Source organism: Mustela erminea, chromosome 13 (assembly GCF_009829155.1).
Source record: "Mustela erminea isolate mMusErm1 chromosome 13, mMusErm1.Pri, whole genome shotgun sequence".
Lineage (NCBI taxonomy): Eukaryota > Metazoa > Chordata > Mammalia > Carnivora > Mustelidae > Mustela > Mustela erminea.
Genome location: NC_045626.1, coordinates 8,712,065 through 8,846,076, shown reverse-complemented (window position 1 = coordinate 8,846,076; position 134,012 = coordinate 8,712,065). Strand labels below are relative to the sequence as shown.

The following is a 134,012-nucleotide window of genomic DNA, read 5'->3' as shown; positions in this document are numbered from 1 at the left end:
CAGAAAATTCCTATGTTGAAAACAGCTACTCCTCCACCCCCCGGGGCCCAGTGCGTCACAGTGCCACAGTGTTTGGAGAGAAGTTATTTGCAGAGGTAATTAAGTTAAAATGAGATCACTAGGATGACTTCTGATCCAATATGATGGGCGTCCTCATAAGAAGTGTATTTAGACAAAGATATAGACAGAAGGAAGATGATGTGAGGACACAGAGAAAAGATGGCCATCTATAAGTCTGTCTACAAGAGAGGCCTAGAAGGGACCTTTTTTCGTGGCTCTGAGAAGGAACCAACCTTCCCAACATGTTGATCTCAGACTTCCAGCCTCCAGAACTGTGAAAAAATAGATTTATGTAATTTAAGCCGCCCAGTCTGTGGTACTTACTTAGAGGAGCCCTAGCAAACTCATACAAGAACTGAACCATAGATTAGTCCAAACGGCAATTTCTTAACCACCATGACTGATGCCTGGAACCTAGATTGGGGCAGCATCCACACGAGAGACAAAAGTATATATTCACGTAGGGGTAATGAGGTGTGGAAAATAATGTAATTATAAAGGGTAGAAGTAAATGTAGAAACACAAAAAGAAAACATTTGGTGACAAAACCATATGTTGTGAGTGTTTTCTACTCACGTGGGTGTATTTTCCCTGTAAACTTCAGGAGATTTTGCTACCTTCATATTAAAAAACAGAGTTCAGCTACTTCGGGTATCAAAAGAAAGATTTCATTTGGTGCCATTTCTAAACCGAAAGCTCAACGTACTGTAACTGAAATTAAAGGGTACAAATATATGTTTACTTCCATAATTGCCCTTAAATGTATTATTTATTTTAGAAGCTTTAAGATTGGAGTGAGTCATCTAAAATACATAATAGAATGGGCTATAGTTGTGTGCCTTTTCCCAGTAAAGGGAAATGTATTAAGGAAAAGCAATTGTTTGATGATGTGTGGGACACACCAGATCTATTTGTATTCTGCCCTTTGAAATAGTCCTTGTCTATACATATTTTTTATGCCACACAGCTCAAGGGCTGGTGATTATCTCTTTAAAGGAACTGCTAACCATTTCAGGAAATTGTTGAATATAATATCTGAAAATGATTTCAGAGTGTGAAAACATTTTATACTCTTTGCAAATCATATGCATTCGGCTGGAAGGGACTAGCTTATGTTGCTGGCTCTATTTTGCATGTTTTTAATACTTAAGAGTTAGATGGTTTAATCTTTGGTTTCTTTGATAAGGTGCAGGTGCAATTACATTGATACACCTCAGTAAGCGTCCTCCCTTAACTTAATGTGAGTTTTCACGTTTGCCTCATGACATGACATTTTCTGCTGATGGCAGAATAGTAAGCAAATTAATGGGTCTTTTTTCTATAGATTTTTTTCCTGCTTCCAGTCACACCTAGAGTTAATGAATATAAAAAGTTCACTCAGAGTTGGTCCAAAAAGAAAAAAGAAACAGGAAAATTGCAAGCAAAAATCTCTAACAAACTTGGGCTTGAAGCCAGTTTTAGAGTAACACCCTAATTAGTTTCTTTTGCTGACAGGGGAAAATGGGAATAAGAAAAAAAGCAGACATGCATAGCCATGAGCATCGGGTCACTACTTCTGTGGACTATGGCCCTAGTGACTCAGTTGACCTCATCACATCCCTATGAGATCTGACCCTGGGTCTAGACCCTATTTGCCTATAAATTATATTATTTAAAAATACACAGTTCCGAGGGGGTATATGGGAAATTTCTACACATTCCTAAAATGTCGTTGTGACCCTAAGACTGCTCTAAAAAGTTGACTTTACAAAATTTCGTTTTAAATACATAGTCCTATTTTAAAAGAAAAAAAAAGAAAAGAAAAAAAAACACTTAAGAGTATGAAAAGGCAAACCATAGACTGGAAGAAAATGTTTGCAAAACACATATATAATAGCGGACCAGTATCCAAATTATAGTAAGAATTCTTAAAAATCAACAGTGGGAGAATGAACAGCCCAATTTAAAAAGCAAACAAGAGATTTGAACAGAAACCTCAGCAAAGAAAATACACAGATGGCAAATAAGTATATTAAAAGTTCCTCAGTATCGTATGTCTTTAGGAAATTGCATATTAAACCCGCAATGAAATACTACTATCTATGCATTAGGATGGCTAACATCTGAAGCCTTGACAATACCAAATGGTCACCAGGCTGTGGAACAACAGGAACTTGCACTCATGGTTGCTGGGGAAACAAAATGGGACAGCCACTTGGGAAGACAGTGAGAGTTTCCCACGGAACTGAGTGTCTTACCACATAATCCAGCAGTTGCGCTGCTGCTTATTTACCCAGATTTGTTAAAAACTTATATCTATGCAAAAGCCACACTGATATTTTACAGCAACTTTATTCATAATTGCCAAGATTTGAAAGCAACCAAGATGTCCTTCAAAAAGTCAATGGACAAACTATGGTACATCCAGACAACAGGATATGATTTAGCAAAAAAACAGAAATGAGCTATGAAAAACCATCGAGGAGCCTTAAATGCACACTGCTAAGTGAAAGAGGCCAGTCTGAAAGGCTACATATTATATGATTTCACCGATGTGAAATTCTGGAAAAGGCACAACTGTGGAGACAGTAAAAACAAGCAGTGGTTGCCACGGATTCAAGGACAGAGGGAGAGTATTAATATGTTGAAAATGAGGACTTTTTAGGACAGTAAAACTGCTTCGTAGGATACAGTAATGGTGGATACACATCATTGTACATTTGGAAGAACTTACAGAATCTACAACACAAAAGGTGAGTGAGTCCTAATGTAAACTGTAGAGATAATAAAGTATTGATATTGGCCCGTCATTTGTCACAGAGGTGCTATACCAATGCAAGATGTTAATAAGGGGAGAACTGTACTGGGGTGTGGTGGAGAAGGGGTCAGTGGACACTCCTTTTACTTTCTGTTCAGCTTTTCTCTAAGTGTAGAATTTACTAAAATTAAAGTCTATTAATTTTTTAAAACTACACAGTATTATAGCTTATTGTAAGAAATATTTCCTAAGCTTGGGATTAAAAGCAAAGATCTTGTTTTTTTGTGAGACTCAAGTAATACCAAGTGGCTTTTTTTTGTTTTAAAGATTTTATGTATTTGAGAGACAGAGAATGAACACAAGTGGGAGAGAGGCAGGTAGGGAAGGGGGAGAAGCAGGCTCCGCACTGAACAGGGAGCCCAACGTGGGACTCGATCCCAGGATTCTGGGATCAAGACCTGAGCTGACGTCAGAAGTTTAACTGACTGAGCCACCCAGGAGCCTGCCCAAGTGTCTTTTATGCCTAGATTCTACCCATTTTTATTTAGTAGGTCTCAGCCATAATGGCGTTTGGAAATGAAGGAAATACATTTTGTTTTTCAGCCATTTTCACATATTCCAGACTCTTCATTTCAATACTTTTAGACAACAATAGAAAAAAAAAATCTTCTAATAAAATATATATACAAAGATACAATGTTATTAGTTGTGCTTAATGCTCTATGAGCAATGATCAAAGGAAAAAATAATTTTACATTAACCTACACAATGTTTACTTATTCACTTGGACATTTTTGAGAAGAGTGTCTCATTTTTTTTTAAATAATCATATATTTAATAGAGTATCTTTCCCTTTCTAAACATTACATTTCTTTCATTTCTTCCCCCCACCTCAATTATTTTGGCAAGTTTTTTTTTCTTTTATTTATAGAACTGACTTTTGCTTTAATTAAGTTTGTGGGGGACCTGGGTGGCTCAATTGGTTAAGCATCTGCCTTTGGCTCAGGTCATGATCTCAGGGTCCTGGGATCGAGGCCCACATTGGGCTCTCTGCTCATTTGGGAGTCTGCTTCTTCCTCTCCCTCTGCCCTTGCCCCCTACTCATGTTCTCTCTCTCTCTCTCTCTCTCTCAAATAAAATTAGGTAAGTTTGCTATTTGCATTTTGGTAATTATTTATTTTCTATTTCATTTATTTCTGTTTTTCTGTACTAATTTAGACATTTTACTTCCTTAGGACTTAATTTTGTGTCTTTATTTGTTGAATGAGATTCTTATCTACTTTCACCCTTTTTTCCTTTCAAAAATTTTACTTAAAACTCTATAGTTTCTTCTCTACCAGTTTGATCACATTCACAGTTTTAACTAGTGGTCCTATTCCTGTTTATAATTCAATAGCTCTGAGTCGTGAATTTGAAGAACTCTATAAACCTACATTTAAAAAATGCATTTAAAATATAATGTGTAAGCTTTTTATTTGTTGTTGATTATAAATTAATTTATAAATAGTGATCGTACAATTTTTTTCCTTGAAACCTTAGTGAGGTTGTCTTTATGGCTAACACAGGGCCAATTTCTGTGATTGTTTATCTTTTTTAAAAAATAATATGTGATCTCTCTTGATTGGTTATTTTCTTGAATGCTCAAGCTTCTTAACTGAAGTATTAAGATTCACAGTATCCTTACTTACGTCTTCTGGGCTTGATCTGTTCAATGACCAGAAACTACTTGAAAGTTTCCCACTGTGATCATTTTGTTTTCATATTCTCGTATTTTCATCAATTTCTATTTCAGATTTTTCAAACTTACAGTGCGTGTAAACATTCATGGCTTTTATACTCCCTAGTTGGAATGTAAATTCCATCGATACACAATATCTCTCTGGATTCCTTTTAAATGCCAAAGGCTATGTTGTGAAATAATATTAGTAAATCTGATTTTTAAGTATTTATCAGATAATCAGGTTTTTTTCCTCTTTTTCTCGTTCTTGCTCTCTCACTCTCTTCTTTTTCCTTTTCATAAAATAATAAAACCTGTGGTGGTAGCCAAATTATGCTAAAACGAAAGTGAGATCTGAACAATTTCCTTTTTAAAAAATTAACCAAAATGTCTTTTTTATCTTCAGTGTATTTAAAATACTCCTCTGGAAATCTAGATCATGAACCTATATCTTATTCAATCCAAGCATTTTGATTTGGAGTAGCTGAAGCTATGATTCCAAAGCCTCCTTCTGAAAAGATCATTTAACAGAAAATTCTCTTTTTTTCCTATCCTGATCAAATTTCAAAATCCAAATCTGTCAATTCTCACCTCTCCTCTCTAGAAACAGGCATTTAATTTGTAATATTACAAATTTAAAGTAAGTACGTATCAAAAGGGAGAGAGTTGATAATTTTAAAGATTCAAGGTTTATTTTTAAAAATAAGGGGAGAAGGAAAAGGACAGTAGGGCAAGTCCATCAACTTGCGGGCAGACTCCGCACACCGCGGCACGTTCGCGCTCAAGAGCGTTTGCTGCCCCCCTTTGGTCTTTGCAGAAATAGGATGCAAAAGAAAAAAAAAAAAAGGCATTATAAAGGCAAAATTAATTTTTTCAAAAAAGTCAACAAATGGCAAGGGCCTGTTAATAAAATTCTTAAATAATTGTCCAAAAAAAGAGGCAAAACTGTAAGGGCTTGAGTTTCAAATATTTCAAAGGACAGCTTCTGTGGTGTGTAAAATAGCCTTTGTAGAGGGATCCATGAGATTCTAAAGCTGCCTCGTTCCCGGTCCCTACGGAGAAAGGGAGCATTAGGGATCCCACCATGTGAGCCGTCAGTTTTATGTTATCTGATCGCTCCCACGGATAGGTCTCCCTAATGATGACAACCATCGATACAGTCTGCACAGTCTAGACCATATGATGCAAACTCCACACCAAACTGCACAAGAAACATACTTTGTGTTGCAAGATGATTAAACAACTTTATAGGACACACAAAGAACCCTATAGGAAATAAGAGAAACAGCAGGTAAAAGATGATGTTGATAGCAAAAGCAGGAATTGGCACAAAAAAGAGATAAGAACACCATAGAGAAAACAAAATTTTTAAAAAGAGCTCGCCACAAGAGTTCGCACATCGAATGAGCCGCAGATACCCAGCTAAGGCTGTTGTTACATAGGACAACATGAAGCCTGTTTGAGATAATTCCCTATACATATATACTTCCCAATTTATCCTTACAACAAACCTGTCTTACCTAAGGCTTAAATGTATTGCTTTCCTTCCATGTGAAGTGAAAGATATTATTTTATATAAGCTAATTTAGATCTACAAAGATCGTAGTGATTAGTATATGTGCTAAGTCCCTAAGTAAGGTAATGAAAGAAGATCTGGTGCTGTTTTTAATTGTTAGAACATAGAATTATACAATTTAGACAAAACTTTTTTTTTCAAATTTTATTTTTTAAGTTTTTCCCTCTTTATTGAGGTATAATTGCTAAGAATTACAATAAATTTAAGGTGTAGAATGTGGTGATTTAATGTGTATATACATTGTGAAATGATTGCTGTAATCAATTTAGGGAACACATTACTCAGTTCACATAGCTAATCTATTTTGTGTGCATGATGAGAACACTTCAGATCTATTCAGCAAATTTCAAGTGTATGGTACAATATTGTTACTGTGGTCATGTTGCTGTACATTATATCCCCAGAACTTATGCATCTTATAACTGAAAGTGTGTACCTTCTGACCAACATCTCTCTGCATTTTCCCCTACTGTTAGCCACCGGCAGCCACCATCCTACCCTCTGTTTCTATGAATTTGACTTTCTAAATTCTGTGTGTCATATTTGATTTTGCTGTGTCTGGCTTATCTCAGTAAGCATAATGTTCTCCAAGTTCATCCATGTTGTCACAAATGGCAGAATTTCCTTCTTTTTTTTTTCTGGCAGAATAATATTCTGTTATACATGTACCACATATATCCATATATGTGTGTATACAAACAAACCCACACACAGAGATAAGATCACATTTTCTTTATCCATTCATCTGTCAATGGACATTTTGATTGTTTTCATATATTGGCTATAGTCAACAATACTTCAGTGAACATGAGAGTATAGATACCTCTTCAAGATACTGATTTCATTTCCTTCAGATAGATACCCAGAAGTGGCATTACTAGATCATGTCATGGTTCTATTTTTAATTTTTTGTAGAACCTCCATACTCCTTTCCATAGTAGCTATACAAATTTACATTCCCACCGAGAATGCGCCAGGGTTCTTATCATTCACACCTTTGCTAACCCTTATCTCATCTTTTTAATAATAACAGTGAGGATATCTCATTGTGGTTTTGATGTGTATTATCCACATGATTAATGATGTTGGGCATCTTTTCATGTGTTTATTGGCCATTTTTGTGTCTTTGGAAAAATGTCCAAGTCAATTAAAAAATAATAAAAGTAGGTCAAGTAATGATCAAGATAAGGACCTTTTAAGGATTATGCTTATTTCATTTCTGTGCTCCTGAGATTGAAAAAGAAAAGGAAAAAAAGGAGGGGGGGGGGAAGAATTAGAAAAATTATATTTACCGAACAAAATGGTCCATACATACACACATAATTGGTGTTCTAGAGAATAAATTTTTTAATGGAAGAGAAAAGTATCTTTGGATATATAATAAGAAAAATAAACTTTCTGAAGTACAGTGTTGATTTCATATTAAAAGAGGAAAAAGTGGTAAAGAATTACTAATTCCAGAACACATTCTTACTGAAGTGGAGTCAGAAAAATAGAAGTTTTACAAGAAGAAAAAAATCAGATATCCTAGAGTGTTCCAGTGAACTTCCAATGTCAGCAAAGTCTTAAGTAAAACAAAGTGCAAAAAGAGAACTTTATTCCTATTCATTCTTTTCTAAAAGTATTAAGGAAATAGATACTCATTTTCAAGCACATGTAACTCAGGAACATAGGACCCATGAACTCTTCTTGAAAAAAAAAAAAAGTGTCTTTGAAGGTGAAATCCTGTCAACTCAAAGCAAATTTAGAACAAAGAACTCAGGAAGGGAATCTGTAGTAAATGGATTGGAAATGAGCATTAAATTGATTTACATGTAAAACTGTAACTAAACAACCTGGGAACTATGGTTACAAAGCATATGTGGAAATTACAAACCTTATTAAAAATAAAAATATAACAAAATCAATAGTTTGGGAAAATGGGTGTAGGAGGAAGTGTAGGTAGATTGATTTCCTCATTTTTCATAGAAAGGAGTTAGTAGACAGGTCTAATTTTAAGAGTCCTTAATGGACTCTAATCTCCTACAGTGTTATTCATAGTCTTTGTTCTTGAGAGGAACATCAGGAAATAATAACTCTTTACCATGAAAGCATTTTCCTGAATTTCACCTATTCTTACAGAATCATGTAAAGATCTCAAGAAAAATGTTACAGTTTAAAATTGTATATATGGAAGTTCATACCACACTAAAATCTAGAAAAGGGAAAAATTAATATCCATTCTAAAAAGAAAATATTACTATTATTCATTCCAAAGAAAAGCACAAAACAGAAAAGGAAGACTCTAAGGACATTTGGAAATTATTCGATTTTTTATATCATTTCCATCAAAAGGCAATCATTGCTGACTCATCACCTTTTAGGAAAGAAGTGCAACCTGTGGCATTAACTCCTATGTGTAACAATGCGCTCAATGTTAATAACTTGTGAGCTTGGATGAGAAACATAATCATTGTCGCTCTGATATTTTGCTGCACAATCCTAAGTGACACTAATATCAGCAGTTTACTAGTCAACAATAAAATTTTGTAGTAGAACATCAAACTAATTGACACGCTCTTTTTTCCTCATCTGCTACTGCTGGAGACTGAGATTTTAATAAATAATTCTATGATGATATGAATATAATTTTGATGAACACAAGTATCTAGAAATATTCTTAACTGGGGGAAGGTTTCTATGCATGACTCTGCAATGACATTAGCTTTAGAAGACCACATTCCTGCCTGTCGACCTGGGAGAAAAAACATGAAATGCTAATTGCTTTCCTCAGCAGTTTTGCATGGGCTACTTAAGAAATGTAAACTAGCCCTGGACACAGTAACCCCTAAATTTCTCATCCATCTTTTCGGACTTCTTTTTTTTATCTTGAGCTTTCTCTAACACATTCTATATTCTACTTATTTACCCTACCTATTGTCTGTCCCTTCCACCAGTGTATATATTCAATGGTGGAAGGACTTTATGTTTGATCACTGCTATGCTCCCAGATCCTAGAAATTTGAGACATATTTATACTTCATTAGATATTTGTTGAAAAAACAAATTGAATGCACAAAGCTCTAACCATAAGTTATATGCCATAAATTTATATTTTAGAGGCGCCTGGGTGGCTCAGATGGATAAGCGTCTGCCTTCAGCTCAGGTCGTGATCCTAGAGTCCCAGGCTTGAACCCTGAATCCAGCTCTCTGCAGGGTGGAGTCTACTTCTTCCTCCACACCTCGCCCTGCTCCTGCTCTCTCTCTCTCTCTCAAATAGATAAATAAATAAATAAATAAATAAATAGATTCTGATATTGCTATAATTGTCCCTAATCCTATTAAGTAGTCCCATTTTAAGTGGAAACAGATTCCTGTTCCTCCCATCCCAGTAGCTCCGTTTACTAAAATTGTAAATGTACCAGCTATGTAAATTACACACTGGGTATGTAGACTTTGGAAAACTACCTAGTCTTGCTAAAACTCATTTCTAAATTGTAAAATAGAGTGTATAGAGACATCTAGTGTTTATCCATGCCAATTATTTTTTTCACTTTGCTTTTAGGTGATTTTTTTCCACCCAGAAAATAGAGCAGGACCACATAGCTGGTCTCACCATTGCTTATGAACATAAATTGCTTTGGCAACGAAGGTGCCCCCCTGTTTAAGATCACGTAGCACAAGATAGCAATGTCTCCCACAGTCAGGGCCCTTGAGTCATGTCTAGCAGGGCTTTTTACCCCACAGACTCATGCTGAATATATACTGTAAGCAAGAGAATAATCTGTGTAGTCAGCCAGTGGGAGTTGAATTTAATCTGTTACTGAGACATAATAAAAATCATGAATAATCTACAAGAATGATGTTTACCTCATAAGATTACTGAATAAGTATCTCACACCTGTAAAGCAATAGGCTTGGTGCTTGCACAACTCTTATAAAAGTTTGTGATTTACATGATTACTATTATTAGTTACCATTGTTATTATTATTCTTTATTCACGTAATCATTTTAAAATAATCTCAAGAAGATATATGAAGAGGGAAAAATGAGATTAAATGAATAAAAGAAACTATAAAAAAGCTGAATGTGGAAGTTAAACTGGTTATAACGTTCATAATGGCAAAGATGATACACAGAAGTTAACTGCTGCATCCACAATATTAGCTTAAATTTCATTACATTAGACAAGATTTCCAAAAAGGATGAATTTTAAGAAAGAAGAAGTAGGAATAAACAATATATGAAAGTATCCTAATCCAAAGAAAGACTCAATTTATTGGCTTTAGTTAAAGCAGCTACATGGAAATGAAGAAACCTACATCCTCCTCCTACCAACACACAGAATACAGGTTGGAAATAAAAATATGTTATATGATTTTATGGAAATAGAGAAGCTTATTCTAAAATTTGTATAGAAAGCTACAAGCTCTAGAATATATTTCAACAATTTTGAAAGAGAAGAATGAAGTGACAGGATTCCACTGTACTCAGTACTATGGTTTACAATACAAGTACATTAGCCAAAATGGTATGGTATCTGCGAAGGGGTAGATACGAAGATCAGTGAAACAAAACAGAATAAAAAACTGAGAAAAGATGTACACAAATGTGCCCAAATGATTTTTGACAAAAATGCAAAAGCAACTCAACAGAGAGAGTCTTTTCAATAAAAGATCCTGATGACATTGAACATTCATAGGCTAAATTCAATAGTTAATGAATCTAAATCTCATATTGTATCTAAAAATTAATTCAAAATGAATCATGGACTTATATGTAAAATGTTAACACTATAAGATTTTTAGAAGAAAAAGAATACAGAAAAACTTCATGATCTAGGGCTAGGCAAAAAGATCTTAGACCTGACATCAAAAACATGGTACGAAAAAAAACAAAAAAACATAAAGTTGTACCTAGTCAGATTTTAAAACTTGCTTTGTGAAAGGCCCTGTCTTTTTTCTTTATAAGTTTTTATTTAAATTCCAGTTAGTATGCAAAAATAATGAATACTGTTATGCTGGAAATAAAAAAAAAAAAAATTTAACTCCCCCCCAAAAAAAAAAAAAAAAATTCCAGTTAGTAAACATACTGAGATTATATCACTAATGGAACATTAACTTCAGGTCTACAAGGTAGCGACTCAGAACTTCCGTGCTTTGGTGCTCATCACAAGTGCCTCCTTATCCCCATCACTGATTTCACCCGTCCCCCCACCCCCACTTTCCCTCTTGTAACCATGGGTTTGTTGTTCTCCATAGTCAAGAATCTGCTTCTTGGTTTGCTTCTCTCTTTCTTTTTTTCCTTTTCTCTTTTGTTTTGATTCTTAAATTCCATACATGAGTGAAATCACGTCATTGTCTCTCTGACTTATTTCGCTCAGCGTAATAGTCTCTAGCTCCATCCATGTCTTTGCAAATGGCAAGATTTCATTCTTTTTGTGATTACGTAATATTTCATTGTGTGTGTGTGTGCATAGTTAAAGTTTTCTTTATCCATTCATCAACCAGCGGATACTTGCGTTATTTCCATAATTTGGCTATTGTAGATGCTGCTGCTATAAACATTGGGATGCCTGTATCCCCTTGAATTAGTATTTTTACATTCCTTGGGTAAATACTTAGTAGTACAGTTGCTGGATCATAGGGTAGTTCTATTTTTTTAACTTTCTGAGGAATTTCCACACTGCTTTCCAGAGTAGCTGACCAGTTTACAGTCTCACCAGCAGTACAAGAGGGTTCCTCTTTCCCCATATACTCGCCAACCCCTGTTGTTTCCTGTGTTGTTGATATTAGCCATCCTGACAGATGTGAGGTGATAACCTCAGTGCAGTTTTGATTTGCATTTCCCCGATGATAAGTGATGATGAACATCTTTTCGTATGTCTGTTGGCCATCTATATTTCTTCTTTGAAAAAAATGTCTATTTGTGTCTTCAACCAATTTTTAATTGTATTATTTGGGCTTTGGGTGTTGAATTTTAGAAATTCTTTTCATCTTGGATACTAACCCTTTATCAGATGTGTCATTTTCAAATATCCCATTCTGTAGGTTGCCTTTTTGTTTTATTGATTGTTGCCTTCACTGTGCAGAAGCTTTTTATTTTGAGAAAGTCCTAATAGTTTACTTTTTGTTTTTGTTTCCCTTGCCTTAGGAGTACTATCTAGAAAAGTGTTGCTACAGCTAATGTCAGAGAAATTACTGCCTGTGCTTTCTTCAAGGACTTTTATGGTTCTGGGTCTCACATTTAGGTCTATGTTTTGTATTTGTGTGTCCGGTGAGACATAACAGTCTAGTTTCATTCTTGCTTGTTGCTGTCCAGTTTTTCCAACACCATATGTTGAGGAGATATCTTTTTCCTGTTGGATATTCTTTCCTGCCTTGTTGAAGATTAATTGACCGTATAATTGTGGATTTGTTTCTGAGGTTTTTTATTCTGTTCTATTGATCTGTGTGTCTGTTTTTACGCCAGAACCATACTGTTTTGATCACTACAGCTTTGTAATATGACTTAAGTCTAGAATTGTGATGCTTCCAGCTTTGCTTTGCTTTTTCAAGATGGTTTTAGCCATTCAGAGTCTTTTGTGGTTCCATACAAATTTGGGATTGATTGGTCTACTTCTGTGAAAAATGCTGTTGGTATACTGATAGCGATTGTATTAACCATGTAGATTACTTTAAGTAGTACAGATATTTTAACAATATTTCTTCTTTCAACCCATGAGCATGGAATGTCTTTTCATTTCTTTGTTTGGTCTTCAGTTCCTTTCTTCAATGTTTTGTAGTTTTCAGAGCACAGATCTTTCACCCCTTTGGTTAGGTTCATTCCCAGGTATCTTATTGTTTTGGGTATAATTGTAAATGGAATTGATTCCTTAATTTATCTTTCTGCTGCTTCATTTCTGGTGTATAAAAACACAACCGATTTCTGTGTGTTGATTTGGTATCTGCAGCCTTACTGAATTTACCAGTTCTAGGAGTTTTTGGTGGAGTCTTTCAGGTTTTCTACATAAAGTATCATGTCATTTTCAAATAGTGAAAATTTTAATTCTTCTTTGCCAATTTGTATTCCTTTTATTTCTTTTTGTTGTCTGATTGCTGTAGCTAGAACTTCCAGTGATATGTTGAATAAAAGTGGTAGGAGGAGCCTGGGTGGCTCAGTCAGTTAAGTGTTCAACTCTTAAATTTTGGCTGAGATCATAATCTCAGGGTAATGGGATTGAGCCCTGTGTCAGACTCTGCACTCACTGGGGAGTCTGCAGGAGATTTCCTCCCTCTACCCCTCCGGCTTGCGCTCTCTCTCTCTCTCTCTCTCTATCTCAAATAAATAAATAAATAAACAAATCTTTTAAAAAGTCTTAAGAGTAGGCATCCTTGTCTTGTTCCTCACTGTAGAGGGAAAACTGACTGGTTTTCCCCATTTAGGATGATAGTAGCTGTTTTTTAAATATAGATATGGCCTTAATTATGCTGAGGTCTGTTCTATCTAAACCTATTTGTTGAGCGTTTTTATCAGGAATGGATGTTGTACACTGTCAAACTCTTTTCTGCATCTATTCAAATGATCACATAACTATCATTTCTTTTATAAATGTGATGTATCTCCTTGATCAAAATTCTAATATTGAACCACACTTGCAATCTAAGAATAAATCCCACTTGAACAATGCAGAAAAATGCCATACTATTTTGACCATTTTGATTTATTGAATCATTGAATCAATGATTTTTTTTAATGTACTGCTGAATTCAGTTTGCTAACATTTTTTGGAAGATTTTTACATTTAAGTTGATCAGAGATATTTGCTTGAAGTTCTTTTTTTTTTTTGTGGTGTCTTTATCTGCTTTTGTATCAGGGTAATGCTGGTGTCATAGAATAAAATTGGAAGTTTTCTTTCCTTTTTGTTTTTTGGGGTCATTTGAGAAGAATAGGTACTAACTCATCTTTAGTATATGTGCTGCCAAAGCAAGCACACTAACTCATCTTTAAATACTTGGTAGAATTTGCCTGTGAAGCAATATAGTCCTGGACATTTTTTGGGGGGGAATTTTTGGTTACTGATTGAATTTCTTTGCTGGTTGTCAGTCTGTTCAAATTTTCTATTCCTGTTTCAGTTTTGGTAGTTTGTATGTTTCTAGAAATTTATCCATTTCTTCTAGGTTGTCCAGTTCATTGCCAAATAGTTTTTCAAACTGTAGCCTTGGTGGTTATTTCTCGTCTCTCATTTGTGATTTTATTTATTTGGGTCCTTTCTCTTTTCTCTTTAGCAAGTCTGGCTAAGGGCTCATCAATTTTATTCATTTTTTTCAAAGAACCAGCTCCTGGTCTCATTGTCTGTTCTATTGTTTGTTTGTTTGTTTGTTTGTTTGTTTTTCCCAGCTTCTATATAATTATTTTTGCTCTGATTTTTTTTTTTTTAAGATTTATTTGAGAATAAGGGAGAGAAAGAGAGTATGTGTGAGGGGAGGGGCAGAGAGAGAGTGAGAGAAGCAGACTGCCTGCTGAGTGTGGATCCTGATGTGGGGCTGGATCCCAAGAGCCTAAGATCATGACCTGAGCCCAGATCAGGAGTCAGCTTCCTAATCTACTGAGCCACCAAGGTGACCCGCTATTTTATTCTTTATTACTTATTTCCTTTAGCTGGCTTGAGACTTCATTTGTTGTTCTTTTTCTAGCTCATTTGGGTGTAAGTTGAGGTTGTTTGAGATTTTTCTTGTTTCTTGAGATAGGCCTGTACATGTTTCCCTCTTAGGACCACCTTTGCTTCATCCCAAATGTTTTGGATGACTGTGTTTTCATTTCCACTTATTTCCATGTTTGTTTGTTTGTTTGTTTGTTTTTTAATTTCTTCTTTGGTTTCCTAGTTAACTCATTCATTGATTAGTACCCTGTTGTTTAACCTGCATGTATTTGTGGTCTTTCCAGATTTTTTCTTGTGGTTGTGTTCTAGTTTTATAGCATTATGGTCAGAAAAGTTTCATGGTATGATTTCGATCTTCTTGAGTTTGTCGAGGCCTGTTTTGTGGCCCGATATGTGATCTGTTCTAGATAATGTCCCATGTGCACTTGAAAAGAATGTGTATTCTGCTGGTTTAGAATGGAATGTTCTGAATATATCTGTTCAGTCCATCTTGTCCCGTGTGTCATTCAGAGCCATTGTTTTCTTGTTGATTTTCTGTTTAGATGACCTATTAGATGATTTATCCATTGATATAAGTGGGTGCTAAAGTCCTGTTATATTATTAGCATTAGTTCCTTTATGTTTGTTATTCACTGTATTTTATATTTGTGAGCATAAATATTTACAATTACATATTTTTGTTGGATTGTCCCCTTTATTATTATATAGTACCCTTCCTTATCTCTTGTTACAGTCTCTTTTAGTTTGTCCAGTGTAAGTACTGTTGCTCTGGCTTTATTTCGACATTCATTTGCATGGTAAAGGTTTCTCGTTCCCCTCACTTTCAACTTGCAGGTGTCTTTCGGTCTAAAATAAGTCTCTTGCAGGTGACATGTGAATGGGTCTTGTTTTTTTATTCATTCTGACATCTATGTCTTTTGATTGGAATATATAGTCCATTTATGTTCAAGTAATTATTTTTTAAAGATTTTACTTATTTATTTGTGAGATAGAGATGGGGAGAGAGAAAGAGAGCGCACAGTGGGGGTGGAAGGGAGAGGGAGAAGCAGACTCCCTGCTGAGCAGGGAGCCTGACATGGGGCTTAATCCCAGGACCCTGGGATCATGACTGGAGCTCAAAGCAGACACTTACCCAACTGAGCCACACAAGTGCCCTACATTCAGGTAATTATTGATAAATATGTATTTATTGCCATTTTATTACTTGTTTTGTGGTTGTTTCTAGAGATTTTCTCTGATTCTTTCTTGCTTTTCTTTCTTCCATGTTTGCTTATTTTTCTTAATGATATATGTGGGTGTGATTCTCTTTATTCTTTGGATATTTATTAGTGGTTTTTATATATAGTTACCATTAGGTTTGTATATTACCTTTTCTGCATATAGCAGTCTATATTAAGTTGATGGCTATTTAAGTTTGAGCCCATTCTTTCCTCCTCTATTCCCTACATTTTAGGTATATGTAATTATACTTAATATACTTAATATACTTTTAAGTATATACTTAATATACTTAATGTGACTTTATTGACTGATGTTTTTCATAAATATTCATTTTTCACTACTTTTGTGTTTCTTCCCATTGTACTGTCACTTTTGGTCTCTCCTTTCTCCTCATAGAGTCCTCTTTAATATTTCTTGCAGGGCTGGCTTCGTGGTCTTGAAGTCCTTTAGTTTTTATTTGTTTGAGAAGCTCTTTATCTCTTCTTCTATTCTGAATAATAGCCTTGCTGGCTGGTGTATTTTTTTTTTTAATTTTATTTATTTATTTGACAGACAGAGATCACAAGCAGGCAGAGAAGCAGGCAGAGAGAGAGGAGGAAGTGGGCTCCCTGCTGAGCAGAGAGCCCGAGGCGGGGCTCGATCCCAGGACCCTGGAATCACGACCTGAGCCGAAGGCAGAGGCTTCAACCCACTGAGCCACCCAGGCACCCCTGGATGGTGTATTCTTGACTGCAGATTTTTCCCATTCAGTGCCTCAAATATATCATGCAATTGCTTTCTGGCTTGAAGAATTTCTGTTGAAAAATCTCCTGCTAGCTTTATGAGTTTCTCCTTGAAAGTTATTCACTTCTTTTGTCTTGGTGCTTTTAAGAATTTTTTTCTTTATTACTATATTTTGAAAAATATATGTCTGCCATTGTTGATTTTGATGGAAGTTCTCCATGCTTCCTGGATCTGGATGTCTTTTTCCAGATGAGGGAAGTTTTCAGCTATTATTTCTTCAAGTAAATTTTCTGCCCCCTTTTCTCTCTCTTCTTCTTCTGGGACTCCTGTATTATGAATCTTATATTTGATGGGGTCAGTGAGTTCCCTAAGTCTTTTCTCATTTTGCACAATTTTTTCTCCTCTTTTGTTCAGCTTCATCATTTTCCATTACTTTGTCTTTTAGGTCATTAATTAGTTCTGCTTCTTCCAGCTTGCTGTTCATTGCATCAAGAGTGTTTCGTTTCTAATCTCATTTATTGTTCTATCTTTGATTGATTCTTTCTTAGCTCTTTTATCTTTGTGGTAAGAGTCTCACTGCTGTCTTCCAGCCTTTTCTCAAGTCCAGTGAGTATCCTTTTGATCATTGCTTTAAATTCTCCATCAGGCATGGTACTTATATCTGTTTCACTTAGATCTCTGGCTGTGGCCTTATTTTGTTCTTTCCTTTGGAATAAACTCCTGTTTTCTCATTTTGTCTAAGTCTCTGCCTGCTTCTCTGTGTTAGAAAACCCAGTTATGTCTCCAGTTCCTTTGTTCCCAGGGAGGTTGAAGGCTGCTTCTCAGGGATACACTCTGTGCAGAGCAAATAATCTCCCTGTGCATGCCTCTGGGGCTTTTCAGATTGCTGTTTCACACTCTGCACCCCTAGGTTGTTTGCCTTCTGTGCAGGAGCAGCAATGCCCTCCAGACTCTACCACAGCCAAACCTTCTGACCTTTAAATCTCCAGGCTTTAAATTCTGCTAGTTTCAAGAACTTTCACAAAATTCATCCCCTCTTGAAGCCAGTGACTGTGAGGAAATATTTCCTTGTGCATTCTCCTTTGTGTTCCTCCCTCTCTTACCCTTCTCCGTAACCATGGCTCCCTCCCCTGCACAGCAGCCAGGATCCCTTTTTCCCCTAAACCATGTCTCTACACTTCCTACCTTCTTTGCTTTTGCTGTGTCATCTTCTCTCCCTTTAGTTGTGGTATTTGTTTTGTGAGTTTCCAGGCCAATTTCTGGGGTATCTAGGATGATTTGACATTTATCTAGTTGCATTTGTGGGATGAGATAAGTCTAGAGTTTTCCTAAACTGTGTTATATCTATACCATCGAATATTATTAATAACAAGGAATGAACTACTTATAGGTGGCAACCTAGATAAATTTCTTAGAATTATGCTGAGTGGGGCACCTGGGTGGCTCAGTGGGTTAAAGCCTCTGCCTTCGGCTCAGGTCATGATCCCAGGATCCTGGGATCGAGCCCTGCATTGGGCTCTCTGCTAGCGGGGAGCCTGCTTCCCCCTCTATCCCTGCTTGCCTCTCTGCCTACTTGTGATCTCTGTCTGTCAAATAAATAAATAAAATTTAAAAAAAAAGAATTACGCTGAGTGAAAAATGCCAATTTCAAAAGGTTACACCCCATATTATTCTTTATATAAAATTATTTTTGAATGAAAAAATTAAGAGAGGGCAAACAGATCAGTGGTTTTCAGTGATTAAGAATGGTTGGGGGGAAATGGGAGGGATGTGAGTCATGGTATAAAAGAGCAACATGAAGGATCCTTTTGGTGTTGAAACTGGTTCATATTTGACAGTGGTGGCTTATACACATAACTACAAATGTGATAAAGTGGCATAGAACTACACACACACACACACACACACGAACCAAAATAGGGTATCTGAGACTAGTGGATTGTATCAATGTCAATATTTTGGTTGTAATATTTTACTACAGTTTTTCAAGATGTTATCTTTAGGGGAAACCGAGTAAAAGTACATAAACTCTTATTTCTGACAACTATATGGAACTCTAATAATCTCAAAAATAAAAGTTTAATTCAAAGGTGTTACTCAATGGGCGCCTGGGTGGGTTAAGCCGCTGCCTTCAGCTCAGGTCATGATCTCAGGGTCCTGGGATCGAGTCCCGCATCGGGCTCTCTGCTCAGCAGGGAGCCTGCTTCCTCCTCTCTCTCTCTCTCTCTCTCTGCCTGCCTCTCTGCCTACTTGTGATCTCTCTCTGTCAAATAAATAATAAAATCTTAAAAAAAAAGGTGTTACTCAAAAGCAGAAGAATAATGTTTTGTATCTCTAGTATAGAAAATGAGGGGGAAAGCAACAATTTTAAGATTCTGAAGGAAAATAATCTTGAAACTAAAATTTATTATTTGAGTTCTCACTGAAATGTGAGGACAAAATAATAACATTCTTACAAAAGACTAATAAAGATGAACATTCATTAGACTATTCTGGAGAAAAAAAAAAGAGACAACAATAACTTAAAGATCTCTTTAAGAAAGATCTCTTTCTCAAAATGAGAAAGGATTCCAAGAAAGGAAAACATTATATATGACAACTGATACACAAATTATAACACAATAGCAATTGTGTTGAAAATTATTATTGCACATTTTAGAAGAATATTCCTTAAAGATAAAGGTACTAGATTAAAATGGTGAGGTTAGATTAAGATGGTTCTTTATTTGATAAGTATGTTTAAATCAACTTTTTAAAGCTTTTAGATCATCTTCTAAAATAATCAAAATGGGATGGAAAGTATATCAAGACCATTAAAGGAATAAAAAAGAACAGAAAATTCTAAAAATTGAACAGAAATCTTAAATGAAAGCAAAAATATTAAACAAAGTGTAACAAATAGAGAATATCAAGTAAATATCAATGGTTATCACTAATTAATAAATGTGAAACTATCAAATTACCATATAAAATAACAGATTACTAAATAGGATTAAATATTCAGTTGCATTCCCTTTACCAGTGATCCATTAAATCAGAAGCCTGTAATAATGTTGAGAAAATATGGAACTGAAACAGGAAAAATTGAAAGAAGTGAATAGAAAATAGTTTTTACTAAAGAAGAAACAAGAATGGCTAGTAAGCATAAGTGATATTTAACCCCACCTGCTAAATTAAGTAACATTTACTTTTTTCACATTAGGTTAAAATTTTTTTAAAAATAATATTCGATATTGACAAAAGTGTTGGAAACTAGCTCTCCAGTAAATCGCCATGAAATAAAATCTTGAGTGTGTGAACATTAACATATAAAAGTCTCTGTGAAAATTGCAGTTTAAAAAAGAAAAACTTTATGACATATTTAACCTCTTAACCAAACTTGTTTGACCACAGACCCTTTATTGCTAAGTAAGATATGTTAACATCCTATAAAACAATGATTTATAACATGTTGCCTTAGTCAGTGGATTACTTAATGCAGTTTCACAGGTCTACCTACCCCAGAGCAAGTGTCCACTTAAAGGGAATAATAAAAACAAGTCACTTGAAAGACAGTGAAAGGTTTTTATATTAAAATTCATAGCTCCTAGTACAGACTATGCATGTGTTTTAGATTCCCCTTTTGTATCAAAACTTAGCACTTATTTTCAATAATTAACAAATTAAGAAATGTTTGACATAGGGTAAATAGAATTAATACATATTCAGTCTACAGTTTCTTTTAAAGCCATTGTTATTTTTTCCAAATATAGTAATTATTTGCCTGATAATATTTTAGATAAGCCTTAATATTTGCTACTTTTATAGGCAACTAGTGGAAATATTTTCTTTAATATTTTAGTTAGGATTCTACCAATTGTCAGCCAATTGTCATGAAAATAATCTTCTGTTCATGTACTGTCAACATCAGCCATATTATATTAGCATACAAAAATATGCTGATTTTTAATAAGAATTTATATATGATAGCAGAGATTGATTTTTAGGTGAAACAAATTTAGAATTATTTACTAATTTGATCACAGAATAAATATGCTATGACAAGATATGTCAACAGAAGGTGAGTTGGAAAAGCCATTCCTTGTTAAAAACAATGTCATTTTATCTCATCTTCACAAATACAATAATATGTAGATTTTACTGTCACAGAGAGCTCATCTCATCTAAATGCAGAACCACCCCCCCCATACCTAGTCTGTTTCTAGAAACCTTATTGATGTGTTTCCATTCCTCAGACAGCTGGCATTGACTCAGTAGGGCAGGGTTGCACTTTTCCTCCTTTTGAATGCTTGGTCTATGGTCCAAATGTTTATGCCCTCCTCCCATACTGATAGTTGAAATCCTAATGCTTGATGAGGTGGTATTAGGTGGTGGGTCATTCGGAGGAAGTCATGAGGGTGGAGCCTTCGTTAATGGGTTTAGCGCCTAATAAAGAAGACTCCCTTGCCCCTGTCACTAGGTAGAAGGTGCCAGTGGTGAACCAGGAAGAGGGCTTTCTCTTGACCATGCCGGCATCTCCACCATCCAACCTCCAGAACTGTGGGAAAGAAATTTCTGTTGTTTATAAGCTACTCAGTCTGTGGTATTTTGTTACACACAGGTCTCTGCACCACCAGGGTCCCAACACAGAATAAAGAGACTACCCGTTGGTCCTTCCATGGCCCTCCTCCAGCAGGCTTTTTGGCGATCTTTCTCCTGACAGTAGACCTGTGATTTTCATTTTACTTACCTAACCTGAGGTAGGGAGAAGGTAGCCCTGAGTGGGGCTTGTGGAGGAACCTGCAGCTCTGGAGATAGCCCCGTTGAACCTGCACTCTCAATTTCAATCAGTTGGGTGACAGCTTGGCCTGATAAGATAAAGTAAGATCCGCTTTGCTCACTATTCTCTACTCCCAGTGCTACAAAGAATCTTGTCAGTTTCAAGCATACTATTCAATGTGGAGTAGCAATGGCCCCAGAATTTCTGTTGTGGAGGGAACTCAGGTCATAATGTGGTTGGGAGGGATGGGCCGGGCAAGATAGAACAGCTAAGGAATTTATCTAGATTTTTTTCTCGCCTATAACAACACACTTATCTGAGGATGAAGATGGACATCCTGAAGGAGTAAAGATTATCATCAGTCTTTTTTGGCGCCAGTTAGCATTAAAACGGAGACTGCTTTTCTTCCGCCATTTTCCTGCAGTAGTGCGCTGCATGGCTTCCTTTGTCGACTGGAGGTTTCGTTTGTTCTTGAGCAACTTTAATTCTGTCTCAGCATGCGGTAATTGTGTAGTTAGTTCTGCAGACAACGTTGAGGCTGGATCTAGCTAAGTCCACTGTTTCTTGTGTTCTCAATACCCTCTCCCTTTGTGTTATCTTTTGGGTCTTTTTAAAGATGCAGAGACAAATACAAAAATCTTTGTCTGTCAAACCCTGAAGATGCTATTGTCCTTGTCTTGATTTTTCATCCCTGGATAAGGTAGGTGACAGTGTGGTCTTATCAAGAGACAAGAGAAAGGAGTGGCCCTTTTTCTTTTATGGTTGAGTTCTAACTGACATCTAACATCCTGTAAGTGTAAGGCATGTAACCTATTGATTTGATACATTTATGTATTGCAATATGCTTACCTCAGTAGCCAACTAACACCTGTATCAGGTCACATAATTATTGTTTCTTTTTTGCAGTAGAGCTGGCGTCTTGGCAACTTTGGAGTTCACAATACAGTATTACTGTCTATAATCACTATGCTCTGCATTAGATCTCCAGAACTTATCTATCTACTAGTTCTGAGTTTGTACCCTTAAATGACATCTCCCAGTTCTCCCACACCCCCAGCTCCTGGTAACCACCCTTCTACTTTCTGTTCTTATCAGATTCCACATACAAATGGTATCAGGAGTTGTCTTTCTTAATTGCTTTTTATGGGCTTGTTTGGTTCTCAAGTAGAATGCACTGAGCTGGTTGGAGAGCTGGGGAGGAATGGTTGAAGAGCGACCCTCTCAGGTATGCTCATGCATAATGAATTCATAATGTTAAGTCGAGCTTTCCACCTATAGGCTGACACACTCTGGTTTAATGTCATTCCACCGATACTGTCGACTCTTTCAAGAGGATCTGGGCAGAGCTATCATTTTATTTAAGAAATAGTGCTCAATGTGGCTTAGAGATAATAAACTTTACTGAGGAGCCAAGAGGGTTGGTTTGTCCCTGGACATCTGCTCTTTCAAAGTTTAGCTCTGTTTTATTGGAGGGTCCCAGAGTTGGAACTTGTTCCTCCAGATAAAATCTTGCTCTGAATAACAGCCAATAATGTGAGGTTAGAGATGAATGACAGGCTGTAATGAGAACATTTGTTTGCTCAACCACTGGATTTTTTTTTTTCCTGAGAAAGAAACTAAAACTAAATTATTCATGTAACATTACTGATTCCCACACAATTGATTATAATCACCATCATCAATTTGCTCCCCCTCCAGCCATCCCAACAGGTTATTACTTACAGATTGTGGTATTATTTGCTGCCAGGATTGCATTTTTAAAAATAAGTATAAACAGTGGGAAGACATTTTTAGCATGCCAGAGAGTTCCTTTCCTCTTGAAAATAACATAAGCTGCATCTCTGGTTTTTAATTAATCAGATTCCAAGACTTGATCCTAAAATTTCAGACAGGATCAAAATGAGTGGCAAATGATAAGCCTGAAGTAATTGCGTAGAGTAAGTGGAGAAAGTTATTAGAATGAGCCTCTGTGATTTAAAACCAATGCCAGCGTACTCAGATATTGATCATTTTATTTGGTAAAAGACTGAAATTAAATGATATATCCATTAATTGGACTATAAGATAACAGTCTCTTTTATTATAAATTCAGGCTCTGGGTATAGAGAGAAAAATATGATCTTCCCATAATTTCATCTTCCCATAATTTTTTTAAATTTCATTTTATCTTTTCAGTGTTCCAAGATTCATTGTTTATGCACCACACCCAGTGCTCCATGCCATACGTGCCCTCCTTAATACTACCACCAGGCTTACCGATCCCTCCACCCCAAAATAAACCCAAATTGTGGGAGAACATTCAGCACATGCTTTATAGGCTAATGGGAAATTTGAACACAATCTGTCCCTATGTAATAAAGATTACTTTATATTACTAGTATATATATATTATATATAATAGATATATTTTATATATTTATATATAAAAATATATTTATATTTGGGTATATATACCCAAATATATACGCAATTTGGGTATATATATATATATATATATATATATATATATATGCATATATATGCGCATATATATATATATATATACACACACACACACATACACACACACAATTTGAATTGCTTAACTGATTACTGTCACCAGCCTGGCAAGCCTTCTCCCATCATTTAGCATGCCTGTAGCATTTTCGATTTGTTAAGTGCTTTATAATAATTTTTATTCTCTTAACTATTATACTTTTGATGAGTAACACTATTTCAAATGTACTTTATTTTCTTCTGGTTGCTTCTGTACAACTCCAGGAAGAAGAAATGAGATCTAGTGGGCTGTCCTTGCACAATATTAGTATGAGACTTTAATTCAGAATATTACTATTTTAACCAAATAGAAAACTTTGGAATAAATAGTATAATGTGAATCAAATCGCCGTTGCTTTCCTATAATTTAGATTTATGACTATGCAGGTAAAACTGCTGAGCCTTCTCCAGGGTACTCAACTTTGTAAAGTCAACTTTCTGCTGAATCAGACTTGTCAGTAAATCATTGATTCACTGATAATTTTTCAGGTTCAATGACAGTTTTTTTCTTCTTTTATATCACTTTATGGACTCTGGGTCCCTGAAGATAATCGTATTTCATCTTCAGCTAAAGACAGAATAACCTGGGTATACAGAGTATACATTTAGATTTTTCTGGGGTTTCATTAAGTATACTGTTTTAGAAATATATCAGTTACAAGTCATGATGCCTTTAGCATTTTCCAGTATCCTTTGCTTATATATACCCAGATTACATATCAGCATACCTCAGGAATTCAGAAGTAGCAAGTGACACATTATTATAAACTGAAGCTGCAAATCAACAACCAATATTGATTGCTGTTTGTACAATACAGTCTTATTCACATGACTCTCAGTCATAAACCCTTCAAACTGTGCACATGGAATCACTTAGTATTAGCAACACATTGATTCATCACCTGCCTTAATTCTGTTCTATGATCTTGGATTTCATTGCTCACTTCAATTTCAAAATCATTTCATATCAATATTCACCTCAAGAACATGCCCCAGCTGTTGTAACCCATGGATATCTCCTGGAACAGGTAATGAAACAATAGTGGGAAGACTAGGTTTGAGTCCTGGCGTAAGTGTTTTCCTGCCCTGTGATACCAGGCACATACATGATCTGCTTCACTTAGGCCCAGGTTCCTGATGTGTAGAAGTGAATGCTCATTATATCTGTTTCTCAAGTGTACAATTACTCTAAAATGCAATAATTTTAAAAAATCATTAAAACCTTATGGCACGTAAATTGTTTTTAAATTTTCACAATTTTTTTTCATTATTATACTTGTGAATCTGTGCCTATCACCTAGCAGTTGAGAAACATGTTGTATCCTGTTTGCCCTACCTCCTAAAATAGATTACGAACTCTGTGAAGCTCAATAACACAAAGACTGATCTTAACGATCTTTTGCACAGCTAGTCATATACCTGAGAGAAAATTTGATGGTAGATAGATTCTCTTATTCGTTAGATAAATAAATGGTTGTCTAGTTTAGATGACTAGATTAACAAGTGATTTTAACTTGGTAGAACTTATTTGACATTGCTTTACCTCTTTTCTTCAAAAGTGATTAAGGCATTTGTGCTATTTTCGAGAGTTTCTTTCTGAAACAAAACATTGGAAGAGTAAATAAATAAAACAGCCATACTCTTTTATGATGGGAATGAAACACTCTTTTAGGATAGAGCAGCAATAAATATCATTAAAGAAAAGATTATATGCATGGAGGAAAACTGAAACAGAGTTAAGCATTAGACAAGAAAGGAAATAGAGGAATTTGAAAATGGTCTGAGCAAGACAAACCCACTCTGAAAACAACTGAAGAGCTGTGGAAAACTCTGAGTTTTAGTGACCATTCTAGTTCTGAGGTCTTGCACAAGTAAGTTAAACTCTAATTACATATTTTATCATCTATAAAATGAGGGCAGGATAAAACCTGGTTCATAAAAGTAGTGAAAAATTTTTATCAGTTGTTAATTTTACCAAAAAACAAGCTCTCTGGTTCTCTAACTTTGGAAAATTTTCTCTATACATCAGTTGTAGGAGGAATGTACTAGAATGATCAAATCTGAAGAGGTCATTAACCTAATTCAACAGATATGCAGGGTTTTGATTTTTCTTTGTAATTAACTGAAAACCAAACCTTCATCTATTATTTATGAAGCATGTTTTCTAAAAAAAAAAAACCCAGTTTCTTCATATCAAATAAACTGTGTAACAATCTTAGCAATTCCATGTAATAAAGTACAAAAATCTCTATTAAAGCATTATTAGATTGCATCATTCCCCCAAATTAATTCAAAACCATGGACTTCCAAGTAAATACAAAACTATAAAACTTCTAGGAGATTACATAGGAGAAAACCTAGATGATCTTGAGAATGGTGATGACCTTTTAAGTACTACTGAAAGGCATAGTCTATGAAAGAAAGAATTGGTAAGTTACACTTCACTGAAGTTAAAAACTTCCACTTCATTAAAGATACTGCCAATAGAATGAGGAGACAAGCTACAGACTTGGAGAAAATATTTGCAAAGACATGTCTAATAAAAGACTTGTTATCCCAAATATAGAAAGAACTCTTAAAACTGAACAGTAAGAAAAAAAAAGAAAAATCAGTTTAAATATGAACAAAGAATTTGAACAGACCCCTCACCAAAGAAAATATAAAGATAGCAAATAAACACATGAAAAGAAACTTAACATCGTATGTCATCAGAGAAATGCATATTCAAACTATTAAAAATTAAAACAATGTGCCTATTAAAATGTGAAATCCAAAAAACTGACCATTAAATGCTGTTGAGGACGTGGGTCAACAGGAACTCTCATTCATTGCTGATGGGAATGTAAAATTGTGCAGACGCTTTGGAAGACAATTTAGTGATTTCTTACAAAACTTAACATACTCTTATCATATAACCCAACGATTGGCCTCCAGTGTATCCCTAAGTGAAAAAACCCATTTGAAAGGGCTACATAGTGTATGATTCCAGCTCTGTAACATTCTGGAAAACATTCTGGAAAAGACAAGACTGTGGAGGCAGTAAAAAGATCAGCGGGTATCGGGAGTCATGGGAGAAGGAGGGGAGAACAGGCTGAACGCAGAGGAGTTTTAGGGCGACGAAGCTCCTCTGTGTGATACTATAATGATGGATACATGTTTTTGTACATTTGTCCAAACCCATAAACTATACAACACCGAGCGTGAACCCCAAGGTAAACTATGGATCTGGGGTGATTAAGTTGTGTCAGCGTAGGTCTCCTTGTTCACTGCCGTCTGCTCTGGTGGGGAAAGTGGACAATGGGGGAGGCTGCACATGGACAGAGGAAAGGGGTAAGTCGGAATGCCCCATGTTTACCACCCAGTTTTGCTATGAAGCTAAAACTTCTCTAAGAAATAAAGTTTATCGAAAAAAAGTTTAAGACACCGAGAGAGGCACAAATAAGCATAAGTTATTAATGGCTTCTAAGACAATTGCTAGACTGGTTTTGCTTAAAGTTTAAACGTTCGAGCTTAAGGGCACCTGGGTGGCTCAGTTGGTTGAGCGACTGCCTTCGGCTCATGTCATGATCCCAGACTTCCAGGATCGAGTCCCGCATCGGGCTCCCAGCTCCTTGGGGATTCTGCTTCTTCCCCTGACCTTCTCCTCTCTCATGCTCTCTCTCACTCATTCTCTCTCAAATAAATAAATAAAGTCTTTAAAAAAAAAAAATTCGAGATTAAGTCATGTGAAAGAGACAAAACCAGGGAGGTCATGGTTCTACATGGCCCTTCCAGTTTCTGTCCATGAACATGACACTTTTACTTCTTTAATCCTTCTTTGTCCAATCTTTATACCCATATATTCCTGTTTGCAGGCTTTCTAAATATTGATTTTTCAAATTCCTTATTTCCACACCTATCCTAATCTAATTCCAATTTATGTAACTCCATTTCTTATTTTTTTTGGTTTCTGGCTGTATCTTGTCTGTGTTTAACTTGGAACTAAAAATCCTGGCCCCTTCCCTTTGCATAACCCAGAGGATGGCAAATGTGTTATTTAGATAATGTTCATCTATTTTCTCAAAAAGGTGAAATTTAAGCGACTTCTATAAATTTGCAGGTCAAGTTTCATTTTCAAAAGTAACACTTTTATAGTGTAATTAAGATATAAAATAGCACTTCATAATGCTAAAATAGATTGTAAAGCTGTTTGGAAATTAGATATTGTATAATTTACATTATATCCATGCATGTCTAAAATAATTATAACCAACTAATAGAAACTGTACCAGCAACAAACACAGACATTTCACAGACACACAGGGTTTTAGTTCCTGCCTTCTGTTGAGACCAGAGCAAGACCTGATTTCTTTAAAAACTACCTTTGAAAAGATTACTGGAGAAAAATAATGTAAGTATGATAGGCCTTGGTTTTTTGGTTCTGAAAAGTGACTTGTTTGATTCATATACAAATTAAGAGGATTACTCAGTTCAATTCAGTTGTCAAGAATTCTAAGCCTGCCAGTTTATCTTGGAGAACCATGAAGCAGACTTATTCATGAATACACTTGGTGTCTTACTTGATCAATATGACAGTGATTGCTTATACAATCAGCCTGTGAAGCAATTTCTTTACTACTCATCATCACACTAAATTAGGAGTAAGGGTATGAAAGTTTTATATTCTTACACATACCATGTTTCAAGGATTTCTTTCTCCTCTTTAAATACTAGAAAATAGAGATTAAGAAGCAGAAATTCTGCTGAGAAGCAGAAATCATGCTTGGATTATATTTGCTCCTAAATGTGCTTCATAAACTTTTTGAAGATAGTACAAGAGTTAAGATGCACACAGCTGACAGCATCAGAAAACCACATCACAAGCTAGTTTAAACAATGAGAAAATGCATTATCACACACAGCAGGAAATACTAAGAACAGTTCCAGGGTTCAGTGAGAGAATAGCTAAAGCTTAAAGTGAGGGTTCTCGTCATCCTCTCACATGTGGAAGTGTGCCTGCTTGGCTCTCCGCTTCGTGTCTCATGGTTACAAGATGGATGCCAGAGTTCCGGTCCTCTCATGTTAACCTCACATCAGTTAGCAAAAGGAGATGGAAAAATCTTCCTGTCTGTCTTTTGTTCTGAGGATAAGCATTTTGAGGGGAAAACTGACAGAAAATATGTCGCATTTCCATGTCTAAATCATTTACTGGCCAGGAAAATTGGATGGTCATAACTGATTTACGAACACAAGTGAAGAGTGTGGATATAGAAATAAATCAACATATTTTTATAGGAATCAATCCTGCAGGCATCATCACTGGCTGTTGTGGAACCGAGAAGCAAAAATTTTTCTCCAGCTGTTTTTAAAAATTTAAATTCAATTTAGGTAACACATAACTTACTGTTAGTTTCAGGAATAGAATTTAGTGATCTGTCAGTTAGTGCTCATTCCATCCAGTGCCCTCCTTCATGCCCATCCCCCAGTTACCCCATCCCCCCTACCCCCCACCCCTCCAGCAACCCTCAGCTTCTTTCCTAGAGTTGAGAGTCTCCTATGGTTTGCCTCCCTCTCAGTTTTCATCATTTTATTTTTCCTTCCCTTCTCCTGTGTTCATCTGTTTTGTTTCTTAAATTCCACATATGAGTGAGATCATAGGGTGTCTGTCTTTCTCTGACTGACTTATTTCACTTAGCATAATACCTTCTAGTTCCATCCACATTGTTCCAAATGGCAAGGTTTTATTCTTTCTGATGTCTGAGTAATATCACACACACACACACACACACACACACACACACACACACACCCCACACGTATCATCTCCTCTTTATCTATTCATCCGTAGGTGGACATCAGGGCTCTTTCCATATTTTGGCTACTGTGGACATTGCTGCTCTAAACATTGGGGTGCATGTACCCCTTCAAATTACTATTTTTATCCTTTGGATAAATACCTAGTAGTGCAGTTGCTGGGTGGTAGAATTTTTCCCCAGCTTTATTGAAATATAGCTGACAAATAAACACTGTATATATTTAAAGTATACAAAGTGATATTTTGATACATGTATACATTGTGAATTGTATTACCACAACCAACTAATTAACATACATATCACCACCTTACATAGTTGCCTTTGTGTGTGTGTGTGTGTGTGTGTGTGTGTGTGTGTGTGTGTGTGTGTGTGGTGAGAACACTAAAGATCAAATCTCTTGGCAAATTTCAAAAATACAACACAGTATTATTAATTATAGTCATCGTGCAATACATTAGATACCCAGAACTTACTCATCCTGCATAACCAAAACTTAATACCCTTTGACCAACCTTTCCCCTTTTCCTTTAGGCCCTATCCCCTGACAACTACCGTTCTGCTTTTTAGATTCCATATATAAATAGGATCACACAGTATTTGTCCTAGGTTCATTCTGGGCATCTCCAGAAGCCAAAATCCTTTGGCAGTTCCATGGTGTAATAGTGAGCATTCTGGATTTTGTTTGTTTATATTTTATTTATTTGAGAGAGAGAGCGAGTAGCAGGAGGACCCTGAGATCAAAACCTAAACCAAAATTCAGGGTTAGATGCTCAACCAAATGAGCTAGGTGCCCCAAGCATTCTGGACTTTAAGAAGCAAGTAATAATTGACAATACATATCACTAAATTGTTCTTTATCACATATGATTAATTTTATGTACCTTTGAATGTTTCACTTCACATACTAATTTCAAAATTCTTTATTTTTTAACATTTTTAAAAATTTATTTATTTTACAGATGGAGATCACAAGCAGGCAGAGAAGCAGGCAGAGAGAGAGGAGGAAGCAGACTCCCTGCTGAGCAGAGAGTCCGATGCAGGGTTCGATCCCAGGACCCTGAGATCATGACCTGAGCTGAAGGCAGAGGGTTTAACCCACTGAGCCACTCAGGCGTCCCTCAAAATTCTTTATTTAGAGGATGATCTATTTACACCTTTATACTTTCCTTGTCCACATCACTAAAATTTCTGGAGCTTTACTACCCTCATTTCAAAAACATGAAAACAATTCTGAATCTTTTCCCTTTGCTAATAAGATCTATTGAAATTAGAAATGATACAATGGTTTGGAAATCTTAATGAATTATATTTCGATAAAACTTTCTGATAAAAAGGTTTCAGGACATGGGGATGTTAGAGTAGATTTATAATGTAAGACCTAGGCTGGGAAGGCCCGGAAGACACATCTTTCACCACAGCCACAAGAAATAAATAAATGAGGGAGCTCTAGCACTTTCAAAGAACTGTATGGTCTCTTCCCTGTCACCAGTCAGGAGAGAACCGATACTTGGAAGTGTTCTCTCAAACAAATGGGGATAGGGGGACCCCAGGGTAGCAGGAGCCAAGTGAAGGACTTAATCAATGAAAGGCCAAGTGACTATGGTTCAGGTAATGGCACACAGTTTGATGTGAGTTAGCCTAGAACTGAAACCTAAAGGGCAGTCTGGTAAAGTCTTACTTGATCTGTATAAATAGCAAATCTGCAGGTCAATGAAGAACGAATTGAATCACGGAAAGAGGGCCATGCCCCTTAATGTGTGTATCCCCGATTCATATATCCAGAGTCCCTCAAAAGAAGGGAAGGTCATATCCCGCTAAGGTCATATCCCGCTGAGTATATATATATATATATATATATATATATATATATATACTCAGTATATATATATATACAAATTATTTTCCTGGTTCTAGAATGGGTACCTAGAATACAGGTATAACAGCTTCCGCATGGTAACTGATTACAGACTGAGGGTTAGACAGTCAAATGGAAACCAGTGGAACTGACTCTACCTTTGAAAATGGAAAACCGAATGCAGTACCACATTCCTGAAAACACTATATGAATTATTGCCATCATCAGCGGTGTAAAAAGATACAGGGGTGGTGATTTCATCCAACTCTCCTCTTTGCTTGCTTGGAGAACAGATGAGTATTCAAGAATGGAAAGAGATTATTGTCTACTTAATCAGGCCCTGACTATAATTGTAGCTGCTGTTCCAGATGTGATTTCTTTGCTGGAGCAAATTTAACACATATCCAGCCCCCATCCCACCCCCACCCCCGCATCCCAGTCCCCAGCCTTGTATCTGATACGTAGCTATCCATCGGTGAATATTTTTTTATCTCTCTACCAGGCAAACTGGCTTGCTGACCAGTTCCAGCCTGGAGCCCGTTTTTGAAGAGGGTTTGAGTTAAGAAAGATTTTACAGTTTTCAAAGAGTTTTTTAAAAATAGAAGAGGGCTGGTTGGGTGGCTCAGTCAGTGAAGCATCTGTGTTCAGCTCAGGTCATGATCTCAGGATCCTGGGATCAAGCTCTGCATGGGGCTCCCTGCTCAGCGGGGAGTCTGCTTCTCCCGCTGCCCCCCACCAAATAAAGAAAATTTTAAAAAATAAAAATAAATAAATAAAAAGAATATGTGACAGAGTCCACATGTGGTCTTCAAAGCCTAAATTATTTATCATCTGGCCCTTTACAGAAAAATATTTGCTGACCCCTTGTGGGGCTTTAAAGAAAATATGTCTCTTTCTGCATTGTGAGAGCTTTCGGAGCACATTTTACTGAAATGTGGGACCTGGGCTGGAGGCAAACCTCACCAGGCATTTTATGACTGCGCAGAACTTGGGAGAGTTTGCCTTCTGGGGGTGTTATTTTCATTTCAAGGACGGGGTGCGGGTGCCAAGACCTAGGATTTGAAGACATCATCCCTGGTTTGCTAGATAGAATGGTGCTCTTTTTCCTGGAGAAATGTATTTACATTCCAAAGGGTTACAGTAAGAACTCAGAAAACTCAGGAAGGAGTAGAGTTTTTTCCCTTCTTCCAGGAGGGAAGTTGGACATACATAATAAGCACCTAGAGGTGTATATAAGTACCTCATTTTTGCGGGATTTCTCACCTCAACCACCGTTATGGACTGAATGTTTGTGTCCCGCAGTAAATCACCTGCTCAAATCCTTACCCCGAATGTGATGGTATTAGGAGGTAGGATGGGGTGGGGGGGATTAGATCAGGATTAGATTAGCCCTCATGGATGGGATTAGTGCCTTTGTAATAAACACTTTTGCCCCTGAAACCATATGAGGACCCAGCAAGAAGGCTTCAAGTCTTTGGCTATGAACCAGGAACCTGTGGGGACTGCAAATGCTCCACCTACCCTTGGGTCCTGCTTTTCCACTCCGAGGCAGGTGTTTGTGTTGAGCGCTGTGAAGGCTTCAGAAGGATTCTCCTACCCCCAAGGTCAGAGGCAACGAGAACGGACATGGGCTTCAGTCAGCTTCTGGCTCTCCACCACCTTATGTCCACCTCCCTGAGACAGCCTGCGCTGTGTACCACTCATCCAAGCACCACATGCAGAAACCACAGCCTTATGGGGAACCATCAGCCCATTCCTACCACCGTGCACATCCAAATTCCTGCGTGACTCCCTGTGTGTATGCGTGCACATGTGCCCACGTGCGTATTACAAAAATCAGCTGGTGGTTCTGCTTCAGAGATACACTGTACTTATTGATTTAGCTGTCTCTGCACAGATGACATTTTTCAGTTTTCTAGTTTTGTGGAAATATGTAATAGAAATGTTGCCTTGTAATATTGCCACATGAAAAGTATGATTTTTGAAATTTATGTGTATGCGTGTGCAAGCATTCCCAAGCAACTGGGAGTGAAGATAGTAGTCTTTATTCGAAGGGTTTTGGGGGAGCAGTGTGATTTGGGTATTTATACCCATTCTGAATTTTTTGAAAATTCTATCTTGTCTGTCTACCCATTGATAAATCATTGTTCGTTCAGACTTTTATTGAACATTCAGCTGAGGCCAACTCTTAAAAATATAATTAGCTTTGCAATAAATAAATACATTGATGTATTCATTAATAGTGCAATGCTGTGCATTAAATACCAAATATGTGTATATCATGTCCTGTGTAGCAAGATGGTGGGAAGAAGAAATTAATATTCTGTGAAAGGGCCAGTGAAAGCTTCAAAGAAATGGTAATCTATAAAGTAGGTTGGATTTTTTTCATTTATTAATATTAATATTCTGATATAATAAGTGATGGCAGTCAGACTTATTTACATGCTTTCCTGAAAAAAATTATGTCTGCTTATATATTTATTATTTTCCAAATTGCTTGAAAGGGATGAAAATTTCAATCTAGATTCATGGCTTTTGAATGTGATTTACTCATTTAATTTTAATAGCAAGAGCCTTTAAGATTCCATGAACCAATTTGTTCAAACCTTTCATGTGCATCTTTGATATGATATCAAGGTTTTCATTTTACATAAAGCCATTAGGCATCTAAGTTACTTGAGATACAGTACTTCTAAAAATGCATGTACAGAGCTGCTAGAGTACGTTTTTTTCAGAGCCACGATGTATATTTCCATTTTATTTAGTATTAAAGACACCTCTGGGTGTACGTTAGAAATTATCACAATGAAAGGAGAGTTTACAGTAATGCTCACTCCTATTTTCCCCCCAACATTTATTTTGAAACCTTTGAAACCTACGTGGAGGTTGTAAGTGTAATTGTTGATTGTATGTGAAGGGTTCAGGATGCCCTCCCGTCCTGTACTTCGAACCACCAGTTGTAAACATGTAGCAACATTTGCTTTACCTATTTGTTTCCCTAAATATCTACAATAAGAAATATTTGTGTGTGTGGTTTTTTTAAATAGAACATATAAAATTGACTAAAAGCAGAACCACGGGGGGCCAAGCCATGGTGCTGTCCCTTCTTCCTTTGTAAGGACAGGCAACACTCCAGGACAGACTGGGCATTTTAGTTCTCTTATTATTACTATTCTCCAACATTGTGAAGTTATATAATCCATGTTCTTAGAGAAGAAGCTGTTTTTGATCACAAGAGTCCAGTTACCTACAAATGAGGCGTGTCTGATGAGCACAAGGGGGTTGAGCCTACGTACACAGTTTATATCTGGGACCCTCTCCTGGTCACATACAAACGTGTTCTACACTGAACGGTGTAGAAGAAAGAAGCAAAGTCGTGAACACTTTTGCATTCCAAATCTCACTTTCTACACAAATGACTCGTGAGGACGCCTGGAGCCGGCAAGCCTGACCCCCCCATGTTCGTGCCCTGCTGGTGGCCTCCCCTCCGACAGTGCACCGAGCCACACTGCCCATCTCTAGAGGAAGGAGGGGACAATGAGGAGAGAAATAAATGGTCCCAGCTGGACATAACCCACTTTCTTGTTGACAAGAATAAAAACCACTTCCTCGAAGCTGCTAGTGTTGTGCGATCAAGTCGGCTCGCGGTCGGCCAAGGCTCGGGGTCGGGAAGGGGAGCCGAAGCGTGTCATGCTCTCCCACCACGTTCGACCTCGGGATGCTCACAGGGAAATCACGGAAAACACAACCTCTTTTAAAGGCGCTGACACGTTTACCTTTCTTAATAATCATTTAAACCAGTGGTTCGCAACTGGGAGTAGACAGATCAGCCGCGGGAGGTTTTTTCCTCTTTGTTTTGGCCTCAAGCAGAAGCTCATCCAAAACCAACCAAATGGATTTTCTAACAAATGGGCTCATGTGTATTTTATGTCATCTGAGGCAATGAATGCTTGTGTAATTCTGATAAGCACTGCCGGTTAAGAATCCATAACTTAAAATACAGTAATTATTAGCACAAGGCTAAAAAATTTGTTTTTAAAATTTTTTATGAAGATTTATTTATTTGAGAGAGAAAGCGAGAGGGTGCGCAGCATGCACTTGCGGGCATGGGAGAAGGGACAGAGGGAGAGGGAAGGAGCATCTCAAGCAGACTCCCTGCTGAGTGCAGAGCCCAACCCTGAGCTCCTTCTCAGGGCTCTGAGATCATGACTTGAGTCAGAACCGAGAGTCAAACGCTTCATGGACCGTGCCACCCAGGTGCCAAGGCTAACAATTTAGACTGACGTTTATTTGCAAAAGAACCAATTGTCTATTTTTTAGTCGTAGTCGAGGGTTCGAGAATATTTGGTTGCCTACAAGTTTTCATAGTTCTTGATCTCTAATCTCTTCTTTTTTTCAATGACTGTATAGATTTTAAGATTTTGGGCTCTCAATTAAATAGTATATGAGTCTTCCATACTAAAACATAAAATATTTCCAAAGCATATGACTCTTTCATGTTAATCACTTATATTTCCCATCACTCAGTCAGTAAGCACTTAGATACTTTTGGAACATGCATTTAAAATCTGCAATTAAAATAAGTCTTTCTGATTTTTGTTAAAATCAGAAACCTTCAACACTAACATACGAGTAATAAATACATCATTATATAAATACAGTATATTTAATTACTCATTCGTCCATTCAGCTGCTCTGTAAATATTTATTGAATACATACTTCATGCCAGCCATGTTTCAGGAACTGAGAATGTAGCCTTGAAAAAACCAGATAATGTTCTGACCATTCAGGGCTTACATTAGTGTGTATTTAAGGAGGGAAGCAGGCAGTAAACAACACATAATATAAAGAAGTTGGTGTAAAAAGGCAGCAATGGTGTTAGGGAGAACTGGGGGCCGGGAGGTCTAATTCATGCAGGATAGTTACTAAAGGCGTTAATGATGAGGTGACCTCGAGTAAGGAGGGTGTGAGTCATACATATCCAGGAGAATGTTATTCTAGTTAGAGGAAACAGCAAGTGCAAAGGAAATCAGAGGAGGAAGAGGGCAGGAGGATGTAACGGAATGAGCAAGAGGGTGGGTAGGAGACAAATGTGGTCAGGGGCAGGGAGGCTGTGAAAAATAATTATAAGTTGCATCAGTTTATAGGGTTGCTGTAACAATGTACCACAAGCCATAGGGTTTAAACCACAGAAAGTTAGGGTCTCACATTTCTGGAGGCCAAAATTCCAAGATCAAAGTGTCTGCAGGGCTGGTGCCTTCTGAGGCTGTGGGGGTAAAACCTGCTGCAGGTGTGTTGGCAATCTTTGGCATTCCTTGGTTTGTAGAAGCATCACCCCAAACTCTGCCTTCACATGGGATTCTCCCTGAGTATGTGTTTGTCTCCAAATTTCCCCTATTAGGATCCACTCTACTTTCATATGGCCTCATTTTAACTACTTATATCTGCAATGGCCCTATTTCCAAATAAGGTCACATTCTGAGGTACCAGAGGTTAGGACTTCAACATATGAATTTGGGGGGACATATCTGAATCATTAACATAGTCCATGGTAAGAACCTTATTTGTGACATTAAGGTAGGAAGTCACTGGAATGTTTTGAGCAGAAAAATACTACGGTCTCCCTTACATCACAAAAAAAGATCTGTTTAGCTGCTCTTTGGATAGTGGTCTGCAGTCACGGAGTGGTGTAAGCCGTGAAGCCTGGTGATGGGGACGTGGCAGCCTCAAGCAGGCTGCTCGCCTGCACAGTGCTGTGAAGTCTGGCTTGTAACTATATTTTAAAGATATCACTAACAACGTTTCTCACAGATTAGATAAGAGGTGTTGAAGGAAAGAAGTCTCGTATTGATCCAGGATGTTTGGCCCAAGTAATTACAGTGAGGATGTTACCATTTACTGAGATCAGGAAGACTGAGCAAAAGCAGTATTTGGTGGACAACCGGTACTTTGGATATGTTGTTTGGGTTGCTCACTAAACACCCAAGTGGAGAAGGTGGAATTGGACATAAAGTCTGGAGTTCAAGCTGAAGATACAAATCTGTGAGATGTGCACATGTAATTTTTAAAATCAAGAAACTGAACGAGGAAGGATGTTGGGCACCTGTTAACAGGTTTTTGACCATTCAGATATTCTTTTCTTAAGGTTCCTATTCAGGTCATGGGTTCATTGTTCACATTGGGCTGTCTTTTCCTTATTGATTTGAAGGCGTTCTTTATATATTCTGGACACAAGTTCTTTGGTTGATTTAAGCATTGTGAATGTCTCCACCTTTTCACTCTCTTATGGGCGTCTTTTCATAAACAGAAATTCTTAACTTTATTATTATTTTTTAATACAATTCAATTGATTTTTTTAGGGTTCTGTTATTTGTGTCCTCTTTGTTCTCTACCAAAGGCCATGAAGATTTTGTATAAGAAAATTATTTTATTTTTCTATATTTTCTATATTTATGTTTATAATCTGTCTTGAATTAATTTTTGTGTACGGTATATAGGTAGAGATCAACATTTACTTTTTCCCATAGGGAGAGGCGATTTGAGTCAGGACCATTTATTGAAATTCTTTTTCCCACAGAAATTTATATAAGAATATCTAAATACATGGCAGTAACTACATCCTACAAATACCTTATTTTACCAGATAGCTAGCTAGATCATCGCTTGGCAGTCTAGTAAGTTATGGTCAGGAGACTCTAATTGATCTACTGTTCCCCAACATATGAAAGTGATCCTTAAATTAAATTAAGCTTGGAGGAAGGAATTTGCCTTTTGTTAAGTGAAGAGGGTTATGTCCACCATATTTGGTGTTGAGCCCAGGCAGAAGGTTCTCTTCACAAAGGTGCATGTTCCCTTCCAGCTTTCTTATTCTTATAAGGACCTTCCCAAAGATGCACAAGAGTAGTAACATGCCCCAATAGCCTGACATTTTTCTACCAAGTCCCGTAACACTTCAGCCTTTGTGGGCACATATGCAGAACACTGCTCAGAAGGGAATGGTGAACACATCACCACCTTCCTCCTCCCGTCCCATTTTGACTCCGCTAAGAAAATGAGTAATAAAATTGAAGTCATTTTTTAGATGTAAACAGTTATCAAGTAATTCTACTGAGATCTCAACCTTAGTTTATCTCAAAGCTCTTTTAAACTATATATGTCATATTGTTAATATAAAAAAAATATCAATGACTCCATAATATATCTGAGGAAAATCTAATAATTTCATAAATAGCAGTGGATCTATTTGGAAACAAAAATTCTCATCATATCTTGCTAGAGGTTGTTTGGCTCCTGTGAAAGTTATTATTATGTTTCACACATTAACTGAATGACTGTATTTACAAGGACCAGAGGGGGCAGTGGGGGGAGTAACACATTATTTTGAAGGCTAGCAACTCAGATTTCGAGATTATACTTTCAACAACTCAGAATAGATTGTATCAAGTGTGGTCATTTGGGCATGAGAGGTTTATATAATAATCTTGGAAACTAAGCTACCTAATTAGTCTTTCATGAAAAATGTGAACTAGTCTATATCCAAATATAAAGTGAATCTTTTACTCCTTCCAAAATTATCCCTGGCAAAGAGTCACCTTCTACCTAACAAAAACCAGACTGAGTCAGTCTTTCAGTTACTGGATTTAGAACATAAAGCATAGCTTGGAGAAAACACAGGATCTTAAAATCTCAATTATGCCAATTCAGAATCTCATAAAGTTCCTTTGACAATCAGTTTAAAAAGGAGACAGAGGACTTTAACACCGATTTATTCGTTACACAGATTATTTCTGTGTGTACAGCCTCAAAATTTTTACTATTAAAAGTCATTGTATGAGTCATTCAAATCTCAGTATTTACTGTACTTTGGGTTCTTACGGTTTGGAATAGAATTTCTACGGATCGGCGTCAGCCATGTTGAGAAGCTGGAGCGTCATCGGGCTGCGACGGAAGGAAACCCGTTCCGGAAGGGACCCCGCGAGCGAGCGCCGGTGGACGGCGTTGAGGCCGCACGGAGCGCGCAGCGGCAGCACGTCCTCGGCCACGCCCTCGGCCACGCCTCCGTTGCACTGGACTACTTCCTCCACAACTGAAATTTATTACACTTAACATACTAAAATTGGCCAGTTTTAAGTTTTAAAAATTTTTTGTTGGAAAGAGAAGGAACTATTGTAAAACCACCCAGAAGGGGTCTTTAGTGCGTCCATTTACCGCCTCCGAGTCTCGGCGTCGGAAGGGAACTCGGAGCAGAGGGCTGTCCACCGGCGCGTCGGTCTTCCGTGTGGGTTCTCGGAAGCCCGGGGAAGCCCTCTCCGTCTCTGCAGAGGCTTCGGCGCGGTCCCTTCCCGGGCACGGCCTCCCACGCCCCTTCTCTCCACCTCCAGGACCCGCAGAGCCGCGGACACACCCAGGACCCCCAGCGCCTTCCTGTGTGGGAAGAAGGCTGTGCTGCTCTGGACGGCCCGGGTCTCTCAGCCCGAGTCCCAGAGATGCTAAAGACCCTAACAGCAAGGATTCTATGTTGACAACCGGCTATATGAACAGGAAAACGAGGGCAAACAGAAAAGTCGAAATCTGGGAACTGAGCGTATTCTACGTTATAGCCGTCCTTTACTACTGATAAATTGCAAGAAAACGGCCACTTTTTACTAGTTGTTGAAAACCCCTTTTCAGTTCCTAGGAAGATGGACTTATAGGAAAGCTGAGGGCTGAAGACTATTGTCCAGGACGGCTTGCTGGAAAATCAAATCATCTATATCCAATATCCATTAATATTCTAGATCTGTGTTCATGTAACATTAATATCCATCTAAACTACAGACACATGCCGATAATCCCACTGGATACTTGTATCCTCTTATCATATTCATTTTCACTGAAAGCACAAAACCTAAAGGATTTTTGGAGATGTTTTAAACTTAAATATTTGCAATTATACTTAATTTCAATGTTAAAGAAATATCAAGTCCTTTTCATGTCTATCCAAAATGTTAGAGCTTGAATTGCAAAAAGTAGCCAAGCAAATTTAAACATATTAGCATTTCATATTCTCAAAGTCTTGGCTTTTCTCTGTGGTATATGATGATATAAATTCTAATAGGGGTTAGATGAGAAATAAATTGGATACATACATCTTATAATTTGAGCTGTTTTCATGTGCCAGCCATGTTCTAAACGTGCCTCGTGTGTAACTCATTCAATCTCATAATCCGGTGAGATGGGTTCCATTCACCTAGAATCAGCCCAGGAACGGGGGGTGGACATCTTCCCAACTCTGCACAGGAGTGACGGAGTCAGGACTGAAATCCAGTCATTGACAGGAGGGCCTCAACACTCACAACATAGGCCAGCCTCTGGGCAGCGACGTGGGAGCCTGCCACCATCCAGGGAATTCACGTAGTGGACACATTCGGTCCGTCTGAGCAGGGACGCTCCTGATGAGCAGCAAGTCTGTGGCATTCCCGTGTTGGGGACAGCCGATTTCTGGGCTGTGGTTCCAGTCTCAGAGCAACTCTCACTAAAAAATTGTGCTCAGGTTGGGGCACCTGGGTGGCTCTTTGAGTTAAGCATCTGCCTTCAGCTCAGGTCATGATCCTGGGGTCCTGGGATCAAGTCCGGCATTGGGATCCCTGCTCAGCAGGGAGTCTGCTTCTCCCTATGTGACCCTCCCCCTACTCTCACTCGCTCTCTATCGAATAAATAATAAAAAATCCTAAAAAAAAAAAAAAAACAAAGACTGTTCATGGCATAACATATGAAAAATCGATTATTGAAAATATTTGTACAAATTTTTTTCATAATATACTCTCCCCATTTGATGCTATTTAAAAAAAAGATTATCTTGAGGCTTTCAATTCCCATTTTACTGACAATGAAAAGGACGGGAGGATGTGTTGGGTCCAAGATAACCACTGTAGCCGCTGATTAGACTCAAGTCCAATTAGTCCAACTCTAAACCCTGAAATTAATGTTTAAAAATAATCTGATTTTACAAATTAAAAAATGTATATAACCTAAGAATCTCAGGTTCTTCATCTATAAGGGAATTAGATAACACTCTGCTCTTTCTCGCCCGTTTAAACTCATTATATGTTTCTATAATGACAAATAGCTTACAGTTTAATAAAAGGAAAAATAATTTGTTGGAAATCAGTCTTAGCTGCCCTCTGCTTGTACAAGGAACTATTAGTGTTGAAAACAAAACATAAATAGTAAAAATAATAAACTGTTTTCAATTAATTTATTTTAGAAAATCAAAGGTTTACAATTGGTGCCTTAAGGCAAGATTTCATGAATTCAACAAGTTAGTAATACAGACTTTCAAAAACCTTTATAGATTTAGTCCAAAGTAGAAAATTATTTTTTTGCCCACTCTTGGACTCAGACACATTCAGAAAAAATATATATTTATAAAAATAAAATGGCAAACCTAATCCCACCAATTGATAGTCTTAATATCACACACTGGTTTATTTGAACAGTGTCTGCAGAATAAGAATAGCTAAGTCGTTCTCCCTGTCCTACCTCCACATCACATGAAGGAATGATGAAACTATGTAAATTGCTTTTTAGCAAACCCAAACCAAAAAGCCCCTGAAGCAAAACACAAATAACATCAACAAAAATCCACTAAACAAAAATAATATAGTTGTTTAACTATCACATAGTTTCCATCAACCTCTAGACTATCTGGCTCTTAATGCTATTTCTAAGATACCCGGGAAGCACTTCAGGTCTAATACACCTCAAACAAGTTTCAGATAAAGTAACTAGGGAAATATTAATGTGTATGATGAAGGAAACAAAAAAGGTTGCAAGCTATAATGAGATGCAAAGCTTGATAAATACACATACTTTCTTTCTCCTACATATAATATCATCTGAGCACTAGATTCAGCAACAGCAAGCCATCTAGGATTCTGAATTTTTAGGATTTAGAAATAGAATTTTATTGCAACTGAAAGAAAAGGCAAAACTCCAACTTACTCAAGGATATTCTCATTAATATCATAAGATGACTCACCATTGAGTTAGGATATCTATATTCTACTACTAGATTCATTAAGAAATTAACTTTATTTGGGAGTAATATTTCCTGAAATTAAAATTGCATTCCTAGGTTAAGTGCAGATACCAAATTAAAGGCAAAAGCCTACTAGTGAACAAAAACTTTAAAATTTGTGTTGTGAGAAGTCTGATAATATCTAAAGTAGAAACAAATAAAAAGCAAAATTCTAATGCAAAAAGAAAGAAAATTGTGCATTTACAAACCATGTACACATTTTGTTTCCTAACAGACACACTTTGGAAACAAGAACAGAATTTGGGGCAACACAGCTGTGAAAAAGGTAAGAGAGAACTAAGGCTTATTAACTCACTGACAGGGAAATGTCAGAATACCAAGGTGGCTGGACTTCCGTTTGAGACATGCTGAGCTTTCACTTTTTTTTCTTCCTCTACTGATGTCTTTCATCTGTAAGTGATGCCAGACAAAGGTCAAAGATGTGCAGACAATGGACATCTGATAATGATAAACATGAAAAAGAAAACCGTGACATTTTCTATAATTTTCTACTGTCCCTGGTGGAGACTGGCTTTACCTTCCTTACTGGATTAGACTCCAGTGAGGCACTGTACTCACCGAAGCTTTTTTCACTGCTGCAAAACAAGCCTGACCACTGGGAACATTAGTATTTATCCTCCAAAAGAACCCCTCATTACTCTCTAGAGAGGAATCTACTTGTTAAATTAATGGCATTTGATTATGATATGCTACAAGAGCACATGGATACAACAAAACAATTGCTAGTAACTTCTCAGTACTCAGATACCAGTTTCAGTTCAGCTGTGATCCGCATGGCATCAGAGACAACTAGCAGCTGCCTTGAGGACTGAAGTCCAAGCACCTTCTGGAACAGGACCATGAGTTGCATATTTTTTTAAAGTGATTAACCATTTCAGTCTTTAATAAAAACCATTCCAATCATCACCCAAACAACGGTCATCTAGTAAAAATCCTAAACTTAGCTCAAATGAAGGGCTTAAAAAATAATCTGTAATAAACACACCATAATGTTGCTTAAAACAATGCCAATTTTTATCCATTACTCAGGATAGAATTCCTGATTCCTGTGTTAAATCCTTAGAGAGAAGAGAGGTCACTGGCTGAAGTGGAGTCAGAACTGACAGAACAGAGAAGGTAACTGGCAGATGTCTTAAGTCACTGGGTTATCATAAATTTGTTGACAGGCTGATTATGTCACTCATTACTCATTATGAACATACAGATGCCCATAATATTACATAATAGACATATGTCAATAAATTTTATCTATGTATACGTAAATATATTGTGCGTGTGCATGTGTATATACACACAGATACACACATATCATAAATTACCACAAAGTCACCATAAACAAAAAGTCTGATATATATTACTTTTTAAAAAGTAGTAGGAGCTTTTTCTCAGAGAGAATTTTTACAAGAAACTCCAATATAAAACAGAGACCCTCCCCTTCCTACAGCAACCACTGAAACACCTGCTAAGCACGTCCCAGGGTATGGTTTAAAATCAGTGTTCCAATCAAATTCATTTATTTTGCAAAGATTAGACATAAGACTATTTTTTCCCACTGTACAGATCTATATGAAGTTTTCATAATGTAACTGAGTATAAAGTTAAAAAGGAACATTTCCTCTCCGTTAAAGTAGTAACTAAAAATAAAATTGCTATGCTATATAAAACCAAATTATTTTTAAGTCATAATCTTAATTTCATCCATGGAAAAAGTTGTTTGTTCTCCTTAAAGTGCCTAAATTTTAAAGATTTAATTTTACCCATGTAAATCTTATCTAAAACACGAGGAGAATGAATGGTGGGGGGTGAAGGTATTGCTTTTCTTTATCAAACATGTATCTTCTACCTGACTGACCAATTTAAATATTCTGCCCGAGAATCTTAATTGTGTCACAGAATATTCAGATAGAGAAACATGCAAAAGAACTGATCTGCTATAACGTCTATAAGGTGAATTCTGATGGGGTGTCTGGATTTTTTTTCAGGACGAACATATCATCTCCTTGCTCCAAACATTTCCCTGCTTATGAAGGACTACTTTAACCCATGCAAGTTGATATTAGCAAAATACAAATAACATATTCTCTTTTGTAAAGATCATGGTTAAATGTCTAAATTCAATAAATAGGCTCTTTAATAATTTGAAATCCTATCAAATATTCTATACTAGCAAAGTCTCAATCTTTCTTCTTCTCTAATACATCTTTGGGTCCTTGCACTGTAGGCACTAAGGCGTCTCCGCTCCTTGGCTCCTGTTCTTTGCTTGCTTCTGTTGCTTCTTGGCTTTCACTTTCACTTCTGGACACTTCATATCGCTCTTCGATGTAGCCTCCGTCGGTGTCCGCTGTGTAGATGCCGTAGCACATGATACTGATGACACCCAGGGGAAGGCCAAAGAGAAAGCAGCCCATAAGCGGAGAGCTCTTGAAGATCGACTGTGGGAAGACAATCACAACTCAGTTCTCCTCTGTACTCCGGGATAAAATACACGAACGATTTCAAAACCTCTGCAGATTTCCTCCTCTTGCTACCACTCAACTTGCTTTTAGTTCCAATGAATCAATGTCAATATTTCTGCAGCACTACATGTTAAAGACAATGTAAGAGGCAGAAATTTTACACGTGTGTGTGTGTGTGTGTGTGTGTGTGTGTGTGTAACCAGGTACCTGCAGCAGCAAAAGGCACCGAGTATTTTATAAGCTCACATGAATCTATTAGCCACAAAGGTCTCTGGCAACTATGTGCCAACAGCTCTGGAGCTGTCTCCTGGACGCCAGGAATCTGCCCATTGAGAAGGCTGGTCATTTACTGTAAAGATGGTATATATACCCATTTCTCCACATGACATTCTAAATATTTTTTACTTGCTGGTTAGCAGTGAAGCCATGTTAACTCCCTCAGTTTATACACAATATCCTTGGTTCTCAGAAAAGTGAAAGGCATTTTGCTGAACAGGTTTTTCAACTCTACTGTCCTCTATAGCTTATGACTGTAACTCGAGAGCTACACAGGCACACTCGGAAGATGGCAAGGTCACTCTGGACTGAGGTAATGGAAGAAGACTTCCCAGAATCTGGGTGTGCCGAGGCAGAAATCTGAGCATCAGTACGAACGAGGTGGTGTGAGCACTAGCGAGAAGCACCAGGGATGCTTCCGCAACATTCAACAAATAATGAGACCACGTGAGATGGAGAGAGTGTTCTCACATGTGTCACTGGAAAAGGGACGGACAGTGGTCGCAGTGGACTGTTTTAGTGGTCTTCATCGTGTAGTGGTACGCGAATGAATGGGAGATGGGGTCACAGGAAGTGAAGAAACCGCGTGGAAGTTAGAGCAGCACGAGGTACAGTGTCATGAGAGCCCATAAGGAAGATTCCTACTTTGATGACTGCTTTTGGCCTTAACGAAACATCCAAGGAGTCAGTAGCTCAAGAAGAGAAGTCGAACGAAAGTCATCTAAAGCTCAAACAAATTTAGGAATGCCTGTGCTGTGAAGCTGACTGAGAGCTGAAGCAGATTTAGATCCAGTGACTGAAAAGGGCAGAAGGAGAAGAGAGTCTGGAAAACACTCTGAAGTCATGTCACCGAGGTAAGGATTCTGAATGCCAGTTAACTCACCAATCACACAGAAATGAGTCATTAGAAAAACTTAATTCCCACCTGAAGAATATATTTTCTTTTCTTAATATAACTACAGACTAGATTTTATCTTTCAAATTAAAGATGCATTTTTACGTAATCCTTTGAAATTTCAGATTTTGCCTTCATTAGACATAAAGCAACTGTACACCTACCTATTCTCAATTATCAGTGACACTAAGCAGACTGTCACAACTCACCACAATGGTAGATTTGGCATCAAATACTATTCTTTTCAGTCTCTGCAAAATGCTGTCACCTCCTTGGGCCTTAAGTTTAACAGGAAAAAATAAAAACAAAAACAACAATTAAATTGTTATTTAAGTACCATGATTTCATTTTTCTGTTCTCTAATGTTACAACTGCAGGTCAAGGGTTGACCCTACGAGATTATGAAAAGCACATGAAAGAGCCATGCAGTACGTTATTTACTGTTTTTTTTTTTTTCTGCCTCAGCTTCATCTGCTTTCTTGTGGGAACACACTGTGATGCTCTTCTGAATCAGTGTCCCTGCCACGCTCCAAGCAGCCCGGCTGAGGCTGACCCCGCAGCCCAGGCCTGCCTCACTGCCAGGGTTCGGGTGAGCTGTTAAACTGAGGTTGCTACAGGTATCTTTGCTATTGTGTCTCCTTAAGAATGAAGCCCCCACGCCCCACACCCACCTCTTCCAAAAGTGCTGAAAGACAGAGAAAAATTCCTGATGAAAATCGATCAGCTCTCTCTGCATTTGGCCATCCCTGAAGTCTGGCTCATGACTCGAATTTCCAAACTATGCGAGGCTGTCTTTGTTATCAAACAGTTTGAATTGGATTTCACTAACTTATATGTAGAGGAGTTCTCCCTCATAGAGGTGAGTTTCATTTCAACAAGTATTATTTTCACAAATATGAAATGCCCACTAAGCGATTGCTCCCAAAAAAGAAATGCTTATTATCCTGTGAGTCAACTTTCAAATCAAGTTTGTAAAGCCTGCACAAAACTTTCATAAAAGCCTAGAAGTCACATGTATTTTTCTATTTTATTCTAGTCTGTTGGAATAAGATGCTTGCTGGTCAGTGTGCAGAAGTAGCTTCATGGCCCTGTCACGTGGACTGCAACCCACAGTCTGAATGACACTGCAGTAAGATTTACAGAAATAATGGAAAATTCAGACTGTCCGTTCAGATTTCTTTTTTAAATTCCATTAGCCAACAGACAGTACATGACTAGTTACGGATGTTATGCTCAGTGATTCATTGTTGCATGTAACCCCCAGGGCTCATCTCATCACGTGCCCTCCTTAATGCCCATCCACCTCCTACCCCATCACCCCCCCCTCCCGCCTTCCGTAACCCTGCTTGTTTCCGGGAGTCCAGAGTCTCTCATGGTTTGTCTCCCTCTGATTTCTTCCCGTTCAGCTTTCCCTCCCTTCCCCTGAGGTCCTCTGCGCTATTTCTTAGGTTCCACATGTGAGTGAAACCATATGGTAACTGTCGTTCTCTGCCTGACTGATTTCACTGAACATGAAACCTTCCAGTCCCATCCCGTTGATATAAATGGTAGGTATGTATCCTTTCTCCATTCATTATTCTGAGAAATACTTTATGTGATTGGATTTGGAACTCTCCACCGAGGCTCTGATTCTCAGCGCATTTTAGTCTTATTCACAGGTTTTCTTGGAGAAGCAATCTGAATAACTTAATCCAATTAGCCTCCTGAACCCAGAAAGGTTAAGGGCCAGGAAGGTTTAATACTGGGATAGCTCTGAACCCTGCAGACCTCTCAGCGTCCACAGCCCAACTCCACACGGCAAGGGCACCTCCCACTCACTGTGACCACCAAAACCGTCTTCCACACAACCGTGAAAGAGGCATTTCCACCCATGAGCAGCTTCTTCCACAGAAGAACCGTCTCTGTGTCTGAGAATGTGGCTCTGTGATGCGTGAGCAGCCAGGTGGGGAGCACTGCCCCCCACCCCAGGGGGACGACTCTTCCTTTCAGAATCAGAGGAAGAGAAGAGAGCTTGTTTCTCCTCGAGCTCCTCCTTTCAGGAAGTCCCTCTGAATTGGGAGCGAAGGACTCACCTCGACTGTGCCGTCCAAGATGTTATTAATGAACTGCACCATATCCTCAGCGTTTCTGATCTGTCTGTCTAGTAAAAAGTATTGTTGGTTTGAAGTATTCAGGACAACCACAGTTGGGACTCTCAATTCACTGAAAGCAGAAAAACAAAGAAATCAAAATACACATTTAACACAGAGATAACAAATATTCTGATATTCATTTATATCATGTCTAAGTAACTATAATCACAAAAGGAGGAAGCTGGATAAATAGCTTTGCCTCCCTATGCTTACATGAAGAAAATTTCAAATTGTGCATTTTAAAAAAATAGCTAAATTATGAAAAACATTTTAGGGCATGTGGGTGGCTCAGTCGGTTAAGCATTTCACTCTTGAATTCAGCTGAGGTCTTGATCTCAGGGTGGTGAGACCGAGCCCTGTACTGGCACCACGCTCAGAGGTGACGCTGCTGGAGATTTTCTCCCTCTGCCCCTCCTCCCACCCTCCCACTTGTTTTCTTAGGGGAAAAAAAAAAAAGTGAAAGGAAACCTTCCAATATATAATATTGGGCAGTTGAGTATTTGTGATTAAGCTAAAACTTATTATGCACAATCCATTTTTTTAAGCCCAATACTTTTCACATATCAATGGGTAGAGGTGAGTAGGGGGAGGGTTGTAAAAATTATGTGAGAAAACTCAAGTTTAATATTCAGCACATTACCCTGTGTTCAGTAAATACTATTCCAAATTCTCTGAACTACTCTCCCCTCCATATTCTGCCGCAGCCTCAGGAAGTGCTTCACTGATTCACAAATATCAGTTTGCAAAAAGAAAATGTTACTAGAGGATGCCATTTCATTGAAATCATTTTTCTCCTTTTGAGGACAGGTTGTTGCATAATCATAAAAGGAGGAAGGTGCTTGATTCTGTATGTCCTCTGCACATGGGTTTGTGGTTATTGGTATGTCTCTATGAAAATTATGCAAAAGTACAAAACTTTACAGTAGAAGCAATTCACACTGCAGTATAATCGCCACACAAGTAACGTGGCTCTGATTCTCTACCCTCACCACACAATCCCCTTTTCCCAGTTAGGCAAAACACGCTCATGTGACCCTGATGTTGGGCTCAGCCACGTGACTTGGCCAAGGGGAAGGTTAACAGAGGCTTGAAGAGTGTGTGTATGGACAGGCTTGTCTTCCTGAGTTTCCGTGATGGCCACACGACTCCCCCCCGCCCCCACCAGGAAATAGCCTGCCAGGGTCAGGACATACAAGACTGTGCAGACTGGAACCTCAGAACCTCAGTGGCAGTTTGGAGCCACACGTGTCTGTGCCCAGTCACTGCCAGCCAAGCCCAGGTACGTGAGAGAGAGCACATATCATAGCTTGAAGTCACTGGGTATCAGGCTAGTTGATCACCTGCTATTATTAGGCAATAGTTAGCTGACCGTAGAATTAAAAAAAAAAAAAAAAATCTTAGCTTCACTCTTGCTTCATAAAATATACATAAGACAACTTTCTGATTTATAGCAGTTTAGTTATTAGTTGTAATAATACATAAGTAGCAAAAAGTTCTATTCTAACAGAATGGATCAGAACTTGGCCTGCCTATATTTCTATCTCTGCCTACCTATGATCTCTCTGTCAAAAAAAAAAAAAAAAAAATTTTCTACTATAGAGTGTCCCCTTCTATGAGTTTCTATAGCATAACAATTTCTCTTAGCTTTCTACAAGGTCTGCCATACTCCTTATAACCTAAAATTATTTTATAGGCTATGGGAAATGTATAAATAATGTTTTTCTACTTTGTTTTGAATATTAAAAATTCAGGGCCAAAATTTTCAAGTAACTTTAGTCATTACTTATAAATGATAAATACCTAAAATGATATAGATCCTTTACTTTCTTTTCCTTTGTCTTGACTTCTTCATTGTATATTATATCTGGTACTTTATATCACCAGTAAAAAGTCTCACATTCTTATCGGAATAAGAGGGATAATAAATAAAAATGAATAAAAGTAACACTAATTTATAACTTCAGGCTTTCAACTGAAAATTCTGAATGTTATTTCGGGTTGTGAGTTTCATTTTTATTTCCCCAGTGTTCTTACTTGTAAGCCGGAATAATACACTGAAACATGAATGAAGGCAACTGCTAGCCCTCTGCTACTGAACAAAGCGGAAGAACACCAAAACACAGTATCATGTTGACTGGAACTGGAACCTCGACGCTGCTGGACACTCACTTGTCTCCAGTGAGTTTCCCGCGTCTTCAGTTCAGGGCTGGTTTTCAGGGCCACACCCTCCAGACCTCCCTTCTCTTCCCACCTCCTGCGTGCGGTCTGATGCCTGCCTGCAATTACGGCTCCGCATTCTCCTTCCGCGAAACTGCATCGCTGCCTCCTCTGACAAGCGTTTTCGGATCCCTCCCGCCATTGTGTGTACTGGGGTGTGGACAGGAGCCTGTATATTTCCGGAACCCTGGACTATAAAGACCTTTTCGTACAGGTTTGCAAATACTATGTTGTCTTACCCAGCAGACTACAAACATTTGGAGACAGGGACTCTACTCATTTTCTGGATCAAGAGTACCAAACACAATTGTGACATACAGTAAGTACTAGATGTCTACTGCATAGAGTAGCTTCTTATCTGAACTTAATTTACTCTAAGTATGATGTTTCCTAATAACAACTTTTTGAAGTGGCAAATGAGATTTTTATGTCATAAACATAACTGATGGAATTATTTTAGAATTGTGTATTTTCTCTGTAACATTATTTTTACTCTGTTAAAATGAATTCTGCTAGTATAGCAGCTAATTCTTGAATGTAAAAACTTCCTACTTAAATAACCTTTACTCACGGAAACGGAACTTAAGGTAAGGTGTACGTTAAACAGAATCTACAAGGTTTTTAATTTTTGAATGCTGTCTTCTTTCCAAAATACATGGAATTTAGAAATAAATTTTTAACATGGAATTGAGAGATACATTTTTTTAATATAGAACAATATTAACGTTCAGTGAGTTTCCAATTTAGATTTAAAAACTAAAGTACAATACTTGATGGGAGAATATGTGCATCAGCACAGATGGAAAGTTCACGTTTTTCCCCAGCTATTAACGCTTTTAAGTGTCTCAGAAACAGAAATTTTAAAACTGACAAAATTGGGAGCAAAATCACTCAGTCATTTAAAACTTTACTTACTCCATCAGCAAGGTATTTATATAGTCGTTTCCATCCATATGGCCAAACTGAAAATCCCTAACCAACAATAACCAGAAGAAAAAGAGAGAGAGCAATATTAGGTACAAAACGAGGTAAATGTGTACAAAGAACTGAACGTGAGGGCTGGAGCACGTAAACACGTAACATCCAACTCACATAAAGTAGATGCGCAAGAGAATATGACTTCTAATGGCTCCCGAGATAAAATACATATGAGTACGAGGAAGTAAATTTAAGATATTTCTACTCTACATATTTAAAATGTAGGTCAATATTAGCATTTCTAACTAAAATATGTTTAAGAAAAATAACCCACTTCGTTTACCAAAGGACTTATAAGAAGATGCTCCTACTATGTAACAGGAGAAATATAAATATATATCACTGATAAATCATTGGAAGACTCAGAATAAAAAGGGAATAATTAAATAATAGAATACATTTATAGGCTGTCTGTTACGGCAGCAACAAACAATGATTTGGCACAAAGCAACAAGATCGCTTAGTTTTATATTCAGTTATTGTCTGAGCTCCTGTTATAACTGTCATCTGTCTATATCTAACTTGTGATTGTTCACTTAACTTTATCTCAAATGAATGAGTACTTACACATATTTCCTAACAACAAATGTATCCCAAATCCCATCAAGAAGCAAGTATGATACAAGTTATCAAGTTTTTTTTCACTTGTATGACAGAGCAAGTCCAAACAATTCATACTGAAATACAACACTCTGTAATTCACTTCAGTATCTTGATTCGCCTTTGAAAGTATAAAACAGTTCCACTTTTGCTGTACTATACTATAAAATATAGTTAAAGAAAAATAAAGGAATCTTGAATGCAAGCACCTACCTGTGGAATTGGTCTCTGTAATCTCTAGCAACTTCCTGAATAACTGACTTTAATCTGTGAAAGAATACATGAATATTTCACCTCTTCACTTCAAAAATATATTATCATTTTTCAATTATAATATCTGCTGCCTTATCTAATACTGTGGGGAAAGTAAGATACTGTATCAAGTTTATCTGACACCACGTAAAGTCTGAGTTAGATGGTATGTGAAGCTTAAAACTATTTCAAGACACTATACCTGGTATGTTCAATTGATGTATTTTTCTCATCAATAACTGCAATAGCCACAAGCTTTCCTGAAATTAAGAATGACATATCTAAATTCAATAGCCCTCATCATACAAACTTTTCAATTATTATTGTAGCTGTGAATTGGGAATTAGTAAATAGTTTCTAGAATTTAATTCCGATTATGCTACACGTTACGCACAGCAGAATGAATCAATGAATCAGTCAGTGGAAGTGAGAGGTTCCCTCCCACCTCCCATCCCCCACATGTAAATAATAGTAAATATTTAACAGTTTACTAAATTGCACTGTTTTCACAGTATCCGCAAACAGAATAAAATGAGTACTTTGTCAAAATCTAAGACATTAAGAAATAAATGTATTATTAATTGATAAAGGGAATTTATTATTAGTTACTGTACCTCTAAAAAAATGACATATAACAAGAGAAGGATTTTTAGATACTATTCCCTCCAGTGAGTCACGTCACTACTTGCCAGTACTAATACACAAAACAAAACTGACTCAAATTTAACCCTCAACACAACATAAATCACACTCGTCTGGAACATCGTCTAGCGACAGCGGCCACAGTAACCAGAGCACTGGTACTGGAGTCAGAAGACCAGACGCCGCAGCGGAGCGTGCGGGTCCCGTTCTAGGCCGGCCGGGAGACACCTGCGAAGCACCAGTCACCAGCTGAGGGCCGTCCCCGCGGAGTGACGCACACACAGACACGGCTCTGAACTAGTGGGAAGCACAGTCTAGCAGGGAAAACAACAGAGACACCCAAAGATCATTTACACCACAGCAAAAATGTACGGTTAACCAGGAGGAGAGCCGTGAAGGTGTTTGGAAAGAGACTAGGGCGAATGTCGGCAGTCCGAGCGCATGCCTGGACTTGCTGAGAAAGCGCTGCTCGGTCTGAGTGTGACGATGAGCACAGATGAACTGTACACGGCCAGGTATAAAGCTGCGCCGATGCAGGCTGCACGGCCTTCATCGATGAACTGCACACGGCCAGGTATAAAGCTGCGCCGATGCAGGCTGCACGGCCTTCATAGATGAACTGCACACGGCCAGGTATAAAGCTGCACTGATGCAGGCTGCACGGCCTTCATCGATGAACTGCACACGGCCAGGTATAAAGCTGCGCCGATGCAGGCTGCACGGCCTTCTAAGAGACATCGGTGTGGCCGGAGAAGGGAGAGCGAGGAACGAGCAGACCGAGAGGAGACGGGGACCACGGCCGGCAGGACTTCCAAGAAAAACAAGCCTGTCCGAAGCCACCGAGCGCCTGGACGTCTGTGCTGGTGGGGCGAGGGGCCAGGTGGGACAGTGGGCAGGAGCAGAGCCGTAGCAGCACCACCAAACAAGGGCAATGAGGTTGGATACAAAAAAAGGAACATTCCACGGCCAACTTCTTTCCAAACTCATCTGGGAGAAGACACTATCTGCATAGAGCCCGAGCTGCCTGTTTTAATTACCTCAAGGTCATGCTGTCTCCTATGATGACTGAACTGAGAGCAAAACTACTGTACTCCTACATGGTACCCCCCCTTTCCCCTCCCGTGAGTCTGAAAGAATCCAAAAGTAAACCCACAATCTCTGACACCATCCACAGCAACGTCTAGTGCTGAGCTAACACATGCCTCCCTCTGCAAGGATAAACAGACAAGGAAACGTCACCAGACACAGAACATGAATAAGCAGGCTCAGGAGCCAGAGCAAATAACCGAAGAGTTTGAAAACACCATGAGAACCTATTAGAACATTTCTAATTTGTATATTTAATCAGACTCAAAAGCAGGAAATCATGAAGAGGAAAAGCTATGCATACTACTTCTCATATAAAAAGCTGAACCTTGAGTACAATTTTCCCATTTTATTAAATCTAAAACTGTATTTCAATCCCCCTTATCACGAAGTTGTGAATGAAAACAAATGTGGCAATAATATTCATGATTTCTCTAATTCATTTTAAATTTACAAAACACTTCCTCCTAAAACTTTCCATGGTAACTTCTTAGAACCGTGGCAGTTTGCATCTACTTGAGACCCTCCATTCAAAGCTCCTTACAGCTTTCATCTTTGCATCTATAAATTTATTTACTTTGCTTGTCATTTTCAATGTTGTGACTTTAAGAACCACGCCAGCGTGGCGTCCACAATTTCCTCACAAGTAAAAGTGGGTTTCAAAGGTTGTGTTGAGGTGTATTCCAACTCCTACTACAAAATCAGCTCCCAATACAGCTTCCTCATTATTTCTTCTCATCTCCTTATCATCCAGGCTCTGCTTTTCCTGTTGCTATCAGTTCTAACTAGTAAACATTTCCTAACTAACTCATCTTTGTTCCCCATACAAATGCTGCTTCTTTGTTAGTATTAATCTATGTTCTCATGAAGAAGAACTGGCATTCAAGTCTTAAAAAGGAAGGAAATTATGAAAGAGAGTTTAAAATTCATTTCCTACAGAATCAGATTTAAGAAATCAATGAAAGAAAATTCTGCAGAGTGATGGAGAGTTGTATATACACTTGTTACCAGTATCTCCAAGTTCATACAAGAGGAAGCCATCCATAGTAAGGTAGTTCTGAAACCTCTCCCTGTTGATCCAAGATGACAGATCACCATCCTCGTACTCTTAAAAACAAAAAAAAAACTAATAAGTTATATGTAAATAAGAGTTTTAAATGTTTATAATGTTCTAATCTGGCAATATGTATAAAATGCCTTGACATGGAATCATAAATCTTAACTTCATAAATTTCATTTTTAGGAATCTATTCTAAGCAAACAATGGGACATACAAAAGCATTAATGGACAAAGAAATTCTTCACCACAGCATCATTTAAAAAAAAAAAAAAGCAAAAAATAAGGAAATAAAAATAAAGGAAATAAGTGAAATACCCTAAACAGGAAATAATTTAAATAATTATGGAACAGATTGAGGAAGACCATTTATAGTTTCTGAAAAATTAATAAGTGGTAAAGCAGGTTGTAAAACATTATTACAATATGACTGTAATTTTGTTTGAAAGTCAGACTGACAGCATGATTAAATGAAGGCATACCCTCCTAACTAAGTGGTTATCCTGGGTTGATAGTAATCCTTGAACGATGGCAATATGAGTAACTTTTTATTACAATTTCTTTGCTGTTTTCTATTTTCTGACATTTCTACCTCAGTTCACAACTCTTTCTCATATGTAAAACACAACACAAATATGAAGCCATACTTTAGCCTTTTTCCAACATCAAATAATTCCCTTGCTAAGCAGACAGAAAACATCTGTAATATCAAGAGAAAAATTATGTCCCGATTAGAAATATCATCCTTAGGTAACTGTGAACAATTATTAAAATGGCATGAAAAGAAGCTGATATAAAATCCTACCAATATGTTTGGCTGAAGATTGGACTTTAATGATTTCGTGAAAGATATGCTTTTTCTATCACTTGCATTGCTAAACAAAACATTTTCAAGTTATCAAACCTACAAAATAAGCACCATCACACAAATCTGGAAGTATTTATGGGTTTGGACTTACAAATTAGAAAAATAAACATAAAACTAGGAGTTGAGTCCTGGGGACACAATCTCCACAGGTCAAAAGCCAATGTTTTAAGATTGTTCAAAAGTGATATACGTGAAACTCATCAGAAGATAAACCATCCTCCTGAGCCCTAATCCAAAGCATCAAAACTTATTGACAATTAAATATTAGAATAAGCATTCAAGGTAAAGTCTCGGTGTTATCTGAGGCTTCAGGCAGGCTCTACATACTAACGCCTGCATGTCAGAAAACGACAGCCTCTCCCATAGCTAAAGGTACTTTTCTTATTCCTCCTGGCCACTCCCGGGAGGCCACATTTGAAACAAGGAGAGAAGAGCAGGGGCGGTTTCTTAGCTATGATTACAGAGTAGATTTACATCCACACAGATATGATCACGCTACGCTCGTTCCAAAGATAAACAAAGTGGCTCTCTGGAGTGTTAACAAATTCATACCAGAACTAGAAGAAGAAATCTGAAAGCTGGGGCACCTGGGTGGCACAGTTGGTCAAGCAACTGCCTTCAGCTCAGGTCATGATCCTGGAGTCCCGGGATCGAGTCCCACATCAGGCTCCCTGCTCAGCAAGAAGCCTGCTTCTCCCACTCCCACTCCCCCTGCTTGTGTTCCCTCTCTTGCTGTGTCTCTCTCTGTCAGATAAATAAATAAAATCTTAAAAAAGTAAAAAATACTTCAGCGAAGAAAAACATTGTTGAAGCAAGTATGTTAAGATCTTGGTAATTGTCTAATGTGGGTGATGGATATATACATAGGATTTTACTATTCTAGCAGTCTCTTTATTACAAGGTAGGTCTTGTTTAACAAAAGTATTTTAAAAAAACAGCAAGTGTTTACTTCAGTGAAGAAATGCTGAATAACAGGTGAACGGTTGGTTACTCCTGTCAGGGAGGGACAGATGAAAGCAGGAAAGAACACGTCCTCCAGGGTCCTCACCACTACTGAAGGGGTTTTATTTCTTCATGTTTTTGTGAGTCTGAAATGTTAGATCTTTTTTTTTTTAATATGAATAATTTTGAATGTTTTAAAATAATGTACAGAAATGGAAATGCATACATAGAGTTCATGTCTCAAAAGGCCAATGACCTGACAAAAAAAGAAAAAAATAAATCACTGAAGGCAGAACCCAGAAAGCACACTATACAGAAAAACCAAAGCGGAAGGGTAAGAAAAATCTGTCCGTCATTCAACTAATAGGAAATGTAAGAAGTAGTTGCATCTACCAAATCTTTCATCAACACCTAAGTCCTCTAATAGGGGCAGCATTTTAATTTCAACAAGTTTTGTATGAGTTAAAACATTGGAACTTACCATCGTAAACAAAGTAAGTTTCATCTTTGAAAACAAGCACAGCGGGCCTCTCCTTCAATGTCACATACTGCAAAAAATCAGATGTGTAAATAACTTTTACCATTAAAAATTTTTTTAGTTGGTAGCTATGATTTCAAAAAGATTGAAAGATACCAGAAAAAACCTACAACAAAACTGTTACAAACAATTAAAAAGACTCCCACAGTCAATCCCAACGTCACCCAAGGACAGTTTGAACTCTGTGCAACACCTGGCTCAGTGCCCTGTTTGCTACTGAGATTTGCTACAGAGAAAACTGGATTGTTCTTAGAGCTGATAAGAGAGCAAAGACATCCCAGGAAGTACAGGACAAGACCCGCTCTGAGGAAGCTAAGGAGCCATGGCTAAGGCAACAAGCAGCACTGGCAGGTCTGAGTCCTTCCCCAGCATTCCCGGGCTGTGTGACGTGGGAGTCCTCTGCCGTCCTGGGGAGCTGGCTTCCTCCTCTGTAAGTCAAGGACACCGAGTCTCCACCTCACTGCACAGTTACTAGCAAAACTAGATGCACTAACACATGTGAGAGCTGGTTTAAAATGTAAATTGGCCAATTAAATGTAAATTGTAAATTGGCTAACTAAATGTAAAATGTAAATCGGCTAACTAATAAGAAGAAATTCTTTCAGAGGGCACCTGCCTCTTATACCTGTGCTCTCATTATTTCAAAATACTGACACTATAGTAATCAGTATCCCCCTGGGTGAGCCACGCAGAAATAGGGCATGGTGTGATAATACTGAAAAGCAGTCACAAATAATCATTAGATAATTAATAACAATAATTTTAACAATAAAATAAAAAAAGAGATGCTGTCCTAGAAATACAAAGAAGGGAGACGGAATACCTCAGGTACTACAGAATGATTTCTTACACAGTTACTGGAACATGGTGCAGCACCATGCAGAGAGCTATCTGGAGGGCAGTGGTGAAGGTCTTCGGTAAGTCTCTGTCATCAGGGACACCAGTGCTCATCTGCTCCCGGCAACGCATCCGCAGAGGGCCTCTGCGCGTATATTATAGCATCCGGCACCCCCCCTTTCGCGGATACCCGCACTTGAGCTCACTCCGCAGGTGGGAGCTTGCAGCACTGACTTGCACAAACTCGGGACCCCCTCCTCGTATTCCCTTCAACTCGTTACCGCGGGCGACAGTCCTCGGTCCACAGGCCGCTCTTCTCCACTCGCCTGTAAGCACCCTGAAGTCAGAAACTGCCCTGAGTCACCCTTACATCCCTTTATTATGCTTACCAGGGATTTCATCAATACTAGACGTAAAGCTAAGGAAGCTTTGCATGATCAAACATTAAAATTCAAAATGTGGGGGAAATATAAAGTCATGGGCCTTGTCCTTATTTGAGAATTCTCTGTGGTGGTAAAATTCTTCATACTACTCTGAGAGAATACTGATTCCCCTAAGCAGACTTCTGCAACCATATACACAGGGGAAAAACGAAAGAGAGAGATGAGAAATACTGGTATTTGTAGGCGTAATTAAGGAATGTTTGAGGGAACTAGTTGAGAGGTCAATAACAATAACCACTGCACATACTGTGTGTGCCTACCCACGCGGAAGTTCTAGGTGCTGGAATTTTGATCTAAAACTGTCTGTCACTATACAAGGACTGGGGGGTGCCATGTGGGGTCAGGGCCTAGAACACAGCATGTCCTCTGATGCACTCCAAGTAAATTGCTTGAACACTTCAAGACGAGGGTACGGTGTACATTCTCATGTCTAATACTAAAATGTGGCCCACTGGGCTTTGGAGATGAATGGATTCAACATTCCTAGGCCTGGGCTGAGAACTCGATTCCATCCATTCTGGGCCTTTACACCACATTAAGTATTTTAAGACATTCCAGAATACAGATTCTTAAGCTTTAAGGCATCGACTGAGAATCTAACGGCAGGTCCAGCTCTTCCTCCTTCCTGTCATCTCCTCCCCGCCGAAAGGAAACGCATCCGCATAAAACACGAAGACATAACTCCTGGGACAAAACTAAGTAAACCTGAAAATGAGTTTAAGCCGACCAGATTTGTCTCGGGTTCTCCCAAGGAAGTGAAAATCATTTCAGAATATATTGCACATTTATAAGATAAACATTTATATACAACATATTGCAAGAAGCACTAGACACATATAGTCTTAGAAATATTTAAATATTAAAAAATATTAAACAAAAATTAATCAAATGTGTAATATGACATACCTTTGTGGGGGGAAAAAAACTGTTTTGATTTTCTATAACTTACACTGGTTAAAAAGAAAAAGCTTCCCTTGATTTATTTCATGTTTGCTCATAGCCACTGCCTAATTTCTCAGGCCCCCTTCTCAGGGAAAACTTTAATTTCTCAAGTCCCCTTCTCAGGAAGACTTTTCTGAAGAGAAGAGTCCATACCTGTAACCTACAGTTTCTTATCTGCATTTTCCCAGATCACACGAAGGAGGTACCTGTCCCTCCTGTAAAACCCCTATAACCTCCACGTGGACAAGTGTCACAGTTACTTTCCTCAACTCCTCTCAAGCACTTTGCGTGTATCTTGCACAACAAACCCTCTTTTTAAAACATTTGTTTATCTTGGCTTTTCCCTCACATTGTTTTCCTACTGCCCAGCTATTTTCTTCTCGTGTCATTCTTTGCAGTCTTTAAGTCCTGGGCCCATTTATTTCCTTAAAAGTTTGCATCCATGTCTAAGAAACTGTTTATACAGCCTGACTGCCAGGCACCTAGATCCACCTGTGAATTTGATGCTTCTGCTTGATGTCTCACTAATACGTTGAACCAAGTTGAAATGAACAATTCAAAACTCTTGATCGGCTCCCCATTCCCAAACTCATTTCTTTTGCAATAATCCAAGGTCGTAGATGACACTACCACCGACCCCGCTGCTAAACTAAAGACCTCAGAGTCATCCTTGCTTCTGCCCTTCTCCTCCAGGTCAGCGAGCACAAACAATTCCACCTCTAGAAAACAACAATGCTTTTACTTCTCTCCCATCCTTCTACAAACCCCCAAGCTTAAACTCCCCAGATTACTTCAAGAGTTCAACTGATCTCTGGGTCTGTTCTCACCCCTATCCAATTCATTCATTCTGTTCTCAGCAGAGAAATGTCCTTAAAATGAGCACGAGACAAAGTCGTTCACCAGCCTCCACCCAGCACATGCACGGCCCCGACCTGCGAGGCCTCCACGGCTCTCTGCCTATCTCCCATCTATCTCCTTCTCACTGTACTACAGCACACGGGCCTGCGACCTATTTCTCCAGTATGCCAGCCGTGTTCTCATCTTGGGCATTTGCAGTATCTGCTCCCTGTTTCTAGTTTATTCTGGACAGAGATCTTTGCATGGCTCCTTCACAGCATATATGGCCAAGTTCAAATATTTTCTTCTCAGACAGACATTTCCAGATCAACCAATCCAAAGCCGCCACCCCACTCTCATGTCCCTACTTCCACATGCTCTTTTACTTTATTCATAGCAGCTACGTCCTGTTTACATATTTGTTTGCTGAAGATGACTATCTCAGGCTGAGGACCCAAAAGATGTCGCCTGCAACACCCAACTTAGTACACTCTCTTTACCCACGAGAACGTAGGCTCTTCCCTCCCACGACCCTGATGCTCTTGCTTCTCACCAACGATCCAGGACTTAACACAGGGCATGGCACATGATTACATAAGCAGCAGCTGTGCATTAATATACATAAATACATTAATCACTCCATTACTTATAAACCAATTCAACAATCTGGGCTCTCATTTCTTACTACTGCTATTACTCTGAAGAGAAAAAAAGCATCAACGTAATAAACACAGTCCCTAAATGCTATGAATCTGTGGTATTTGCTTATTAACAATCTAGTACCAGTAGTAAAGAGTTAACATGTTTATTGTTCTACACATATGAGTAAATAAACCTGATAAATAAAATCAAGTAATAACTTAAAAAACGAAATTGAGTCATTGCAATTCATTTTTAAACATTACCTCAGGAACCACTTCTTCTGAGGCAGAAAAGAAGTATGTATACACAATTAATTCTGAAGCAGCATCTATGTATTTCTCCTGTGAAGATACAAATAGAAAAGAGGTGACTTTTAAATACTAAGATCAGAATCCATTCCTCATTAAACACTCAGAGCAGGCAGTACCTTCCTCAGCCCTGTCATCCCAATTTAATGCCTTCAGTGTTTTTATGTGGAAAGATGATGGAATATAAGCAGCAAATGAAACGAACTGTTTCTAAAGTAAAAGACCACCATAACTCAATGCTTTAATACTCCCCTAAATAAAGTAATAAGCTTAATTCATATATTTTAATTCAACAGTTACAGGAGAGGTCTGTGCATATATCCACACACATAAACAATTTTCAAAGTTGACATTCAAACTGCGCTCTGCAATCTCAAGGAGCCAAAAATGCTAAAAAGTAACACAAAATCTGAATAACCAGGGCAAGCAACATCTTTTTATTCATTTCTGTTTCACGAACGCAAACACAACAGGGGGCATATAAGCAAATGTTTTCATTAGAAAAACTATTAGATTGAACTAAAACATTTCCAATAAAAGTGAAATAATTTTAAGTGTTTGGGTCAAAGTTTTGGCTATACTGAAAAGTAAATCATAATACATTTGTGTTTGTGAATTTAAAAAATAAAATCATTTGATAACCTTCAAAGGTGACTCTCCGCCTATGTAAACAAAAAATACACGATGTCTCTTTTGCACATGTTCAAACATTTGCTGACTTGGAAGTGGCCGAATTAGAGCCCTGTTTGAAAATAAAACAAACAGAAAATGAACTTGCATTTGAAGTAAAGATAATACATAATTTTAAAGTTACAAAGTTTTAATGTTGTATTAACTGAATTTTAAGTAATCACGCAATCCACAAAAATCTAATAAAACTTTAGCCCATGACCAAAACTGTACTCACACAATGAAAACAAAGTACCCACAACTTAATCTATCAATTTAAAAAATAAGTTTAAAATACATCCCTTTAGAGAGTACCAACTTGGCCAATATTGTGATAGGCAAGAACAAAACTATAAGCCATTTAGAGTCCTCAGCCACAAATAAAAGGATCTGCATGAGAATTATTTTTTTTTTCCCTCTCCTATGATCATTCACACTAACACACTATGAAATCCTATCCCAGAAAATTATAATGCGATGTTAAAAAGATTTATGTCTATTTAAATGCTAGTTTTAAAATATAGAGGTTAGGGCGCCTGGGTGGCTCAGTGGGTTAAGCCTCTGCCTTCGGCTCAGGTCATGATTTCAGGGTCCTGGGATCAAGACCCGCATCGGGCTCTCTTCTCAGCAGGGAGCCTGCTTCCTCCGCTCTCTCTCTGCCTGCCTCTCTGCCTACTTGTGATCTCTCTTTGTCAAATAAATAAATAAAAATCTTAAAAAAAAATTTTAAAAGAAATAAAATATAGAGGTTAAAATCTAAATGTTTCATAAGTATGTTATTCTTTTCAGAAAAAATATAAGGGAAAGTGGTAGTCCTAATAATACCTCAGAACCTTATAAAAAGAAAACAAAATTCTACAAAGACTTTTATTATGCAAGCATATTTCAAAGCCAAATACACTGAGAAATAAATTACATCAAAGTTTATTGTAAAATGTATCACTTGCAAAATGTTACTAAAAAACTAAAAAAGAGGCATGGTTTATACTGTCAGATTTTTCTCCACTAAATCTGGAAAGAATACAGTTTGCAAAGGCAAACATATTTTCAAAATGCACCGTTCCTTACGTATGTTGCATCACTCCACTCTAGCCTCTATTCTTGTACTTCAGTAATTAACTGCTAAGTGATGCAACCCCAGGATTGAGTCATGAAATTTCATTTGCAACAGAGTCACCTTTAGTTACATCAGTCCCTCATGTAATCCCCTCGTATCATATATCCCCTCATATAATATAAACTTATCTCACAATTTATTCAGAAAGCAGATAAAATGAAATATGCAGTCAATGAGAAAATACAGTGAAAATTATTATTAATAAGCTCTGCAAACTTGAAAAAAGGTCATTCCTAATTCTGCCTTTCTCTCAAATAATTCAGCCCATACAGTGCCATGCCACTCAACAAACCCACTGCGATATTTCAGTTTTACTTTAAAGCTATTTAAAGTTATCAATGTATCCTGTCAAACTCACAAGTGCATATACTTTCAAAGTCAACATAAGTTAACTTACCTTGATAAATGTTCTCTTGAATAAGATCCACATAATTGTATTAAATAATTACAAGCACCAACTTTTTACACCCCAGCAAGACAGATATAGATGAAAAAGCAAAATCACCACATTCAAACCAACAGGAAATGTTTAAGGAAGAAACTGTCTTCTTAGCAGTAAAATCTCAGAGATCTGTAGCTCCAATAAGAATCTGGGTTCTAATTTGTCACATTCTAAGCAATGTGTAGTAATACCTCACAGTTGGCATAAAGCAGCATGTGACAGATCAAGGAAAGTATTTTAGCTGTTATCTAAGAAGAATTTTCCAGTATCACAGGCCAGGGATTAAAGCCCAGGTCTAATCAGAACAATGATATTGTGGGGTTTCTTTTAAAAACTCTGGAGTTAAGTAACAAGAAAAATAAGCTGATGTAAATGAAGCAGTATAAAAGCAAATTTACAGTAAAATAAAAGCCACCGTTCACAAGGTTGTCAGAAGTAATCAAATTCTGAAAATATTAAAAATCCACTGGCAGCGGCGCCTGGGTGGCTCAGTGGGTTAAGCACCCATCTTCAGCTCAGGTTGTGAGCTCGGGATCTTGGGACTGAGCCCCACACTGGGCTCCCTGCTCAGTGGGGAGTCTGCTTCTCCCTCTCACTGTCTCCTTGTGTCTCCTCTCTCACTGTCTCTCTCTGTCAAATAAATAAATAAAATCTTTAAAAAAAAATCCACTAGGTAGCTCAGTGGGCTAAGCATGTGCCTTTAGTTCAGGTCATGATCTCGAGGTCCTGGGATTAAGCCCTACGTTAGGCTCCCTGATCAGCGGGGAGTCTGCTTCTCTCTCTCCCTCTGCTCCCCCTGCTGGAGCTCTCAGTCTCTCAAATAAGTAAGTAAAATCTTTAAAAAAGATAAAAAATAAAAAAATCTACTGAAGAAAATTTTTTTTCTACGAATGCAGTAAATTTAATACAAGGTTAACAAATATAATACAAATCACAGTTCCTCTTGTTTCTTTAAACATCTCTCTGCATATGCTACATATGCCTACCTTTTGTCATAAGCGAACAGAAAGATGTTATTTAGGTTAAGTCCTTAAAAAAATGTGAGTTCAATATGGTCTACTACAAAGCATTTAGCTTTAGTTTTCTTTCTTTTTTTAGAGAGAGAGTACATGCATGGTGGGGAGGGGCAGAGGGAGAGAAAGAGAATCTTAAACAGGCTCTGGAGCTCAGCACGGAGCCCACACAGGGCTTGGTTTCATGCCTCAAAGATCATGACTTGAGCCAAAATCAAGAGGCGGGTGCTTCACTGACTGTGCCACCCACGTGGCCCAAAATTGCATTTAACTTTAAGGTATTAGTATCTTCAAAAAATAATAATAATATATTAAATTTAGTTACTATATAGTATATTACTAGTTTTAGGAGTAGAATTTAGTGATTTCTCAGTTGCATGTAACACCCAGGGCTCATCACATCCAGTGTCCTCTCTAATGCCTGTCCCCCAGGTACCCCACCCCCCACCCTCACCCCTCCAGCAACCCTCAGTTTGTTTCCTACAGTTAAGAGTCTCTTATGGTTTGTCTCCCTCTCTGTTTTTATCTTTTTTCTTCTCTTCTCCTTTGTTCATCTGTTTTATTTCTTAAATTCCAGATATAAGTGAAAATGGTGTGTCTTTCTCTGACTGACTTACATCACTTATATAAAATATCCAGTTCCACCCACGTGGTTCCAAATGGCAAGATTTCATTCTTCTTAATGGCTGGCTGACATGCAATTGCATATATATATATATACCATGTCTTTTTACCCATTCATCTGTTGATGGACATCTGGGCTCTTTCCATATTTTGGCTACTGTGGACATTGCTGCGGTAAAACATTAGTAATCATATAGTGAAAGCCTTTCCTAATAAAAACTTACCCAGACACTCTGTGAGCAAACTCAATAATATCATCTTTAGTTCGTGGTCCTCTATAATTATATGCCAAGTCTCCCTTTAATCTTAAAAAGAAAAAAAAAAAAAAGGACAGAAGTTTAGATTATTTCAACTGTTTTAATAGTTAACACTCATCACTACTGTTATGTTAAATTACAGTATATAAAATAGTAAATGCAGAGTTATTTCAGAAGTACCATAATCATGTGAAATACAGTAGACAACTGGCTATAGGGGACCAACAATTCAAAATATAAAGAAAAAGGCTATATTTTATTGAAATTACATGAAAATAGTTCATTTTATATCTAATAGTTGCACTGTGTCTATGCTTCTGAAAGGTGCATAATCTACACATTCATGATCAAGAGCCTGTAAAAGCAACGTAATTCTATTTTCTCTAGTTTAAAAAATGACAGGGAATTAATAGTATTTTGGTAGAGGTAAACAAATTTTAAGCAACACAGCATCACAGGAACTTGAAAGATGCTCCAAGATTATAGAGATAAACAGGGCGTGAAACACCTATTCTATAAAATTAAGACAATTTTCCAAAAGCCTGTCAATGATGTGTCCAGCTGAGATTAAAAAAAAAAAAGTGAAAACACAATACAACATTTATAATCAAACAAAAAGGAAAAGAAAGGATAATTTACTTAACACAAGTAAAAGAGGTTTAACATTTTTTGAAAGCAGGGCAAGGAGGGAAGTTAACACAAAACTCAAGAAATAAAAAATTAAAATGAGTCAAATTTTGAAATCTGAGATTTTAAAACACTGAAAAATAACTTACCTAATTATAAAAGTAAGTTTCCAAATATTCAACAACTCGCATATTACCAAAATAAGGATGAAACTCAAGAGAAAATTCAATAAAATTATGATTATGAAATAAATCCCTTAGAATTAGTACACCATTTCTCCCAATTTATATACACTTTACATTAGACTTCACCAACACTTACAGATTAGAATTAAATCCATCAATTTGATTCTCTCTGTTTCTTTCCCCTCTAATGAAGTAAGTCTATTTCCATTATAGAAAAGTAACATCTGTTAGGACACAGGAGTCACATGATACAGCAGAATATACCCTTGAGCTCCTCAGGGTGAAACACCTTTCAGACGGTACAGCTGTGCGTCTCGCCCTGCAGGAGGCCTGTCCCGCAGCAAACGCTCAGAGGACACTCAGTGAATCAGCCGTCAACAACACACTCACTTAAATACCAAGAAAAGCAGGAAGATGCAGTCGCTCTCCTCTGTTCACATACTGCACCTAGAAAGAATCACTGAACCCGAATCTTCAATCCTCCAAGGATGCTACTAGAAATTAATGTAATAAAACGTAAGCAGAGTGAACTAATAAAAATACACATATAAACATACAACACTCAACTTACAGCTTAATTGTTGGATAACCTCGAACTCCAAACTCTGAAGCAATGCCTTGATAAGAAAAAGAATAAATAATTCTAAATTTTTTTTTTTAAAAAATGAGAAACTAGGTAGTAAATGAGCCTTTTACTTATATATATGTATTTATACAAACCCATAAAATTGTGCTGTTTTCAAATCTTAAAAAAGAATATAAATTCACATACAAAAAAGAAAAAACATGACATTCTCATACAAAACAATTACTTAATACTCCAACCTATGGCCACACAAAACACTATGACAAATTAAGAATAACTGCTAAAAGAATAGTTAAAATTTTATCTCTGAGGTACTTTTTTAAAGATTCTTTTAAAAGATGTACTTGTTAAAGATATTTTTGTTAAAAAATATATATATAAAGTCTCACTTGTCATTTGATTTCATCTTCTAGGACAAATATTTTTTTCTATGTCTCACTGGTTCCTTGCAAAAATAAAAAACAAACAAACAAAAAAAGAAAGCCCATCCTTTCCTTTAGTGTTTTCTGAGACTTAAAAGAACAGCACTGTATTTTAATTTTAAAAAAATAAATTGTATTTGCAAAATTACTTAATTTCTGCAGACAATACATGATCTAAAAGCAACTTTATCTACTCGTTTTAGAAGTTCTGCTTTTGTAATAACCCATAATAATTCTAGTTATTTTCAAAGATTATTCTGAAGTCCTCACATTAATTTAAATGGGGTACAGTTGCTACAATGGTATCTTTTTTGAGGGAAAGAAGAAACAAAAACAAATAGAGAATTAGGACTTTAAGAGGTACAGAAATCACTACTGCAAATTAATACCGTCCTACTTTACAGATTCAAGACAACCAGAACAACAAAGAAATGAAACCATCTTAATTAAGAGACAATATACAATATATTTACACATATACCAGTTTAAATAAAATATAATGTATTTATTCATATGATCTCTCCCTTTGTTAATTTTATTTATTTCGAGGACACTTAACTGTAGTTGGGAATAAGGACACTACTGTATGTGAGTTCTGGTTTATCCATCACTTTAGTCACCATTACCCTGGTTTCTTAGCACCATCCACCACCTCTACCCAAGAATAATGACGAAGTGAATTTGTGGCAAAATAACAAATCAAAATCTCTCAGCCTTCCTTTGTTATCAACAGAGCGTCTCCCTTAAACATACAGAGAAAGGTGACTGGAAGGTTTTGGACAGTGATCAACACTGATTTTTCTTAGAAGCAACACAAACAGCAAAGGTAACAAAAATAACATAGGTTTTGGAGAAACAGATCCGCCTCTGAATAGCTATGTGAAATTAAGGCAATTACGTATTTATTTGTGCCATCACTAACGTAGGATTTACCTGTCAAATAGAGTCTAATTGAACACTGTGGTTATGGAGATTGACTTCTGAGTAAAAATATGAAAATGATTTGGAGGGATAATGTGAGTAAAAGATGTTCTTAATCCCCCGCTTCCCAAATTCAGGAGGCCAGAAAACATCAGCCCTTAACTACCTTAAACTAAGATAATACAATGACTGAGTGGGCGGAGCGGGTATATCCATCTATCAATTCTTTAATTTACTGTAAAGTTTTTTAAATAAACAAATAAAGAAAATATGCAATCAGTAAGAATATACAATGGTGGTTCTCAAAACAGGTTTCAGGAAAAAAATCCCAGCTCCACATTTCAGCCTATCACATTTCCCTGGCCTCAGCATATCTGTAAGATGGAGATATATAATGCCACCCCCTCTATTATACCTTGACTCTGAGCATTAAACTCCATTTTTGACAGAATTTCAACTGGCAGTGACTCCTAAAACCTTAAACTCAGGCTGCCCTAGGAAAACAATTTATATATGTATCGCGCAAGGAAAGCATGGGTTAGAGACTTAAAATGCTGTAGGTTAGGATTCCACCTTCTCATTTATCATCCAGGCAGCTCTTATCCTTCTGAGGACAGCAGTCATCTTCTTCAGCTTATGGGTGGGATTTCGAAATGAGAAAACATGTGGAAAAGAATCTAAGAGAGAGCTTGGCACACAGAGATCCTGAAACGATAGGTCCAATTCTTTCTATTTCTGATCCTGATCCCACTGTTAAGCGATTAACTGCAGACACATCAGTGTATATATAATAACTACCACATAAAAAATATCTTATAGTTGACTTTAGTAGACCTACAACTATCCCTCCAGATAATTCTGTGAACAGGAGAAGAATACTAACATCACTTTTCAGGTAAAGAAATTGATCCTGAGACTTGGTAACTTGTTTGAATGCAAGCACTGATTAGGTAGCAGGACTATGACTGAAGCTTAAGTCTGAGTTTGACTTCTGTTCAAAAAGTCAAGAATCCATTTGTAACATGAAGAACTTCTCTGAAATTTTATACTTTTCAATGCTCATAAAATGAGGTTAAACATGAAGCCCCCTATTTCCTGTTTTCTCCTTGAATTAACAACTTGGTAGTAGAGCTAGGCTTGGAAGTGAATCATGATGATCTCAGACTCTGGTTCTAATTCTGCCTCTAACTTTGGTGTTTGAAATTACTTAGTCATTTCATTGCTAACGACCTGCTGTTACTTCATCTACACAATGAGCAGGGGAAGAAGGGAGGGGCTGTAATTAATGTGAAATTCTTTTTAGCTCAAAATACTATTTTTCTTAGTATTTACTGAGTGTTACTATGTATCTAATATGAAGAGGATATAAAATACAGCAGTTCTCCATTGGGGGAAATCTGCCCTCCAGGAGACACTGGGCAATGTCTAGAGACACTTTTGGTTGCAGTAACTTAGGGGGACAATGGGACGGGGAGAAGGGTGTTGCTGGTATCTAGTGGGTGGAGATCAGGGATCTTGCTAAATAGCTTACAATGCACAGCAACCCTTCCCCTCAAAGAATTACTTGGCCCAAAATATCCTTAGTGCCAAGACTTAGCAACCCTTAAATGCAATCACTAACCAAAAAGTTCTTATAATTTAGAAAGAAAGATAAAACTAATTTGCTAATATAATCTATGAACATGACATTAGAATGTTATTGGCCAAATGTCATTCCAAGTTTACACATCAACAAGAAGCACATTATAACCTTTAACATAAAGTAAGTATCACACTTACGTTGAGGAAAAAACACAATTTCAGTGGCTTCAAAACAGAAATCAGTACACCATTACAGGTAGCATCATAACATATTTTACAAATGTGAAACAATTCTGGTACTTGATTTTGCAAGGGATTATGTACAGAAAAAGAGCCTAAAATATCTACTTTTATAGAGGTTTTTTTTTAATGTTGATTACAGCATTATCAGTTAAAACCATGCATCAAGAAAATTTTGATACAATTCCAAACACATAGGGCAGGATATTTCATGATAGTTCAAATTTCTCTAGTTCAAGAATTCTGTACAGAGATGCACTGGACTGAGAGTGGTGCCATATGCTTATAATCTCTGCACTTCTAGGCCTGAGAAATAAGCTATCCTCAAATACTCCTAAGAGATTTTTTTATACTTGATCACTGAATAATCCTATCCCACCAAAGCCCAATATTATAAATCTATAAATAACTAGTCATCAGATTAATACTTTACTCCATGGTTCTCTGATTCAAACGTGCAGCAGAATTACCTGAAGTCGACTTTAAAAATACAGATTCTCATGACCCAGTCTCAAAGACTGTCATTGGGTAGGGCTGATGTCGGTCTCCAGAGTCTAAATTTACACTGAGCAGCCCAGGTAATCCTAATGCAGGTGGCTGCAGACTAAATGCTGAGATACACTAATGCTGAAAATGCCTGAAAAGTGACCTAGGAAGATGGATGAAATACACAGGAAACAGCCAACCCTTCAGTGTTTACAGTTAGACACAGAATAATGTTGATAGCTAGTCTGGAAAAAAAATTCAATTTCTTTACCTGTTTCTACTAAAATGCTTATAGTGGAGTTGCTTTGAGGTATTAAAGGAAACTTTAGGAATTATATCCCCCCCCCAAAAAAAATTATATGCCCCAAACCTATTCGTACAATCTCTAGACAGTAGTTTTTAAATACACCTTAAAAAACAAACAAACAAACAAAAAAAACACTAGGAAGATAGTATTTTCTCCATGAGCACATAAAACATCTTGATTCTACAGTAAAGTAGAAAATGCATCCACCGCTGACATCAAACATTAAGTAACATAACAATTTACTTATGTTTGTTATTGTCTCTCCCCTCTAGAATACCATCTCCATGAGAGTAGAGATTGTTGTCTGCTTTGGTCACTGATGCATCACTGATGCCTAGAATGTGCCTGGTACATCCTGGCATACAGTTAAGGGTTCTTAAACTTTTTTTTTTTTTTTTTTTTAAGATTTTGTTTATTTATTTGACAGACAGAGATCACAAGTAGGCAGAGAGGCAGGCAGAGAGAGAGAGAGGAGGAAGCAGACTCCTCGCCGAGCAGAGAGCCCGATGCGGGACTCGATCCCAGGACCCTGAGATCATAACCTGAGCCGAAGGCAGCGGCTTAACCCACTGAGCCACCCAGGCACCCCAAGGGTTCTTGAAATATCCACTGAATGAATATTGACTCTCCAGTGATTTTTGAATAGGCTACGTTTGTATGATGCAAGTAGTCACCAGGATTGACAAGCAAGCATTACCATGGGAAAGGGGTGGAGGGTTCAGCATTGCACATCCCAGAAGTAAAGGACATAAAATACAGGAAGCACCCACCATGATCTTGGCAGAGATCACCCTCATGTCCCAGCCCCCCTTCCCTTTCCCAAAGCTAGATGGCTTGCTTGAGATAATGTGCTCGGCATGCTCTTCAGACCTTTCTTCCTCCTATTAACTCAACGTAACAGAGAACACGATGCTAAATGAACAGATCTGTAATAGTCACATATCGGAGGCAAAAATTTAAACCTCTGAATGGATTATGAATAACGGGATGAAAAAAGTCTCATCGTAAAGTACCTACAACGCTACAAACCATATATGAAGTCTTAACAGCTGTAAGAACACTGCACTTTAATCACAGCATTTAAAATATTTCCTTTCCTAAGCTCCTGAGAAGTCTTAGCTATTTTTGCCCTAAACATAGTGTCACTTAATAGTGACACACACAGGCACATAATGAAGAGTAAGCTAATGAATTAGGTACTATAAAAAGACAAAGTGTAAACAGTTATTAGCACTGTAGCATCACAGGAGTAGTTACCACTAAGGTTTTTACTGATTTGTAGGTACTCTTTTTTCATTGATTATCTGTCTTTATATACCCACAGTCCTTTTTACATTATTCTACTTTATGACTCTGTTAAATGATTCAAATGATCACAAGAATTCGTTATGTTTGAGACTTTATTCTACCTGTTGGTCTGTTCGTACTTTTCCTTCTATTAGACTAAGCATTTCCTGGACCAGATGGGTTTGTTTTGGTCTTCCTTTAATCTCTAGAGACCAACACACTAGCTAGTAAACACACTTGAGTGAATACGACTGACAACGTGAATGAACATAGGCACACACAGCTCTAATCAAACAAGACTGATGGACACAAGACAGCCTAGACACAAGAACTTACTTTCAGGAGCATTGGGTGAAACCAGTCATTTCTCAAACACTGTTAAAAAGCTTAATTCTAGAAATCAGTCTCTGTCTACAGTAATTCCTGCTATCGCTCTGGTCTCCTCTCAAAGGTTTAACAACTTCTTTGTTTGACTATAATTCCATCCCTCACACCTAACTGCTCTCTAGTTCCCTGTTCCCGAACATCAGGAAGCCAAATCCCATAAATTCACAGCAGCTGCTAACATGGAAACACACAGAAAATGAATTACTCTTTTCCATATAGCCAGCCGTTGTGTAGTTCAGCAGCTATGCTAAGAATCATGTCCCACTACTTTTGATTGCTCTTCTTTACAGGACAGAGCCAGACGATCACATCTGTGATTTCATCCTTGAAGGTGTCTGTGAGGATTACTGTGTCCCCTTTCACTCCACTGTCATTACTAAGTCTGGGCTTCCAGCATCTTTTTGTAGAGCACCAAGATGGCATACAAAAATGGACTTAGATGATTTTCTTGACTAAATGCTTTCTTTTGTACTGTACATGTGGCCGCCAAAAACATTTTTATCAAATCAACTGATTCTCAAAAATGCCCATTACCTCTCAATTGACAGCTGATAAAATCTTTAACACCATGACGTGACAGACCCCTAAAATCCGGTCTCATACGTCGTCTTATGTGCGCTAGGCACTCTGCAAGGAATTCTGCATGCGAAATGCTAATACAATCCTCCCAACCTTCAGGATTAGTACTCTCCCACCTACAGACACAGAAAACTAAAATTGAAAAGTTAAGGCCTTCCCCAAAGACCCAGAAGTAGCACTAGGGAGATATGGGATTAAAACATAAGCCTGTCCTGGGAACCTGGGTGGCTCTGTCTGTTCAACATCTGCCTTTGGCTCAGGTCATGATCCCAGGGTCCTGGGATTGAGTCCTACACTGGGCTCCTTGCTCAGCAAGAAGCCTGCTTCTACTTCTGCCTGCCGCCCCCAATGCTTGAACGTTCAATCTCCCTCTGTCTCTCTAACATATAAATAAACCTTTAAAAAATAAAACAAAAAACCAAAACCAAACAAACAAAAAACATAGACCTGTCCTTTTCCAAAGCTGTATCCTGAGTATAATCCTGATTTCCTAAAAAGAAATGTGCATTACAGAATTCCACTTTCTTCACTGATTAAAGGAAAAGGGAACCTACATGTATTGAATACTACAAAGAACTTGACATGTGCTATATCATTTCATTTCAAAAAAACCAATGAAAGACACGTGACAATTAAATATTTACCAATGCAGACATCAGAGCTCAGAGACGTTACGAAACTCCCCCCATTTTACATGGCAAAAGTAGCAGGCAGAAGCAGGATTTGAATTCAGGTCTGCTTTCTGAAGCCATGCTCTTTCCAAATTTCTATGACACTTCATACTTCTCTAAACTTAAATTCTTCTTTTCTCAAATCCTTTAAGATAGGCATTGGTGAACTTGTCTGTAAAAGGTCAGATAACAAATATCTTAGGCACTGTGGGGCAGAGTCTCTGTTGAAACTCCTCAACTCCTCCAGTGGAACACGAAAATAGGCAAAGACAACAGTAAACAAATGAGTGTAACTCTGTTCCAATAGAGCCCCCCTTACAAAAATGGGCAGTGGGCCAGATTCTGTCCACAGGTGGTCTGCCAACCTCCGCTTTAGGACATCCTATTCTCTCATACATACTTATTAAGCTCATTTCCAACTGTTGAGATTTTGCTGTAATATTCTCTCTAACGTGAATACTCTGCTGATCCTCCCTTGTGTTTTTTTCCACCGCATCTCACCCTACAGGTCTCTCTCTCCCCCTCTCCCACATCATCTCTGGCTCCTGAGACAACTCTCCTTCGGAATTCACACAGCAACATCCACAGTTTGACACTCAAATTTCTGTAGCTGCCTCAGGTAAACAGAGTCTCTCAAGGGGGCTCAAAGGAGAAACAGTGGCTTATAGATACATGTGAGGCAGAAGAGTAACATACACTACATATTACACGTTTGACGGCTAAACCACTTAACTCATAAAATATACAATCTTTAATTATTAAGATAACATTAACTTACCTGAGCAAAAAAGAAGTATTTCTTCCTCCTACCTTGAATACTGCTTCATGTTCAGTATACCTTTTCACTATGAGAACAGTAAAATAATAAACTGAGTAAATGCTTACTGGAATAGGAGGTAGCATCCATCTTTCCAACTTTAACTGGAGAACCAATATTTTTCATCTCAAGACCAACTTCATTCCAAATCGGTTCCAGTTTTTTACAATGGCCACACCATGGTGCATAAAACTTGAGGAAAAAAGAAAAGACAACCACTGAAATGTTGTGCTATTGTGTATATCAATTTTAATTTTTAAAGAATCTCTTTGACTAAATGATCTGATGAAGAGTTCATTTTAGACAAAAAGTCTAAATATAATTTCTAAAGTAGTTACGTAATAAAAAGCAAAACATACACACAAATCTAATTAGTTTAATGCCTAGCATATACCTCAACACTGATATTACTTTAAGTTCATTTAAAATGACTACTTAATCCTATTTAAAACAGATAATTTACAGTAAAAACATCTTTGTCCAAAGTCAGTCTGTGTCATAGGAGACAAATACACGTACATCACACATACCTCCCTTAAGTGTTCACGACGAACACTGGTCTATCTCTGTTTTGAAAATCCCAACACCATAGGTACCTTTGCTACTTTAAGCCTAACTACTGGCAAGGGATGGGAAATCACTAAGATGACTGGCTTGGCAAAGGGACAAGGCTGATTAACCTAAAATCACAATTCCTTTTTCTTCAGGATCACCAGAGGGCTGAGGTAAAAACAGGTTCCTCCAGTTAAATGGTGTAACCAACCGCGTCTTGTACTTTCATGAAGTAAGATTTACCTACTTTCAACATTACAGAAATGTTCAAACATGCACAAAAGAAGAGAGGAAAAATTAAACGATGGACACTCTCGCGCCCCATCGCTTGACTCCAGCAACTGCCAGCTTTGCGGTTCTCGTTCTCTCTCTTTTGCTGCCTCTCTGCTACATTTTTACTGGGGCAAGTTAAAATCCCAAACAACAGGAGGTTTAAATACATTCTAAACTTGAAAGTGAAAAAAGGAAGATGAAAATCTGATTTTGTTCCCCATTATGATGAAAGGAAGATTTTTACTGTCAAGTGATAATAACCTAAACAATTTCTTGCATAATAGGAAAAAAGAAGAGTGTATTTTGTAGTAAAATCATACCGCAATCTCCCTCAGACGTAATTCATGTGTCAACTTCTTCGGAATTTCAGCAAAAACAGGTTCCCTTGCCAGGAACCTTAAGGCTCCGATGTTCATTTTAATATAATAATCTACATAATATTTTGTGACAAAAACTGGATAATATACATAAACACTAACTATACATTACCCTATCTATGTGGCGAATAGAAAATCATACTTAAAATGGCCGGGGTAATTAATACAAAAATTTACATACTCACATCTACAAGCCAAATGTCATCTTTCCGATTGTCTTTAAACCTAAAAAACAAACATGAGAAAACAAATCTCCGAATGCATGTTTGTTTGTATTACAATACACGGGGCTGATAAACTGATAAATACTGGAGCACTGAACAAATTCAAGTTTTTACGTAAAATTTTTACTAAGTGACCTCTAAATCTTATCCATTAATCACCTTTTACTTCAAAATTTTTTTAAGATTTTATTTATTTAACAGAGAGAGAGAGCGCACAAGCAAGGAGCAGTACAAGGAGAGGGAGAGGCAGGCTCCCGGGTGAGCAGGGAACCTGATGTGGAGCTCGAGTAGGACCATGACCCGAGCCGAAGGCAGATGCTTAACCATCGGAGCCACCCAGGCACCCCTATTAAACATCTTTTAAAAAGCACAGAACTGATAAAGTAATCAGGAGTACAAAATAATAATAATAATAATAATAATAATAACAACAACAACAACAACAACAACAACAAACTGGAGCACCTGGGTGGCTCAGTCTGTTAAGCACCTGCCTTAGGCTCAGGTCCTGATCCCAGAGTCCTGCGACAGAGCCCCGCGTCAAGCTTCCTGTTTGGTGGGGGAGTCGGCTTCTCCCTCTCCCCCTGCAGCTCTCCCTACTCCTGTTCACTCTCCCTCTCAAATAAAATCTTAAAAAATAAATTAAAAAAAAATTAAGTGGGACTTGGTAGAAACACAGATACAAGCTTCAGCTCCTGGCCCCTCTACTCCATTTACTCTTACCCATCACAGCTAGCACAGCTAAACCGAGACTGCTGTCCTTTAACAAGGTCTGCTTCCAAGACTAGCCCTTGGTTGGCATCCAGAAACTTGAATTTCAGGAGGCTTTCCACCATTTCCTGATAAGATAGCTCACTGTTCCAACGCTATGCAAACAAAGTAGTTTTATGATGAACATCTGCTCTCCTTCCAAAGTCTGAAATTTTGGTACAGACTAGGCAGGAAGGTCCTTACAAGACCACCCTGCAATAAGACTCCCTAAGCACTGAGTCTCTAATGAGCTTCCTTGGTAGAGAACACTTCACACATGTGGTCACAGCTCCTGATGGAGGAATTAAGCACATCCTGTAAGACTCTACTAGGAAAGGACTCTTGGAACTTGTTCCTGGTTTCCTCTGGAATTTACCCCACAATGGCGTTTTGCTTGGTGCCCTTTCACGGCAATAAACCATAACTGTGACTTCCACAATAGGCTGAGTCCCCTGAGTGCTCCTGGTCAATAACCAAGCCTGGGGGTGCTTTGGGGGACCCCCCGACACAAGAGCCTGCAGTTAAAGAGTTCTCCTAAAACAGTTGTGATCATCTGATCGTGTTACTCTTATCTGACACTTTTTAGGTACCCTTCCCTCACCTACAGAAAGTAGTATATGCTGCTACATGTCCTCCTGTGCTGGCTCCACTCAAATATAAGCATCCCATGATTTCCAATCAACCCACGGTATTTATCACAGCTAAATTCACAGTGTTTATCTGACTTTATGTATTTTTTGTGTTCACATCCTATCCAGCTAAAAGCATTTCTTACTCCAAAATGCCTTCCTGAATTCCTCACAGCTAGAAACAATCTCTCCATATTGTCTTTAATCCTCTTTAGGATTCTTATCAATTTCCACGCGTTGTATTTACATATTATCCAACCATAAATACGCTTATTTCATCTTTTAGTACCTTCCACAGTGACTTATATTTAATTTATACTGAATGAATGACAAAAGTTCTTTATGGGAATATTTTAGGAAGATTCTTGAACCTACAGTTAAGACAAAGAGAACACCTGTCCAGTATCTGAGTTCTTCAGTCCAACGGCGCTCACATCTGTCCAGACGTGACATAGTCTGTCCTGCACCATGGGCAAGAATAGCACCCTCAGTCAATCCCCCAGACTGGTAAACCCAGATCTTCTGCCTCTGTTCCTCTCACGCTTAATAAAAAGTTCTGTTGTATTCACAATGGAACTACCTAGGCAAAGTAATACAGCCACCGTGAGCAAGTTGCTGAACTAGACACCTCTCATTGATGGTCACTGTTCTTGAGGCAGACACTCATACTCTGCACCAACGCGGGGAGAAGCAGGAGGTTACGGTCTCCCAGTCCTTAACGTTTAATAGCCATTCTCATCTCTCACTGATCTGAGTCTTCGGGAAGGAGTTGGCATGGAAGTCCTTTATAGGGTCCCCAACACAGACTGTAGAGTGAGTAACTGTCAAACTGAAGGAAGGGGACAGACAACCGGACAAAGTACCTGACTGGGGATCTGCTGCATTCCCAGGCCTAGATGTGTAGACCAGGCTGGGGAATCTTGTCCCCTGCCATTCGTCAAGCCCATACTTCAGATATTCATTAAAACCCTCAAGCAGCCTTGTGGATTAGGGGAGATATGGAGTTCAGAGAGTCTGTTGTATGCCCAGGACCAGGCCAATTGCCGGCTAGCTTGAGCATAAATTCCAGGGCTGTTATCAGAAGCAGTGTTCTCAGAGAAACTGAAGAGGGAAAAAATGTGGTCTTGCGGGGTCTGGAGAGTGTGGCTGGGGTCCACGGAACTCATGCAAATGGCTAGGGGAAACTCAAAGAATGTGTCAGCTGATCCTGGGACACGATGGACGCCACAAGGAGCCCAACCTGTTCTGTCTGCCAAGAATGCCTAGCCCACTCGCTTGAAGGAAAGCGTCTGGGAGCAGCAGTCTTAGCCTTGACCAAAGTCTGACCAGAAGAAGGCTTTTTCATGCTGTCTTCTTGTCTTCTCGCCATAGTGGCAGCCCGGGTACTGCTAGCCTAGTCTAGGATGCCGTCTGACCTTCCATGGGCCATCCTCTCGTGACTCCAGAGGCAAATGACTGAGCACCTGCTTGCTTTGGTGTGGAGAACGATTCCGTTTCCATACTGAGCCAAAAGCACGGTATGCGCACCAGTTACATCTCCTGCAGCATCAGGGCCTTTCTGGTGAGCATCCGCACAGGCTACAAGACACTCTCTTGATGGGTGCTGTGTTACATGCAGCACTGCTGAGTCACTATGCTGTACACCTGAAACTAATTTAATTGTGGGTTATAAAAACATTTAGAAAAAAACACTTAGGAGGAGCAGATGATCTCCATCCAGATGTCTCACCTCTATAGGGGGCCCTGTTTTATACACTACACAACCAAATGGCCAAGCCATTAGCCACAGCCCATGAGACAACAGCAGAGCTCGTTTGCTGGGCCTAGAGCAGTAAGCAGGAGGTGCAGGAGTGGGGCAGAGTGGGGCAGATGATCTTCCTCACTGCACGAAGCTGCCCACCGTGTAGGGCTCTCCACCACATTGATGAAGGACAGATCTCCTTCAGGTTGAATGGCAGCCGCACCCAGTTCCTTTAAGTTAACCCAAAGGTGCCATTAGTGACCAGGTCCTAGCAGTCTGTGTGGGTCCCCACTGGGCCAGAGGAGGCAATACCTTTGGTGTTATTGCCGAGGTGGAGTGGCACTCATGAGACCTTTTCATGGAGTTGCAGGACTCCAGATGGGCTCCTGTAAGTTCCTTCTCCACTTCAACTGAGCTGGCCCTATTTAGCAACGTGACTGAAAATTCCGCTCGTGAGCCTACTACTGCACTCACCCAAGGCCAATAATCATCTCTTAAAGGAGGTGTACCTTTCAGCCATCGACTGGTCTGTTCTGGCCCATAGTGCTGTCCTCTGACCACAGGCTCTGATCAGTGACCTGAGTGTGCTGACATGTGTAATTCAAATGGCGGTTGCGGATCGGAGCAGATCAGGAAAGGGGGAGGCCTCGTGGCCTGCCGTAGGGCCTTCAGGGAATCCTGTTGCTTGGGGCCCCTCTCAAGAGCAGAAGCCCTTCTGGTAATCTGATGGAAGGGTGCCATCAAGGTCCCCACAGGGCTGTGTGACAGTACCAGTAGCCACATATGTCCACCAATCCCTGGGTCTCCTTTTTTTTGGTGGTGGTGGGGGGGGTTAGTCAAAAAAGGTTAAAAGTTTGGTAACAGTCTCCTCTGGAATGGATGTTACCCTGCTTCCCAGATCAGGTCCAAAAATTAGGTCCTTGTATGTTGCCTATGTTAAAACCCAGCCACAATGTCACTTGTGAGTCAACATGGCATCCAGTATTGGTTGGGCAGTGCCCTGCCTAGGCCCTCTAGGGAGGTTCTCACCAACACAGTAAAAAGCCAGTGTTTCCTCCAGATGCAAGACTTTTTCCAGACCATGGCCTCCCCACTGATAGCACACAAATGTGGAATTAACAAGCTTTACAGAAAGACATTAAAGATGTGCTGGAATCCCTTCCACATGAAGGAAACTGACCCTGATCAGCCCATTGGGGAGTGTTACTGGAAAAGGGATTTGCAATGTTAACTGCCACAGACCAAGGTACCTCCAGTAGCTTCTTCATGACTTCAGGTACCACCAGTGACAAGTGCAGAGTAGTGAGGGACCTACCAGCAATAACAGTCTCTTGGTCCCCAAGGCCTTGTGCAAAGGCCCAACGGGGCTATTGAATGGAGAAATGGTCTCACAGAGCACTTTGTCTTCCTTCAGCTCAGCAATCGGGACGGCTGTTTCCTTTATTCACCAGGCAGCCAATATTGTTTTCAGAAGACTGAGATACCAACCAAGTAGGTTTACAGTCTTCCACATGTTCCATTAAAATGGCCCTAATTAGAACAATTCCCACTGGCACGTAGGGACACGGGTGGCTGGGAGTACACAGAGGCATCACAGCTATGACAGTAACACATTTAGTAGTAGCGGCTTGAAAGTGCTCACCCTGAGCCAAGCCTGGGCAAGAGGGTCATCACAGACTCAAAGCTGGAGGCATTTTGTGTGTCCTTCTCCTCTGGCAGAAGGGGAATTCGAGCTCCCACTCTCTTGTGCACGGGTATCCCAAAGGCCCAAGAAGTACATTTCTCCCCCACTTTCCCAATGAACGCTGACCTTGGCACAGGATGTCCAGCCCACCCTGGGGATAGGGGGACCTCAACGTAACAGCTATTCAAGGTCTGGGTAGATGTTTAGGGCTCTTCCACTCATCTGGTGGGGACACAATTTGTGCTAGAGGGGCTGTCACCATGCTGATCCTAGTGGGACTGCCCATCAGATCCCTCGTGACTTAACATCTGGCCACGAGGGGCCCAGTAAGGAGCTATCACTCTCCTCCTTTGAGACCCCATTATTGAGTAAACAGACCCAGAGACTTTTTTCCAGAAAGGCTCACGTCTGGGTTGACCATGAAAGGGTGCTCAGTTCCCACGCTTATGTCACTCTTTGTGCTGGTCAATCTTTGCAGGCTTAGTGGTGGCTGCTTCTTCTGTGTCTGGATATTTTTTGCTTAAGGCTTGGAGTGTGTCACAGACTGAATGAACTGATGCGGTGAGGAGGCTTACATGGGTCCAGTAAGAAGCAGGAGCAGCAAACAGAGACCTAGACATCGGAGTCTGCCTAACAGTCTCATTATCCAGTGTGTCCCAGTCTCTCCATGGAGACCCAAGGGATCACCAAGATAGCTCACAGAGGCCACAACCTCTGTGAGAGTGGGGCAGCGTTCTTCCTTGACAAGAAACTTGTCACGGGTGGGCCAAACCTGTCAAGTTCACACAGCATCCAGCTGAGAGAGAGAGGGTCTTAGGAATCTGTGCCTGCCCACATACTCCTTCCTTCTCTGCCACCTCCCTCCCCCCGAGGTAAAAGTCACCACCGTGAGGGCATTCTAAAGGAGGAAGTCGATAGTGACACAGCCCTCAAGACACCAAGTTTAATAAGATTACCTCCATGTTAGCAAGCGTTCCCTTCAGGGGTTCCTGAGTGGCTCAGACAGTTGAGCGTCTGCCTTCAGCTCAGGTCATGATCCTAGGGTCCCGGGATGGAGCCCAGTTCTGTGGGGAGTCTGCTTTTTCCTCTCCCCCTGGCCCTACCCCTACTCATGCTCTCTCTTGCACATGCTCTGTCTCTCACATGCATGAGTAAAATCTCAAAAGCGAAACAAAAACAAAAACAAAAACCCCACCAGGGTTCCCTTCAGAATCTGCTGTCACTCCCCAATATCCATTAGCATGGCCAGTAAAGTGCTCCCTGGGATCCTCAGGAATTCGACTCTTCCAGAACAGCATTGTGTTCATATGACCACCCTGCTACTGTACCAATTTTGTTGTGTAGAGGTAGTTAATTAGGACAATAAACCAAACTGAAAGTAATAGTCAAGACTTTATTTACTTACTGTGACAACATAAGCCAACAGAAAAAAAAAAAAAAAAAGGCACCAGTTCCTCAATGTTCCATTTTTCGAGTGAAACAGTACTAAGCAGAGTCAGATGGTTGCAGCATAGACAGAATTCACCTCCCTGCAGAGGGGCACTGAACCAAAGGCTTCTGCCTCTTTATGAACCCACGGAAGGAGAGGAAAGGGGGAAAGGGACAGGAGTGGAAAAGTACTGCAAGCAAAGAACGTCTCAGCCAACCCCCTAGATAAGGTGGTCTCAGTAGAGGTGCCTAGGAGTGGTCTAGGTTAAGGCCCCCAAGGAGGAGGCCTCCAAAAGAGGCCACTTGCACATGCTAGATATGCATGTGAGCCTGGCTAGCCTCGGGGCCTGGGTCTATGATTACAACTCCCTCCAGAGACTGCAATGCACTAGCTGTGCACCAAGTCTGCTGTGGGGAGAGCAGCTTCCCCTCAAGGCCTGCCAGGAAAAGCCTTGCAGTTACCTATGATCAGGCCCGAAAGATCACACATAGGATCATGGTCTGTCTGGAACAGGACTCCTCACCCACCTACCTACTATAAGCAAGAGTTTCTGACTAATGCTATGGTACTATAAAAACAAATACACAGTATGATTACTAAATTCCAGCACCTACTCAATCGTGATATAAGGAGAAAAGCTAACAAATACAACGAAAAATGATAAAACAGAAGATAGAACCGTCAGTAAACTCTACTGAGTACAGCCCCACTTTGTACATCTATAATAGCACTCAGGACAACTTCTGAAACAAAATCAGTGCCATATGAACACCAGTCACTAAGGTTTCTATCATTAAAATAGATTCATGGAAATATGTAGAGAACTCCAGAGTTTAAAACAGTTAAGATACCATTTAAAATACATATATACTTACGATTCATCTAAATCTTCTACAAATCCTTTGCAGAAAGCCATATCGAGTAAGAAAACTGAAAAAAAGGGAAAAAGGACAAAATGTTTACAGTAAGTGCTGATTTACTGTTTCACACTACATGCTTAGTCATCTATAAAATGTTTCTGATTTTTTACAGTCTACCATAAAATCCATCACTGATCCATCCCAAGGCACGAACAATGCCCAAGCATATGTAGTCCATTGCTCTCCTATTCAGTCTGCAGGCACCCAGGCTGTGACCCGCAAGGTGTGGGCTAGTAAATCTGAAACACACAGGTTCTCTTTCCACATAATTTCACTCTCATCATTTTTTTTTCCTTTTTCCAGTCCATCTTTTGTTTTTTTTTTTACACAGAAATCATTCTTCTTTATTTCTCCAGAAGTAGTTCTCTCCTCCTCTGTGTAAACTCCAACTGCACATTCAAAACACTATGTTTTATTTATTTACTTATTTATTTTTCAACTTCATAGGTAGAAGCAAAACTGAGCGACATCTCTAACACTAACAGTTCTCACAGCCCGGCACACAGGGGGAACCAAAAGGCCGCGGAGGAAGTGAGCACAAGACCGTGAGGACCAGGGCATTCGACGCGGGCAAGAGGAGGCTGGGGAAGGCCACCACCTACTCTGATCACTTCTCCCACCGCACGGTCCGGCGACCTGATCATGACCTGTCCTTGGCCATACCCCTCGGTGGGTAAAAATTCTTCGGGCGTGCCAAGAGTCAGAACCTACAGCCAAAGCAAGGTCTGGCCACCAGCTCGGCTGGTGGAGCCTTCACGCCTGTGAATGGAGCCAGCGCCGCTGAAACTTCCTGCCACACCGAGCAGAGAATCAAACGGAAGACAGGCGCATCCTTTTCTGGCCCTGGTCCCCGGCACACCCGCGTTAGGGGAAGGACCCAGAAGCCGGGTATATTTCGGAGGATCCCAGAGCCTCTCCGAAAGCTGGCGGGAGACCCGTCCAGGCCCGACCCCACCCGGGAGAGGGTCCCCGCGCGCGCCCGTCCCATCGCCCCCACTCCCATCGCCCCCGGGCGGCCCTTACCTGTGGCGCAGAGCCGCAGGCCGGCGCTGCGTCTCCCAGCGGCCATGCCTGCTCCAGGAGAGCCGCAAAAACCACGGAAAAGAGCGAGAAAAAAGCCGGCGGCCGCTACTTGCCCTCCCGGAAAGGGAAGCTGCCCGTGGGCGCGCAGATGGGAAGCCCGGCGCAGAGGGCGGGGGCGGGGCAGGCCGGCCTCCGCCACCCTCCGCCACCCTCTCAGGACCCCTCCGGCCTCCGCCTCTGGGCATGCGCACAAGTGCGGCGCATGCGTGGAACTTGGGCGCTTGCGCAGTCGTGCCTTCAAAGTCCGTGTGCTTCCCGCTGCCTTCGGGAGCGTGGGAACCTCGCGAGTGGGCGGCTTCCTGCGGGGGCGGAGCGCCGTACGGCGTTGGGGGCGTTTCCGGAAGTTAGATCCCCGCTAAATTTAGAGGAAAGTGAGATACCCTCCAATGCGGCTGGAAGTTGAGTTCTGCCGGGGCTTTCGCTTGCAGCCTCTGTGCCGCGAGCGATCGGGTTCGGGAGAAGAGGTGCGTGTCTGCGTGTGTCGAGCGGTGGAGGCTACGGATGGTGAAGCTCGTGTCTTTTTTGGAATCTTCTTTGACCCTGTTTGCGAAATGGGAATTCTGCTCTGGTAGTGAGCTCTGTCAGTGCGTTTTTGCCAACTAAAGGAGTCCTGTCTTAAAAACTGTTTCTCTTGGAACCCGAAAAAGTGAAGTTGATTATAAAATACAAGTTTTTGATGATTCGTTCCTACTTTTTGATTCCTTTTGATAAGAGTAAAATACTATAAAATATTTGCTATCTTCACCTACACAACACAGAATATTTATAAAAGTGGTATATTTTTATAAGGTGATGCCTGCTGCGATCACCACATCTGATTTAGGTGACATTTTTATAGGACCCCAAATATCAGAAGATTTAGATTAAGTCAATTATCGAACATGTGTTAGGAGAACAGAAATGGATTATGATGTCAGCCAGGTCATCGTGGCTTCAAAATTCCAACAGGAGGAGATCTCCGAAAACTCTCCCTAATGACCAGAAGGTTGAATTATGATCTGATTAAGAGCAATCCCTAGATTTCACCCATTTAGTGCATACAGCTTAGTATCCATTGTGTGCCTTCAACAGATTTAAACATTTTTTTAATTGCGTGTCTAGTCTATTTTGAGTTTAATGTGCATAAATATTTAATCCTCCTCCAGGTTCCCAAAGTAGGAATTACTTAGATCCAGGGGCTTGGAAAAGGTAATTTACCTAATAGCTCCAAATGATGGAATTGCCATTTGAAACAGCTTCAGACTCCACAGCTGCTGTTTTTCTAACCCAACACTGCCTCCCAGATCTCTTTTCTGCTTTAGAATGCTCTCCCTCCCTTTTTCTCCGGCTTTCAGTCACCCTATTGTGGCTAATGTTACAAATGTTTGATCAGCCAATTTCCCTCGGAGTTATGCTGGGTTCTTCCTAATTAAGAAAGGTATTAACTGTATGATTTTATGTGCATAAGTTTAAAATCAGGGAAATTAATAGTGTTAGAAGGCAGGGGTAGGTGCAGGTAATGTTTTCTTTCTTGATCTGAACCCTACTACACAGATTGGTTCACTTTGTGAAAATGCATTGAGCTCTGCCCCTGCAGTGTGCGTACTTTCTGTATATATACTCTAATGATGAAGGTTTAAGAGTAAATATAGCTATATACTTTTTTTTTTTAAGATTTTCATTATATGGTGTTAAAAAGTGCTTCTCAGATTGTACTGAGCATCGTTTACCTGGAGTACTTGATAAAACACAGTTTCTGAGTACTCCTTTCAGAATCTGGCCAGTAGGTCTGGATTTGCATTTCTCACAAGTTCCCAAGGTGATACTGTTGCTCTGGCCTGAAGATCTCATTTATTGTTGAAGGAAAATAAATCCAGAAAATGCCATTCATTTTTAGATTGCTTTGTGTACAATACCTAAGGTGAAAAAAGATCTAGAAATAAAATCAAGGGGTTTTTATAGTAGTTATTTTTCCTTGGTGACATGTAATAAATAGTTTTATTGTTAGTATTAAATGACACTTTAAAAAAGTCTCCGTTTTAATTGAAAATTTGGTAAATATTGGATACAACCCACATTAAAGAAAGGTCTCTGGAGTTCTTAATGTATTTTTAAGAGTTTACAGAGGTCCTTAGAATACAAGTTTGAGAACAAAGTGGGCACTTATAGAACTCTGCATTAAATAAGCAGGGGATGCATAATGTAGCATACATTGATGAAAATTACAGACCTAGCATATCATAAAGTAAGTTTCAACAGATTGAAAAAAAGTGGTATTAGTTTTTTTTTTTTTTTTAAGATTTTATTTGTTAGAGAGAGAATAAGCAGGGAAGCCACAGGCAGAGGGAGAAGCAGGCTCGGTGCTGAGCAAGGTACCTTATGTGAGACTTAATCCCAGATCCCTGAGATCATGACCCAAGCCAAAGGCAGACACTTAACCAACTGAGCCATCCAAGCGCCCCATCAGTGTGTTTTCTGACCACACCACAGTAAGATTATAAATCTATAAAAGATAAAAATATCCCCTAAATCTGGAAATTTAAAAACACTTATAAATAACATCTCTATAAAAAGTAATAGAAATTAAAATATGCTTAGAAGTGAACCAAAAATTCTCTTAAAATTATAGGTTGCAGCAAAATCTGTGTAGAGAAATTTATAGATGTGAATATCTTTTTATTTTAGAAAGAAAAAAAATGAAAATTAGTTATTCTCTTTAAGAAGTAGATGAAAAGACTTTAGAAGAAGAATGGCACAAAACATACGCAAGGATGTTTGTTTTATTTGCCAAAAACTGCACTGAGAGCATGGCATGAACAAAAGGGACCCTGGTACAGTTTACTTCCTAGTAGGTTGTAAGAGTTAACAACTTATAAGGCTTATATATTGAATTAGGTGGTGTTCTAAATGCTTTATATGTTAACTCATTCAGAGAGGGAAAAAGAAAAAGTTATAGTAGACTCAAAAGAGGTCCCAAAGTGTGTTTTTGAAGCAAGCAATAAAATGGACAAATTTCTTGTTTTAGTGAATCTTGGAAGAGCACATGAGAAAGAATGAGGAAATGAGAAAACACCTAACACATCCAGAAATCAGAGCCACCTTCCAAGAGCCAGGCTGAATCATCCTTCAAGTCCAGAGGAGGGGAAGCCAGCTCAAGGGGAACCAATTCAGGTAAGAGAATGCCTGTACACTCTCATGTTCCCTTTCTATATTCTGACCCTTGAAGCATAAAGCCCAAGTTCACTCACGTGGAAAGACAAAAAAGAAAGTGAATCAAGACTCCCAGTCCCACTGCAAATTTCCAGCCTAAAACAATCTCAGGAGGAGAAAGGGAAACTTTTTTGAAGGTAAATCTAGTTCAGAATTTTGTTAATACTAGGACTGAGTATGCAAATAATTGAGCTGTGTTTTCAACTTAGATCTTTTATACAGATGGGGTTGCTAGAATTTTTATCCAGGCACAGGGGAAGAGTACCCACACTGTAAAATGTATAAAGATTATGTTGCCATTATGTTTTTTCAGTGTAATTGTATTAATATTAGGACCAAAGCATAGACATAGATACAGATATCAGAGGTTAAAAAGATAAGCAACTTTAACACAGTATCGACAAAAAATTTAAACAAAATCAAAAAAATTATAAACAAAAAGTTATTTTTAAAAAGTTAAGAAAATATAAATTTACCAAGATCAGTTCAAGAACTAGAATGGTAACAGGATAACCATGAAGGGAATCAAATCAAAAGTTTGAAAGTGTCTCATAAAAGTTGTTATCTAACTTTTATGAAAAAAAAAATCTATTAAAAACTCTTCCAGAGGGGTGCCTGGGTGACTCAGTGGGTTAAGCCTCTGCCTTCAGCACAGATCATGGTCTCAGGGTTCTGGGATTGAGCCCCACATCGGGCTCTCTGCTCAGTGGGGAGTCTGCTTCCCCCTCTCCCTCTGCCTGCCTCTCTGCCTGCTTGTGATGTCTCTCTCTCTGTGTCAAATAAATAAATAAAACCTTTAAAAACAAAACAAAACAAAACAACAAACAAAACTCTTCCAGAGAATAAAAAAAACAGAAAACACTCCTCAGTCTGTTCATTAAGGCAAGTATAAACTTGGTTTCAAAACCAGAGGAAGCATTTGTGAGAAAGGAATTATACAGGTCAATTCACTCATGAACAAAAATGCAAAAAATTCCAAATAAAATGTTATCAAACCAGATCTAGCAGTGTGCCAAAAAATGGTTAAATTAGGCTTTCTCTTCTCAGAAAAACCAAGTGTGGATTAACATTAGGGGGAAAACTTTGTGTAAATTTTCCACAGTACCTGATCAAAGATGAAATTTATGTAACACTTAAATGCATTAGAATAATTTGAATTTGATGCATATCCACCTTCCATCATATAGTAAACCAGGACAAGAGGAACAGTTCCTCAGCATAGTGCTCTGTTCAGGTTAATTTCTAGCAGTCCTGGAATCAACCTGAACTGTTTTGCTCTAAAATTTCCCTCTGGCACTAACCTCTGTTTTCAGTACCTGAAACACACAAGCACAGGACTACTAATAATGTTGCTTTTGTAACCTTGGACCCAAAGAGTTTTATGGTGGTTTTAAACAGCCCTTCAACATTGTTTATTGCTAAGAGTGAGATTGATACTTGTATCTGGTCTTGGTGACTGCTGTTGAGGCTGCTTTTGTACCAGGAATTTGCATATTAACAAGCAAAATATTAGAAAAGCCAGGGAGACTCTTGGGCTCTCTTTTTGCAAAGTGTCTTATGCATGTGTTGGGGGAGGAGGGGCTTAATAGGAGAGAGAAAGTGCTTACAAGCATGACCATTACGGAAAGTGGAAGACAGAAGCTTGGACCAGGTCTGCACCAACTCTGGCGGCCAGACAGCCTTTGGCAATGATCCAAATTCTTACATCAACATTGTTGTTGCGTTGTATCCATTTCCTCTAATGAGTAATAGATTTAAGTATTGTTATTTGGGGGTCAAACAGCCTTCTTACATGAACCCTGTGTTAGGACAGTTGGCATGAGAGATGGGATTGCTTGGAAGACTTCTGACTCATTCTTTGCTACAAATATGGCTGAAGCATTATTTAGAAAGAAAAAAGGATTCTGATAAAGAGGAAGGAAGGAAGGATGGATGGATGGATGGATGGGTTGATGCAGAGGTGGTTGTCCAGCTGCTCTTGGTTCAAAGTAGCACAAACGTACAGAGAGTAAGACTTTCCATAACAGAAATGACAACCTGAGTTCCAGGAGCTAGCAGAATTAGAGGGCAAGTGCAAACTGATGGCAGGTTGGCCAAATCAGTTCCTTGTTGCTGCTTTCAGCATGAGCTAAAGTGAGAGTCCAGCATCTCCTGTGGTTGACATTCTGCCTCTCTCCCCAGCAAACAGAGCTCCAACCAAAGGAGCATGGGCGCTATAACTTCTGATGGGTTGGCAAAGCCTGTGTGAACCCTACAGCTAAGAAGGTGGTTCAAGAAAGGCAGCTGATGATGGAGGAAAGCAATCAAGTGAGGGATTCTTCGGTAACACAGTGGAGGCCTCCTTTGGACTGTCAGCCGGTCGTAAGCATTGTCCTGATGATCTTTACTGAGATGGTTACTGAGAGTTTTAGATCACATGGCAGTGACTCTGGTTCTGAATCCTGGAGAGGATGGTTTGCACTCATCCTGGATCCTCTTCTGGCTGCTCTCTTCCTGGGGAGAGTTCCAGAAAAGTCTTTGCTAATTTGAATGGATTAAGGCAGGGGGCTACTAGAGCATAGTAAGTCCTCGGGGTATTTATTCAAACTGTGGAAATGCCGTGCTGTGCTGGACAGGCTATAGGACACTGAAATCAGCCCCACAAGGGATGCCTCTCACTCATATTATAATAAAAGGAGCCCTACCACCGTGGACACCATATGTGACACTGGTTTTAAACCTCAGAGGATGTAAAAGAGGCAGTTTTTGGATTTCCTGTTCCCGTTTCTTCCGATGAGACTTCAGGTTAATTACAAAGGTTAAAGTTTTACAAAGGAAAGGAAATTGAGGCAAGAAAAGGGTAGGAATAAAGCACTTTTGCACCTCAACACCAAAAACCCCACCAATAATCCAGTTAAGTGAGCAGAAGACATCAAAAAAGGTCGTTGTGTTTTACTGGCTTCTTTTAAAAGTCTACCAAGGTTTTAGAGGACACTTCACCAATTTCCCCTCTTTCTTTTAAAAAAGATATTATTTATTTATTTAAGAGAGGGAGAGAGACAGAGAGAGGACCCGAGCAGAGGGAGAAGCAGAGGGAGAAGCAGGCTCTCCACTGAGTAGGCAGCCTCACGTGGGGCTCAAGACATTAACAGATATTTCTCCGAAGAAGACATACAGATGGCCAACAGACATATGAAAAGATGCTCAACATCATTCATCATGGAACTGCAAATCAAAACCTCAAGATATCACCTCACACCTGTCAGAATGACTCAAATCAAAAACATAAGAAACAAGTGTTGGTGGAGAAAAAGTAACTGTGCAGTTCTCTGTAGTTGACCTGGCGAATGCTTTTTCAATATTACTTTCAATATTACTTGCGGGGGAACATCAACAGCAATGTGTGTTTGTGGGGAATGGTTTCCAGTATACATTTCCTTCCAGGATGTTTGAACTCCCCTGTGTGCTCTCACAGTCCACTGAGGCAGATCTAGTGTATTACAGCCCTACAGTGTTCCATTGAACTTTATTGATGATATCATGATTATTTTCTGAAACTGAGAATCAAGCTAATAACAACTTCATTTTAATCAGGAGTCATAGGATTGATCGAGGATGAATCGAGGAACCCTGGAAAAGATCCAGGATCTTGTATGGACTGTACCGTTTGGGAGGATTGCATGGACTAGAGTGTCTTGTGTTACACTGCAGACCACAAATAATAGAATGTTCTTGCTCCCTGCCCTATAGACTAAACAGACGTCCGAACACCTAATTGGCATATTTGGCTTTTGGAGGAATCATATCCCCCATTTAAGGAGACCGACGGGCTCAATCCATTGAAATCACCTAGGAAAAGTTCTTATTTGATTGGAAGCCTGAACACCTTCTTGGAAGGAGAGAAGCTGTAACCCAAGCTATCCTGTTTGGAACTTACGTTACTGCTATGAACTCAGTTGTGCAGCACCACACACACCACACCTACGCCACTGCCAAATTCAAATGTTGAAGCCCTAACGCCTACTTTGGTGGTGTTTGGAGATGGGGCCATTGGAATGTAATTGGATTTTAATGAGGTCATGGAGGATGGGGCCCCCATGATGGGATTACTGCCCATATAAGACGTGAAAGAGATCTGAGAGCTCTCTCTTCTGATCCATGTATGAACACGGAAAGAAGGCAGCTATCTATAAGCCAGGAAGATCCCAACCGTGCTGTCACCCTGATCTCAGACTTTAAGCCTACCCAACTGTGAGAAATTAATGTCTCTTGTTTAAGCCATCCACTCTGTGGTATTTTGTTATAACAACCTCAGCTGACCCAAGTAGGTGTTAATGCTGAAATGATACTCAAAATGTCAGCCACCTGCCTTCATGCTGACTCACGTCTTTGGCAAAAGCCCATAATCATAGTTAACAGTGACTATTTATCTGATGCTACTCTCTGGTATATTTCTTTGAAAGACAGTTATTAGCTAGTTGTCGGGCATTTACTAAGACAGCCCCATTAAGTGAAGGACAACATTGTATCAACTCCTCTTGTGATGGGTAAGGTCAAAAAGCATCCCAGCAAGGAGAGAAAGTCAAAAGAAGTTCCATCATAAAATCAAAATATTCAAGAGGCATTCCACCGTGGAGCACAACGGGACCCAACGTATTCACGAGCAAGTAGCCTGTCTTCCGCTAGGGCCACTGAAGAGCTAACTGAAGACTTGTCTATTGTTATTACTGATGCATCTCAACTTCCACCAATTTCTCAAGGACGTATGGGAACTGACCTGATTCACAGATGGCGGTTCCAGAAGGGCGCGTCATGGCTCCATGGGGAAAGCAGCTGTTCTGTGGCCAGCAGCTGGTCAAGTCCTCATGGAAGGAAGCAAAGCAAGTGAGCAGCCCGGGGGACTGAGTTAAGGTCCTGTTCCTCACAAACAAAATCCCACACTTGGGCACGTGCGGCACTTGGACTGTAGTTCATGACTTGCTGTTTGGTCTGGTTAGTGGGCCCTCGGTAACTAGATGGTAAAGAGACCCCTGTGTCAGTCAGGTACCACTCTGTGGAAATCACTGTGGCAATTCTGAGTGCAAATCAAAGTAGAGCCAAGTCACACTTCTCCAAGAACTCCTCGTTTCTGTACATGACTGGGATCAAATTGATACTTGCTTCGGTTCTGTCTCGTGAAGTGACTAAATGGGGCCATGTAAGGACATACTGGAATTCCAGCCATGAAGCTAGGCGGATACCACTGGTCTCAGCTGAAGCTCCAGTCTTTAGTGCTGTTCACAACAGGAAAGGCAACATTGGTAGTTGTTTCTGGGAAGTATTCCTAAGAGAGAAGGACCTGCACATAGCGTGCTTTCCCTATTCCTTCCAGAGGACTGGAATGGAATGTAGGGGCATGAGACATATTCTTGGTTTGGCTCTGTATACTTACTTGCTACTACTACCTGAGGGTTGAACGACAGAAGCAAAACTATTCAGCCAGTTTGGTCCTTCCAGTTACAGTCTTAAGGTCAAGATAGAGCTTTACCCGTTGCACCGACACTATGTTGCAGCCGTGCTACTGTGTTATCCCCCAGGCTTAGGTGCAGCCGGTATGGCTTGGAGTAGGCAGACCAACCTCGCCTCTTGCCTCCTGCCTTGAGCAGCCTCATTAATTTACATCAAAGGGTCTTAAAAACATAATGAACTTCTATGGGCTTAACTATGCTCAAAGAGTTGGGAAATACTAGGATACGTAATAAGGATCAATAACTTAGATCAAACATAGTTGTTTCCTTTTGAAGATATATTTATTTATGAGAGAGAAAGAGAAACTACAGAGGGGAGAGGGAAAGAGAAACTCAAGCAGATTCCATGCCAAGTGCAGACCCTGATGTTGGGCTTGATCTCACCACCCTGAGATCACAATCTGAGCTGAAATCAAAGAGTCAGATGCTTAACCGATTATACCACTCAGGTGCCTCTATATCAAACATTATTGTTAAGGGTTAAAAAAAAAAAAGAAGGAAGGATTTCCTTTAATATTAGGAATCAGATGAAAGATTTATTAACATACCTGTTAAGTATTGCACTGAAAATCCTGGCTTGGGTAGTAAAATAATGAAGAAAAAGGGATAGCAGAAGGATGGGAAGAAAAGGAAGCCATCATTAATCATAGATAAGGTTATTTATATTGAAAAATTTTAAAAAATCATGTAAATTATTAGCAAAGAGATTTAGGTTTACCAAAGTGTGTAGGTATAAGATCATTATACAAAATGCAACTGCATTTCTTTAAAAGAACAATAGAAAACATATAATTTATTTTATTTTATCTTTTTTAAAGATTTTATTAATTTGTTGGAGAGAGAGAAAATGTGTGTGTGAGTGGACAGAGGGGCAGAGGGAGAGGGAAAGGGAGAGAATCTCAAGCCCACTCCAGACTGAGCTCAGAGCTTGACACGGGGCTTAATATCACAACCCTGAGATCATGACCTGAGCCAAAACCGACACTTCATCAACTGAGCCATCCAGGTGCTCCAGAGAAAACACACGCTTTAAAAACAGATGAGCCTGGTGGTGGGTAGTAAGAAGGGCACGTATAGCATGGAGCACTGGGTGTGCATAAACAATGAATCTTGGAACACTGAAAAAAAAATTAAAACAAAACAAAAAAACAGGTCATTAATATTAATAACAAAATATCTCTTCTAATAAACTGATAAACTTCTAATAAACTAATATCCTTTCTAATAAACTAAGGATCTGGGCCAACCATATGCATTGTAAACATTACTTAATTCAACTGAAAAAGATACCAATACATGGAGAGAGGAAACACTTTTAAGGGATAGAAAACTCAGTATCACACAGATATCTCACCTCCTAGATTGCTTTTGGACTCAAAGACATGTTATTAGAAATCCTAAGAAGTTTGACATGCTAATAAAAATTCATATAGAAGAGCAAATACCCAAGTATATGCAAACATTCATAAAGAAAGAGAGTAAGATGAGAAATCTATTCTGCTAGACATCAAAACTTAAAGCCATAATAATGAGGATGATATGGTATTATCTAAGGGATAGGCGTATTGACCAGTGGACTCAAATGGGCAGCTCAGAGGCAGACTCATGCAGAAATGAAGACTTGACATGTGACAGAGGTCACACTGGAGAAGACAGTATATTGCACTGAGACAATAATATTCATAAAGATGAAGCAATTGATTTGGATCCAAGTCTTATACCACTGACAAAAATCAATTCCAGTGAGAAAGAAGACAAATGAATAAGCCAAATAAATATAGGAGAATATCCTCAATACTTTGGTGTAGAAAAAAATTTCTTAACACAAAATTTAGTGGTCAAAAGGAAAGGATTGTTTTATTTGTTGAAAAATGCCATAGAGAGCAGGATATGTTACGAGCAACATACACAACTAAAAGGAGAAAAAGTATAAAAAGGAGAAGAAGTATAAAGCACATAACATAACAATAAGTAAAACATAGTCTTTAGACAGTTTACAGAAGAGAAAATAAAAATATGAATATACGAAGATGCTGTACTTCATTAAATTGTGTGAAATTCAAAATAAGACCTCACTGATAGACCATTCAACTTTCATTTTGTCTGTGGTTGTGAAACATTGGGAACTCTCAGACGCTGTTGATCTGAGTAAAATTTATACTTAGGAATGCCATCCACCTAAGTTTTTCTTGGACGTTCTAACAGTATATATAAATGTGAGATTTCATCGAAATTAATTCCTTGAATGATACATTTAGGATTAGATTCCAGGCTACCATCATAATAGGTCAGATGTTCTTACCCATTACAAATATAGAAATACAAAAAATATTAATGCTCTGTTTTCTTTTTCATAAGTGTATCTATATTTACTTCCAAGTTTCCCTCGGGTTAAAAGCTGCTAACCTAATTATGGAAGTCAGTTAATACTCCCGTTAATTAGGCTACTCACCTCTAGAGAGTTATCCCTGGAGAATAACTTAGATTCTTGTCTATGACCCTGAAATAACACTTGAATCTTAATTTTAATTATTATGCCAATTTTTTTTTTATAATTTTTAGCACAGGAGTTACTCAAGTGATAATTCTGTCTTCTTATAGAAGTCTGCAGCTTCACCTAGGATAAGCAGCTGAATCGAACATTTCTATCTGTAAATATCTTTTACCCTGAATTTTAAAGACTTTAGAACATTAATGCAATCTTAGTTCATTCGTATTCTTTTTTTTTTTTTTAAAGATTATTTATTTATTTATTTGACAGACAGAGATCACAGATAGGCAGAGAGGCAGGCAGAGAAAGAGGAAGGGAAGCAGGCTCCCTGCTGAGCAGAGAGCCCTATGCGGGGGCTCGATCCCAGAACACTGGGATCATGACCTGAGCCGAAGGCAGAGGCTTTAACAACTGAGCCACCCAGGTGCCCCAGTTTATTCGTATTCTTAAAAGCATGCAAATCTTACTGATTTTAATAGCAGATTGATTCCATAATCAATGATTCCATAATCAGTGTTCTAGATCTTCATCTGACTTGATGTTACACAGATGAGGCCATTCCTGAGTCAGAAGTTGTCTTCTAAATGATGTATATAATACTTGCTAGAATCTATGTCATTCAACAGTATGTAAGTGTGTCAATAGTACTACAAGAACTAACTAATAAGATCCAGTAGGAATATATTCCGATCTCCTGATTCTCTTTGGTGTATTTAAGGTAACATTTATCTTTGTGTATAAGGACTCAGGACTTTAATAGATTTAGTATATTTTAATTAACTATAGTCACTATTGTATGTTTGATGCTCATATTGTCATAATTAAACCTCTATAATTTGGTTCCTGTGTCTATTTGATCTGACTTCACTAAACTTGGAATGACGCCTTCTCTTCTGATAAAGAAGTTCTGTATCTCTTACACCTTCCTTCCCCAGTCATGGAATCATTATCCTTCCAAAAAACCCTGGCTCCTTTTCACAGAAAATCAATTTTAGAAACTATAGTCTGGGTTTCCCATTCACATATTAGTTTGTTCCCGCCTGAGACTCCGTTGACTCTAGGCTAGTTCAGTGGACTGAGGGAGAAACAATCTTCTTAATAATTAGATACATATTATTTGTGTACAGTTGACCCTTGAGCAGCATGTGTTTGATCTGCACAGGTTCACTTACACAGGGATTTTTTTTAATAACTGCAATACAATACTGTAAATGTTTTCCTTATAATTTTCTTAACATTTTCTTTTTTCTAGCTTTATTATAAAAATACAGTATGCACTATTACACACAAAATGCATGTTAACCCACTGTTTATATATGGGTAAGGTTTATGGTCAGCAGGTTATTAATAGTTAAGGTTTTGGGTAGTCAAAAGTTATATGCAGATTTGACTGCATGGGGGTTGGTATCCCTAACCCCTGCATTGTTCGAGGGTCAATGGTACGTGGACGTAGGTATCTGTTGTGTAATATGCTGCATAGCAAGGTCAGTTCAGGTCTGTATCAGTTGTCAAATTCATTTGGAGGGAAACTCTTCAAATAGAAAATTGTTCTTAAGATTCTGAAATATCCAAATACCATTTCCACATTAGTAGAAGTTCAGAAAATTAAATGACTCTGTGTAGTCCATTCTTTTTTTGGAGGAAACAGTTTTTTAAAATAAACCTGTGATTAGATCTCACCCAAGGAGAATTTACAGTTTTCCAGATTTAAATTTTAGTGTCTACTAAATATTTCTTGGTATTTTTCTTTCAAATAATTTCTTAATCCTTGACTTTAATATTTTATTCCTCTAAGGATCTTTCTCCATTTTGATATATATTCAGTTACTCAACTGTTAAAGTTCAGAGAGTGGAAGAGTTGATTTCAGTAAAATATACTGCTTCAGGGGGGGAATCTTGAATCTTTTTCTGTGGGCCAGATAGAGTATACTAGGCTATGAGGCTTCTTGTGTATTTTAAGTCTTTCTAGGGTGGACCCAAAGAATGCTGAGGAAATAGTAATCAAACCTTGTGGTCATATTCTTTTAAATGGGTGTTTGGTATATTCTTTCTTTCTTTACTTTTTTTTTTTCTTTTTAAGATTTATTTACTTTTTATTTGAGAGAGCATATGAGAGTGTTTGTGTGTGTGTGTGTGTGTGTGTGTGTGTGTGTACATTGAGGGGAGGGCAGAGGGAGAGAGAACCTCAAGCAGTCTCCCAGCTGAGCGTAGATCCTGGCGTGGGGCTTCATCTCATGACCCTGAGATTGTGGCCTGAGCCAAAACCAAGAGTGGGACACCTAACTGACTATACCACCCAGGTGCCCCTATTTGGCATTTTCTTGAGGGCCTTTCATAGGAATGTCTCATGTTATCTGCTGTTGTAACTCCAGCTGGCCCACAAATAACATCTATTCAGGGTTGAAGTTTTCCAGTTTTCCCCTAAATGTTACAGCATATCATGGTTCCCGGAACCACTGATAGAAAACTAACTTTAAGTCATCCCTGCCATGCGTATCACAAATTTACAGACTAGCGACCAAAACGATGTAACATCCATGCAACGAGGTTGCTGTGGGGGAGGGGCTTCCTGATCCTTGGACTGAGAACGTTCTGTGGCGTGACCCAGCTGAGGGACACAAAGAAGCACGTCCAGTTTATAAGGAGAACTTCGTGGACATGTAAGAACTGGGGAAAGGGTTACTTACACAGAAACTAAGCAGAGTCAGTTTACCATCCTTACGCGAATTCTCAGGTCTTCCTGAACTAGAACAGCTCAGAAATGTGCCAGAGCCACCCAGGTCCTTCCCAGATAGCAAACGGGAAAGGAGGAGATGGGTTGGAAAGGAAGACCAGTAGACCTGCCTCTCCTGTAGTCTGTCTTGGTCCTGGAAGATTAAGAGCAGACTCCGACGTAAACGTAAGTGTTGTTTCCTAAGAAACACAGGAAAAAGTGAGTAAGGGGAGGAATATACCACGCACACTGAGATTTAGGGAATAAACTACCAATAGAATTAGAACTTACCTCCTTTTGAAGAGGTTTTTCCACCCAATTACTTCTAGAAGTTCAGCTACTAAGAAATGACATTTGGGGCACCCGGGTGGCTCAGGTCATGATCTCAGGTTGTGAGATGGAGCGCATAGTGGGCGTGGAGCCTGCTTAGGATTCTCCCCTCCCACTCTCTCAACCTCTCTCTGAAAAAGAAAGAAAGAATGAATGAATTTACACTTGATGGCATGTGTTTATTCCTTCCACTTTATATTTCCCTCGTAGGAGCCAAGATTGTTTCCATCAGCCTGGAAGGGTATTTAGGTCTGATTTTTTCTAGTGCTGAGAATGGCGCCATCTGCTGGAACCCTGTGCTTCAGCATCAAGAGAGCTGGGTCTGAGCAACTCACTAATTTGACCCCAGTCCTGTCTCTATTTCCTAGGAGAGGTTACAGGTACACATGAAAACGGAGAAATAGTAGAGTCCGCGCTTTATTTATAATAAAAACTTATTATGGACAGAGATAAGTTCTTTAAGACAAGATTTTGAAAGACCCAAAAGCTTCTAGAATATCTTTGCAGAGAAGGTACTCGGAAGCTGAAAAAGTCAGAGAAAAAGCACTTTGCAGTGGTTGCTATAGTTGCAAAAGTAAGCCTGTCCTCCAGGAAAAACAGAAAAGAATAGTTACCTGCCCCCAGGGAAGTTGGTTTCAGGGCTCATTAAGAGAGGCTCTGGGGACAGGAGAAACCAAGCTGCGAAAAGACAAACAGCTGAAGAAGTGTCTGTACGTGTGTTTATTACATGAGGCTGTTGCGTCAGAGGCGTAGAAATTTGCCAAAATCGTAGGGTACTGACATATGCATTAAAGTCCAAAGGGCATTTTTGTAGCCAACACGATGCAGTATGTTTCCAAGGCCACAGGCTGACAATAGCAAGAGATTACCGTCATCACCTTGCTTAAGGAGAGATTTTAATGCATCACATATATTTAAACCAAAAATAGGAATCTGTAAATGCCAAGGGTTTTTATGTGTAGGGACTCAAATGTCTCAATGTTAAGTCTATTTTAGATTTAAAGCAATACCTCCTAATTCAATACTCTGAAAACAAGTTCCCCCCATATATTCCTTTCAGACTTTTCTAAATGTCAGCCTTTTCAGATACTTTTTCAGGCCAAAGATCACAATCATTTAGGTATCTTTCCTCAAAGAAATGCTTGATCATTTTAACCATTCTCTGGTCATTTTCTTTCTGCAAGTTGTCCGGATAAAGAGTGCATGAAATGTAGGAGTGGTTGATCTTCTTTCTCCTGAACCTACTGAATTTTCTAGACTTGAGAACAGAGTGTTTATGGATCTTCTTTCTTTTGCATTTTGCTGGAACTTGATGTTTTAGACCACACAATTCTTCGTGATGTCATGTGATCATTCTTCCCCTATCTCTTCAACAACTGACTTGAATATTTCGTTTGTGAATATTTATGTTTTCTTTAGGTAGAAAAATTTCAGAAGTCTGCTGTTGAAATATATTTTATAGCAATGTATTTAAGAGGATATTTGCTTGTGTATATAATTTTGCATCTGAAATTCTTTCCTTAAAGACTGAAAACCATACTACTTGTTTTCTTGTATCCGTTCTTGTGATGTGCTGTGTTCTGATCCTTGTTCCTTTACAGGAGATCTGCTGTCACTTTAACCTGCTGTAACTGTAAATTTTTGTTCTCTAATGTTTTCTGTTTGGCCTGAAGGGAGAGATCTGAGTGGATTGCGTATGTCCAGGACTTTTTTGGATAAGTGAGATATGAGATTCAGTATAAACTCACCAATTAAAGACACCTAATGTTGTAAGATTTGTGTTGCTTACAATAATTCTAACTGAACATTTTCTGAGCAAAGATTGTCTTTCAGCAATTTAATTTTTTCCTTTTTAAAAACTTGTGTTACAGTGACATCATGTGGTAGAGTGAGGTTATGCAGGCAAGGCTTGTTAGCAAGATTGGTTGATAAATGAGGTCAACTCTTCAGGGACAGGATACACTTTCTCTAACAGTTACTTTATGCAAAATACCATACTCTTTTATACTTAAGCAATATTTTATCACTGTATAATAGAACTGAATTAGTTGGGGGTCTTCAGGATTTTAAAAGATATGTTTTTAAATAAGTATTCAGAGTAACAATGCTATATTTTTTCCTTTAAAAAATTTTTTTTATTTGAATTCCAGTTAGTTAACGTACAGTGTAGTATTAGTTTCAGGTGTACAATTTAGATACTCAACATTTCCATACAACACCTGGGCATCTCCATCACCTATTTCACCCATCCCCCACCCACCTCCCTCTGGTTGGTTGTTCTCTGTAGGTAAGAGTCTGTTTCTTGGTTTGCCCCCCCACTTTTTTTTTCCCCCTTTGCTCATTTGTTTCTTAAATTCCACATATGAGTGAAAGGCTGTCCTAGCAAAATCAAACTTCCCAGTGGATGTCATTTTTGAGAAGATCTGAAGTTTAAGATTATTTCAATTTTGAAAGCTAATCACATCTTACCTTGTAGGTTCCTTCATTTTTAAAGAACTGTAAATTTTTATTTGCTTATCAGAAGCAGCGATAATAGTTTTAAATACCATGTAATAGTATCTGTAGCCATGTAATAGCATCTGTAGAACATGAAGATCTCTTCCCAGCTTTGAGTGAGTTGACTGAGTTAACATTAACTGAATATGAGATAACGTAAGACCTGTATGATTTAAATTGTGGCTTTTTTTTGCATTCTGATCAAAACCGTTCTTAATGTTGTACCAGGCATATCCTTAGCTTTGCGTCAAGGTTATGAGTTAAGCACATTGTTCTTAAAGAACCTTCTCTTGGTGGCATAGTGCTGTAGTTACATAATTGCAGTGTTTTCATCGTGTATTTTTATTTTGATTTAAATTATATCTAGTTGTTTATAGAACATTGAAGGCCAAACTTATCAAAACATCAGGTGTTTTCGGTTTGGTTCCTGAAAGAGCCTGAGGTAAGATTCTGTTTGAGGGATTTAGTGAGGAAGAGTTCTCCAGAGGAAAGCATTGGGCGAATCAGGACGGAAGAGGAGAATCCAGATCAGCAAGACTGTGGTCTTAGCTGAAGACTTGACTGATCCCAGAGGAAAGCTCTAGAGCAATGTCATCCAAAAGAAATATATTACATATGTTGCCTGCCACATAAGTAATTTTAAACTATCTAGTAGCTACATTTAAAAAGGTAAAATGGAGCACTGGGTTGGTGAAAAAATAATGAATACTGTTATGCTGAAAATAAATAAAAAAAAATAAAAAAATAATAAAAAATTATCCTCAAAAAAAAAATAAAAAGGTAAAAAGAAGCATATGGTTTAACACATTCTGTTTAAACAGATACATCCAAAATATTGTTATTTCAGCATATACTAATATTAGCATTGATGAGATTTCTTACGTTCTTTTTTCATACCAAATCTTCAAAATCCAGTATGTAAGCAGCATTATCTCATTTCAGCTCTCTGTAGCCACTAGTAATACCACATAATCAACAGCACAGCTGTAGAGCGTCAGTTGCACAAAAGTTTGCCCTACCTTGTGCCAAAGGAGTCAAATTTTATTACTCCATTTCAGTCACTTATGGGCTATAAGATGCCCTGAGAGAACTGGAAAGAGTAGCCTGGCCGGTGCAGCGGCTCCTATTTGGCTGGGAGTAATTCTTAGGAGAAGGTGTCATCTGTGAGTTTTGCTGTCAGGGGAATGAGCGTTCCTGCCCTGAAGAGGATCTAGGCATCCACCAAAGTGTGCACCATAGTCCCTAGCAACGCTCACAGCATTTGCTTCTCACGCTGAGTTCTTGCAATACAGGCTCTGATTCTCCGGGATTCTAGTGGTTTCCATTTTCTGGGATAACTTGAAGAGAAGAGTAAGGGATGAATGACAGCCCCTGCTGCAGTTTGTATCTTTTTTTAGCTGAGATTGAGCAGAAAACAAAATTGGGGTGGAATTAATTTCTTTGAACTTTTACCTTACAAGTACAAGAGATTTTTATTTTAGATTTTTATTTTGGATTTGAAGTCTTTGATCTTGAAAACTTTTATTATTTTTATTTTTTTTTAAAGATTTTATTTATTTATTTGACAGAGAGATCACAAGTAGGCAGAGAGGCAGGCAGAGAGAGAGGAAGTGAAGCAGGGTCCCTGCTGAGCAGAGAGCCCAAGGCAGGGCTCAATCCTGTAGGACCCTGGGATCATGACCTGAGCCGAAAGGAGAGGTTTTAACCCACTGAGCCATCCAGGTGCCCCGACCTTGAAAATTTTTAGTTAGAAGTTGCATTTGATTTCTTCTGGAAATTTTATCAAAGGGAAACTATATTCAACATGTGGAACATTTCTATATTGTTGGGGTTTTATTACTACAGTATCTTTATGCAGCTTATTTTTGGAATATCTTATTGATGCCATTTAATCTCCTTGAAGGTTTTATGATATGCTCTATTGATTTACTTAACCAGATACTATTTGTGTAGGAAATATAACAGAGTTAATTTTCAGTCTTGGTGGCTCACTCATCTCGGCGTTAACATCTTCTGCCTAATCTGCCTGGATTCTTATGAGACATAATCAACACTAACATCTGTTGGACTGTGAGGGTTTTGTAACATGTCTGAAAATATTTTGATATTCCCTCCTGAGAGTTGGGGGTTTATGTTCACTCCTCTTAAATCTGGACCTTTTTAGTTACTTGCGTGTAAAGAGTAGAATGCAACAGAAATGAAGTGCCTGAATTCTGGGTCTAGATCAGAAAAAGCCATATAGCTTCCATCTGGTTCTCTCAGGACACTTGTTTTGGAGCCTTGAGCAACTGTGTAAGAAGTCCATCCAAATTGAGGTCTCCAAGATGTGAAGCAGCCCAGACCATACGGGTTGACAGTGTGTAAGGCTCCAGCCAGTGGCGCCAGAAGAGGTCCTGTCTATTAGCTTCAGCTGCCAAGTATCAGTTGTCAGACGTGTATGCAAAGATGCCTCCAGATGATTCTCCACCTACCCTGTTACCCCCAGCTGTCAAATTTCTCTAGTCAAAGCCCCAGAGAAACTGGTACAGGAACAGGACACTCACACTGCATCATTCTGTAAGCACAGAAAAATTATTGGTGTATATCGCTGATTTTTGAGAGATTAGCTGTGCAAAAACTATAACCAGCATGTCACATCAGATGACTGGCAATGGAGCAGTGGTTGGAATTGGGGGATACAATCTAAATAAAACTGAAGCAAGACATCCTGATTGACATTTGGTTTATTTTCCTTGAGAAGAAGAGTCAAAACCCAGTTGCCCATGGGGTTGGGCCAGTGGGCAAAGGGAATGAAAAGCAGAGCAAAGTTGGGGCAGACCTGTCCTTCTCCACTTCTGGAGCCAGGAGAAGAGATGTCGTCAACACTCTCAGTTGTTCCACCTTTTCATTTACTCTCTTAGGGGTGGGAAGGAATGATGTTCTTGTTGGAAGTTTGAGAAGCAATGGGCTGTGTTTGGTTCAGCTCAGATCCTCAGCTCTCCTCTTTGGGAGCCAGCCTGACCACAGGCAGCGCACATTCTCTGCTCCATTGACTGTGTCATACTTTGGTTTGCCAGCTCTTGTAAGGAAAGCATGTGGTGCTCTAGCTTCTTCTGTGGCTGGAATAAGTCTGCAGGTCACATAGCTTATTTTACCCCCTACTGTGTGCTATCTCCTACCACTTACGTTTTTGAATAATAAAGATGATGTTTTGTCCCCCGAAGGCCTTATTCCTAACTTAATTTTTATTCATTACACAGGTAAGGGTGAGGGGTGCCACTTACTAGGCTTTCTTCAAATGCTAAGATAATTCCTCTGTGTTTATATCATATAATCAGTCCTATCATTTAAACTGTCATGTGAACTAACACAGGACAGAGTAGACCTTTAATGTTTTCACTACCTTATAGCAAATTAAAAAAACATAATGTATGACATCTTGTCCTAATCCTTAGAAATGGAGTCCAGATGTATGCTTGCAAACCAGGCTGTCTCAGTATATTACTGCCATACTAAGTATTTTTCAAAAGAACTGAACTTCGCATAATTTCTGGACCCTTAGAATTACCCTTATTTTAACTATTTCTGATTATAATTCACCATCTGAAGAAGTGATAAGACATTTAGAAGTGACTAAAAAGATACTTTAAGTGTTTTCATCTGGGAATCCCATTCTATCAAAGAGAAATTTCAAAGGGCTGTCGGAAGATTTATTAACTTTTTTCTCAGAAAAGAATCTTACCCGTTGTGATATGCTTCTTTTCTAATCCAAACCATACTGGGATTGCACAAAGGAATGACGGAGTCCCTGGTCGTAGAAGTACTGAGGACCAGTGATGGCATGGCTTCAGAAGGAGCAATAGCTCAATATCTTCTTTGATCTTAAGAAAAATACAATCTTGAAACTTTTAGTTCTGTAGGCGGAAATTTACTTCTGAAATTCTTTTTCTGTGTTTTTGGTTTTACATTCTTGTCCCACTAATATCAACCCTTAAACTAGCTGCTCATTTTTTTTTCTCTTTACCCCCATGAATCAATACCATTACAAGGTTTTCAATTTTTTAAAATAATCAGTTACTATTGTATTTGGTTCTCCCTTAAAGTTAAACGTTAAATAACTTACATTGGCTTTACTGAGGAATAATTGATGTATTAAAAAAAACTGAACGTATTTAATGTGCACAATTTGATGAGGTTGCACATATCCAAAGGCCCATGATACCCTCACCATGGTTAGAGTAACGGACATATCCTTACCTCCCAGTGTCCTTGCCTCTTGCTCTGTACCACGCCCCCCAACGCCCGCCTTTGTTTGTTTCCTCATCTGTTGGTAGGACACTTAAGATGAGATCTGACCTCTTAACACATTTTGGAGTGCACAATACTATATTGCCAACTCTGGTCATTATGTTGTAAACAGATCTTTAGAGCTCATTCGTCTTGCATAACTACAACTACATCCGTTGAACAGCAGCTCCCCAGTTCTCCCAGCTCCCACCCCCTTCTATTCTTTGCTTCTCGGAGTTTGACTATTTTTGATACCTCATTTAAGTAGGATCCTGCAGTACTTGTCCTCCTGTGACACGCTTTTGTCACTTAGCATAATGTCCTTGTTGTTTTGAACATTTTATTTAAGTTTTATTTACTACATTTTAAAAATTATTCTTGGACTGTGTTGTCTTTCATAAGCTATACTAGGTCCCCCCCCCACCCCCACAGTCCATTTTGCGGTGTCAAATTATTGTTATCCGTCAAGTGCCAGCAGTCTTCAAATTGGGCAATTTGAAGAGTTTAAAGGGAATGTTGCAAAGGTTTTGGCAAGGTATTGTAAGGGCCTACTTAGCCAGAGGGAGCCATTTTGTTGTTTATGCAGTAAACTTAGATTGACCCTGCTCCTCCCAGAGGAACTTACTTAAAAGTAAATCCGGGAAACCAGTCCGAGGTAGCAAAGCCCAGATACAAGGGCAGGTCAGGCCAGGTGGAGACATCCAGTCAGTGGGGTGCGCTAGCCCTAGCTACCAAGGAGAGTGGGCCCTGCCTTTTGGGCACCAATTCTGACCAAGGTGATAGGCTAGTTCAGATATCTACTAGGGTAAATTGAAATTCAGTTGGCCACCCATGTGTGACCTAGCATGACTGTGCAGCTTTCTCTGTGTGTTACAATCTCATTGGCCACCTGTGTGTGGCCAGGCTCAACCACATGGCCTTTGCTCTATAAAAGTTAGGCTGTGAGGCTGGGAGGGGTCGCCTCTTTGTAAGAGATGGCCCTGACCAGTTGGTTTGATTCTGGACGCTTGGTGCTAAATAAAGCTTTGCTTGACCTTCGCTTTGTATCAGTCTTGCTCCTTTGATCACGGACCCGTTATTGGGGGACCTATCAGTATAATGTCCCAAAGAAGAGATAATGTGAGATTCTGGAGTGGGCTGCAGTGGAGTGGCATTCCCAGTCATGGTTTAGATGGAGGAAAGGGAGGGCTTACACAGAAACTAAAGAAAAATAGCTTAGTGGAGAAGACTTCATGAAAGGAGCTGTGGTCATTGGTGGAAGGTCATATAGCCAACACGTGGTAACTCCGACGGTGGAAATTGGGGACAAAGTGGGGTCTGGCTTCCCAGCTTCGGCCCATGTTTGTCATTGAATGACCCCAACAGCAAGCCAGAGAGCAAGTGAGTTTGATGTAGCCCATAAATTTCAGTTTCCTGGGGCACAGAGCAGGTAGAATGGAGAAAGAGGAAGGGAGAGGGGGAGATATCTAACATGATTATCAAAGATACCAGTAGAAAAATTCATTTTTCAGCTTTCCAGATTTTCACTGTATTCAGTCTTTTACTCAGTGAACATTTACTAGTACCTAACATGAGATAGGGCCATGAATCAGGAGAAAAAGACAATATACATGTTCAGGGATTCTGTGGTTTAGTGAGGGAGTTAGAATACAAAAAACCAAAATTATTCAAGGAAATAAATCTTTTTTTAAAAAAACAAGGTTTTTTATAAAAGTAGGTATGAGGTGCTCAACAGTACTTTGGAGCAGTGGATGGAGCACCAGGAAAGGCTTTCTGGAGGATACGCCAGTGATGGACCTTGGTGGTTGAAGTGGGACTTACCCATATGAAGCATGTGGAGAATTACACTCCAGGTGGTTGAAGAACATATGTAGGTATTCTGAAACCTTAAGTAGTATGGAGTTTTTCAGGAACATTGTAGCAGAGACAATTATCTTCTTCCTTACAAATAGAATTCCTTTTTTTGTTGTTTTTGGCTACTGTGTGCTGGAAACACACACATACACATGCACACACACACATGTGTACACACACATACACACATACCTCCCAGGTTTCGTTTCCACTAAGTGCGTCCTTGATGAGGGCCACGACAGTTAACAGGAGCTAGGCAGAGAAATCAATGGTATAAGTCATGCATTAAACAGTAACAGGAAATACAGATTTAATTACAAGAGAACTCTAGGTGTTGGAACTGTCATATACATAATACAAGAAAAACGCATGTAAAGTATTTAAAATAATAAAGGATGCATTTAAAATTGTACTTACACAGTGAGGGATTTGTACAGATAAGTTTGAAGAAGAACATTCAAATAGAACTTTAAAAATAAAAATCAAGGGACGCCTGGGTGGCTCAGTTGGTTAAGCAGCTGCCTTCGGCTCAGGTCATGATCCCAGCGTCCTGGGATCGAGTCCCACATCGGGCTCCTTGCTCGGCAGGGAGTCTGCTTCTCCCTCTGCCTGCCATTCTGTCTGCCTGTGTTCACGCTCTCTCTCTCTCTCTGACAAATAAATTTAAAAAATCTTAAAAAAAAATAATAAAATAAAAAAATAAAAATAAAAAAAAAAAATCAAGCACCTGTTGAGATAAAAACTCAGTGAACAGATCAGGTAGCAGATTAGACTCAATTGAAAAAAGCATTAGTGAACTCAGAACCATGTACACATAGTCCTAAGAATTAAAAAACCTGAAGGAAAATCAAGGAAGTATGAAGCATGGAATAATGGGTGCTTGAACTTCTAGAAGAAGTGAAAAGAGAGAATTATTAAACCATTATAGCAGTATTTACAGAAGAATTAAAAAGAGTAATCCATTACCCAAGAAACAGAATGTAGTTTTTTTATCATGGGAAAATATGCATGTCATTATGTTCACCATTTTAACCATTTTCAAAGGTACTATTCAGTGACATTAGATACATTCACAATGTTGTATTAATGTATTAAAAGATTATAGTAAGGCTTTGAAAAGGTCCTTCTAATCTTTGTATAAGATTTTCAAGGAATAAGGTAATAGTAATAGTTGTTTACAGTCATTTAAAATTTTCAACAAAATGAGCAAAATTAATGTTAAATGAACTCAAATTTATTTTCACAAAATACATTTTTGTAAAGAAATTAATTACAATAAAAGATATGCAAGCATCTTTAACCTAGTATATATTTTTTTCACCTAAAAACCTTTTTAAAATAATTAATTATTATTATTAACATATAATGTATTATTTGCCCCAGGGATACAGGTCTGTGAATCGATCAGGCTTACACATTTACAGCACTCACCATATCATATACCCTCCCCAATGTCCATAACCCAACCACCCTTTTCCTCACCCTCACCCCCACAGCAACCCTCAGTTTATTTTGTGAGATTAAGAGTCTCTTATGGTTTGTCTCCCTCCTCATCCCACCTTGTTTCATTTTTTCCTTCCCTACTCCCCAACCCCCTGGCCCTGTCTCTCAAATTCCTCATATCAGAGAGATTATATGATAATTATCTTTCTCTGCTTAACTTATTTTGCTCGGCATAATACCCTCTAGTTCCATCCACATTGTTGCATATGGCAAAATTTCAGTTTTTTGATGGCTGCATAGTATTCCACTGTATGTGTATATATATATACACCACATCTTCTTCATCCATTCATCTGTTGATGGACATCTAGGTTCTTTCCATAATTTGGCTATTGTGGACAGTTCCACTAAAAACATTTTGATGCACGTGTCCCTTCAGATCACTGCCTTTGTATCTTTAGGGTAAATACCCAGTACTGTGAATCCTGGGTCATAGGGTAGCTCTATTTTCAACTTTTTGAGGAACTTCCATGCTGTTTTCCAGAGTGGCTGCACCAGCTAGCATTTCCACCAATAGTGGAGAAGCGTTCCCCTTTCTCCATATTCTCTCCAACATCTGTCGTTTCCTGACTTGTTAATTTTAGCCATTCTGACTGCTATGAGGTGGTATCGCACTGTGGTTTTGATTTGTATTTCCCTGATGCCGAGTGATGTTGAGCACTTTTTCATGTGTCTGTTGGCCACCTGGATTTCTTCTTTGCAGAAATAGCTGTTTGTGTCTTCTTCCTACTGCTTGATTAGATTATTGGTTCTTTGGGTGTTGAGTTTGATAAGTTCTTTATAGATTTTGGATATTAGCCCTTTATCTGATATGTCATTTGCAAATATCTTCTCCCATTCTGTCAGTGGTCTTTTGGTTTTGTTGACTGTTTCCTTTGCTGTGCAAAAGCTTTTGGTCTTGATGAAGTCCCAATAGTTCATTTTTGCATTTGCTTCCCAAACATCACCTTCAGTGATGTTTCTAGGAAGAAGTTGCTGTGGCTGAGGTTGAAAAGGTAGCTGCCTATGTTCTCCTCAAGGATTTTGATGGATTCCTTTCTCACACTGAGGTCTTTCTTCCATTTTGAGTCTATTTTAGTGTGTGGTATAAGGAAATGGTCCGGTTTCATTCTTCTATATGTGGCTGTCCAATTTTCCCAACACCAGTTGTTGAAGAGACTGTCTTTTTGCCATTGGACATTCTTTCCTGCTTTGTTAAGATTAGTTGGCCATACATTTGAGGGTCCATTTCTGGGTTCTCTATTCTGTCCCATTGATCTATGTGTCTCTTTTTGTGCCAGTACCATGCTGTCTTGATGATGATAGCTTTGTAATAAAGCTTGAGGTCTGGAATTGTAATGCCACCAACATTGGCTTTCTTTTTCAACATTCCTCTGGCTATTTTGGGTATTTTCTGGTTCCATATAAATTTTAGGATTATTTGTTCCATTTCTTTGAAAAAAATTGATAGTATTTTGTTAGGGATTGCATTAAATGTGTAGGTTGCTTTAGGTAGCATAGACACTTTCACAATATTTGATCTTCCAATTCATGAGCATGGAGCGTTTTTCCATTTCTTTGTGTCTTCCTCAATTTCTGAGTACTTTATAGTTTTCTGAGTACAGATTCTTTGCCTCTTTGGTTAGGTTTATTTTTAGGTATCTTATGGTTTTGGGTGCAATTGTAAATGGGATTGACTCCTTAATTTATCTTTTTTCTGTCTTGCTGTTGGTTTACAGAAATGCAACTGGTTTCTGTGCATTGATTTTAGATCCTGACACTTTACTGAATTCCTGTATGAGTTCTAGCAGTTTTGGAGTGGTGTCTTTTGGGTTTTCCATATAAAGTAATATGTCATCTGCAAAGAGTGGTAGTTTGGCTTCTTCTTTGCTGATTCGGATGCCCTTAATTTCCTTTTGTTGTCCAATTACTGAGGCTAGGAATCCTAGTACTGTGTTGGATAACAGTGGTGGTAGTGGACATCCCTGCCATGTTCCTGATCTTAGGGGAAAAGCTCTCAGGTTTTTCCCATTGAGAATGATATTCAGGGGTGCCTGGGTGGCTCAGTTATTAAGCGTCTGCCTTCGGCTCAGGTCATGATCCCAGGGTTCTGGGATCGAGCCCTGCATCGGGCTCCCTGCTCAGCAGGAAGCTTGCTTCTCCCTTTCCCACTCCCTCTGCTTGTGTTCCCTCTCTTGCTGTGTCTCTTTCTATCAAATAAATAAATAAAAAAAAATCTAAAAAAAAAAACCTGGATATTCACTGTCAGTTTTCATAGATGGCTTTTCATAGATGGGTATCCCTACACTTTGAAGAGTTTTGATCAAGAAAGGGTGCTGTACTTTGTCAAATGCTTCTTCAGCATCTATTGAAAGTATCCTATGGCTCTTGTTCTTCCTTTTATTAATTATTTTATCACATTGATTGATTTGTGGATGTTGAACCAACCTTGCAGCCTAGAAATAAAACCCACTTGGTTGTGGTGAATCATCCTTTTAATGTACTGTTGGATCCTATTGGCTAGTATTTTGGTGAGAAGTTTTGCATCCCTGTTCATCAAGGATATTGGTCTGTAATTCCCCTTTTTGATGGGGTCTTTGTCTAGTTTGGGGTTCTAGGTAATGGTGGCCTCATAAAATGAGTTTGGAAGTTTTCCTTCCATTTCTGTTTTTTAAACAGTTTTGGGAGAGTAGGTATTAATTCTTTTTAAAATTCTTAAATGTTTCTTAAAAAGGAATTGATAAGGTGGTTGGAAAAAGGAATAGGAAAAAAAAGAGGAAAGAATGTGATCAGGCTGGAGACTGGAACAAAGCCATGTACTAGATTTAGGATATATTTTGATCTGTTAGAAGAAATTGTATCCCAAAATTTTAAAGAAAAAAACTCCTATACGTATATGAAAAATAAGGTTAAATACAATGAAGGGATAAAATATGACTGTAACAATGAAGATTTAAAAAGAGTTTTTTAAATGGTATTGTTAAGATAAACCAGTTAAAAAACATTAAAAGAGGAAAAGTTAAAAAAATAGAAGAAAATTTTTTTTTTAATTTTTTAATTTTTTTAAATTTATTTTTTTATTTTCAGCATAACAGTATTCATTATTTTTGCACCACACCCAGTGCTCCATGCAATCCGTGCCCTCTATAATGCCCACCACCTGGTACCCCGACCTCCCACCCCCCGCCCCTTCAAACCCCTCCGATTGTTTTTCAGAGTCCATAGTCTCTCATGGTTCACCTCCCCTTCCAATTTCCCCCAACTCCCTTCTCCTCTCTAACACCCCTTGTCCTCCATGCTATAAAAAATGTTTTTTAAAATTTAACTTTGCTAGAAAGGATCATGGGAAAAAAGCCATGAATTCTATATGTTGCTTTCCCCTAGCTCTGGAGCTCTACAATTCTTGTTGATGGTGAACTTGGTCTTGGCTGGGTGTTCTTGCTGATCTTCTGTGGGAGGGGCTGGTTGCAGTGATTCTCAGATGTCTTTGCCAGAGGCAGAATTGCACCACCCTTACCAGGGGCCAGGCTCAGTAATCTTCTTGGGTTCCCTCAAGGTAGCTTTTGTTCCCTGAATGCTTTCCATACAGCTTTGGAGGACGGGAATGAAAAAGGTGGCCTCCCAGTCTCCAGCCTGGAGGAGCTGAGAGCTCAGGGCCCCACTCTTCAGTGCACCCCCAGAGAAAAGCAGTCTGTCCCTCCCATCTCCCTGGTCTCCGGCTATACTCAGCACTCACCCGGCCTGTGACCAAGCATTTCTATCTCTGGCCCAGAGCACCGTTTGGAGTCTTCAAACCCAGCAGATTCTTGCCGCTTCTCCTGGAGGAGGAAAGAAGGGATCTCTCCACTTGTGGAGTCCCTGCTTGAAGAGCAGTGTCCCGACTGTGCCTTGGATCACGGTTTAAGGTTACCCTGAGCTGAGAGGTCACTCCTGGGCTCTGTTTCTGCACCCGGCTTCCCCACTTGGATAGGTGGCAGCTCTGCCATACTTAGACACCCCTGGCCTTTCTGTGACCTTGCAGGACCTGAGACCACAGTGGCCTTGCAAAGGCTCCACCCCCGCTTAGCCTCTGGAGCGATGTCCCTCGGTGAAACAGTCTTCTAAAAGTTCAGACTTTGTGCTCCACTGCTCCATCGCTTGCTGGGAGCCTGGTCCCTCCCCTCATGGTCTATCTTCCTGTCATTTTGGATTCACTTCTCCACACATCCTACCTTCCAGAAAGTGGATGATTTTCTCTTCCTAGAATTGCTGCTCTTCTCTTCTCTCTCCTGTTGAGTTTGTATGTTTGGAATGTTTGATAGCTATCTAGCTGAACTCCTGGGATCTGATGTCATTTCAGTCTGCTACTCCTCCGCCATCTTGCTTCCTCCCCTATCCTAGTATATTGAGTTGAGAATTATATTTGAGATTTCAAGTTGTTATTATTGTACTTTTTTATAATTTTAATAATAAACCAAAATTAAAATTGGGGTACTTATATAAGCACTGATTTTGGGAGATTGACATCTTTCTGAATCTTTTTGTAATTTGCTAATTATCAATATGCAATTTAAACTATCAGGCTGATTTTATCAGTAATAGTCACAGTGATAGCATTACAAATCCATAATTTATTGGGCTTCTCCAGTGATTTATAATCTGAGAAGAAAGACTTTAAAGAATGAAGTTGTTGATTTTGTGCAATGGGCCCAATTTCTTGCTTCAAGGACTATTCTTAAGCCAGCAAAGATGGGTTTTATTATCACAGGGACAGTAGCTGTTCCCCTGGTGACCGCTTTTTTACAGAGGTTATTCAACTAGAGAATTCACTTTTGGTCTCGCCAACTCATGCTCCCTTTTCTAGAAAGGAAGAACAGCTGCAAAGATCACTTAATAAGGAAGTTTCCCTATCCCTAAACATGCATAATCATGGCATTATTCTCTGTCTCTTATCCAGAGTCAGGAAACTGAATACCTTATTGGTGTTACATTCTCTTTTGTTTTTGAATACTCTCCTTTGGACACTGTAAATTATTTGGCAGGTCACTACTAAATAAAAGTATGAATGAAAGAACTTAGCCAACAAAAGACATACAAATTCAATGAAGGGAGGCTTGGTGTTTTTATTAAATGCAAGGTAAATATGTTCAATCAACTTATTTTTCCTGCCTAAAAATGTCATATTATCTATACTTTTAGGGTCAGTGAATAGGATTATGGATATCAACATTCATTTCTGGCTTAATATAATTAATATTTATTGTATTTGTGTATAGTAAATATATGAGATGGAGTGTTATCATTCTCAAGTAGCTTTCAGCATAAAAGGGAAATGTGCATAAAAAATTCATTATAACACCATTAACATGCAATAGAGGTGATTAAAAAGGCATAATTTTAATTGGGGTGAAGAGAAGTTGGATAAAATTTAAAGATGGACTTGATAAGTATGTTTTTCATATGCACAGAAGTGGATGAAAGCTATGGTAGATTGGGGAGAGAACAATCCAAGGCAAAGGTGTACAAAGTTTGATGTGTATTAATGTCACACAGAGGATACGATACCATACACAAGACAAACTATATGTTAGAAATGAAGATGAGTCAATAAGTTCACTGAGAAAAGAATATGTGTTCCATTTGGGATATTAAGTAATTAAGTGTGCTTAGAGCATAAGTTATTGGAAGAATATGGTGGTGGCTAGCACTAGGATCAATTTTATGTGAGATGTTGAGGAGCTTGGACTTTACTTGATAAATAATGGAGAACCACTGAAGGTTTTTAAACAAGAGAACAACCTGGAGAGACTTATATTATAACTAGATTGCTATAGGGCAGTATATAAATGAATTTGTTGGGTTTGGTACCAGAGTGAGTTCAATACTCACTAAGGGGAAAAAACGAAATTGGGCTCTTATCTCAGCTTAAAAAAAAAAAAATTCCAGGTAGATTACTGGCATTCATTAAAAAAAAAAAAAAAAAAAAAAAAAGGCCAGGCTAAGAAACTTTTAGTAGGTAGATAACATATCTGCACCACAAGGTAGGATTTCTTAAAGAAGGCATTAAAATCTCTAATCACGGGGCACCTGCGTGCTTAGTCAGCTAAGGGTCTGACTTTGGATTTTGTCTCAGGTCATGATCTCAGGATCACGGGATCACCCTGCATCTGGCTCTGTGCTGAGCTGCCCAGGGGGTCGGCTTGAGATGCCTTCCTTCTTCCCTCTTCCCGCTCAAGCTTTCTCTTGCTCCTTCTCTCGCGCTCTCTCTCTCTCAGATAAATAAATCTTAAAAAAATTTTTAAAAATAGAAAAATAAAACCTCCAATCAAAAAGAGAATACTGATAAATATATTCATATTAAAAACCTACCAGATTTTCAATAATTAAAAATTTGATGGCACCCTGTGTAAGTCAGCTCAGTAGTGACGTAGGCAAGCACTTGGTTTTCACAGTTCTTAGAGGCTGGAAAGTGCATAAATAAAGGTGCAGGCTGATTCAGTTTCCCAGTGAGGACCCTCATTGTGGCTTGCAGATGGCCGCTTTCTTGCCATGTCCTTACAGGTTAGAGAGAGTGAGGAAGCAAGTTCCTGGTGTCTTTCTTATACGGGTACTAATCCTATCATAAGGGTCCCACCTTCATGATATCATCTAAATCCAATTACCTCCACTTCCAAATGTTATTACACTGGGGGTTAGGGCTTCCACATATGATTTTTTGAGGGATGAATTTAGTCCATAGAACCTCCTATCCGCCCCCACCACTGTGGCCCTATGCTTGCTCCTAGAATTATCCCCAGACAACCTAACTGTCCCCAAACTTTTGTCTCAGACTCTTTTCACTAGAAACCCAAACTAAGGAGTTATCATTGGAATGCCGACACCAAGGATGGCATTGAGGAACTCCCTGTCAATAGGCAAGAAGACTGTGGCTAATGGTAAGTGAAGCCTGTGAGTTAAGAGAGGCAAGTTCTGTTCAGGAACTGACAGGAGCTGTTGTGTCTGCAGTGTGTGGAACACGGCTAAGATCAAGAGTTGAGCCTGAAGAAGTAGACTGGGGAGAGATTATGCTGGTCCCCACAGAATACGTTGAACAGTTTGGTCTTTCTCCTAAAGCAAATGGGAAAGCACTGATGTATTTTAAGCCGTGGAGCAATGAGGTTATATTTGCACTGAACCTATTAGCATGAGGAACAGACTAGAAAGGGGTAGATGATGATAAAAGCAAGTGTCAGAATATGGGTTTTGAGGCTATTGCATTAGTCCAGGTAAGGACAGATGAGAGTTTGGACTAGGAAGTTGAAAGCAAAGACCATGGGAACTTGCTTGTAATTTTCAAAAGAACATTTCTGCATTTAATGGAAGACTTGACCAGTTGAGTATAGTGGTTCCTCTGAATACTCCTTTGAACAACTGTCTGATTATTTTACCAAAAGGAGAGAAAAAGTCATGTTAAAAAACATGATTTCCTCAATTTTTTAAAAAATTTTAAATCTATTCAATACAATACAAGGAAAACAATTCCCATATTTCCCCATTCCAAATGGTAGCTGTCTGCTTTACAGATGGCAGGATATCTCAGTGGCATTCAACACAAAATCAGCTGGGGGTCAGCCAGTCCAGGCTAGGCTGTGCTGTAGTTTCTGCTTCTAGGTACAGGTCTGGCTGGGCTTGGACGCCCCTCACCCCCTGGTCCTGGGCTTAGGAGGATACAGGAGTAATTTTGGGATCTAACCTCCAGTTGCAGCAGCTACCTAGGGAGAGCCCTTTCCATGGCAGTAACAGAACTCAAGAAAATAATTCGTACTTCTTAGGCTTAGAACTGGCAGAATGGTAGCTACTTCTTCCCATATTCCATTGGACAAAGTAAGTTGCCTGGTGAAGACCAGTACAGGAAATTGGAGAAGTGTACTCTGCCTCCAGGAGGCCAGCACAGGGTTGGGGATGAATACTGCTTTAGAGAAGGAGAGAATTGTGGCTCATAATTCATCCTGTTGCAGAAACCAAACTAGATCATATTCTGCCCAAAAAAACCTGGAAGCTCTTTGATAATTCCTTTCACACCAGTATTTCCCCTATTACTTAGTCAGAATTAGTTCCTTTCTGTGTACCTTATAAAGGGATGGATGATAATTTTTTTTAATAAGAAAGTCTATGTAACTTTGTAAGGTTTTTCTCAAATGAAAAGTTGTAATTACATTTGGAAGACCAAATATATTTTGATTCACAAGAGCCAGGCTTTGTAGAAAGCAGAAAGGATTTTATGTGATTAAAAAAAAAAAAGTTTTAAAAATTAAGAACCTAGCCCAGAGTACTGAACATAGTTCTATGCTACCAAAGGAAAAAATATTTGATACTGTAAAATACTTATTGTTTCCCACAAATGAAAGAAAAGTTCAGTCAGTAGGTTAGAAAGGATGGTTCTGGAGGGACCTAATTGGCATTCAGTGCTGATAGGTTAAGAAATCAAAGTAGGAAAGTGATAGATTTGGGGAATTTACAGACTGGGGATTTTGTGGCTGGCCTTCCAGATTGCAAGAGGCAAAACATAATATCTGTTGAAATTATCAGTTGCTGAGGGATGGTGTTTTGGCAAATAGGCCTGAAGTTAGTCTTATAGAATCTGATATACTCCAAGGTGGTGTCTTCAAAGTAGCCATGAGTTCTAAACCTTGTAAAGGAAAGAAGTCTTTAGAAGACACCTTGAGTCAGAATTAGAAAAGGTAGAATGTATGACAAGTCAGGATGGGACTAATGATACCTGTGACAGGAGCCACTTCTGAACACTTAAAGTCATCATGGATGTAGTATACCAGTGCACAAGACAGCAATGATTAAAGATGGTTCAGGGGTTAGGTGTTCGCCTCTCCATCCAGAAGAATGCAAGTCACATGCCCTTTATGACCACCTCTTTACCTCTTGCTCCCTGGGAGCTAACTCATATAAAAAAGTGAAGGAGCAGGAGGCTTGGAGAAATCTTGAATATATTTTTTAAAATGCTTATGTCATATGGGGCAAGCTCCTAAAACAGGGGTGATGGGAGCACTTTCTTTGCAAAACAACGTGGTATTGTCAGAGGAGTTTGGGCTTTGGGGCTCTGTAGATATGTGGCCATGAATAAATTTGGATAGCTACCAACAGAATAAATTTTCAACTTGAAAGTGACCATAACCTTGAATTGGGAAAAATCAGAGCCTTCTGTCTTCAGTGGAAATAGGGGTCAAAACTGAGGTCACCCAGAAATTGAACTGAAATAATAAGAAAGTGGAAAATTTACATTTCTGCACATACGAGTTTTTAGTCTGAAATGTAATCACACATATCATTTTGAAATAAGAGTTCTTGGGGTTCCTGGGTGGCTCAGTGGGTTAAGCCTCTACCTTCGGCTCAGGTCATGATCTCAGGGTTCTGGGATCGAGCCCCACATTGGGCTCTTTGCTCACCAGGGAGCCTGCTTCCCCTTCTCTCTCTCTTCCTCCTGCTCTGTCTACTTGTGTGCTCTCTCTCTGTCAAATAAATAAATAAAATCTTTAAAAAAAAAAAAGAAAAGAAAAGAAATAAGAGTTCTCAAGATGTTTAGTTCTTAAACGTCGGATCAGAGTCCCTTAAGGTACATGAGTCTGTTCTGTTTTATAATGTTATAGAATTATTGTTTTACCATGCAGTTGTTTTGATTTGCAAGGTTAGAGATTGATGGAGCAAAATACAATAAAATGTAATGAGCAGAACCAAATTCTTCTACGATGGTTTCAGCCAAAGTTCCAAGCATTCTTGACTGCAAATTTGAACATATTGACTTGACTATCAAAGTCATAGCTCACCGGAGCCTTGTACACAATCTAATATCATTCAACAGCATGAAGATTTGTTCACTCATATAGATTTATTTTGCTGTTTTTTTGTTGCCAGCACAAAGTGAAGTGCAAAGTTTGAAATACGCCTGAAAATCTGGTCAGGATCAGCAGCCAAACCAGATAATTAAGACAAAACCATACTCAGCACCATATTCTTAGAATTTGTAAAGTACAAATTATATGCAGCTGTGAATAACTTTTAATATTTAAGCAACGGGTAAAAATTTTACTTTTTGACCTGAATTGTCTGGTTTGGCTCTCTCCATAGGCATTATGGCCAACTTTCCATTTTGATTTGTACTTTACAGGCTTGGGCAAAATCTAAATGGCTAAGAAACTGAGTAGTTTTGTTCTTAATTTGGTAAAACAAAACAAAACTATTTAGCAAGTCATTTATTATTTGTTGAGATATACTGTCTCTTGAAAAATGGTTTAAATAATCAAAATATTATAATTTGATGTTTATTTGGAAATTGAGATTTAAAAATAATTTGTCTAGTCCAAGGAAAGAAGGAATGTTAGCACTGGAGTATAGCCAGATAGTTCTTGGTCATTCTAAATAGACTAATTAAAAGAGTAGGTTTAATATTTTCTTTGGGAGAACTAGCTGGTACACATTCCCAGAGAGCTCGATCATTTAACAGGAAAATTTCTGAAAGAAGGAATAGAAAAGAGATACAAAATATATTAAAAATAATTAAGAGAGAGACCAAACTAGTATGAGTCTAGAAAAGGGAGTTAAAGCTTTTTGGTAAGTGGAAAAGGACAATTGAATGTTACAGAGTTCTGATTCCTAGAGCATGGACCATAAAAGGTGGAATCTAAAAGAAAAATTACAAAGTGAAGGAAAGGACTGAATCAATATCACCATACATTCAAAAACTATGTTGTTAGCTATAAGAACTTCTTCCAGAGTAATACAATTTTTTGTTTTTGGAAGTGATCTGTTTACAACTAGAAAAAAAGGTCAAGACAAAGGAATTGGATTGAGTTTCTCCCTTAAATTTTGAAACTGGTCATTGCTTTCAGTGTTAGAGGATGTCTACAGCTGTAAACACTTTACACTCCAAAAGTTACAAGAATGAGGCTGAGTGAAATACTAGTAATACTGGAGAGGATCCAGGGAGAAAGGGAAGGTTAATTTGATATGTCCTGTAGTATCCAAGAAGTTAGTTCACTTCCTATGTGGTAAAGAGAGATAAAATGTAACCAGAAAAAGTTTTCAAACTCTGTCTTCTGTATCCCAATTTTTTCTATACTATTTCTATATAAATGTATCTACTGGAACTTGTAAAAAATCAAGTGACTAGAAACTTTTGCAGCATACATCCTAATATAAATTTATCTTAACAAAAAACTCATATAAAAGTATTACTTTTCAGCAGCTTTACTTACATAATTTTATTTCTTAAAATTGAATATAATTGTCATTAATAAAACTATATTTTTCTGGTGTATACCATATTATTTATTGGCTGTCATTAAGGGTAAAGATTTTGAGAGATGTAAAAGCTTTTTCTCCCTTTAAAGATAGTTGTCAGAGATATAAACATGTTTGTTGTTGACTGGTATTAAGATACTTGTGTGGAAAACTAAGATGGCATGACTGATTTTCACATTAGCGCTTAATTTTGGCTATTATCTTTTCCAAACACCCATTCCCTTCTTTGAACAATAAAAACAAAAATAGTACCATAAATATTCTAATCAAATACTATATCTGTTAATTCAGGTATGAATTTTGCCCATGACTGTAATTTTGCTTGTGTTTAAAGAGAAAAAAACATTTTTGCAAATACGAGGACCTTGTCTTTCAATGGTACTCATTCTTGGTACTTATTTATCATTAAATGGTACTCAGTATTTGCCAAGTAGGAATGACCATAACATTATTAGTTTGAATATCTGATGAAAAAGGGCACTAAGATACAATTTAAAATTAGGCAGATAGTTGACTAGCATACTCCAAAAAGCAACACTGAAATTATTTTTACGGATGCTTACATTGTGCCATTTTTTACTTTTAGGTCCTTTGAATGGGAAGTTGTCATTATTCCTAGGCTCTTTCATTCAACAAAGTTAAGATAAAGACATATGTTTATCTTACATATACATATAAACCATGTATAGTTTTCTGAAGTACATATTTTAAATATCCCTTTATATGGTTACATATATAATTTATATATAATTATGTAGGATATATATTTATACAAATGTATATATAACATATATATACCAGGAATTATAACATCAGCGTATCACAGCTCCCATAATTTCTCATTTGCTTTATCCACAGTATACACACAGCAGTCTCAGAATAACAATACCAACACCTCCACCAAGAAAATGATTACTGAAAGTAGTTTAAATTTGTTTGCAGGGTTGTTGTTGTTGTTGTTGTTGTTTTGGTCAAATTATCATGATTTAATAACTTGAAATATTTAATCACTGTGTAGTTATGCCACTAACTGCATATACATGTAAGTTCATTTGTTTCCTTTTATTTTGAAGTTTAACAGATTGATTGCTTTTTAATTCTGCATGATCCCAACGTTGAATATACTAAGCAAAATACACTGAAAGAAGTTTAACTTCTGTTCTGTTATTTCGACCCAATAACCCCAAGATGTTGTCACTTTTATGGTTTACTCATTTATTTTTAATATGTCATGTGATATATTAAATATATGTGTGTCTAGTCATGTCTTTCCTAGGTAAGTTGTAGCATGCTATACACTTTTTTTAAAGTATAGTTGACACACAATGTTGCGTTAGTTTCAAGTCTTCAAATCTGTATGTTCCGCAAGTCTGTCTGTTGTGCTGTACTCACTGCAGGCATAGCTGCCATCTGTCACCATAAACTATTACAATACCAGTGATGATAAACTCTATGCTGTGCCTTTTATCCTTCTGTTCTTTTTAATATTATATTATTTTTAATACTATATTCTAGATATCACTTTATGGTCATATAACAGAAATATCTTCATTCTTTTTTATAACTGGACAGATTTTGTTGTGTTAATATGCTATGAATTCATCCATTCCAATATTGACAAATATTTATGCTATTTCCAATCTATGCTTTTTCAGTTACTCTTGCAATTAATGGTGTTGGGTATGAGTCCTTTTGTGTGTTCACCACTTTGTCTTTGGTATATATTTCTACAAAGAGTATTGCTGTTGCATGAACTGGTAAAAGATATATTTAATTTTGCTAAATAGTGCCAATTTTTATGATATATGAACTTCTTTTATATTTTCCTTCATAATTAGGTCTAGATATGATCTATACTTTGCATTTGGTTGATACATATTTTAAATCTCTTAATCTATAAATCCCTGTTATTTCTTTTTTCCTTCAGATTTATTTATTGGTGTAACCACATGTAGAATTTCATCTCCTTGTCTTCCCTGTATTTCTTAAAAACCAAAGCTATATTTTGAAGTTTGATTTGATTTTGGCAGTAAGTATCCAACACTTCTTGTACAGAAGTGTTGGATACTTTCTTTAGGAGACATGTGGTAACTGGATGGCTCTCCTTGTGTGACATGATGTTGGTAGCCACTGATGACTAAATCTTGCATTCCTTAGTACTTAGTGATACAGAAAATGATGATATTCTAAGTCTATTGTAATATAGATGATTATTTCTTTTCCCCCATCCTTTTTGTGTTCTGTTTCTGGAACTATGATTAGATGTATTTTTTTTTATCTCTACTTGATCCTTCATATTCTGTAATCTCCATTTCATATTCTCCAAGTCTTTTATTTCCATACTATATTCTAGATTTTTCCTTTGCTTCTATTTTCAAGTTCACTTATTGTCACTTCAGCTTGGTCTGACTACTGGTTAATCATCTCAGCTTGGCTATCTACGGGTTAGCCACTTCCAGTGAATTTTAAAATTTTAATCATTTAATTTTTATTTTAGAATGTTGCTTTGTTTAAAAACTACTTGGACAACTTTCATAGCCTTTTGATTTTTCTTATACTTTTAAGACATTGACACACATTGAACTTACTTGCTTTTGGTCTGTGCAACTCTGATACATGAAGTCTTCCTAGTTTTTGATGTATTCTATTTTTTTCTTCCTGGTTTCACTTATCATGTCACATGCACTCATATATTTGTTGTGCTGTGCTGTGTGTATGTGTGTATATATGTTTATGTACAGATCATTTGCAGGGGGACTTTATCTGGGAGAATTTTTTAAGTCTTGGGAGTACTTTCAATTCAGAACCATTTTAAAATAAATTTGCTGAGAATTTCAAGATTAGTCAGGTCATGGAAGTGATCTGAATCTCCTATTTTCAAGTTGACCTGCAAACTCATGCAGGTCCAGTTTATATTTCCATATTTTCTAGGAATATTTCTACTGTTAACATTTGTTCAAGCTCAAGACAGGCAGAAATTAATTTGAAATTAATTAATTTCAAGAATGCCAGAAATTAATTGATCATTTATCTCCCACACAGCAGGCTAATTCATCATTTACTTTTATTGTGAGGTGATAAGTATTTGGCGTTCTAGTTCAGCGTGAGGATCTATACTGTTGGTTCTAGGCTTTCACTTCTCCTGTGCCCTAAGATGTTCTCAGAAAGGAGGTGCAAGGTGCCTGAATTTAGGAAAATACCCTTACAATGAAAGTTGACGTTAGCACTCTTCCTCCTTGATTTCTTAATTTCACTTTATATTTAGCCTAATATTTCTCAGTCTCTTTACAGTGCAGCAGAACTTCATTTCTGTTTATACCAGCTATTTAAAAATCTTATAATAGGTAGAGTTTTAAGGGTTATTTAGATCATTATGCTGCCAGAAAGAGAAAACTGTGTCATGGTGTATAGAATATTAAAATTAATAGAAGTGATAAACTGTCCAAACCAAAGGACTCAGTGTCCTGTGTCTCAAGTTAAACAGATTTAAGAATAACTCTTAAGATTTCCTTGCCTGGACTGTAAAACAGACAACCAAAAAATATGAACAGTTTCCTAAATACATCAAACAGTTACTGCAATTGTTTGATTATCAAGGGGCAAAATAAAGTTTTAAGGTTGACAAGCACATTGCAATGAATTAAATGGAAATGTTTAATTTTCTAAAGGAAAATTCTAGTTACTAAGTTACATTTGCTGGCATGTTGGATTTAGTAGATTAGAAACTAGAAATGACAGGGCTTGTGTGAAGGTGTAATTAAACCGCTGATCCAAAAGTTTAACAAGAGAGGTAACTCTTTCTGGCAAGGGAATGAAAGCTATAACTCAAGGTGTTTGTACCTATCATCTAATAGTAAAAACACAACTTTATAACACTTTGATGTACTTGGGGATCTTGAGATAATCAACATTATTCTCTCCCCATATGCCTATCTTAGCATATTTCTTTGAATTAATGACAAAAGTTACTGGTTACTTGGTCCAAGTTATTATTTGCCAGCAAATGGATTTTCTAGATCAATATGCCAAATGAAACATCATCTGGTTTTATCTAAGTTTTATCATTTCATTTTCATCAACAGATTTACTCTTGATGAGTTCATGTTGATTTATCTACCAATTTTTTATGAATCTGATTTTCAAGAATGCCTTCCTTTATTTCTGACAATATTATATTCATAGTTGGGTAGCTGCTATGAGTTGGTGTGAGATGTAGCATTTTGTTTTATTTTTAAATATTTTATTTGTTTATTTGACAGAGAGAGACACAGTGAGAGAGGGCATACAAGCAGGGGGAGTAAGAGAGGGAGAAGCAGGCTTCCTGTGGAGCAGGGAGCCTGATGCAGTGCTCGATCCCAGGACCCTGAGATCATGACCTGAGCCAAAGGAGATACTTAGTGACTGAGCCACCCAGGCACCCCGAGATATACCATCTTAGTTTGCTATCTCACCAGATATGACCAGATCAGGGATGAACAGAATTTTGGATATCATCAAGCCAAATCCTTAAAAAAAAAGAAAGAAAAGAAAAAAAGAGTGGGAAAAAAAAAAGAACAATGCACAGTGATTTGTGAAACTTTCCCCAAAGTCATTCAATTAAGATATGTTTATGTTACCAAAAAAACCCTATCCACATTCATGATGTATCACTGATTGAGCAAATCATAGTGTTTTCTGTAAACCTGGTACTTATCAAGCCAGTGTGCTGAAAAATGAGGCTAAAAGGTGAATAAGGCATGGGAACTGCTCTGAAGGAATTCACAGAGTTGGAGCAGTACAACTATAAAGAAATAGTTATGACTTTTGGTCAAAATAATTCTCATAATAGCTTTCAATGCATCCTTTCCGCATTTATCACTGCAAAGATGAAAAAGGAGAAAATTCAAACACCAGAACAAAACAAGAACTGAGAAAACCTGTGCCAGACTTTTGAAGAATTGTAGACAGTTATAGGGTGGGTATGTGAAAAAGTGATTATCAGCATCTGACTTATCCTAAATTTTGATAGAGGTTATTCTGAATAATAGCACAAAGATGCTTTTTGTGTTCCTTTTTAATGACATATACCAACCTCCTAGAGAACTGGACTTGCATTCTCTAGTGTGTTTCTATGAGGTTGACAGATGTTCCTAAATCCCTTGCTTTCATCCCCTAGTAAACAAGGAATCCAAATGCCAAAAATTTACTCCGGCAGGAAATTTTTGTGCAACACATGTGTTTGCATCTTTCTGTAGGTGTGTGAGCTGGCAATGTAGCAGAAAATTAGGAAAAGTATAGTTCTCTTCCAAAAAGAATTACAAGGAAGTATGATGACAGGAAACCTAGCAGTGCATGCTGGGAATTCTACCATTTTTACATACTATGTGGGTGGATTGCATAACACAATTTAAAAGTATAAAGAATAATAACAAGTTATTTACATTTTAAAACTGTATTTGTAAATCTGTATGTTCTTTTTTTTTTTAAGTTTTTATTTATTTGACAGAGATCACAAGTAGGTGGAGGGGCAGGCAGGGAGAGAGAGGAGGAAGCAGGCTCCCTGCCAAGCAGAGAGCCGGATGTGGGGCTCGATCCCAGGACCCTGGGATCATGACCTGAGCCGAAGGTGGAGGATTTAACCCACTGAGTCATCCAGGTGCCCCTGTAAATTTTCATAACTCTTTGATAACATATCACATAGTGACACAATCGTACATGAACATATTGTATAAATGAATATGTGTACTTTTATATATGAGTCCATACTGAATATAACTTGCTGATGATTGCATAATCAAAACTGTTTGGAGACTGCTAAGTAGAGAAGCAGAAAATCATGCAGTGAGGGAGGGGAAAAGGCAGTTTAAAAAATAGCCAACAACAGAGATGGGTTATATTAGTAATTCTACAGAGCTTGTAAGGATTAAAGGGAGCTCTGGCAATCGGCAAACTTGTTCCCTCTCACAAAGGCTGTTGTTTTGTTATGAAACAGCTTTATTGAGGTGTAGTTCACGGGACCTGTAGTTTACCCATTTAAAGCATATACTTTGGTGGCTTTAGTATATTCACAGAGCTGTGCAACCGTATCACAGTCAGTTTTAGAACATTATTATCCCCCAAGAGGGAAAAGAAACAAGAACCTTGCAGCCTTTAGCAGTCACTTCCCATTTCCCTTCAACCTCAGCAGTACACAAACAATAATCTACTGTCTGTCTTTCTGTATTATCCCATCCTGCACATTTCGTATAAATGGAATCATGGAATAGGTTGTCTTCTTCTGGCTTCTTTTACTTAGTGTAATGTTGTCAGACTTCCTCAGTGTTACAGTGTGTACCAGTACTCCATTCTCTTTTTCACTGCCAAATAATATGCCAGTATGGAGATGTACCACATTGATCAGTCAGTGTGCGTTAGGTTTTTCTCCCATATTTTGGCTGCTGTGAATAATACTATTATAAGCATTTGAGTACAAGTTTTTATGTAGGTGTAAGGTTTTTTTCAGTTGCATCTGCAGCTAGGAGTGGAATCAGTCACTGGGTCACATGGAAACTCTACATTTAACATTTTGAGGAACTACCAGACTATTTTCCAAAGCCGCTGCACCATTTTATAGGGTAGGATCTATTTCTTCCATATCCTTCGTGTCAACATTTGTTATTATATGTCTTTTTTATTTTAGCCATCCTAACGGGTATAAACAAATATTGCATTGTGACTTCAATTTGCATTTCCTAATGACTAAGATGCTGAACCTCTTTCATCTGTTTGTTAGCCATTTCTATATCCCTTTTGAACATATGTATATCCAAGTCCTTTGGATATTTATAAATTGGGTTGTTTATCTTTTTGTTGTTGACCTGCAAGGGTTCTTTCTGTATGCTGGCTACTAGGCCATTGTCACATATGTGATTTGCAAACATTTTGTCTCATACTGTCTTTGGATTTTCTTTATGGTTTCCTTTCATGCATCCTGATTAAGTTCAATTTATTTATTTACTTTTGTTGTTGTTGCTTGTGCTTTTGATGTCACATTCAAGAAATCACTGCCAATGAGCACCTGGGTGGCTCACTTGGTTAAGTGTCTGACTCTTGATTTCAGCTCCGGTCATGATCTCAGGGTTGTGAGATTGAGCCCTGTGTTGGGCTCTGCACTGGTCGCAGAGTCTGCTTAAGATTCTCTTTCTCCCTCTCCTTTTGTCCCTTCCCCCTCTTGCTCTCTCTGTCTCAAATAAATAAATTTTAAGAAGTAAATAATAAAAATAAATAAATAAAATAAATGTTTTAAAAAAGCAACCACTGCTAATATCCAGGTAATGAAGATTTGTCCTTATGTTTACTTCTAAGGTTTTATAGTTTTAACTCTCAAATTTAGATCTTTGATCTGTTTTAAGTTTGTGTGTGTATGTGTGTGTCTGTGTGGTATGTGAGGTAAAGTTTCAGTGATGTGGAATCCAGTTATCCCAGCACCATTGGTTGAACAGATTTTTTTTTTTTAATCCTTTTTTAAATAAACATATATATATATATAATATATTTTTATCCCCAGGGGTACAGGTCTGTGAATCACCAGTTTTACACACTTCACAGCACTCACCAAAGCACATACCCTCCCCAATGTCCATAACCCCCCCTCCCCCCAGCAACCCTCAGTTTGTTTTGTGAGATTAAGAGTCACTTATGGTTTGTCTCCCTCCCAAGCCCATCTTGTTTCATTTATTCTTCTCCTACCCCCTTAAGCCCCCATGTTGCATCACCACTTCCTCATATCTTTTAATCATATTTTTTAATCCATTTAATTGTCTTCGCAATCTTGTTCAAAATCAGCCACACATCTGTAGGTTTATTTCTGGACTCTCAGTTCCATTCCATTGATCTATAAGTTTATTCTTCTACCATACTGTTTTTATAGGAGTGGCTTTGTAGTAAATTTTGAAATTGGAAAGTGTACATTCTCCAGTTTGTTCTAATTTTTCAAGATTATTTGGTTGTTTGGGCAGATTGCATTTACATATGAATTTTAAAGTTGGATTTTTCATTTCCGTAAGAAAAGGGTATTGTGATTCTGATAGTCCCTGCATTGAATCAGTAGAGTTTTGAGAACTATTGCCATTTAACAATATTAAGTCTTCTAATCTTTGAAAATAGCATGCCTTTATTTATTTATGTATTCTTCATCTTTAGTATTGTTTTGTAGTTTTCAGTGTACAACGCTTGCACTTTCTTGCGTAAATTTATTACTAGGTATTTTATTCCTTTGGGTAGTATTGTAAATGGAATTTTAAAAAAATATCCTTTCATATTGTTTGTTGCTACTGTACTGAAATATACCTGATCCTTGTGTTGTTCTTGTAATCTACAATTTTGCAGCATTTGTTTATGGCGTCCAACAGATTTAATGTGGGATCTTTAGGGTTTTCTACATATGAGGTCATTCCACCTGTGAGCAGAGATAGTTTGTATCTAATTGAGATGCCTTTATATCTTTTTCTTGCCTAATTACTCTGGTTAGGACCGCCAGTAAAATGTCATATAAAAGTGATGTGAAAGTGGGCATTCTTTCTTGTTGATATATTAGAGAGTTGAGAAAGGTTTCAGTGTTTTATACTTGAGCTTTGTATTAGTCGTGGGTTTTTTATATGTACCTTTTATCATGTTGAGGACATTCCTTTCTACATCTGGTTTACTGAGTATGACTATCAGCAGGTTGTCAGATTCTTAAAATTGCTTTTTCTTTATCTATTGACATGATCTCCTGTGTTTTTTTCCCTATCTTCTATTATAGTGTTTGGTTACATTGATTTTTATATGTTGAAACACCTTTGCATTCCTGAAATATATCCTACTCCTTTGTGATATATAATCCTATTAAAATGCTATTATATTCTATTTTCTATGATGTTGCAAGGGTTTTTAACAATCATATTTAAAAGAGATGTTGGTGTGTAGTTTTCTTGTGACATCTTTGGTTTTGGTAGCAGGATAATGCTACCCTCATTGAATTAGGAAGTGTTTACCTCCTGTTCTGTTTTTGGAAGAGTTTGAGAAGGATTGGTATGTAGTAATTAATTAATTAATTAATTTGGAATTTAGTATTTAAACTGTCTTCTGGTCATGGCTTTTATGTTTGGGATTACTCATTTTTCTTTACTTGTTACAGGTCTATGAGATTTTCTGTTGACTCTGAGTCAGTTTTGGTAGTCTACATCTCTAGGAATCTGTCCATTTCATCTAGGTGATCTGTTTTTTTGGCATTCAATAGCTTGTAGTATTCTGTTATAATCTCTTCTTTATTTCTCTAACTTTGGTAGAAATATCCCTACTTTCATTTCTATTTTGTCAATACAATTCTTGTCTTTTCTCTTCTCATTATTCTACTTTTAAAGGCTTCAGTTTTGTTGATCTTGTAAAGAAAAAAAAACTTTGTTTCTGTATTTTTTTTTCATTCTCTATATCGTTTATCTCTGCTCAAATCTTAGTTTCTTCTTTCTGCTAGTTTTAGGTTTAGTTTTTTTTTCTTTTAATATAGTTTTTTTTTTTTTTAATATTTTATTTTATTTAATGGGACGCCTGGGTGGCTCAGTTGGTTGGACGACTGCCTTCGGCTCAGGTCATGATCCTGGAGTCCTGGGATCAAGTCCCTCATCGGGCTCCCAGCTCCACAGGGAGTCGGCTTCTCTCTCTCTGACCTTCTCCTCGCTCATGCTCTCTCTCACTGTCTCTCTCTCAAATAAATAAATAAACTCTTTTAAAAAAAGCTTTATTTATTTTACTTATATTTGACAGTCAGAGATTACAAGTAGGTGGAGAGGCAGGCAGAGAGAGGTGGAAGCAGGCTCCCCATGGAGCAGAGAGCCCGATGCAGGGCTTGATCCCAGGACCCTGGGATCATGACCTGAGCCTAAGGCAGAGGCTTTAAACCACTGAGCCACGCAGGCGCCCTTTAATATCGTTATATTATAATATAAGGAATAAAATTAATTTCTTGATTTGAGCCACAAAAACCTCCTACTTTGTTTCAGAGGACTTCTTCCTGGTAAAGTATCTGGTTGCTCTAAACCTGTGCTTATCTTGCAGACTTCCAGTAGGTAGATTCTGACAGTTTTAGCAAGTTTTCAATTTCTGAGCTCCAGAGTTGCCTCTTCCACTGTTTTTGCTGATGTTCTTTGGTTCAGAAACGTTTTGCATTCATTTGGAACGTACATACGTCTTTTCATAGGTCTATGTTAACTTTTCCATCCTCTGTCATGATTAAGGTCTAAAAAGACCTGGGCCACTGTTAGAACAATGACATAAGGCTAATCATACTAGATGAGTGAGCAGTGACTAGTATGTTGAAGGCTTTGTTTGCTAAGTGCATGCCCTACCAGGAGTGAAGGAAAAATTCTACCATATTAGTAAACTTTTAGCATATAGGATAACACATTCAGGTTAGTATATCTTGGATCTCCCACCATGATAAAAGAAGTATAACTGATCTTTTTGTCATTTGTAGTAATTAGCTAGCAATGTTGTGAATGGTACATAACTAGATTACTTATTTGTTCATGGGGTTTATGGATAGTAGTCTTATTTGTGCTTATTTATATTTTCTGGTCTCTTTAAAATAAGTATTTATTATGTTTTAAGTATTATTTTTTTAACAAAAACATTTAAATTCTCATAAAATTAATAAATGAGTGGGTAGACAGAAAAAAATTTGGACATGAAATTTTTCCCAAGCTGAAATCGAGATTCTTTATCTGTAAAATAATGATTCGATTATATTAGTTGTTTTCCAAAGTGCTCCTTAGAGTCTGGGGAGTTTGTGGATGACCTCCAAGGGCTATTGTTGGAGGAAATTAGATGGGAGGACAGTTTCCAAGTGGTCAGGTTTCCAACTGCTCCTCCAAGAATTAATGGGAAAAGTTCCACTTTTGATATACATGACTTCTGTGTAATATATATATTTACATATTTATTTTTAAAAGAATGTACTCTATTACTTTAAAAACCTTTTGAAAGCTAATGTGAAAATAATTTACTTCTGACTATACCCTGTCAAAATATTAAAATATAATTATTATTTTGTTATTTTTCCAATTACCTAGAACATCATCTGAGCTTGGCTTGAACAGTGATTTGGGGAATAAATAGAAGAAAAATGCATTGGGTTATGGGTATTGTAAAACTTTTAATAATAACATATGTTGCTGAGTCCTGTAGATTATTCTAATTAAAGTAGTAATATGCATTAGTTTCAAGTTTTAAGATCTCAGAGATATTATAAATAGGATACTTATAAATAAGACAGTTGTCTTTGAGGTAGTTTTCAAAGTTTCTACAATCAACAGATAAAGGAAATTGTAAACACAGAAGGTACCTTATTATAATTGTCTTGTGTTAATTTCTATCATTTAGTGAGAAAGGTAAATTTTTACTAGTTTGAACCAATAAGAATGCAATTTTTTTCTCCAAAGTTTTATTTAAATTCTCATTCATTAACATATAGTGTAATATTTGTTATAGGGGTAGAATTTAGTGATTCACCTCTTACGTGTAATACGCAGTGTTCATCATAACAAAAGAGGAATGCAGTTTCTATTTGAAGAAAAAAAAATTTAGTTCTGTTGTTATACTACCAAACACATTTGGGAAATATGTTAGGTAATATAAGCCTAGTTTTAATACTTTTATTTTCATACATCTAGGATTTAGGTGAAATCATACTTTTTTCTTTGGATCATTACCAAAAAAGTTTTTATTTTTATTGATTTGAGACATTTTAAAATCATGAAAAAAATCAACATACACATTTTTATGACCTTATTGTATAGGGATATACCAAAATAAGATTGCCTTTCAAAAACATATTTTTAAAAAACATGAACCTCGATTTCTTTTCTTTCTTCTTTCCCATAGTATTGTGAAGTCAGAAGACATGCCTGGGTAATGGCAGATACATAATGAAAACACTAGGGCCTTTATTTAATTAGCTAATTGTAATATATATTTTATTATCTAAATTAAAAGGATGTTGTGTATATCTTTTGCTTTTGCAAAACTTCAACTCTCTTACTTTCAATAGTTGAACATAAAAGAGATTTGAATTCATCCATATCAATTTAACCAGAATCCAATAAAATCCTGAGGGACATTTACTCTTTTAAGTGTTTAGAATAAAAAGAATATCATTCATTTTTTTTCATATTTCATAATTGAATCTTATGTTATTATTATTGCTACTATTACTATTATTACATTTTCTTTAAGTGCTTACAATGTGCCCAGACTCTGGATATTATTTTGCAAGTTTAGAATAATCCTTATAACAACGTACTGGCCAGTTTCGCAGATGAAGTGACAGATGCTCAGGGCAGGTTGGTGAAGTGGGTACATTTGTTTATCCAGCAGACCTCTCTCTGAAAGGACCCCTGATGGGGAACTTGTGAAGGAGATAAAGCCTGTTTCCAGAAAGGATTTCCCATTATGGTGTGTGGGTGGAGAGCAGGTGAGCAAACTCTATAGACATCCACAATTTTTTAAAATATGTATTTCATTTTTCAGTGGATTTCTTTAGTATGTTTCACTAGCAGTGGGGTCTCTTTTCTTTATTCTTCAGTGGCTTTTGTAGTCTTGAATTTTCCTGAAACTTTGTTCTCCTTCTCTCCCTGTCCTGGGTGCTCCTGCTTGGAACCCTCCTCAGGGAGATGATCGACTTTATTTAATCGCATCTTCAAATGGATGGACCTAGAAGGAATGATGCTCAGTGAATGAAGTCAGTCAGAGACAGACAAGTAACATATGATTTCACTCACAGGTGGAATTTAAGAAACCAAAAAAACAAACAAAGGAAAACAGTGAGAGAAACAGACAAACAAAAACAGACTCTTAACCATGGAGAACAAACAGATGGTTGCCAGAGGCTACAGGGTGGGAGACTGGGGGAAATACATAAAAGGGATTAAGAGTACTTTGACCCGTTTACCGCCATGAGCACTGACAAATGTATAGAATTGTTGAATCATTATATTATATACCTGAAACTAATGTAACACTGTATGTTAATTATACTTAAAAAAGAAATTAAGACATTTCTCCTGGCATTTTTCTCTCCTTAAGCAGCTGTTTTGTGTGTGAGAAGGAGAAACTAGGCCCCAGCGGCCTGTGGTCAGGCAGGTAGCGCAGGGATGATCTTGGTGATAAATACCCCATAAGTTTGGGTTTATGCTGCTCTTGGATTCCTCCAGACACTCTGGCAAGATTGACTTTTACCTTGTGGCAGCTTTCTCTTTTGGATGTTGTATTTTGTAGTTTCCCCCACATTGTTTTGCTGTCATCAAATCCAATATGCTTTTGATGTTTAGAAATTTCCAGAAATGTCTTGTCTGATGTAAGCCCTCTTTCTCTTAATTTCAGTACTGTTATGGGTTTATTTTTAATTCAACAACAACAGCTACATTTTTGTCGTGTTAGTGGGATACAGCATGAGAGGCAAGGAAAACATGTATTTGGAGTCCATTATATTAAAATCTTCTGATACCATAAATGAGTTTTGTTAAGTATCTCATCTCAGGCTTAAAAACTGATACTCAAGACTGTGCATCATGTTTTGCTCTTTCTTGAAAAGAAATTTTATAACTATACTAATGGTGCCTTTTTTTTTTTAAAGATTTTATTTGTTTATTTGACAGAGATCACAGGTAGGCAGAGAGGCAGGCACGAGCCACACCCACCCCTGCCCTCACGGACAGGCTCCCTGCTCATGATGGGGAAGGGGGGGCTCAATCCCAGGACCCTGGGATCATGACCTGAGCTGAAGGCAGAAGCTTTAACCCACTGAGCCACCCACGCACCCCACTAATGGTGCTCTGAGCATTGTGTTGTTTTCTACTATTTCATAGGTTTTCTTTCATTTTTTAATAGCTTTGGTTTATCTCTGATATAGTCTGTTTTAAATATTTATTAAGA

The 134,012-nt window shown here is 38.3% G+C and overlaps 2 protein-coding genes and 1 long non-coding RNA gene across 10 annotated transcripts; 2 read left to right on the top strand and 1 right to left on the bottom strand.

Annotated features, from left to right (window-relative positions):
- Window positions 1-43,010: 43,010 nt before the first annotated feature.
- On the bottom strand, window positions 43,011-84,494 carry TMX3 (thioredoxin related transmembrane protein 3). Its single transcript, XM_032311204.1, has 16 exons — window positions 84,449-84,494; window positions 83,381-83,435; window positions 76,234-76,273; window positions 74,915-75,038; window positions 67,134-67,179; window positions 65,718-65,798; window positions 62,271-62,370; window positions 61,584-61,661; window positions 57,563-57,629; window positions 55,223-55,321; window positions 52,689-52,746; window positions 52,448-52,501; window positions 51,572-51,628; window positions 48,380-48,509; window positions 46,517-46,585; window positions 43,011-45,112 (listed from the first exon to the last, which is right to left on the bottom strand). The coding sequence occupies exons 1-16, from the start codon at window positions 84,492-84,494 to the stop codon at window positions 44,855-44,857; spliced, it is 1,362 nt and encodes a 453-aa protein (XP_032167095.1). The 3' UTR covers window positions 43,011-44,854.
- LOC116572318 lies at window positions 45,355-51,327 on the top strand. The gene is made up of 3 exons (XR_004278223.1): window positions 45,355-46,266; window positions 46,773-46,914; window positions 50,465-51,327. It is a non-coding gene; the product is annotated as an uncharacterized LOC116572318 (long non-coding RNA).
- On the top strand, window positions 84,145-132,840 carry LOC116572315 (neural Wiskott-Aldrich syndrome protein-like). 8 transcript variants are annotated; one of them, XR_004278221.1, is made up of 5 exons: window positions 84,145-84,972; window positions 87,513-87,658; window positions 115,624-115,729; window positions 126,568-126,679; window positions 132,748-132,840. XR_004278221.1 is itself a non-coding variant. In XM_032311206.1 (4 exons), the coding sequence occupies exon 1, from the start codon at window positions 84,191-84,193 to the stop codon at window positions 84,854-84,856; it is 666 nt and encodes a 221-aa protein (XP_032167097.1). In that variant the 5' UTR covers window positions 84,145-84,190; the 3' UTR covers window positions 84,857-84,972; window positions 87,513-87,658; window positions 115,624-115,729; window positions 132,748-132,840. The 8 variants fall into 8 exon arrangements, 6 of the variants coding, with proteins under 6 accessions (XP_032167097.1, XP_032167096.1, XP_032167100.1 ...); XR_004278220.1 differs by lacking the exon at window positions 132,748-132,840 and adding an exon at window positions 131,153-131,384; XM_032311206.1 differs by lacking the exon at window positions 126,568-126,679.
- Window positions 132,841-134,012: the final 1,172 nt, after the last annotated feature.

Bases quoted from the DNA above. Each gene is read 5' to 3' on its own strand.
- LOC116572315 (XM_032311206.1), top strand. From the start codon at position 84,191: ATGGAGCCAGCGCCGCTGAAACTTCCTGCCACACCGAGCAGAGAATCA.
- TMX3 (XM_032311204.1), bottom strand. From the start codon at position 84,494: ATGGCCGCTGGGAGACGCAGCGCCGGCCTGCGGCTCTGCGCCACAG. The intron at 51,629-52,447 runs GTAGGTGCTTGC...ATTGTTGGTTAG, and splicing joins TACAGAGACCAATTCCACAG to GGATTTTCAGTTTGGCCATA. The intron at 48,510-51,571 runs GTAAGTAAAGTT...TTCTGCTTTCAG, and splicing joins ATAAATACCTTGCTGATGGA to TGAATTGAGAGTCCCAACTG.